The sequence below is a fragment of the Salvelinus alpinus genome, chromosome 3, assembly GCF_045679555.1.
Source record: "Salvelinus alpinus chromosome 3, SLU_Salpinus.1, whole genome shotgun sequence".
In the NCBI taxonomy this organism is placed as follows: Eukaryota; Metazoa; Chordata; class Actinopteri; order Salmoniformes; family Salmonidae; genus Salvelinus; species Salvelinus alpinus.
In genome coordinates, this window is record NC_092088.1 from 52,681,475 (window position 1) to 52,807,916 (window position 126,442).

Below are 126,442 nucleotides of genomic sequence, written 5' to 3' on the forward strand. Positions count from 1 at the left end.
AGGTTAGCAGGCAATATTAAACGAGGGAAATTGTGTCACTTCTCTTGCGTTCATTGCACGCAGAGTCAGGGTATATGCAACAGTTTGGGCCGCCTGGGTCGTTGCGAACTAATTTGCCAGAATTTTACATAATTATGACATAACATTGAAGGTTGTGCAATGTAACAGGAATATTTAGACTTATGGATGCCACCCGTTAGATAAAATACGGAACGGTTCCGTATTTCACTGAAAGAATAAACGTTTTGTTTTCGAAATGATAGTTTCCGGATTTGACCATATTAATGACCTAAGGCTCGTATTTCTGTGTGTTATTATGTTATAATTAAGTCTATGATTTGATAGAGCAGTCTGACTGAGCGGTGGTAGGCAGCAGCAGGCTCGTAAGCATTCATTCAAACAGCACTTTCCTGCGTTTGCCAGCAGCTCTTCGCTGTGCTTCAAGCATTGAGCTGTTTATGACTTCAAGCCTATCAACTCCCGAGATTAGGCTAGTGTAACCGATGTGAAATGGCTAGCTAGTTAGCGGGATGCGCGCTAATAGCGTTTCAATCGGTGACGTCACTCGCTCTGAGACCTTGAAGTAGTTGTTCCCCTTGCTCTGCAAGGGCTGCGGATTTTGTGGAGCGATGGGTAAAGATGCTTCGAGGGTGGCTGTTGTCGATGTGTTCCTGGTTCGAGCCCAGGTAGGGGCAAGGAGAGGGACGGAAGCTATACTGTTACACTGGCAATACTAAAGTGCCTATAAGAACATCCAATAGTCAAAGGTATATGAAATACAAATGGTATAGATAGTAGTCCTATAATTCCTAAATAACTACATCTAAAACTTCTTACCTGGGAAAATTGAAGACTCATGTTAAAAGGAACCACCAGCTTTCATATGTTCTCATGTTCTGAGGAAGGAACTTAAACGTTAGCTTTTTTACATGGCACATATTGCACTTTTACTTTCTTCTCCAACACTTTGTTGGATTGAACATGTTTCATTATTTATTTGAGGCTAAATTGATTTTATTGATGTATTATATTAAGTTAAAATAAAAGTGTTAATTCAGTATTGTTGTAAGTGTCATGATTACAAATAAAAAATTTAAAAAAATTAAAAGAAATTGGCCGATTAATCGGTATTGCCTTTTTTGGTCCTCCAATAATCGGTATTGGTATCGGCGTTGAAAAATCATAATCAGTCGACCTCTAGTAGGTACGAGGTAATTTAGGGAACTATGTACTGTACACATAGGTAGGGGTAACGTGACTAGGCAACAGGATATGTAGTGAGTGTGAGTGTGTGTGTGTTTGGCGTCAGTATGCCTGTGTGTGCATGTTATGTATGTGTGTGTGTGTGTGTGTGTGTGTGTGTGTGTGTGTGTGTGTGTGTGTGTGTGTGTGTGTGTGTGTGTGTGTGTGTGTGTGTGTGTGTGTGTGTGTGTGTGTGTGTGTGTGTGTGTGTGTGTGTGTGTGTGTGTGTGTGTGTGTGTGTGTGTGTTTTGGGTTGTCAGGGTAAGTATGTGTGAGTGACTGTGTAGAGTCCAGTGTGTGCACATAGAGTCAGTGCAAGAGAGTTATTGCAAGAAAAGTGTCAATGCAGGTAGTCCGGGTAGCCATTTGATTAGCTATTTAGCGGCCTTGTTTAGAAGTCTTATCGCTTGGGGGTAGAAGCTGTTCAGGGTTCTGCTGGTTTCAAACTTGGTGCATTGGTACCGCTTGCCGTACATTAGCAGAGAGAACAATCTATGGCTTGGGTGGCTAGAGTCTTTGACAAGTTTTTGGACCTTCCTCTGACACTACCTGGTATAGAGATCCATCACAAAGTGCTCAGGGCAGCGGGGGAAATTAACCATTTAATTGTTAGAAATAACTATTCTGTCTCAGAAGAACCATAAATCGACCAACCACACACACACACACACACCCACGCGCACACTAAGGACAATTGAACGTTGTAGGCCCCAGCGTAACTGTCCCTCCCTCTCTCAGTTCATTAATATAAAAAAAAAATATTTGCGAAAAGGCACTATAAAAACTGAATAACTTCATGAGAAGGAAAAAGATGCTGTCTGTTTTAGGCTCCAAGTAGTGTGGGGGCGAAAACCATACATCCTGGTGCTTGTCAATTTTCTGTTGTTTGTGTGCCTTTCACTTCCTCTCTCATTTATTTTCCCTTTCTTCTCTCTGAGTAGGTGTGCTATTATTGGCCTGTCTATTAACCAGTCAAAATGGAGCATTGATTATTTGTAAAAACACAAGTTCAAATAAGCATTGCACAAGAAGAACAGATGACACCCTGCCTCCCTGCACACACTTAGGAAAATGGGGGCAGTTATTGACCAATTGATTTTGTACGTCTTTCCCCCCTGGAAAGACCTTGACTGTAACGTTAACTTCTCTCTCCCTCCCACCACCATCACCATCACTAGCACCTAACTGTGTCCTCAATCTCCCCATGCCAGAGCGGAATCCATTCCCAGGCCCCAGAACGCAACTTTTCTGCCAGCAGTGTTATAAATTTGGCTTTCCATTTCACTTTAATAGCGAAAACATTTGTAACATTATTTTACAACCCCCGACACCATTAGAGAAGCCTGTTGTCATTTGGATTATTAATGAAAAACTATTTTGTGCTTACTTACATTTCCCGCTTATTTTCCCCCAGTGCGACCTGCAGCAGATTCGGTTGATTTCGAAAGCCTTAAAGCCATTTCTTTATGTCTATGGGTCACTCCTCTCGATTGAGTTGGCATTGAAATGCTGCTGTGGGGGGGGAGCTATGGAGAGGGAGACAGATAGATGGAGGTTGCAGTAGGAAGAAGGTAAGGGAGGGATGAAAAGGACACTTAAGACCATGGGAGCAGGACAGGAGCCACAGGATAGATAGAGTGAGAAAGTAGTGAGAGAGGGGGATGAAGGAAGGGTAGGATGAAGGCAATAAGAAAAATAAAGTAAAGAGGGGGTATTTTGAGAAGGCACAAAGAAGACAGGAGGATGGTCAATAGAGAGAGGTCAGAAAAGAGGGAAAGGTTATGAAGAAAAATAATGTGAAATGAAGAAACAACTGACTAGAAAAGGAAGAGAAACAGGAAAATGATACAGAGAAATACAGCTACTATAAAAAAAAAAATAAGAGTAGGACAACAGAGAGGGGTTTATACAATGGGGAACAGGAAATGATGGTGCACATTTAAGATACAAAGATTACATGCTTAGGAAACACTGGGATATATTTAAGATGACTTTCATATTCCAGTGACCAAAATGTTAAACTTGTCACTTTGACAGGATATTTGGTGTTTTATGAATGTATCATTGAAAAACTTTGTTGGGTTTCATTCGTGTCCATATGAGAAAAAAACTGACAGCACAAACATATAAAACATAAAGATCCTCAGTCATGGCTTGACGATAGGGCCAGACAAAGCAGTCTATACACTCCCCTATAGAGGATGCATCCATACTCACTATCCTATACGTGATGAATCTGAATGCGCCCCTCACACACACTTGCTCAGGGTTTGGTCTGTATTTCATGTGTTTATACAGTGACCATAATAAATTGTGGTGTGGAGTAGCAGGTTTGTCACTGTCACAGGTAAATTACGTAATTAATGAGTGCGTAGGGGAGCGGATAGGGGCAGGAGAGTTAGCTTTTAAACATCTCTCCAGCTCACTGGCTTTGGGGAGGCCCAGCTGGACATAGCCAGGGGATCGATCAGAGGTCAGGGGTCAGTCAAGCCTCCTATTAGGCCGGGCCGCTCCCATCATTGCCTGACTAACGATGCCTGCAGCAGTCTGGACTGGGGATGAGGCTGGTACTAGGGCTGTGGCTTGGACAGGGCTGAGTCTGGGACTAGGGCAGGGGCTTGGGCATAGTGTTAGAGCTAATTATTCCGGGTTACGTGGTGGGTATGTAAAAAACTGCAGGGCCTATATGAATGTTGATGGTTTTAATATGGAAAGGTTTGATGTTTCAAAAATCACAGCCTGACAGCGTGAGGCTCAAATAAAATTTGATTTGATTTGATACAGGATAAGGCCCTTGGGCAAACTTCATGAGTCATTGGATAGAATAGAACAGAAACCAGCAGGGGAGCATGGGAAATCGTTTCCAGTCAAGATTGGCTTGATCAATACACTCAAAGGGCAGAGCCCTCATTAATCTACAACTTCCCTCACATTAGGAACACTGTCTAATTCAGACTACTCTTTCTTTACCTAGCCTGACTCAATGACCACTCCACTCAAACCATTTAGTGTTCCCCACAAAACTGTTAATTTAAAGTGTAGTTATCTTCTACCAGGAAGGTAAGTGAATAGGACATACATTGCAGGCTATACTAACCATACCGGTAACCTGTTTCATGTCACTTCCAAATGGTTATTTCCCTGAAGTAACACAACAATATATCAAACTCTAAAAATCAAGGTACACCCATTTTTTTAATCTTAATTTATCAGTGAAACAGACTTTGCCCATTATATATGACCAAGAAACTAGGATTTGTGCGATGAATCCATTTAATCCAAAGGTAGAACATCAGCCTCCTTTTGTTTTGAGCAGTGTAGCCGACATGTTGCAAGCTGCTGCTTCACATGTGACCAGGAACCAGCAGAGCATTAAGGATGTGCCAGTGGATACACTTTATTATCCTCCTATGGACAGGCTAATCCGTTACAACCCTTCTTGCGGTGCGAGTGAAATGCTCGTATTAGGGCAACTGTGCATTCAGAGGCATCATTCAGGACAATGAGCTATAGCCACAGAGTGACAAGCTAGAAAAATGCCCCCACTTTTCAGGCTGTACAAATGACGTTTGGCCACGATAACTCACAACTGGACACTTCATTTAACGTCAGGAGCGAGCTGGCCAGTCAAAAGCTATTATACCATCTTCTTTATTTGTGGCCCGTGGCTTTGGTAGTCAGGCTCTCAAATAAATACTGCTAAAATGCCACTTCAGTCCAAAATATTGTCCAATTCTTTCTCTGACTTGTCTGGATCCGGATGGCAACCTGTTTCTGATGTTAGAAACCTTTTAAGAGTCATGTGGTCAGGCACCAGAACATCAGTCAGTCCCAAACAACATCACAAGTAATAGGATATCCAAAAGAATAGATGTGGCCAGTCGTGGTTCTCTGAGGCTCCGTCCTCACCAAAGCCCAATAGTCAAATGAATTGATTACGAACTTATCATTGAATAATCACCTGCCTATAAAGAAGAAATGGCTTTGAATATATTTAAAGAATGACAGTCTTCCAAGAGTAACTGTATAATTTGTCACTGGTGACCGTCTATTTGATTGTTTTCAATATTTCATATTTCAGTCCTGTGAAAAATCAGACAGAGCCGAACTGGGCTATCACGGGTGAAGTGTAGATTCTTCTAGTGGGGCCTTAAATGCGGTAATAAGGCAGTCACAGGAACATTCCGACTTCAGACTTAAGGTGACGGCGGCTTTATCGTGCGTCGCCTCATAAAGTCACATCAACGCTGTTCACCACTATTTTAAAATGTCTGTTTAACATGCGTCTGTGTCGCTGTGTCTGTGATGGGTGTTATAGGTTTAAAGTTGTTTCAACAATTCCTGTTGAAACACAAAAGGAGCAGAAATATGAAGTCTCAGGATTACATGATACATAATATTTTATAAAGGATAAATTGCTGTGTGTTTAGATGAGACAAAAATAAGCCATTTCACTGTCATAGAAGTGTCACATTTCTCTTTTTGCTCATTACCCCTCCCAAAGCCTTGGCAGCCTTGGTCAATACAATGTCTGTCTGTCCACTGAGTTGCTACATTTATTAGGAGATGAAAGTTTGTCTTTGGAGAAAAGACAATTTAGTAAGGACTGTGGTGAGAGAACTCTCTATAATCAAGGAAATTATTGAAGGAAATGGGGGTTTTGATGTGCTTATATTGAATCTAATCCTTCCTTTGTGCAGATATAGACTGCTCCAAACCTTACCAATCGGGGGCTTCACAGTAGCTTTGTGAAAGGCCACTTGTTTTGTTCCCTGTATAATTGGGGGATGTCTCATTGCTGCGTTAAAAAAAGAAGCGGGGTGGAGGGAGGGCCAGCCTTGTTTGCCAATGTAAAGTGTGATCCAGATAATAACATTCTCATTAAAGGCGGCAATTACATTAATTACAGTGGCGCGAGGCACGGCTGCAAGGAAATTAAGTGGTGAAGGAAAAGAAAAGCTTAATATATACCTCCTTTATCCTATTCCCCATCTCTTCAGCCTTTTTCAAATGTTCCACGCAGAGCGAGGGATCTCAAGAAAGGCATAGTCTCGCTACTAAAAGAATAAATCCCGTCAAAGTCCCCTTTCACCTTTCTGCCATAGTGACGGCTCTGGCTATCGTTACTATGGCTGCACTTGTCATGGATTAAAAAGCCTTTCTTTGAGGCTAATGTCCAATGCAGCTTTTACAAGAGCCCAACATATGACTGAAGTCTTAGAAAACTGCTTAGGGGCCTTCTCAAATTAAATCCCAATTTATTTCAGGAGGAGGGAATTACTTGTTTCATGTTCTATAAAACCACAAACAGAACATAAACCGGGCCGTTGTGAAGAGAAGGAAGTCTTTTCATCCAGCCCTTTTAAATGTGAATTAGGGCAAGTGGATAACTCTTCAACCTCCTCAAAGGCAGGTGTTGTCCCTAGGCCTGTTTCACCCTGCCTATATGTGACAGACAGTAGACAAATTCAAACACAGAAACACAATTTGACATAATTTGACAAAATTGACTGATTTTGAATATTTTTTTTTTGTTGCAAACTTCTATGACTATAGTGCTTTGTAAAACACTAAACTATGTCAATTAGCATGTTAAAACAAATCGTGTTGTTAAAGTTGCTCATTTACCTAATCAACTAATGAGTAGCAGTGGCCTGGCACACAATGCTATAAGCTACATTATCGGTTGTCGGCATACAGTTCATTCAATAAACTATAAGTGTTCCTGGAGCATATGAAGTTATTCCCATTTAGTTTTCCAATGTTACTTTTCCAAAGTGCCTGGCCTAAGTATTAATGGCTGTAAATGTCAACCTAGGCTTCAGTGTAGACCTGCTCTAAACCTCATTAATACACAATGACCTTTACTATACAGCCTACACTACATCATAGTGGGCATATCATTCATTTGAAATGAACATGAATTTGGCTAATCATTCTCACTGTGAATAACTTTAGTAGGCCATGTGCAGTGCTAGGCCTAGTGGGCCTCAGTATAGCCTGCCTACCAGTCCGCAAACTGGGCATGAAGGTGACCATTTCTGGAAACTAGTCCAGAATACACTTCTTATTTAAATTTTCAGGAATAGGTTTATGAAAGTGCGACAATACGGGCTTGCACTCATTGTAGAAATACTGCTATAACGCATTCCTTGTAGTTTATTGATTGTTATCTTGCCCTGTCACGTATAATTTAGGTTGCCTATTTATTCATGTTCAGATAAGAGCTTGCATTTGTAGCTTGTGTCAATGTGTCTAGTGCTTCTTTAAATTCATGCTTGGAACAAGTCATTAAATAGTTTATTTTGACAAAAAAAACACGGTTCAGTTTATAACATTTCCTCCTCAATTTACCAATTTTAGAGTCTGTGTGTTCGTCTCGAGAGCATGTGCCTGTCTCATGCACTACTTTACCTGTGTAATGCACTCACATTTTTTAGGTTAACATTTTTCAACTTCATATTCATAATCTCCAGCACCACTCCAACATCAACGTTCAGTATGTGAAAATGGCACATTTCTATGTTTTGTAGTAAAAAAAGATAGAGAAATATGCGTTTCCAATGATATTACCAACCAATTTAGTAGACAAATTGTAGGCAATTAGTAGGCAATGCCTACTCACAATTGGTCAAAATCCCACGATGCACATCGATGACGTCATTGGAAACACTTATCTTCCTCTATATTTTTATTGACGTTGGGGTTGTCAGGACCCGGTGCGAGAAACAGTCACTAATAATTGGCAGAACCCAGAAGATGAGGCAGACACAGCAGTACTAGAGATGGTGGTTTAATAAAAATAGATATCTTCCAAAATACAAAGAAAATCCACAAAGTGGTAAAAACAGCAAGGGAAAAAACAAACCTCAAAAGACTAATCCAAAAATACACGAGAACAAAACCAGAGAACCTCTGGAAAATCCAACAAGAGAAAATATAAGATCACAACAAGGCTTGGGCTGGGGCTGGGTGCTAACATACAAACACTGAGCAAGGAACTAAGGAACACACAGGGTTTAAATACTAACAAGGGAATGACTTACAGGTGCAAACAATAATTAGGGAAAGAAAAACAAAAGGTACAAAAAAGGTGCAAGGGGGACATCTAGTGAACAAAACCTGAACAGTCCTGGCCAAAACCTGACAGGGGTGGTGATGGAGATGATAAATATGAAGTTGAAAAATTGTGTCGTTTCCCTTCAATCCATTCTGAAATGTCAGTAACATAGTATTACGTTTAGTCTTTTGTACAAATTAAAATCCAATTACCATTATTTTTTTATTTAAAATAAATAGTTATTGTAGACCTATCTCATTCTGAGGTGTATTTTTGTTTCATGTGCGGATCCACCAAGTCATTGGTAGACTATATCCTATCGGACTACTGTTTCAGGCCATTTGCTCATGTTAGTCGAAAACGCTGCTTGTGTAGGCCTATAAAAAACATGCTGTTGATTTAGCTCTCAGGTATTAGTATATTAATACCTAGGCCTACCTAATAATAGTATGAGTATAGACTAAGTTGTCTGTTTTTTTTTGCAGTTTTTGCAGTGTTTAAGCATTTTGCCCTATCCATTAGGTTGCTACAGTAAGTAGCCTAGCAATAAACAAGTAAGCAAAATCCTACTACACCGGCTCTGACGCTCGTCGGATGTGGCAGGGCTTGCACCCAGCCTCGAGCTAAATGCCATCTATGCACGCTTCAAGGCAAGCAACACTGAACCGTGCATGAGAGCACCAGTTGTTCCGGATGACTGTGTGATCACGCTCTCCATAGCCGATGTGAGTAAGACCTTTAAACAGGTTAACATTCACAAGGCCGCAGGGACAGACACATTAGCAGTACGTGTACTCAGAGCATGCACAGATCAGCTGGCAAGTGTCTTCACTGATATTTCCAACATCTCCCTGACCCAGTCTCTACCTACATGTTTCAAGCACACCACCATAGTCCCTGTGTCCAAGAACACCAAGGTAACTTATCTAAATGACTATCATTCCGTATCACTCACATCTGTAGCCATGAAATGCTTTAAAAGGCTGGTCATGGCTCACATCAACACCATCATCCCAGACATCCTGGACCCACTCCAATTCGCATACCACCCCAACAGATCTGCAGTGATGCAATCTCTATTGCACTCCACACTGCCCTTTCCCACCTGGACAAAAGGAACACCTATGTGAGAATACTGTTCATTAACTACCGCTCAGCATTCAACACTATAGCACCCTCCAAACTCATCACTAAGCATCACTAAGGACTGAACACCTCCCTCTGCAACTGGATCCTGGAATTCCTGATGGGCTGCCTCCAGGTGGTGAGGGTATGCAACAACACATCAGCCACGCTGAGCCTCAACATGGGGGCCCCTCAGGGGTGCGTTCTTTGTCCCCTCCTGTACTCCCTGCTCACCCACGACTGTGTAGCCACGCATGACTCCAACACCATCATTAAGTTTGCAGACGACACGACAGTGGTAGCCTGATCACCGATGACGATGAAATGACAGTGTGGTGCCAGGAGAACAACCTCTCCATCAACATCAGCAAGGCAAAGGAGCTGGTCGTGGACTACAGGAAACGGAGGGCCGAGCATGCCCCCATTCACATCGACGGGGCTGTAGTGGAGCGGGTCGAGAGCTCAAAGTTCCTCAGTGTCCACATCACTAAGGACCAATCATGGTCCAAACACAACAACACAGTCGTGAAAAGGGCACGACAACGCCTCTTCCCCCTCAGGAGGCTGAAAGTATTTGGCATGGGCCCTCAAATCCTCGAAAAGTTATACAGCTGGACCATTGAGAGCATCTTGACTGGCTGCATCACCGGTTGGTATGGCAACTGCTTGGCATCCGACCGTAAGGCGTTAGAGGTGGTACTGTGTACGACCTAGTACATCACTGGGGCCGAGCTCCCTGCCATCCAGGACCTCTATACCAGGCGTTGTCAGAGGAAGGCTCTAAAAGTTGTCAAAGACTCCAGCCACCCAAGCCATAGACTGTTCTCTCTGCTACCGCACGGCAACCGGTACCAGAGTGCCAAATCTGGGAACTAAAAGGCTTCTGAACAGCTTCTACCACCAAGCCATGAGACTGCTGAACAGTTAATCAAATGGCTACCCTGACTATTTGCATTGACACCCTTCTTTTGCAATGACTCTCCTGCACTGGCTCTATGCACACTCACTAGACTCTACCCACACACTCACATACACACACATGCATATTGATGCCACACACATACTGTACACACACTCACACATATACAGTACACAATTTCATACTCTTCACATACACTACTGCTACTCTGTTTATTACCTATCCTGATTGTCTAGTCACTTTTACCCTTACCTACATACAGTTGAAGTCGGAAGTTTACATACACCTTAGCCAAATACATTTAAACTCAGTTTTTCACAATTCCTGACATTTAATCCTGGTAACAATTCCCTGTTTTAGGTCAGTTAGGATCACCACTTTATTTTAAGAATGTGAAATGTCAAAACAATAGTAGAGAGAATGAGAATTTCTTTCAGCTTTTATTTCTTTCATGGCATTCCCAGTGGGTCAGAAGTTTACATACACTCAATTAGTATTTGGTAGCATTGCCTTTAAATTGTTTAACTTGGGTCAAACGTTTCTTTTACAGTTCTGCCCACAAATTCTCTATAGGATTGAGGTCAGGGCTTTGTGATGGCCACTCCAATACCTTGACTTTGTTGTCCTTAAGCCATTTTGCCACAACTTTGGAAGTATGCTTGGGGTCATTGTTCATTTGGAAGACCCATTTGCGACCAAGCTTTAACTTCCTGATTGATGTCTTGTGATGTTGCTTCAATATATCCACATAATTTTCCTCCTTATGATGCCATCTATTTTGTGAAGTGCACCAGTCCCTCCTGGAGCAAAGTACCCCCACAACATGATGCTGCCACCCCCGTGCTTCACGGTTGGGATGGTGTTCTTCGGCTTACAAGCCTCCCCTTTTTCCTACAAACATACCGATGGTCATTATGGCCAAACAGTTCTATTTTTGTTTCATCAGACCAGAGGACAATTCTCCAAAAAGTACAATCTTTGTCCACATGTGCAGTTGCAAACCGTAGTCTGGCTTTTTTAATGGCGGTTTTGGAGCAGTGGCTTCTTCCTTGCTGAGCGCCCTTTCAGGTTATGTCGATATAGAACTTGTTTTAATGTGGATATAGATACTTTTGTACCTGTTTCCTCCAGCATCTTCACAAGGTCCTTTGCTGTTGTTCTGGGATTAATTTGCACTTTTCACACCAAAGTACGTTCATCTCTAGGAGACAGAACGCGTCTCCTTCCTTGCATACTATTGTTTGTACAGATGAACGTGGTACCTTCAGGCGTTTGTAAATTGCTCCCAAGGATGAACCAGACTTGTGGAGGTCTACAATTTTTTTCTGAGGTCTTGGATGATTTCTTTTGATTTCCCCATGATGTCAAGCAAACAGGCACTGAGTTTGAAGGTAGGCCTTGAAATACATCCACAGGTACACCTCCAATTGACTCAAATGATGTCAATTAGCCTATCAGAAGCTTCTAAAGCCATGACATCATTTTCTGGAATTTTCCAAGCTGTTTAAAGGCACAGTCAGCTTAGTGTATGTAAACTTCTGACCCACTGGAATTGCGATACAGTGAATTATAAGTGAAATAATCTGTCTGTACACAATCGTTGGAAAAATTACTTGTGTCATGCACAAAGTAGATGTCCTAACCGACTTGCCAAAACTATAGTTTGTTATCAAGAGATTTGTGGAGTGGCTGAAAAACAAGTTTTAATGACTCCAACCTAAGTGTATGTAAACTTCCAACTTCAACTGCATATTACCTCAACCCCTGCACATTGATTTGGTACTGGTACTCCTTGTATCTAGCTTCGTTATTGTTAGTTTTTGTGTTACTATTTCCTTGTTTCATTTGGTAAATCTTTCTTACTTTTTAACTGTGCATTGTTGGGAAAGGGCTCGTAAGTAAGCATTTCACAGTAAAGTCTACACCTGTTGTATTTGGCACGTGACAAATACAATTTTGGATCCTTTTTGTACTGTCTTCTTGTCAACTAGAAAACCTTTTTGAAATGACCATTTATTTTGACTTGAATTACTGGACTGTGTATTTATAAATATCTTCATCACTTTTGCACTGTGGGCCTACAACACTGACTGTAAAATAAAAAACATAATTTTTGATCACACTACTAAGTCTGTTGTCCAACTTAAGTGCTGCCAGCCAACTAACTATGCTGTCGAGTCTTCTTTCAATAAGGCCTATCTGCAAAAACAATCCATGTGGAAGGCTTACAAATGACAGTGCAAAAACAAAAATATTTAGGCCTGAACAAATGAAACCCCTTAAACACACAAAAATGTGCTTTATCTTTTCCAACTGACAAATTATTGTCAGTGTGTGTAAATGATTTAAAGGCATCTGCCCCCATTGGAAACCTGAGCATAATTAAATTGCAATAAAATAACATTAGTGTCGACAAGCTATTAGAAGGTGATGTTATTGACTGCTCTCTGGGCCGTAGTTTAATCCAGTGAGCTGGACTGTCATGTCTGCCTTAGGCCCCAGCCCCTAATCCCCTGGGACTGCTATTTTCAGCTGACATGGAGAAGCCTTGTTATCTTGGCAGTGAAACCCTGTGCAGGTCTATTAGCAGACCTATCATGTAGACATTTTGAATCTTAATATACCTGATATCAACAATTGCCTTCACCATTTTTTATAGTGGAAGTTTATTTCAAGTTATAACCTTGTGTTCATGTTTATGTAATGAGTGGATGGATGCATGCTGGACACTGCTCATTTATGGACAAAATACACCATCTAGTGTACAGAAACTGAACTGGAATAAAAACAATAATTGAACTGTGACTGGATGTTCTCACCCACTGTATTTCTAAATCTGCTAATGATAGTGCTGCTAGAGACAGACATCAGATTTCATTGTAAAGATTTTATTCTGTGGTCCTTGGTTCAACTTGAACAGTTCCTTGGTGGAGTGTGAGACAAAGTTGGTGGAGGACACACACACACCACACTACAGTGGTCATGTAGCTCTTGTTGCAATGTAGAGTTCATGCCACCATGCCTCGCTGTTAGACCGTGTACATGACTTGCTGTACTGCTCTTGTAACATCACAAGGCAATGTGGCATTGAAAAGGATACAATGGCCTCACTCAAACTGGTAGTTTATCACCCTCTTCTCAATGCTTCTCAATGATTTTCCTACAACTTGACACAAATGGGGAAATATGATCTTCTCCAAATGTCTTAACTGTTCAATTATTGATAGTGATGAAACATAAATGAGTCAATCTAGCTATTTAAAGTAATGTAATTGCTGTTGCTCAAATGTAGCGCCTTGTAATTAAAGGTCTATGTTTGGAAGTGTGAGCGGTTTAATCACCTAATGTTATGGGTACAAAATAGTCAACATTTTATATTTAGTGGACACTGACAAATTAAGGCAACAGTTTCCACAATTCAATTAAATACTAATGCAATGAATGCAGCAGAATGCAATGTTAAGCCTATCAAAATTGGGTTAATTACAGTTGACTATTATTTGGCACTGACAGCAAAACAAAGTTTGGAAAGATGTATGTACTATCTAGTTGATTAGTGCAGTCTGCTTGTATTTAATAAGATCTTGACAAATAATTAAACTCACCCTGCTGTACTACCACAGAGTTTTAAAACTCAGTCTCTTTGGTGGGCTACAACCACTGAGGTACACAGTATGTGAGCTACTACAGCAGTTAATTCCTAGGAACTGTTCTTCGCGCAATTATTGCACCTGAGGCGGGACGAATTTCGCGGGTGCACTGGGTGAACTCTCACCTCCACAAATTGCTTCATTGTTTTGATTCAGATAACGTCGCTAGCTAGCTAGCTCCATATTGCACATTTATGTGATTAGATACCAACCGACTGATTCTGTAGCACGCCTAGCTATTCGCCATAGGAACTCGATGCAGCTGTAGTTGAGTGATGCCTATGTAAACGGAACAGTTGTTTAGATCGAAAGACAGTAGCCAGCTGGCTAACCTGAAGTTAGCAGCAACAACATGAACGCTATTTCAACGGATCTGATCAGTCACTTGGACACTTGTCGTCACCGGTCAATTACTGAGTTTGCCACGAAAAATCGTCTGTCTTTCACTAGCTGGCTAGAGACATATTAATACTTGCTAACAATTTGTTGACATTTTGTAAAGGTAAGTTGATTCGCTAGCTAGTAAGCTAGCTCCTTGGTTACCTGGCCAGCTGAGTGTTCCAGCAATCAATGGTGGAATCGATGTTCTGTCGATGACATTGGCTAGCTAAAAGGAACTGCTAAAGTTTACATTTAGCAATTTTTTTTGTCATTTAGCAGACTTACTTACAGTTATTGCATTCATCTTAAGATACTTAGCTACTGGTAGGTGGGACAATCACAGGCATGGTAAGTACAGAGCAAGAAGGGAGGGGAAGTTAAGTGCAAGTGTTGGTTCAGGAAATGTTTTTTTGGACGGGAGTTTCGAAGTGAGGAGGTTGATTATTTAAAATACTCTTTGAAGAGGTTTTCTGGTGCTTTCGGTAAGATGGGCAGGGACACTGCTGTCCTAGTTTCAGGGTAGGGCTGGGCGATATGGCCTAAAAATCATATCTCGAATTATTAATTTTTTTACTTCACGATGTATATCTAGATTTTCATTTTTTTAAATTCTCAAAATTAGTATTGTACAATTAAAGGTCACATACTGCATTTCAAACAGTCAGCAATAATCTAATGAAATCAGGGCTTGTGAAGTTATACCCAGGCTAAATGTAATTCACAACCATAAAACCATTAATAATTAAATTTTTATCAAAATAGTTTAACCAGCTATTTTTTTGTTGCAATAATCACTGATCTGGCATTCAAGTCTGTCTATGAAAATGACATGTTTTGTTACAAATTCAACTATAACCATGCATAATGCACATTCAACTTCTTGTAGCAGGCATTAGGGGCGGCAGGTAGCCTAGTGGTTAGAGCAAATCACATTTTGTTTGTCACATGCGCCGAATACTACTTACAAGCCCTTAATCAACCATGCTTTAAGGGAAAAAAAAGTTAAATAAAGAATAGATAAGTAGAAAATATAAAAGTAACAAATAATTAAACAGCAGCAGTAAAATAACAAGCGAGGCTATATACACGGGGTACAGGTACAGGTTAGTTGAGGTAATATGTACAGTCATGGTCAAAAGTTTTGAGAATGACACAAATATTAAATTCCACAAAGTTTGCTACTTCAGCGTCTTTAGATATTTTTGTAAGATGTTACTATGCAATACTGAAGTATAATTAAAAGGATTTCGTACGTGTCAAAGGCTTTTATTGACAATTACATGAAGTTGATGCAAAGAGTCAATATTTGCAGTGTTGACCCTTCTTTTTCAAGACCTCTGCAATCTGCCCTGGCATGCTGTCAATTAGCTTCTGGCTCACATCCTGACTGATCTCAGCCCATTCTTGCATAATCAATGCTTGGAGTTTGTCAGAATTTGTGGGGTTTTGTTTGTCCACCCACCTCTTGAGGATTGACCACAAGTTCTCAATGGGATTAAGGTCTGGGGAGTTTCCTGGCCCTGGACCCAAAATATTTATGTTTTGTTCCTCGAGCCACTTAGTTATCACTTTTGCCTTATGGCAAGGTGCTCCATCATGCTGGAAAAGGCATTGTTCATCACCAAACTGTTCCTGGATGGTTGGGAGAAGTTGCTCTCGGAGGATTGTGTTGGTACCATTCTTTATTCATGGCTGTGTTCTTAGGCAAAATTGTGAGTGAGACACTCCCTTGGCTGAGAAGCAAACCCATACATGAATGGTCTCAGGATGCTTTACTGTTGGCATGACACAGGACTGAAGCTTTTTTCCAGATGCCCCAAACAATTGGAAAGGGGATTCAGAGAAAATGACTTTACCCCAGTCCTCAGCAGTCCAATCCCTGTACCTTTTGCAGAATATCCGTCTGTTCCTAATGTTTTTCCTGGAGAGAAGTGGCTTCTTTTCTGCCCTTCTTGACACCAGGCCATCCTCCAAAAGTCTTCGCCTCACTGTGCGTGCAGATGCACTCACACCTGCCTGCTGCCATTCCTGAGCAAGCTCTGTACTGGTGGTGCCCAGACGGTCCTGGCGCTTGCTGGACTTTCTTGGGCGCCCTGAAGCCTTCTTCACAACAATTGAACCGCTCTCCTTGAAGTTCTTGATGATCTGATAAATGGTTAATTTAGGTGCAGTCTTACTGGCAGCAATATCCTTTTTGTGCAAAGCAATGATGACGGCATGTGTTTCCTTGCAGGTAACCATGATTGACAGAGGAAGAACAATGATTCCAAGCACCACCCTCCTTTTGAAGCTTCCAGTCTGTTATTCGAACTCAATCAGCATGACAGAGTGATCTCCAGCCTTTGTCCTCATCAACACTCACACCTGTGTTAACGAGAGAATCACTGACATGATGTCAGCTGGTCCTTTTGTGACAGGGCTGAAATGCATTGGAAATGTTTTTCGGGGATTCAGTTCATTTCCATGTCAAAGAGGGACTTTGCAATTAATTGCAATTCATCTGATCACTCTTTATAACATTCTGGAGTATATGCAAATTGCCATCATACAAACTGAGGCAGCAGACTTTGAAAATGTATATTTGTCATTCTCAACTTTTGGCCATGACTGTACATGTAGGTAGAGTTAAGTGACTATGCATAGATTATAAACAGAGAGTAGCAGCAGTGTAAAAGAGGGCTCTGGGTAGCCCTTTGATTAGCTGTTCAGGAGTCTTCTGGCTTGGGGGTAGAAGATGTTAAGAAGCCTTTTGAACCTCGACTTGGAGTGTGGTAGCAGAGAAGTCTGACTAGGGTGGTCTCAAAGGTCTCACTAACAATCTGTCAAGCCAGGGCCTCCCGGGTGGCGCAGTGGTCTAGAGCACTGCATCGCAGTGCTATGCTGCGCCACCAGAGTCTGGGTTCGCGCCCAGGCTCTGTCGCAGCCGGCCGCGACCGGGAGGTCCGTGGGGCGACGCACAATTGGCTTAGCGTCGTCCGGGTTAGGGAGGGTTTGGCCGGTAGGGATATCCTTGTCTCATCGCGCTCCAGCGACTCCTGTGGCGGGCCGGGCGCAGTGCGCGCTAACCGAGGGGGCGGGTGCACGGTGTTTCCTCCGACACATTGGTGCGGCTGGCTTCCGGGTTGGAGGCGCGCTGTGTTAAGAAGCAGTGCGGCTAGGTTGGGTTGTGCTTCGGAGGACGCATGACTTTCGACCTTCGTCTCTCCCGAGCCCGTACGGGAGTTGTAGCGATGAGACAAGATAGTAATTACTAGCGATTGGATACCACAAAAAAATTGGGGAGAAAAGGGGATAAAATTAAAAAAAAAAAAAAAAAAACAATCTGTCAAGCCCACGTGCTATTGATTAGACAGCTAATCTTTATATTTCAAGTTTAGCCAATTTAGATCTATTTGCAGAGCTAACAAGGTTGAACAGTTGAATTGTTATGAACACACCCTTCTGTTTGAAAAGCATGTTAGCCTGGCCACTTTAAGATATTGAAAACCTTTTTTCTCAGAACTAGAACGTGTTGCCAATTCCTTATATAATTGTGTTTTATGTTTATTGCACATTTGATAAAATACAGACTAGACAGCTGCTATGCCCGATGGTGGCTACTATAACAGTCTGGCTAAAATGCTGCTAGCAGTACCACAATGGTGCACACGACAAACTGAGCGAATCAATGTTAATTAATACTCTTCTTTTAGTGGTGTATGCTCTGCGCACATATTTGAGTAGTTGAGACATTAAAGGGTATTGTTAGGAATGTAAACTTTTCCTCTATTCTAGTAAAATAATGTCTCAATGTGTTTTGGTGTCCATATGACCAACTCTTTTGAAACAAACTTCACAAACGCAAATACAATGTTGAAACCGCTCGTCAGAGAGAAAGATCTGATCTCTCAACTTTGTTGGTTTAAGAGGCAGGGGAGGGCTTGGTGCAAACCATAGAGAAAGAGGGGAAGCAAGAGGTTTCACTCTTGCTAAAATCTTTTTGCAAACAACTGCCGTTTTGACTGCTACCCCAAAACGTTAGAGCGTATGGAGTCTTCGTCTACTTCTCTACTATTCATATCTGTTTGCGGAACCAAAATATTCACTACGGAACTTACTGTACAGCTCCATTACCACATTTTCTTCCAACTTCCCCTAATTCTCTGCTTGTCAAATCCGAAAACGGATTAGGAATAGCATCTACCAATCTGTAAATAGAGCTGTTTTAGTAACCCATCAACTGCACTCTTTCTAGCTGCGGTAAATCTTGTCAGAAACTAGCAGATTAATTATTTACCAACAAGGGCTGGAAATTCCAATAAAACTACATCATGTTTTAAAGTTTACTTTCTTTGCTTTGTCTAATAACTCTATCAAGAATCTAGCAAAGCCATTTTGTGGGCCAGATTGCAGTATTTAGTTAATATTAAAGCACAAACTTACTGTACATTAGCATGTTTCTCACACTTTCTTTAGCCAAAAGGCAGCAGTGTTGCCATGCAATGCTAGTTTTCCTGTCTCTTAAAATAAGGTTGGGCTGTACCCCTCTGATTGGAATGAGCAGATTAGGAATAGTTTCTACCAATAGAAAGTTACCGCTGAGTTTTTAGAGTGACAAAAAGTGGCATGCTGACGTCATACTATGGAACGGCGTTTGGGTCGTTGAGTGTCAAAAAGGATACACATCAAATAAAACTATTTGACGTGTTTTAATAGGCTTGTTGTCCAATCAGGACCTGAATATGACTGCACGTCACAATAATTCAAATTTTGTATGTAGTTATTAAACATTGATTACACTCACTCGTATTTCATGTCACAACGGTTCATCGATACCTATGCTATGATGCTGGTAAAGTTGTCTCGCGTACCTACAGTGCTGGTCATAAAAAAAAGCTAGCTAGCTCATGGATGCAAACAACGTTCTTCCCTAAAAACATAGCAAAATGACATATGTTCTGACCACAACCACACAACTACTGACCACAACCAAACAACTACTGACCACAACCACACAACTTCTGACCACAATCACACAACTTTGACCACATGTAGTGACCACAATCACACAACTTTTTACCGCACCTACACTTCTGCTGACGACACCTAGTGATCACAGCCACACAACTTCTGACCACTCATCTAGTGACCACAACCACACAACTACTGATCACTCAACTGCTGACCACAACCACACAACTTCTGAGCATAACCACACAACTTCTGCGCACAACCACACAACTGCTGACCTCTCATCTACTGACCACAAACCACAAAACTGCTGACCACAAACCACACAACTGCTGACCACAACCACACAATGGCTTACCACATCTATTGACCACAACCACACAACTACTGACCACAACCACACAACTTCGGACAGCAACCATACAACTGCTGACCACATCTACTGACCACAACCTCTGACCACATGCAGTGACCACAACCACCCAACTTTTTACCGCAACCACACTACTGCTGATGACATCTAGTGACCACAGCCACACAACTTCTGACCACAGCCACACAACTACTAACCACTAATCTAGTGACCACAACTTACTGCAACCACACAACTGCTGACCACATCTAGTGACCACAACCACACACCTACTGATCACTCAACTGCTGACCACAACCACACAACTACTGACCACATCTAGTGCCCACAACCACACAGCTTCTGACCACAACCACACAGCTTCTGACCACAACTGCTGACACAACTGCTGACATCGACCACACAACTGCTGACATCGACCACACAACTGCTGACATCGACCACACAACTGCTGACATCGACCACACAACTGCTGACATCGACCACACAACTGCTGACCTCATCTACTGACACACAGAACCACACAGCTTCTGACCACAATCACAAAGCTGCTTACCACAACTACTGACAACAACCACACAACTACTGACCACAACAACTGACCACGACCACACAACTTCTGACCACATATAGTGAACACAACCACATAACTATGGATGACAACCACACAACTTCTGACCACAACCACACAACTCCTGACCACAACTACTGACCACTCATCTAGTGACCACAACCACACAACTGCTGACCACATCTAGTGACCACAACCACACAACTACTGACCACAACCACACAACTTCTGACCACATCTAGTGACCACAACCACACAACTACTGACCACAACCACACATCTTCTGACCACAACCACACAACTACTGACCACTCATCTAGTGACCACAACTTACCGCAACCACACAACTGCTGACCACATCTAGTGACCACAACCTCACACCTACTGATCACTCAACTGCTGACCACAACCACACAACTACTGACTACATCTAGTGCCCACAACCACACAGCTTCTGACCACAGCCACACATCTTCTGACCACAACCACACAACTACTGACCACTCATCTAGTGACCACAACCACACACCTACTGATCACTCAACTGCTGACCACAACTGCTGACCACATCTAGTGGCCACAACCTCACAGCTTCTGACCACAACCACACAGCTTCTGACCACAACCACACAGCTTCTGACCACAACCACACAGCTTCTGACCACAACTGCTGACACAACTGCTGACATCGACCACACAACTGCTGACATCGACCACACAACTGCTGACATCGACCACACAACTGCTGACATCAACCACACAACTACTGACCACATCTAGTGACCACAACCACACAACTTCTGACCACAATCACAAAGCTGCTTACCACAACTACTGACAACAACCACACAACTACTGACCACAACAACTGACCATGACCACACAACTGCTGACCACATCTAGTGACCACAACCACACACCTACTGATCACTCAACTGCTGACCACAACCACACAACTACTGACCACATCTAGTGCCCACAACCACACAGCTTCTGACCACAACCACACAGCTTCTGACCACAACCACACAGCTTCTGAGCACAACCACACAGCTTCTGACCACAACCACTGACAACAACCACACAACTACTGACCACAGCCACACAACTACTGACCACATGTAGTGACCACAACCACACAACTTTTTACCGCAACCACACTACTGCTGATGTCATCTAGTGATCACAACCACACACCTACTGATCACTCAACTGCTGACCACAACCACACAACTACTGACTACATCTAGTGCCCACAACCACACAGCTTCTGACCACAGCCACACATCTTCTGACCACAACCACACAACTACTGACCACATCTAGTGACCACAACCACACACCTACTGATCACTCAACTGCTGACCACAACTGCTGACCACATCTAGTGCCCACAACCACACATCTAGTGCCCACAACCACACAGCTTCTGACCACAACCACACAGCTTCTGACCACAACCACACAGCTTCTGACCACAACTGCTGACACAACTGCTGACATCGACCACACAACTGCTGACATCAACCACACAACTACTGACCTCATCTACTGACACACAGAACCACACAACTTCTGACCACATCTAGTGACCACAACCACACAACTTCTGACCACAATCACAAAGCTGCTTACCACAACTACTGACAACAACCACACAACTACTGACCACAACAACTGACCATGACCACACAACTGCTGACCACATCTAGTGACCACAACCACACACCTACTGATCACTCAACTGCTGACCACAACCACACAACTACTGACCACATCTAGTGCCCACAACCACACAGCTTCTGACCACAACCACACAGCTTCTGAGCACAACCACACAGCTTCTGAGCACAACCACACAGCTTCTGACCACAACCACACAACTACTGACCACAGCCACACAACCTCTGACCACATGTAGTGACCACAACCACACAACTTTTTACCGCAACCACACTACTGCTGATGTCATCTAGTGATCACAGCCACACAACTACTGATCACTCAACTGCTGACCACAACCACACAACTACTGACATCAACTTCTGAGCACAACCGCACAACTTCTGAGCACAACCACACAACTGCTGACCACAACCACACAACTTCTGACCACATCTAGTGACCACAACCACACACCTACTGATCACTCAACTGCTGACGACAACCACACAACCTCTGACCACATCTACTGACCACAACCACAGAGCTTCTGACCACAACCACAGAGCTTCTGACCACAACCACAGAGCTTCTGACCACATCTAGTGACCACAACCACACAACTACTGACCACAACCACACATATTCTGACCACAACCACACAACTACTGACCACTCATCTAGTGACCACAACTTACCGCAACCACACAACTGCTAACCACATCTAGTGACCACAACCACACACCTACTGATCACTCAACTGCTGACCACAACCAAACAACTACTGACTACATCTAGTGCCCACAACCACACATCTTCTGACCACAACCACACATCTTCTGACCACAACCACAGAGCTTCTGACCACAACCACAGAGCTTCTGACCACAACCACAGAGCTTCTGACCACAACCACAGAGCTTCTGACCACATCTAGTGACCACAACCACACAACTACTGACCACAACCACACAACTTCTGACCACATCTAGTGACCACAACCACCCAACTACTGACCACAACCACACAGCAACTGACCACAACCACACAGCAACTGACCACAACCACACAGCAACTGACCACAATCACAAAGCTGCTTACCACAGCTACTGACAACAACTACTGACCACAACCACACAACTTCTGACCACATCTAGTGACCACAACCACACAACTACTGACCATATCCACACAACTTTTGACCACAACTACTGACCACTACTACTGACTATCAATGGGAATTTAAAAGGATTTCACTATTAAAATAATATAATTGAAATTAAACTTTTTAAACTTATTTCACTACCACAAAAATACGAAAGAGCTTTAGCAAGCCCCACAACTTTTAAAGTTACAATCTAGTTGTATACAGATCTCTGGTGTAATGGGAAGGTTCACACAGCATAGAGGAGCAAAAGAGATGAGACCAATAATACAACATGAAAACAAGCAGACATAAATGCTCAAAACAACGAAAAATAACAAAATCTAAATTCTTGCGATTACAGACATTTGGAATATTGCGCAAAATCATACATTCTAATTCATTATATATCGCCCAACCATACTTCAGGGGGAAGCTGGTTCCACCATTGGGGAGCCAGGACAGAGAAGAGCTTGAACTGGGATGAGCGGGAGCTGCCCTCCAGGGAGGGCCAAGAGACTAGAAGTGGTAGAACGGAGTGCTCGGGTTGTGGTGTAGGGTTTGAGCATAGCCTGAAGGTAGGGAGGGGCAGTTCCTCTTGCTGCTCCTTAGGCAAGCACCATGGCCTTGTAGTGGATGCGAGCTTCGACTGGAAGCCAGTGGAGTGTGCGGAGGAGTGGGGTGACATGAGAGAACATGTGAAGCTTGAAAACCAGGCAAGCTGCAACATTCTGGAAAAGTTGCAGGGGTTTGATGGCATAAGCGGGGAGCCCAGCCAAACGCGAGTTGCAATAGTCCAGACGGGAGATGACAAGTGCTTGGATTAGGACCTGCACAGCTTCCTGTGTGAGGTAGGGCCGTACTCTACAGATGTTGTACAGCATGAACCTGCAGGAGCGAGTCACTAATTTGATTTGCAGAGAACGACACAGTGTTGTCCAGGGTCACGCCAAGGTTCTTTGCACTCTGGGAGGGCGGCACTGTGGAGTTGTCAAATGTGATGGAGAGGTCTTTGAGCAGGCATGCCTTCCCCGGAGGAAGAGCAACTCCATCTTGTTGAGCTTGAGGTGGTGGACCAAAGAGCCGTCGTCAGGAAATTAATTTATCAAGGTGTCAAGCTCTTTGAGGAACTCACCAAGGGCACCTGGTGGGCGATAGATGACAAGCTTGAGTGGACAAGTGACAGTAACCGCATTGAATTAAAATGAGGAAATGGACAGGTGAGGGAAAGGAGAGAGAATCTCCAGTTAGGAGAAATGAGTAGCCTTGTGCCACCACTCCAACGACCAGATGCTCTTGGACTATGAGAGAGAACTAGTCAGATGAAGAGAGAGCAACTGGAGTAACAGTGTTCTCTAAGGTGATCCATGTCTTGTCAAAAAGTTTAGGACCTGAAGGGCAGCATAGGCAGAAATTAACTCTGCGTTCCAAAATCACAAGTTATGTCAATGTGTTGTCATGTTGTTTTTCGCCTATCTGTCTGCCTATTGACACTGTCATCATCATGTGCTGTTATGGATACAGTTGATTTATTGCACCTGAAAGCGTCTCTACCTTCCAATGGGCGAGGAAAAGCCAGAGACGTTGGACTTTGTCAAAGACTTCCAAGAGTATCTCAGCCAGCAGACTCAACATGTGAACATGATCTCGGGCTCCGTCAGTGGAGTCAAAGAGATGGACGACTTACCAGCAGGTAAGCCTAGCCCAGTTTACACCTGAGGGAAACTCAGGTCTAGTTTTAACGTTTACCCACCTTGCAAGTTATTTGCCGACCGTTCCTGTTTGCTACACTTTTCCCACTTCCTAAACTATATCCGTAATTGGTAGACTGTTCTGATTAGGAGATCGTCGTTTGCATTGCAGAGCGGTGTCCAGGAAATAATTTAAATCCAATTGTTAGATGCTACTACCCCCTCCAAATCAAAACCAAACATGGATTCCATGTTGTGTTCTCACTTGTCTGTCTTTCACTCCTGTTTGTTTAGCTAATCCGCCTTGCAATATGGGCACAATGCTGCCCTAGACGTAGCTTGAAGACCCCATGTTGAATTGTACGTTGGGCAGAAATTTGCGTTTGCATCAGGAAAGTTTCCTTTCACGACCTCTACAAGCCAGAATGTTGAAATGAAATAATTTTTCAACTTACTTTACCAGTTGTCCATGTGGTTGGTCCTTTTTGCAGGTAGGAATGTGAGACAATATATCCACAGGAATGTATAATTGAACTATTCAAAGTGCTGGTAGTGCATTGAGATTTCTATCACCTGAAGCATGCGCGCAAGACAAAAATACATGTACGAGGTGCATGCCTACTTGGCGAGCTTGTGCGCGTGTTTACGTGGTTCTGCGTGTGCTTCAGGTGATGAAAATCTGAAAGAACTGCCAGCGCTTTGAAAAACGTATTTAATTATACTTTCCTGTTGATATATTGTCTCACATCCCTACCTGCAAAAGAACCAACTGCACAAACAACCGGTAAAGTAAGTTCAAATATACTTTTTTTTTACATTCTGGTTTGTAGAGCTTGTGAGAGGAAATGTATGGCGTTAATCTCAGACTGTGAACCAGAGGTATCACAGTCTGATTGTCTGGCAACCCCAGACCGGAAGCAGAGGAAATGTGTGTGCAAAGTGAGAACAAAATAACATTTCCATATTTAATAGTTTATTGTTCACTGCTTGGCGACGCAAATGGTGCACTCCAATCAGTAGCTTCGGATGCTGGACACATGCTGTTAAGCAGGTACAGCCATTTGACTATGAGTTCTCTCGAACGCAGTCGCTATGGAATGCCCTTAGACCTCATCTCAATTAAATAATGAATCAGAGGTCTAATATTGGGCTACAGGTAGGCCTTACTATGGCATCAACACAGACCACCATTTGACTGTCAACTGACTATTGCCCTTGTCCTCTGAGTAAACTATCTGATTCAAACAGTTTTATCCAGACTGTTTCATGCATGATTCTGTTATCATTCTAAAATCCATTAATGCGAGTGGAGTGTAATTATTTTTCTAATCTTCAATTTAAGCCTACTAGAAAGTGTGTGCCCTCAGGCCTGGAGGGAAGCAAAAGTTATTCCCCTACCTAAGAATAGTAAAGCCCCCTTTACTGGCTCAAATAGTCAACCAATCAGCCTGTTACCAAACCTTAGTAAACTTTTGGAAAAATGTGTGTTTTGACAAACAAATTGACAACAGATTTTCAGCACGCTTATAGGGAAGGACATTCAACATGCACAGCACTTACACAAATGACTGATTGGCTGAGAGAAATTGATGATAAAAAGATTGGGGGAGCTGTTTTGTTAGACTTCGATAATGTCAAAAGCCACATTGATCAAAGTCTGCTGCTGGCAAAACGTATGTGTTTTGGCTGCTATATTGTGGATAAAGAGTTACCTGTCTAACAGAACAAAGAGGGTGTTCTTTTAATGGAAGCCTCCAACAAAATCCAGGTAGAATCCGGAATTCCCCAGGGCAGCTGTCTAGGCCCCTTACTCTTTTCAATCTTTACTAACGACATGCTACTGGCTTTGAGTAAAGCCAGTGTGTCTATGTATAGTGTTGAGTCATCCGCATACATGTCAGCTACTACAGCGACTGAATGACTGCAACAGTTAACATATAGCTACAGTTAATTTCAGAATGGGTGGCAAGGAATAAGTTAGTCCTAAATAAAAGCATTGTATTTGGGACAAATCATTCACTAAACCCTAAACCTCAACTAAATCGTGTAATGAATAATGTGGAAATTGAGCAAGTTGAGGTGACTAAACTGCTTAGAGTAACCCTGGATTGTAAACTGTCATCAAAACGTATTGATACAACAATAGCTAGGATGGGGAGAAGTCTGTCCATAATAAAGTGCTGCTCTGCATTCTTAACAGCACTATCAACAAGGCAGGTCCTACAGCCCCTAGTTTTGTCGCACCTGGACTACTGTTCTGTCGTGTGGTCAGGTGCCACAAAGAGAGACTTAGGAAAATTGCAATTGTTTCAGAACAGGGCAGCACGGCTGGCCCTTGATGTATACAGAGAGGTAACATTAATAATATGCATGTCAATCTCTCCTGGCTAAAAGTGGAGGAGAGATTGACTTCGTCACTAATTATATTTGTGAGAGGTATTGACATGTTGAATGCACCGAGCTGTCTGTTTGAACTACTGGCACACAGCTCGGGCACCCATGCATACCCCACAAGACATGCCACCAGAGGTCTCTTCACAGTCCCCAAGTCCAGAACAGACTTTGGGAGGCGCAGAGTACTACATAGAGCCATGACTACATGGAACTCTATTCCACATCAAGTAACTCATGCAAGCAGTAAAATGTGATGTAAAAAACAGATAAAAATACACCTTCTGGAACAGCAAGGACTGTGAAGTAACACAAACATAGGCACAGACACATGCATACTAACACACAATAACATACGCACAATACACACACATACATATGGATTTTGTGTTGTAGAGTAGGGGCCTGAGGGCACACACTTAATATGTTGTGAATGTATTGTAACGTTTTAATAAATATATACCTGCCTTAATTTTGCTGGACCCAAGGAAGAGCTGCCTTGGCAGCAGCAAATGGGGATCCATAATAAATACAAATATAGATATTTCTCTTGAACCTGTGTTGTGATTATTCCTGTACCTGTGCAGACTGCAGTCAGAATGGATTAGACCACCCCTCAGCGGATATGTCCCTTGATGACGGCTCAGGGATGCTGGTGGATGGCTTCGAGAGAACATATGATGGCAAACTCAAGTGCCGTTACTGTAACTATGCTACCAGAGGCACAGCACGACTCATTGAACATATCCGCATTCACACAGGTGAGCTTGAATAGGACAGATAACACCATGCAGATGCTACCAGATGTAGGGCTAAATCACTCGCTGAGCATTTTCTCTTATACAAAGCTTTCACCCTTTTATTTTCATTAGGCCTAGTTAGTTATCAGACAAAAAGCAAAAAACATGACATTTAAAATGTCCTCCTAAGACTTTATTCTTCCTCTTTCCTCTGATCAAACAGGAGAGAAACCCCACAGATGCCACCTGTGTCCTTTTGCCTCTGCTTATGAGCGCCACCTAGAGGCCCACATGCGCTCCCACACAGGAGAAAAGCCTTACAAGTGTGAGCTGTGCTCCTTCCGCTGCAGCGACCGCAGCAACCTTTCACACCACCGCCGCCGCCGCCACAAGCTCTTACCCATGAAAGGTGCTCGCTCTTCTCTCTCCCACAAGAAGATGCTGAGCGTCCTGCAGAAGAAGAGCAGCCTGGGCTATGGTCGCCGGCTCCTCATCAACTTCAGCCCCCCCTCCATGGTGATGCACAAGGCTGAGCACCTGGACGACTACTCCCACGAACTGCCCCACCTGCGCCAGGAGACCTACGACGACCAGGGTGCTGGTGGAGATGGAAGCTCCAGGGACAATCACCACCATCATCACCACAACCTGGTCATGGAAAACCCCCTCAACCAGCTCTCCACCCTGGCCGGTCAACTGGCCAACCTGCCCTCTGAAGCTGAGGACCAGACCCAACAGCCTCCCGTATCTCCAGGTGCAGAGTCCTGTGTGGACGAGAAGCCCTTCGTCATCCAGCAGCCTCTCCCAGCCACCGCTTCTGCTGCTGTGTCAGCCAGTACTGCCCATGCTGCCTCCTCCTCCCCCATCACCCCAGAGCCCAGGCCCCCACCACACAGCAACTGCAGCCCCGGGGCAGGTCCCTGCAGCGAGCACAGCGGGCGCACCAGTACCCCCAGCATCACCAACAGCCAGCCCAGCACACCAGTCCCAGGCCTTCCCTCGCTGCATCAAGACCCCCAGATGCTGCACCACTGCCAGCACTGTGACATCTACTTCCCTGACAACATCCTGTACACCATCCACATGGGCTGCCACGGCTATGAGAACCCCTTCCAGTGCAACATCTGTGGCCACAAGTGCAGGAGCAAGTACGACTTTGCCTGTCATTTTGCCAGGGGGCAGCATAAGCAGTGACTTGTCGCCGGGTCAGTGACAAAGGACTGGAGATGATTGAAGGTGTTTTTATTTAATTCCATAATGGTGATTTTTATTTATTACTGTTGATCTTTCTGAAATTGGACATGATGTAGCCGTTGCAAATTCTGTATAGTGAATTTGATTTTACAGGAAAGAGAATAACATTTGACAGTGCCCATGTGTATGTAATGTTTAGGGATGGAGTGGTTTAGAGGTACAACTCACTTGACCGGTTTGATCGTTAAACATTCCTTATGTGGGTTTTTAACATGAACACTGTTTTCAGCCTTACAAACATACTGTAGTTCTAGATGCTAACATTTTATGAGTGCTCTTTTATTGGCTTTAACCGTAACCCACTAAATCATTTCAGAGTGCAAAGACGGCACCATCATGCCTCCAACAGTGCCTACCATATTCACAATCACTTAACCTGTACATTTGACGTCTTTCTTTTTTTCTGTTCGTTTTCTGTAGATGAGGGTGTTATGTTGTCGTTTGATGGATTTGTAAACAGTGCCCTTCCTTAACCATCAGCTATTGGGTGTTGTGGAAAATAAAGCAGAACCTTCTACATCATGTTATATTCTGACATTTAAATGGAATACTTCATTGTGAGATCCAATACCTCTACTGTCAAAGCATTATCACCATATCTTTTGTCAATCCTGTTCGGTCCAGAATTGCCAAGTAGCACCAGAGATGCCATGTTTTAGCATACATGCCATGCCTTTGGATTTCTTCTGTCCTTCTATAATCAAGGCATTGCATATTAGGGATCTGTGCTTTCTTAGATATTTATTGAGTATTGTAATCTACATTTCCCAGTCAGTTAGGTGTTGTCGATGAAGTTGAAATTATACTGAAGTGAAGATTACTGCCTTAGCAGGGTTGTTTTGTATTGGATACTGTTGTCTGTTGCATAGCAACATTTGTGGAGAACATAGTTACTGTTTCTAGGACTAATTGCATGTCACCATGCTTACAGGCGTCCAATGATTGAGGGGTAACGTAAAGGGGGGGGAAAAACTTGTAAGGGAGTTTGTTTAATGTGTTGTATCTTGATAGAGCAGGTGAATGTTGAAGCGTTTTGGCGATCATTATGTCACCTTGGATGACAAATTGTTTTATGTGAGAGTAATATTAACACATTTCTAAGTAAAGTGTTTTCTAACATATCTATTCTTTGTCTCAACTGTCCTTTTTCTTGGTATTTATGAATTGACATTCAGTCAGAATGCAAAAGTTCACACATTTGATCTATTTCAATGCTAGCACATGGAATAAGATGTTCAGACACCAATAATTGTCTGGTGAGAATGCTTTTAATCATTTAGCCAAAGTAGGAAAGAGATACAAGATTATAATGTACAGTAGCAGTGAATATTGGCTACTTCATTGCCTCAGGTGAAATGAATCAGAATTATAGTATTAATGATTAGAGTAGTTAGTTGAGGCTGGTCAGCTTAGTCTTAAGGTTCCACCTTAGCCTGGATCTCCTCCTTCTCAGCCACTTTCTCATCTGGCTTCTCCAGATCTGGGGAGGGGAAAGAAAGACCTGTTTATGCATACATTTGTGTCTGCGCAGTCTAAACCAGAGTGATAATATACACACCGGAACGTATTCAGAACAGTATATCAGAGTGCTCCACTGCTCCTAATTGTTTGTTTTCAACAGCCCAATGCAAACATTAGCAGCAAATTAGCCCATACAAATTTGTGAACAGGTTAGGGTGTCCCACATCTGTCTAGAGAAATCATAACATCATAGCCCTACTAAGAGTTGACCTTTGAGCTGGATGGGGCCCAGGATCAGGGTGTGGCTCTCCTGGGAGGATCCCAGGTCCCTGGCCTTGCGGGTGCGGCAGCCTCGGCGGCAGCGGGAGTTATAATCAGAAGTTTGGCAGATGGTGACTTTACACTGCAGGTACACTGACTCATGGGCTCGCAGGAACTTGAAAGCCTGGAAGGTGAAGCGGGCGTAGCTACTGGTACCAGAGGTGTAGGAGTAGTAGGTGGGGTCCCTCCTACATCTGTGGGTGCATCAGAAACAAATGTTGTTTTTTAAATCAAGAGCCTATGAGTGTCCTTGAAGAATAAGCACTCCTTAAAAAAGGTATAAACACAGATTTTCCTTCTCAGCAATATATCTTGGCCCTACAATCTCTGCAGGTCAGATCAGCAGTGCCTGTTTCTTACCCGTTGCGCACCAGGTCGTATGATCTAGTTTGGAAGTCATGAGGCGAGGGAGAGGCCACACAGGTGTCCAGGAACAGATGTAGACTGCTGTCTGACCTCCTCAGGCGGACTTGGACGTACATGTTCTGGTTGAGGGTAATCTTGTATGGAGTCTGGGTTATCTCACTGTAGAAGTTGCTGTTTGTAAAGAAGGCCATGGTGCTGTTGAATCTGCCTGTGCCTGTTATGGTACCGTTACCCTCATCTTTGGTCTCGTACATAACCTGGACCATGGTGTCCTGCTCCATGCGACACTCCACGTGCAGCAGAAAATGAGACTGCCGCGTAATCTCGCCTGAGTCGGTCCGGTAGGCACGGACGGCGTTGATGTACTCGACTCTCCCATTCTCAAACTGTTTAGAGCGTGAGATAAAAAGTTATTGGACAAGAAACTGAAAATTATTGGATAATGTGAATGATAGTTGATGTGACTATATCCAGTGTTTGCAGCACACTAGCTAGATCTCTATGTAGCTTTTTATATACCATTACGTAATCTGGTAATCACTTTGCGTTTGGTGAATTCATTTACCATTCGCTGGGTCCCACAGGTGTTGATTGGGAAGCTGAACACCACCTGGTAGCTGTTGACCTGAGGTCTACAATGCTGGTCGTTCAGGTACAGATTGTTACCATCGTAGCCCATTGAGATCAGGTAGGATCTCTGGATCACTATGTTCATGTTGTCTGAGGAGCAGTCCACTCGACCTGAAACACCACAACATAAATAAAACCAACCTGAGGCTCCTGAGCTATGATATCAATGTCAGAATACATAAATGTTTAGTGTTGATTAACTGCACCAGATTATCAAGCAGACTACCTTGGTTTGATGCGAGGGAGCTGCTGAACATGGCCCTGAAGCCCCTGCTGACCACTGATTGGTCAGAGCGGAAGAGAACTGTCATGTAGTTAGAGGTGGAGTGGTAGGCAGCCAAAGAGGTGCTGTTGTTGAAGTCACAGATTGTGCCTAGCATTTGAGAGTGCACAGACGATCCATCGTACACAGAGATGTAATCACAAGAGCAGCAGTTCTCCAACCTGAACCAACAAAGAGAACCAACACTGAACCAACACTTATAGAATATGTCTAAATGTGAAGTCATAGTCAATACGGACGGTCCATTTCAAGATCTGTCTTCATGCACATTCAGAATGATAGAAATCCATCAGATGGTTGTTCAAAGGGAAGTGTCAAGGTGAAGCATTTTAAAATCTTTTACATTAAGATGCAACAAACCAGGGTAATCAAGGGAACCGTTTCTGAAGAGGAATCTTAACTCACTCCAGGTCAGTAAATGACATAAAGATCCTTTGGCCAGAGGGGGCCGATAGATGCCAGACACAGTAGGCGTTGTCATGGTAATATTCTGGATAGTATGGACTGGAGATGGACCCAGAGCCATGCAGGTTTCCTCCACAGGTGGGGTGAGTCCCTGAGACTTGGGAAGAGAAATTAAACACAAAATCCATTTGGAATTCAAGAGTCAGACATCTTGTGACACCGAATGTGATTTCCTGTAGATAATCTACAGGAAATCACATTTGTCATCAAGAAAGGTTCAGTTAGTTACGTTTGTGCAACACATTGATGTCTACTTGTATTGGTCTGTCATTATACAGCTTATTAAATCAAATCCCTTTTTAAATGGATGATGTGGGAAATGTTAATACCTGTTGGTTCTGGTGGGGTGGTGGGGCAGTACGCTATGTGAAGGAAAAAATAAGAATTAACAATATCCAAACCAAACTGAGTAAATGCAACTGTGCTTAAAGCTCATACAGTCATTTAGGGAGTGTGACTGGTATTCATTGTTGAAGATTTTTTTTAAAGGTAAACTTCAACTGCATTTTAACTGAATGTATGACTCAATATTATTTTCAGATTAGCTGGGACATATTTTGCATAGGCCTACTTAGAGTGGAAGGGCAACCCAAGTCTTGGCAACAGGGATTTGTATTTTTATCCAGAATTTCTCCACATTTTTGCCATCTTTACAGTGTGCTCTTTCACGGATAATACCTGGACCCATCTGATCTACTGTATTGGACACGTACTGTTGTAGTCATAGCAACAGTTGCCATAGTATTGACAGGAGCTGGAGCAGGAACACGTTCCGAGATTGAAACCACAGTTGTACCTACAGGAAGCCTCTGCAGGACAAAAAGCAATTTCCTTGCTCAGTTATTTACAATAACACCACTTGTGTGACCAAATCTTTAGAACATAAACAGCACAAAATTTTCTACACAGGTCACCAAACTAGATGATGCCAAAGCTGAGGGTTTTAACATTTGGGTTTAAGTTTTGGGAGAGAAATACCTGAGGTTGTACCAGGTTCGTATGTTGTGCTCTGGCAATAATCTGTGAGAATGAAAGATAGGGATGGACATTAGCATAGACAATGTGAGCCTTCCCAAGTACTAACAATCACAAAAAGCTCTTTAACATCATACCATTGTAGTCATGACAGCAATTGCCATAGTATCGACAGGATGAGGTGCAGGAGCAACCACCGGCATAAGAACCACAGCTGTATCTACAGGAACCCCAATCTATTGTATAGGACAGACCTCATTTGTGACCAAAGTTCATGAACAGCATTTGATGATTGTTTTCTTATTATTAATGTTGTAAGATTTTTTTTTTTACACAGATCAGCCAAGTAGATGAAGATAAATACCTGTGGCTGTGGACATAGGCCCCCCAAAAAAATATTTGGCCAAAATATGTTAATTTTGTTGAACTACACTAGTTTTAAAGTAAAATTCTAACACAGCTGAAGAAATACCTCCGGTTGTTGCAGGATCTGGGGTGAAGGAGTCTGTGGTGAAGGAGTCTGTGGTGATGGAGTCTGTGGTGATGAAGTCTGGGGTGATGGAGTCTGTGGTTGTGTCATAGCAGATCTCTATACAAAGTAGATCAAATGGCACAGAAGGGAACATTTTAACACACACACTGTTACAATATAATTTTTGGATTCTTTTCTGATTACCTGAGACTTATTTTAGAATTGAAGAGCAACACAAGTCTTGGTGGTAGATATTTGTGTTCTTGTCTTGACTTCATCCACATTTTGTAGTGTGCTCTTTCACAGACAATACCTGAACCCATCTGATCTATCTGGTCCTGTATGTCTCAGTTGGTATAGCATGGTGCTTGCATTGCTAGGGTTGTGGGTTTGCTTCCCAGGACCACCCATAAGTAAAATGTATGGACGCATGACTAAGTTGCTTTGGATAAAAATGTTTGCTAAAGTGCATATATTATTTGATTTATTAGGATCCCCATTAGCCGACGCCAATTGCGACAGCTAGTCTTACTGGTGACCAAGACATTACAGAAAAAAGAGTACAATTTACATACATTTTTTTTTAAATGAACATGTAGTGTGTGTGTCTTTTTTGAAACCAGGTTTTCTGTTCACTTGCGCAATATAAGATGTAAAGGAGTTCCATGCACTCAATACAATATTATCTATTGTATTGGACACGTACCATTGTAGTCATGGCAACAGTTGCCATAGTATTGACAGGAGCTGGAGCAGGAACAGCTTCCAAGATTATAACCACAGTTGTACCTACAGGAAGGCTGAGCTGTAGGACAGAAAGCAATTTTCAAACGCACAGGAATAATAATCTGTTGTAATGAACAGACAGCACATTACTCAAAGTTACTGTAAATCCTGTTAACTTTTTATTTATACATGAACAGCAGATTTCATTATTCATGATTTCTTTGTTATCAATCAATCCAATTTATTTATAAAGCCCTTCTTACATCAGCTGATGTCACAAAGTGCTGTACAGAAAACCAGCCTAAAACCCCAAACAGCAAGCAATGCAGGTGTAGCAGCACGGTGGCTAGGAAAAACTCCCTAGAAAGGCCATAACCCAAGAAGAAACCTAGAGAGGAACCAGGCTATGACAGGTGGCCAGTCCTTTTCTGGCTATGCTGGGTGGAGATTATAACAGAACTTGGCCAAGATGTTCAAATGTTCATAGATGACCAGCAGGGTCAAATAATAATAGATGTTATGTTACTTTATGTTACATCTTCATACTCTCCAAAAAGCTTTGAAATTGTACAAATAATTTTTGTGAATTTTTTTGAGCTACACTAGCTGTAAAGTAAAATTCGAACACAGCTGAAGAAATACCTCTGGTTGTTAGTCCTGCATCTGTGGTGACAGGTTCTGTGGTTGTGTCATAGCAGATCTCTATACAAAGTAGATAAAATGGCACAGAAGGGAACATTTTAACGGGGGAGGAGCACACACTGTTACAATATTCTAAACTTGATCCTAACTCCCTGCTCTTACGTTGATAGTCCTGGCAACAGTTGCCCCTGTATTCACAGGAATATGAACAGGAGCAGTTGCCAACCTGATAGCCACAGTTGTGTCTACAAGAACCTCCATCTACAAGAAAAACAAACAGATGAATCATGGTTCACTGATCATAATTCAGCAATGATACCAAGCTAACAAGCTGCTAAAATGAACAGCACATTTGTATGCATGTATCATTATTCGTTTAGTTAATATGTTTCATAATGTTTGAGTACAGGGAGGAAAATAATACCTACAGTGCATTTGGAAAGTATTCAGACCCCTTAACCTTTTCCACATTTTGTTAAGTTACAGCCTTATTCTAAAATGTATTAAATTGTTAGTTTTTCCCTCATCAATCTACATACAAATACCCCATAATGACAAAGCAAAAACAGGTTTAGACATTTTTGCAAATGTATTAAAACTTAAACAGAAATTCCACATTTACCTAAGTGTTCAGACCCTTTACTTTGTTGAAGCACCATTGCCAGCGATTACAGCCTCGAGTCTTCTTGGGTATAACGCTTCAAGCTTGGCACACCTGTATTTGGGGAGTTTCTTCCATTCTTCTCTGCAGATCCTCTCTAGCTCTGTCAGGTTGGATGGGGAGTGTCAGTGCACAACTATTTTCAGGTCTCTCCAGAGATGTTCAGTCGGGTTCAAGTCCGGGCTCTGGCTGGACCACTCAAGGACATTCAGAGACTTGTCCCGATGCCACTCCTGAGTTGGCTTGGCTGTGTGCTTAGGATCGTTGTCCTGTTGGAAGGTGAACCTTCGCCCCAGTCTAAGGCCCTGAGCACTCTGGAGCAGGTTTTCATCAAGAATATCTCTGTACTTTTGTGCATTCATCTTTCCCTTGATCCTGACCAGCCTACTTGTCCCTGCCGCTGAAAAGCATCCAACAGCATGATGCTGCCACCACCATGCTATACCGTAGGGATGGTGCCAGGTTTCCTCCAGAAGTGATGCTTGGCATTAAGGCCAAAGAGTTCAATCTTGGTTTCATCAGACCAGAGAATCTTGTTTCCCATGGTCTGAGAGTCCTTTAGGTTCCTTTTGGAAAACTCCAAGCGGGCTGTCATATGCCTTTTACTGATGAGTGGCTTCCATTTGGCCACTCTACCATAAAGGCCTGATTGGTGGAGTGCTGCAGAGATGGTTGTCCTTCTGGAAGGTTCTCCCATCTCCACAGAGGAACTCTGGTGCTCTGTCAGAATGACCATCGGAGTTCTTGGTCACCTCCCTGACCAAGGCCCTTCTCCCCCGATTGCTCAGTTTGGCCGGGCGGCCAGCTCTAGGAAGTGTCTTGGTGGTTCCAAACTTCTTACATTTAAGAATGATGGAGGCCACTGTTTTCTTGGGGACCTTCTATGCTGCAGACATTTTTTGGTACCCTTCCCCAGATCTGTGCCTCGACACAATCCTGTCTCGGAGCACTATGGACAATTCCTTCGACCTCATGGCTTGGTTTTTGCTCTGAAATGCACTGTCAACTTTGGGACCTTATATAGTCAGGTGTGTGCCTTTCCAAATCATGTCCAATCAATTGAATTGACCACAAGTGGACTCCAATCAAGTTGTAGAAACATCACAAGGATGATCATTGGAAACATGATGCGCCTGAGCTCAATTTCGAGTCTCAAAGCAAAGAGTCTGAATACTTATGCACTTAATGTATTTCTGTTTTTTATTATTAATACATTTGCAAGAATTTCTAAAAAACAGTTTCACTTTGTCATTATGGGGTATTGAGTGTAGATTGATGAGGAAAAAAATTTTGTTAATCATTTTCAGAATAAGTCTGTAACGTAACAAAATGTGGAAAAAGGGAAGTGGTCTGAATGCTTTCAGAATGCACTGTATGCAGTTAATGTCTCTTTACATATATTTACTTTATCTCAATGCCTTACCTACGACACGATACTTTGCTTGAAACCCCTTGTACGTTGAGGAGCTGTCACTTGTGAATAGCACCGTTATTGAACTTCCGGTGGAGTAAAAGGTTGAGCTTTGTCCTCCACACAGCTTTCCCAGGAGTCGTTTGGAGGTGGAATAGCCATCGTACACGGAGATGGAATCATACCTACAGTTGAAGTCACCCTCAAGACTGTGGTCGAAGACAGGAAAGATGAATGAAGTACAATGACGGTGGCTGCCTAATATACGCTGGTAATGTAGCACTTATTACCTCTGGTGACTGATCTGACCTGAATAGTGTACTGGACTTGCTTTCACTTATTAAATCATTTTTAGATAGGTGATCATTTGAAAGACCAAATTACGGATTTTGAGGGTTTTCTAACATATCCAAGTTTAAGAATAAACATGAACCAAAACCTACTTACTTGACATAGGGGAATTCCAGCTGAACGATTTGGCTGCCCGGTGTGGTCTGAATGTTCCATGTACAGTAGGCATTGTTGGGGTAGTTGCTGGGGTAGTTTGGGCTGATGAATTGGCCCTTTGATGCAGTCAGGTAGCCACCACATGTGGCACTGGTGCCTGAACAAAACAACAAAAAAGTGACAACGTTAAGAATGAGAAGTAGAATAGAGACTGAGTGGCAGTGCTGACTGACACAATAAAAACAATGTTGATTCATTGGAACGTTGATACAGTGAAGTATTTTAACGGACAAGAGGAATAAACAAACATGGGTTGGTAAATCAAAATTGTTGATAAACAGAGCAACATAAACACAGCTCAGAAATACTAGCAACATTCAGAGTTTGGAATACCTGATGGGTCATCTGTTCCCCAGGGATCTGTAAACACAAATGTCATGAGGTTACATGTAGTAATACTGTTACTACTGCACTGCACACCTAACATACATGATAAGGTGCAGGAGGGTATCAGATTAGTGAAAATAATGAAACCTTTGCAAACTTATGATCGTTGCACAATACATCTGACATTTGTATTGACCCTGAAGAGTGCAGTCTTTCTTCTTCTCATTAAGTCATTTCTAGAAATTGGTACAAAACAAAAAGACAGGACTATATGTTATTTGGGGGAAGAAATCAGCTCATCAACAGAACTTACCTGCTGTGGTCCATGTGTACCACTGACCTGTAATGAGAAAGTAAGACTAATTGAATATGAACCTTTGCATAAGAGAGAAAGAGACATCAGAGGTGTTACGACAACCCTATAATCATACACAAATGGAAGCCATTGTTACGAACAAACAACACTTACAAAGAGAGATAGATACCAATAAAACATATATACAGTGCAGTATAAGTGAATACATTACCTTGAGCTCCATGTGAGACTATCACAGAGCAAAGAACAAGAAGAGTGGTAGCAATCTCCATGTTTCACCTTCCCCTTGACGATGACCCAGTCCCAAAACAGGACAGCTTATATACCTAAAGGCAGGCCTTTAAACGTCCTTATAGCGCCCATAAAATCCTGAATGCGAGAAATCACTTAATACTCAATGTGTGTGAGAAGTGACCCACCTGGGCTTGTGGTCATAAAGTAGCCAGTTCACATGGTGAACACATTACAATGACTGTCCACAAACACAGCGAGTGTTAATTTGTGCTACAGAGGGGGAGTGAATTGTTTTATGGGGTTTGTTTAAGATACTGTATATAGCACATATGAAATAATTCATTTTTATGATAAGGTGACGCACCATTACTTAGAACAGGCTGATAGAGTCAGGATCATTCCCATGGACAAGCAGATTCTTCCTCAGTGTTGGGTTGTTGGTCTGTTTCACTATTACCCTTCCACCTGTTTACTGAACTACTACAGGCACGCAGTCATGAGCAGCATAGTAGTCTGAAAGGTACAGTATAAGAAATGGTTCTAAACAAGACCTGAGCAAAGCAGGTAGTGATGATAAATGCTTTACTGCGTTTTCCTTAGTGGTGTGCAACTGTTAATATTAAAATACCAGATAAATAAGCATGCGTGATTTGGTAGGCTCATAACATTCAAGAACTATTGGTGAGGGTTTAGCTGGGTCCATACATTTGTCAGGGCTCCCTCACCTTGTGTGTGCATCGAGGGTCTCCAGTATGCTGGTTTTAATCCCTAATATGCTCAAATGTCAGAAGTAGAGCATCTCTTTATTGGGCAGACCTCTCCCCATATTTACAACCATTGAATCAATATGTTTGACCATGACAGTTTACATTCTAAGGTAATACCAAGTAATTTAGTCTCCTCAACTTGCTCAACAGTCGCGCCATTCATTACCAGATTCTAGAATGAGGGGAATGATTTGTACCAAATACAATGCTCTTACTTTTAGAGATGTTCAGAACCAGTTTATTACTGGCCATCCATTCTAAAACTGACACATATAGGGTTGATTCTTCAGCATATATACAGTGTAGACAGACAGGCCTTGTTAAATGCCAGTGGCAGGTCATTGGTAAAAATAGAAAAGAGTAGAGGGCTAAGAGAGCTTCCCTGCGTACCGTACAATCACACTTTACATGTTTAACATTAGAGAAGCTTCCAGTAAAGTAAACCCTCTGGGTTCTATTAGATAGATAGCTCTGAATCCATGATATGGCAGAGGTTGAAAAGCCATAACACACACGTTTTTTCAACAACAGGTTATGGTCAATAATATCAACGGCTGCACTCACAATCTTCTTATTATCAATTTCTTTCAATCAATCATCAGTCATTGTCACGCCCTGACCTTAGTTATCTATGTTTTTTTATTTTATTATTTTGGTTAGGTCAGGGTGTGACTAGGGTGGGTATGCTAGTTTTGTATTGTCTAGGGTTTTTGTATTGTCTAGGGGTTTTGTAGGTCTAGGTATATATATGTCTATGGTGGCCTGATTATGGTTCCCAATCAGAGGCAGCTGTTTATCGTTGTCTCTGATTGGGGACCATATTTAGGTAGACATTTCCCTTGGGTATTTGTGGGTTCTTGTCTATGTGTAGTTGCCTGTTCAGCACTCATTTGTATAGCTTCACGGTTCATTTTGTTAGTTTTGTTCAGGGTTCATTCTTATTAATAAAGAAGAATGTATGCCTACACGCTGCGCCTTGGTCTCCTCCTTTTGACGGCCGTGACAGTCATTTGTGTCAGTGCAGTATATGTTGAGAGCCCTTCTCTATAAGCATGCTGAAAATCTGTTGTTAATTTGTTTACAGAGAAATACCATTGTATCTGGTCAAACACCATTTTATCCCCTAAAGTTTGCTAAGAGTTGGGAGCAAGCTGATTGGTCAGCTGTTAGAACCAGTAAAGGGTACTTTACCATTCTTGGGTTGCGGAACAACTTTGGCTTCCCTCCAGGTCTGAGGACAAACAGATTAAAGATATGACAAATAGGAGTGGTAATATAGTCTGTTACCATCCTCAGTAGCTTTCCATCTACGTTGTCAATACCAGGTGGTTTCTCATTACTGAGGACAACAATAATTTCCCCACGTCACCCACACTAACTTCACAAAATTTCACAACTCTTAAGTACAAAACTCCAAACAGATCATCAAAAATACTTTTTTGTATTATTTGTATTTGTATTTTTTTTTACAATTGACTAAGTACAGCACACAATCACAGTAGCTTTTTCACCAAACATAATGAGTGTTTCATCGAGAAATACCTTTCAAATAAAGTAATAGCCTTTCACAATGCAACGCTCACAATACTTTTCATATGATTCACTCATTTGTTTAAAAATACATTTGACCATCACTTAATCCAAGCAAGGGCCCCATCAAAGAGGTAAAAGAGGTGGGCAAGGGCCCCATCAAAGAGGTCAAAAAGGTGGGCGTGGGCCCCCTCAAAGAGGTGGACATCGGAGAAAGGGAGGCAGACAGCAAGGAACTGTTGTCTCTCATGAAGTCCGGGCCATAATCTTGACAATGTGGTAAACAGAGGCCTTACCATTGCAGAGGCTGCCAGATTAGTTCAAATAATGACAATCTGAAAAGATTGTAGTGTCAATTCGATCATGAGAACATTTCGCCAAAAGAATGTTATGTATGGGGTAAGTCTGCAGGATGTGCACTATGCTTTACCATTACATTTACAGTAAATTACATATTGTAATGTATGTAAATTCACAAAACATGTTACAATATGACCGTTCAAGTGCCTGGACAACGTTGGGGAAACATCTCCATGTGCGCAGCTATCTCTGAAGATGGTGTGGTAGGACCTATACCATTACTTGGATCCTAAAACGCTGCACACATTGTGTTTCTCAATTAATTTGAGCAGGCCTGTCAAGGTGAAGGGGTCACCAATGTCATTGTGTGGGAAAATGTCAGGTTCCACCATGCAGAGGTGTGTCAGGCATGGTTTTGGGCCCATCCCTGATTTGTGACCATATACCTGCCCCCATAGTCTCCTTTCCTCAACCCTATTGAGTGTCACCCTCCTTCTGGCCATGGATGGGGCATGTGACGACATCAACGCAGACCAGTGTCAAGCTTGGATTCGCCATGCCAAATGGTATTTTCCGCGGTGCATGAACAATGAGGACATTCACTGTGATGTGAATGAGAATTTATGGCCAAATGCTCAAGACAGGCTTGATGATTCATTTATTATATTTGATTACAGACAGTGCACCTACGTTGCAATTATATCTGAAAAATACAGTTTTTATTTGTATGAATGATTGTAGATACAAATTGGATAGATATTATGGAAATTACAGATTTTCTGTCAATTTTGTTGGCTAATGTAAGTGTATTGCCTAATGTGAAAACTGTGTAATCAACAGTCATTTACAGTACTGTATCATATTGCTTCAGCACTTCTAAGGGCGATTTAAAACATGTATCTTGCATTGTTTGCTATTGGATTAACTGGTAGTTAAAACAACTAAATTTAAAAGATATCATTATGTTGTGTTTTGGTGATTAAACCAATGTTCTCATTATATTTCACAATAAACTTATTTTGAATCAATGGTTGTGTTGTGAGAGATGTTTACAATCCAAATTAATCCAAATTAATGAAAGACTGGGTGCGTTAAAAGCAGTGGTGGAAAAAGTACACAATTGTCATACTTGAGTAAAAGTAAAGATCCATTAAGAGAAAATGACTCAAGTAGAAGTGAGTCACCAAGAAAAATATTACTTGAGTAAAAGTCTAAAAGTATTTGATTTTAAACATACTTAAGTATCAAAAGTAAAAGTATCAATTTAAAATTGATAATAATAATAAGATCAGACGGCACAACGTTTTTAATAAAAAATGTAATTTACAGATAGCCAGGGGCACACTACAACACGCACATCATTTACAAACTAAGCATTTGTGTTTAGTGAGTCCTGCAGATCAGAGGCAGTAGGGGTGACCAGGGATGTTTTCTTGATAAGTGAGTAAATTGGACCACTTTTCTGTCCTCCTAAGCATTGAAAAGTACTTTTGGGTGTCAGGGAAAATGTATGTAAAGTGTACATTATTGTGTAAGAAGGTTATTTAGAAATGTAGTGAAGTAAAGTAGCCAAAAATATAAATAGTAAAGTGATGTACAAATACCTAAAAAAAAACTACTTAATTAAGTAGTACTTTAAAGTATTTTTTACTTTAGTACTTTACACCACTGGTTAAAAGTGTGACCAGTTTGGAGTTTTGTACTAAGAGTGATTGTAGTAGGTGCATGCTTATCAATAACTGGAAGAAACAATTTCATAAATGCATCAAGTGCAGCTTCTGGATGCTTCTCATTATACACATCAGACCAACAAGTATGATGTGTTGTTAGAATGAGGGGATTAGGAGTGTTGTGCAATGGCATTATGCTTTCTACAATTTACACTAAGAGCAGGAGGCCTATAGATATGTCTGGAAATCATCCTGCTACTGCAGCTGTACAATGTTTCCACTATAGATGAGAACATCTTGTTTGTGCAGCCGTGTTGACTCAGGTGTCTAAAAAGGATTAATGGCATCAACTGAAAATGGTTGTCTAGCAATGACCAACAACCAACTTGACAGAGCTTGAAGATTCTTGAAAAGAATAATGGATAAATGTTGCACAATCCAGGAGACTCACAGCAGTAATCACTGCCAAAGGTGATTCTAACATATATTGACTCTAATCAAGAAATGCAGGTGTTTTATGTTTCAATATTATTATTCTTTACAAATGTTAGAATTTTTCTTACACTTTGACATTACAGAGCATTTTCTGTAGATCATTGACAAATAATGACAATTACATCCATTTTAATCCCACTTTGTAACACAACAAAATGGGGGAAAAGTGGTTTGAATACTTTCTGAAGGCACTGTACAGTACATTGAGTCCGACTAAACTGCATTATCCTGGTAAATTGTAGTATTACCCTATGCATTGGCCTAGGGTCAACTGAAAAGCAAAGCAGTGGGATACATTTCTCCTTGTATTTTCTTACTGCTATTTAAATTAGATATGCCAATTAGATGAATTGTTGAAATAATATTTGTTAGATTGTTAAATTGTTGGAGGTATGTTTGATCATCAATTTGAGAATACTGGGCCTAGCTGCTGCATATGATAGGGCAATGTGTGCTATGCCTGTGTTGTATACGACATGATATGACAGTAGGCTACTAGTGTCTCTAGTTGATGTGATAGCAATAAGATCCGGCAAGTTTGTCAATGGAGCCATGAGTAATAGCGGGCAACGGTGCTGGAGCTTTCTTTGACCAAGCCTCTCCCGGGTGGCGCAGTGGTCTAGGGTAGCTGCGCCACCAGAGTCTCTGGGTTCGCGCCCAGGCTCTGTCGCAGCCGGCCGCAACCGGGAGGTCCGTGGGGCGACGCACAATTGGCATAGCGTCGTCCGGGTTAGGGAGGGTTTGGCCGGTAGGGATATCCTTGTCTCAGTATGTAAAAAAATGTAATAAAATGTATGCACTCTACTGTAAGTCGCTCTGGATAAGAGCGTCTGCTAAATGACTAAAATGTTAATGTAAATATATCAAGTCTCTGGCTTTGCATTAAAAAAAACGCAGTTCTTCTTTTGGACGCTAGATGGGGCATAAACGCATTATTTGACATAGTTAGCCTACGCTAACGGCAGTCTGTTTGCCCCAGCACAGGACGAGGGAATGGGCTAGGCTGAATCAAGCACTCCTGCGTGAAGACAACTTGTGTAAGTCGCAAGCCGCCAAATACCAATGTAGAGTTTATTTGAGATTGGCGTATTGGTAGCTAGCTAGTTACCAAGCTATAGTAAAAGCTTCGACGTGAACTGGCTAGCATTTGAAGTGCGTTTTGAACGTGCCATGCGTTGTTGGCTAATGTTATGCTTACCAGCTAACGTCATCTAGATGTCAGAGCTTATTCTGAGCCAGGTTAATAATAACAACTAACTACTGAGAAAAACGTCAATCCGCTGTATTATTTGCTTAAGAAGTTAACGTTAACTAGCTATATCCCGACTAACTTGGCTGGTTGTAGTTAACGCGTTCGCTAGCTAGAACTGATAGCTACTAACTACATGTCAAGTGTTTGTTTTTAGCTGTCAAGTTAGCGCTAGCCTTCTAACGTTAGCTATTTCATAACGTAATTAAAAGCCACAATCTGCAATTCGTTATAACTAACATTTGTTCAGCCAAATTAACGTTACTCCAGCCCCGTCATTTGTATTTAGTAAGTATGGGCCTCCTAGCTAACGTTAGCTAGTTACTTTACACAGTTGCTATATTTTAAGTTGTGATGGGGTTAATTAGCTATCTACCTAACTACCCAAGACGGTTGTACTAAATTTGCTCTCTTGATGCGTTTACACTTTTTATATATAAAAAACATTCATTCAAGTCATTCAGGTCCTGCACTCAGGTCCAAAGTTTGCCTCACGTGCTCGACCAGATTAATTCACTACTTTGCACTACTAGCCTATAGGGCATTGGGTGCCATTTGGGATGCACACTCCCTCTGTTCTACAGTCAGAAAAATACCTCGGTTACAAACATATTCCATAGGGTCTACTGCCAACTATGAAATGTGCTTCTTTACTCATCTGTTTGATCGCGCTACTCGACAGCTGCATCTCCAGTTCATGGTGAGCAGCGATTTGGTCAGGAAGTGTAGTAAACCATGGTCATAATACCAGGGTTAAAAATAGTGGTGAACGCTCAACCTGACATTGTGGTTTTGTGCAACCTCTTGAGGTTTTTCACAAGTTATGTCATTCATTCAGTATGCTTCTGGTTGCTGCTAGGTCAGACTATTATTGTGGTTAATCAGTGTTGAATAGACACTCTACGCCTGGTTTTATCTCAAGCTTTGCTAGGAGGGCTTTCAGATATCCTATTACACTTGTTTTGTTGCCTTGCGTGAAAGCAGAATTGTACAGAGAACTTTAGTTGTTTTCGCTATAAAACGACAAAGGCAATATTTTCGTTAACACTAGCCAACCTGTTAGGCATGTGATGTAACCTACTATTGCATCATACAGTATTTTCTTGCATCAAATACTGCCTATATGATGGACCACATCATCCAATTTACAGGACAATTTTTAGGACCAAGAGAGAAGGGGGTTCTGTGCCACTCTTGCCTCGAGTGTGTTTGAGTGCGTTTTTCAAGGCCAGGCCTTTTGTGAGACATTACAAGATCCCTCTCAAAAATGTAATATGGACAAAAGCTAGCCTGCAAACAGAATTGAATTGACCTGTAAATTTAATTAACACAGTGGAGTGAGCAAGCCACATATATTACAGATGCTAATTGCCAAAACACAACACATGCACCTCTGTCTTGTCACATTAGCGCTCAGCAATTCATTTTCATATGCGTTATCGCAGTGCATTGCTGTTGTAGTGTATTTTGAGACCATCCAGCTATAGTTTTAACAAAGTTTGGTGGGTGGACTGCAGCGATTGACTTGGTCGTGATGCCTCCCCCTTGGCATCCCTGTGACCTACCTTTTCTTCTGCTTCTGCCTCTGCATTGCTTGCTTTTTGGAATTTTAGGCTGGGTGTCTGTAAAGCACTTTGTGACAACTGCAAATGTTAAAAGGGCTTTATAAAATACATTTGATCTATATATTTTTTATAGTTTGGATATTACTCACAATGACACAGTAGGTAGCCATTGTTCCACAAGCCCTCCCCCAACCTCACTTTCTTACTGTTTCCATAATTCTCCTGTCTCTCACTTCCCCAATGATCTTTTTACTTTCTCCCTCCCTCCCTTCCTTCCCCTCTACTTTGGTGCTATTTTATTGCCCGACCACTTGGTTTCCAGTGGTGGACAAAGCGTTCTCTCACATACGAAGAATGAATGTGGACGCTGATGTTCGAGTTAGGACCAAGCACAGAGTCTATGGTTCGGTTCACTCCCCCCTCTGACCTTCTCTTGTTTGACCTTTCTAACGTGGTGGCTCTGCAGTCTATAGCTTGCCCTCTTTCGTCTCTGTTTTTGAGCGCTCTTTCCCTCACACATCGAAAACCCCAGTTTTTCTGCACAAAACAGAGGCTGTTGCTTGTCATTTTGTATTTATGGATCCACATTAGCTGCTGCCATGACAGCAGCTACTCTTTTTGGGGTCTGACAAAATTAAGGCAGTTATACAATTTTTAAACATTACAATACATTCATAACAGATTTCACAACACACTGTGTGTGCCCTCAGGCGCCTACTCTACTACCACATATCTACAATACAAAATCCATGTGTACGTGTGTGTATAGTGCGTATGTTATCATGTGTGTATGCATGTCTCTGTGCCTATGTTGGTGTTGCTTCACAGTGCCCGCTGTTCCATAAGGTGTCATAATAATCAATAATATTTCAACCGGACAAAAGCTTCGTCAATATAAAAGGAAAACAAGAAAGGCGCGCTCTTGGTCGTGCGCATGAAAAACCTCTGGGACACTGCAGTTTCCACTCATTCAGAGTGGTCTTACTCCCTCATTTTTCAGAATACAAGCCTGAAACAATTTCTAAAGACTGTTGACATTTAGTGGAAGCAATAGGAAGTGCAATTTGAGTCCTAAGTCATTTGAATCTGTATAGGCAGTTGATGGAAAACTACAAACAAAAATCCATCCAGGAAGTGGGATTTCTTTTCAGGTTTTTGCCTGTCATTTCAGTTCTGTTATACTCCCAGACCTTATTTTAACAGTTTTAGAAACTTTAGAGTGTTTTCTATCCAAATCTACCAATTATATGCATATCCTAGCTTCTGGGCCTGAGTAGCAGGCAGTTTACTTTGGGCAATCTTTTTATCCGGAGGTGAAAATAGTGCCCCCTACCCTAGTGAGGTTAACAAGTTAGAAATGATTTAAACACACTTTTCTGTAGGCTACTATTTACTAGTTAACAAAAAATCATGTCATATAAAATATATTTACCCCACCCAGTATTGTAATCAAAACTTACCAGAAAGCATGTAGTCCTTGGCTCAGACAGTGTAGTAGTGTGGGCTCAATAGCGTCTCATTAGTGTGCAAGATCTTGAGAATCAGCTGTACATGTGTTGGATGAGTGCACTGCACATGTGATTGAAGAATGCACTGTGCATGCAGAGTGTTAGTTTAACCAAAATATGACATAAGACTCTTTTGATGAATATAAGCAAAATTCCCTATATTCTCGCACTTAACTTCCCTGGAAATTTACCGGAAAGTTTCCAACCCTAGTTGTTTGTAACTACCCTGGTAGGTTGACTGAACCTGAACCAGGTTGCAGGCACTGGTTACAGTATGAAGTTTCCTTGAGTGGGCAGCTTGATGAAAGCAGCTTCCCACAAGAATGGGCATTAGGTGAGGCAGATGAACCTGTAGCCCTATTACTTCAACAGTATTACTTTAACATGAGATCCTCTCTAATCTTTACAGGCGTGTGCTTCTGAAAGCAACGCCACCACTGGCATTTGTATTTTCTGTAAATGTTATCACCTTGTGTTGCTTCCACTGTATCATCAAAGGTATTGTCTGAGTTTCAGAGATGGTCAGAATATGAATTGTATTTCCACCAACCCTCTATGATGCCTGACACAGTCAGTGTCAATTGGAGTTACAGGCATACATGTTGCAGCACTATTGAAATCTCCCCAAGAGGATATTACTGGAAGTGTGTGTGTGTGTGTGTGTGTGTGTGTGTGTCACTGTTGACCAAGAAACATCTCAGGCTAGTCTGAACCTCACCTTCATACACTCTTTAAAGCCAATGTTTAGGATCAGCCCTGACAGGGTGTTTGTCAAGTGTGTGTCTATGGAATGACTCCAGTGGATGCAGAGGCTAGCCCTGACGTCACCCCTTTACACAATGCACAACAAGCAGGCCTTTTGTCACCCTTATCCTCCCACATACTGCTCATAATGTCCCGGACTGTTTCTCTGAATCAGAGGGAGGGAGAGAAAGAGGGTCCTTTATCGTCGACACCAAAAGGTCTGTTTCATGCCAATTCCTTCAGTCAGAAATGATGACAGTAGGGGTGTTAATCGGTTAGCCAGCAGAAATACATTTGACCTGTCATGCATATCGGTCTGTAGGTTAATTTGCGCACCTCCCGTTCTTCATTCGGATGCATAGGCTATAGCCTGCCTACCTTTGATTATCAGCGCGCCTCCCACCACTTTGCAATGTGAGCTTGTGGCAGTATAATTGTTTGAAACTTGAACGTTTTACTTTACTTATAACGAGGTAAGTCTTACCTTGCTTCAAAGTAGCCTTGTGAAAATCCATCCATAGAAATGTAGAGGCAATTATTTTATAAAGAATTGCTCGTGCCGTTAACCAGCATTTTTGTCCTGTTTTATTGGTTTTCATATCAACTTTGTTTTGTTGTCCAGAAGCCAAAAGCACAATCCTAGTCATATTAGCAACCCATCATAGTAGTTGCTATTAGATTCCACATCTTTCTAAGTTTCTAATGGAAATGTTCATCTGTCACGTGGAACTACTCACATTAGGTGCGCAGTTTAGAACTGTGATTTCCGCAAATTGCTTTTGGGCAAGTGTTTGAAAATGTTTTATATTAGCTGCTTCATTACAGGAGTTCCATGTTCAATAATAGGCCTTTTCACTGTTTCCATTAAGCTCTTAATAAAAAATGTTCGGTCCTTGTATGCATGCATAGTTTCAGAGAGGAAGAGGCGAAGCGAGAGGTTTCACTTTCTGTCCAAAATAAGTCCAATGTATTTCTATGGCTTATTTTGGGCCTAAGCTTGTCACCTGCCTTCTCGTCTTGGTACGACTCCCTTTCGTTAGGGCGAAAACATAAGCATCTTGTCATTATATACCGATCTCTGATAGTATTTTCTGTTGGTCACTTCATTTTACTGTTTGGAAAAAATGTAACCGTTTTGTTGACCAGTTAATGAGGGTCAGTTAGTCAGCAGCAAAATTGACAAATGTGCATCCCTAGATGACAGTTAAACCATGCTACAGCAATGTGTGCAGTATTATATATAGTTTTACGTTTAACTACAAGTTGTAATCTTTCACTAGTCTTTTGAGTTGGAGAGTTGAAATCAATATTAGTAATTTGAACCACCAGGAGATGTCAGTCAGTTGGTTGGCTGGCTGCTCAGTCTTTGAGTTAATAAATATTGCTCACCCCAGCTCCTCAGAGTATCTGGTTGTTGAGATGTTGACTGAGCTCCAGGTCTGTACTGTAAATGAAACTGTTCTCAGTCAAGTTACCGTCTATGAAATAATTTCTCATCTAATTCTCAGCTTTGAGTTTGTAGAGGCGAAAGAAAGGCTTGGGTAGACGACAGAGGCTTACCAGATGTGAAGAAAAGAGAGAGAGGGGGATGGTAGAGTAGGTGACAGAGGGAAACTGATTACATGGAAAGGGATAAATGAGATGGAGTTGAAGTTTGTCACACGATCCTAGTACCAGGTGGCAGAGAGGCTGCCAAGGCTTGCCAGAGAACACTGGACTACAACTCTTCATTACACCTTATCCACTCACTTCCCTCTCTCCCCTCCCTCCAGGCTCTCCTCCATCTAACCCCTTCCCCTCCTCTCTCCCGGCCCCTGGGTCAGGGAATGTGCCAGCCCCGGAGATGCCTTACGTGGATCGGCAGAACCGGATCTGTGGCTTCCTGGACATCGAGGAAAACGAGAGCAGTGGGAAGTTCCTGCGCCGCTACTTCATCCTGGACACCCAGCCGGGCAGCCTAGTGTGGTACATGGATAACCCTCAGGTAACATACAGTAGGACAGCTGGCGAGCATTAGCTGTTAGCATTGTGGCTGTTACTGTTAGGGATGGGCATTTTGAAATATTATATATTACAGGTAACTGCCAAAATAATAGGGTGTTGGGCCACCACAAGCCGCCAGAACAGCTTCAATGCAATTTGGCATGGATTCTAAAAGTGTCTGGAACTCTATAGGAGGGATGCAACACTATTCTTCTACATGACATTCTATCATTTGGTGTTTTGTTGATGGTGGTGGAAAATGCTGTCTCAGGTGCTGCTGAAGAGTCTCACAAGTAGGGCCCTGTAAAAGTGTTCCTTTTTTTTAACTTCCTCAAAGTCCTTTTTATTTTTTCCAGGTGTCTGTTTACCCCCAGCTTTTTTCTTGCAAAATCACACTTTTTTTAATAGAACATCCAATTGAGTTGTTTTTCTATGTTGACTACAATTCTTAAACCACATCAGGAGACCATGTTTTAGGTTTTGGATTTTTGTTGTTGTAAATGTACTCATTAATTCCAATACGCACATAGCAAGAGGCTGTTGGTTAATGGTGTTTTTGTAGCGCACGTGATGGTAATCATGATATTATTCTGCCAGGTAAGCATAGGCTACTATGTAGTTAACATTGAACTGTTTTTGGGAAAGCCTTTCCATCCACCAGAAGATTTTTCATTAGCATCATCGCTAACGGCTACACAGTGGTAGCTGTGCACACCGTACATACACAGAGGGGGACTCTCGTTGCCTCTTCAAAGTCACTGATGCAAGTCACTGATGCATTCTGTTCATGTCTTATTACAAACTTTGTTTTTTTAATTTGTTAAGTTAAATAAATGTTTTAATATTGTTGAATTACGTTTTATTCTCTGGATTCCGTGATTCCGTCCGTGTTTTCCGTTTCGCAGATTTTATATGGCCCCACAAGTGTTCAATTGGGTTGAGATCTGGTGATTGACACACACCCTTTAACCCCCCCCCCCCCCCCTCCCCCCCATACTCCTTTTAAGAAGGAAGTGGTCCGATGAAGCAGATGCTAAGCTACAGGACTAGCACAGACTGGAATATGTTCCTCGATTCATCTGATAACATTGAGGAGTTTAACACATCACTCATCGGCTTCATTAAACCCCTAGAGCAGTGGTCACCAACCTTTTTTGAGTAAAGATCACTTTCACAGTCAAAAAGCATTTTTTTGCATTTACCAAATAAAAACAGTTCTGTAGGAATGTGGTTTTTGCAGTAGGCAGGCCTAATACATTATCACAGTATATTGGCTATATGCTCGCCTGCCAATATTGTTTTTCTCAGATTTCAAAACTATATTTCAAAACTAGAGCTTTGATAACAAAATAGATCACTTCAGGTCCTGAAACTAACTTTTTTGTTTAAAAATCTACCAGCCACTGAGATTTTTTACCAGCCAACACGTTTGTGCCATTATTACACCAAAAACAAAAAACGGATGAGCATGCTTTGTAATGTTTCAAAAACAAAGGTATTACTTGTAAGCAGTTGTGACCCTTCATTCAGGGCAGGGTGGGGCAGAGCCACCTGTTTTGAGCCCCACTTGTTTAGCTAAAACAAATATATTTTTTGTTTTCCTGTTTTTGCATGTTATTTTTGGCATTAATACATGTCACATATCAGTTTGCAAACAATGTAAAAGTTAATAAGGCCACACACAACTATGGTCTCTTATTTGCTTTCTTAAGGCGGCTCCAAAATGCAGGTGTTTCAGCCTCGCTCAGTGCTTTCTGTTGTGGTGGGGCAGTCAGCAGAAAATACACAGCGTAGGGGTTTTCTTATGTTCTCTAGTTGTGCCGGAATTGGCTCAGTGTTCTGTCACTCAGCGCAAAATCTACAGGGTGAGATAGAAAGTTCAAGCCCCTTGGGTGCTGCCATAGATTTATATTAGAAGTGCCCATCCAAGAAGGCTCAAGGTCATAAAATGACGTCAAATCACGTTATATCTACCGTAGCTTTGTTTGGACTGATCATGTCAACATCATACTTTCAAAAGCTTAGCTAGCAAGCTAGACAAGCAGTCATCATCATGAATCAAGTCGACAATTTACTGGCAAATCTTTTTCAATCTTTGTCATATGAAGAGAAATTGAAGATATAACCTATCGGTGCTCATCGGCCATTGGACATAAACATTAGACAACAAGTTGGAAATCTCAATTTCAAAAATGAGTGGTTTGGAAAGAATCAGTGGCTAACTGCAAATGTTGCAAAGCAATCACTAGCCTGCTATTCAGTGGAGAGGGTATGTGGTCCAAGTCTGGGTTTAAGGGTCTCTTTTCCAAGCTTTAACGGATAAACATGCAACACCATGGGCCAGAAAAGGTTGAATACATTGACAGTATGGCCAATCAAGCATGACTTCTGCCGCGCTCAAAACAAATGGAAACTTAGAACTGGGAAATCTCAGATTTCATTGAGTTCAAGACAACTGAGAACTCTGGAATAAAAACTAGCTCTGACTGGGGAACTTGGGCCTCTTTCTAGAGCTCCGACCTGAAGATCATTGACATCATGATTCGACCGTGTTTTTTTCTGAGTTCCCAGTTGTCTTGAAAGCACCATAAATCCAGAGAATGCCAGACTTTGATGACAAAGTTTGATGACAAAGTTTGACCACAAGAAGGACTGCTGCGCAATCTTGTTCAAGTGAGCACAGCACAACAAGGTGAGTCCAAAAATTTATTGTATGCTGCTGCATAAATTATGTAATATGCCAGGGAGATATTTATACTGTAGCAAAGACGGTAATACTAAGTGTATGCTGTGTATTAAGCTGTTAATAGCCCATGTGCCTCAACCCAATAATTTGTACCTTTCCCCTATAGGCACATGTAGCCTATAGCCTGTTTTAGAAAAACTTCATCATTGAATATTGTAAGAACTTCAATTGTCTGCTTATATGCCCCCTTTATTTATCCTATGGTACTGACTTTGTGTACAGGAGAATATTGTAAGAACGGCCCATGTTCTGAATTCTGATCAGCTATGTTTTTTTTAAAAAAGGCAGTAAATGAGGCTGAATGAACTGTTGCGCTGCCAGACAAGGTTCCACTGATAGCCAGGTGTAGCAGTGGTAAGGTTTCACGCCATGGTGCTGAAAAGAAAGCTCTGCTGTTGGGACAGCTTTATGTAGGTCATAACAGTTGTTGGGCACCGTTTGTCACCATTATAGTGCAATTATAATGTGTTATGGCTTTGCTGGCATTCAACAACAAATATTTTTGAGTTTGCCCCACCAAGATTTACATGCTAAAATCACCACTGCTAGTAAGAAGTGATGTCGTAAATTGCTAAATGTTATAACATTTTGTGACCCGTGTCTTTTAACCAAAATATCACAGATGAGACTAATGTTCAGCTGCTGAAGCGTACACTCCAAATATTGAAAAACAACCTAGCTTGTGAACAAAACAGTGTAAATAGCAAAGGCTCACTTTAGTAGACTTTTGAGTAAACTAGACCAACTTTTATGACTGTGCGCAGCACTTCAAAAAATGTATCTTCACTTCAACCACAGTTCGCACAGCTCCCCACCAGGCAGTCTTGATGCGCAGTGCGTGAGGTGGGATACATAGGATTCGTAGGTCTTGGTGTGATTAGCTACCAGCTATGAAACAAAAAGACATAAACACTTACAAAAAAGCTACTGCAGAATTGATTTATAAATGTGCTCATACTTGACCTATTTTATTCGCAAATACGAGTGAAATGCTTGCACTGTGGAACCCTGGCTAACCTCCAATGTGGCTGGAGAAAGACATTTTGCCTGCCAATTCCAAAATCTATCCTACATTTGCGGTGTGGCGGGTGTTCATTTTAGGTCCTGGATTAGTTGGTGTAGCACTCACGATCGACTGGTTGGTGACCACTGCCCTAGAGTCTTGACACACTGATGCTTCAATCTAAGTAACATACAAAAGAAATCCCCATCAAAATCCACCAGTTCCAGCTAGAGATATCTGTTACTTTGCATTGGCTGCGTTTTATTCCACTGCATCCGCCTATAGTCGCCATTCCCCATCTGCGGTGGTTTGTGGCATAGCTACAGCGCTGTTTGTTAGGTCAGGAGACATCCCGAAAATTGGTATTTTCACAAAAACGTCTGTATCATCAGAACAGTTTGACCACATATGACCATTCTATAGAAAGGGGAGACTCTCACAAACATGATGGTGTTTGCTTGAGGCAGACCTGTTACTTGAAACGCATTCCTTGTGACTACCTCATGAAGCTGGTTGAGAGAATGCCAGGAGTGTGCAAATGTGTCAAGGCAAAGGGGGATACTTTGAAGAATCTCAAATATAAAATATATGTTGCTTTGTTTAACAAATCCATATGTGTTATTTCATAATTTTGCGGTCTTCACTATTATTCTAAAACGTAGAAATTTTTTTAAAATAGAAAAATCTTGGAATGGAAACGTCCTCTCATTGTCAACTGCGTTTATTTTCAGCAAACTTATTAACATGTGTAAATATTTGTATGAACAAAAAGGGACGTTTCTTTTTTTTCCTGAGTTTATATAGAAACACATTGAATAAATCAATAAATCATAAGGTTTTGAAGTGTCTGTCATATATCAAGGCGATAAGCTCAGGATATATATAACTCAGCAAAAAAAGAAATGTCCCTTTTTCACGACCCTGTCTTTCAAAGACTGTTAGTAAAAATCCAAATGACTTCACAGATCTTCATTGTAAGGGTTTAAACACTGTTTCCCATGCTTGTTCAATGAACCATAAACAATTAATGAACATGCACCTGTGGAACAGTCGTTAAGAGATTAACAGCTTACAGACGGTAGGCAATTAAGGTCACAGTTATGAAAACTTAGGACACTAAAGAGGCCTTTCTACTGACTGAAGAACACCAAAAGAAAGATGCCCAGGGTCCCTGCTCATCTGCGTGAACTTGCCTTAGGCATGCTGCAAGGAGGCATGAGGACTGCAGACGTGGCCAGGGAAATAAATTGCAATGTCCGTACTGTGAGCGTACTAAGACAGCGCTACTGGGAGACAGGACGGACAGCTGATCGTTCTCACAGTGGCACACTACGTGTAACAACATCAGCACAGGATCGGTACATCCGAACATCACACCTGCGGGACAGGTACAGGATGGCATCAACAACTGCCCGACTTACACCAGGAACGCACAATCCCTCCATCAGTGCTCAGACTGTACGCAATGGGCTGAGAGAGGCTTGACTGAGGGCTTGTAGGCAACAAAGTTGCCTATGGGCACATACCCACCGTCGCTGGACCAGACAGGACTGGCAAAAAGTGCTCTTCACTGACGAGTCGAGGTTTTGTCTCACCAGGGGTGATGGTCGGATTCGCGTTTATCGCCGAAGGAATGAGCGTTACACAGAAGCCTGTACACTGGAGTGGGATTGATTTGGAGGTGGAGGGTCCGTCATGGTCTGTGGCGGTGTGTCACAGTATCATCGCACTGAGCTTGTTGTCATTGCAGGCAATCTCAACGCTGTGCGTTAGAGGGAAGACATCCTCCTCCCTCATGTGGTACCCTTCCTGCAGGCTCATCCTGACATGACCCTCCATCATGACAATGCCACCAGCCATACTGCTTGTTCTGGAGTGATTTCCTGCAAGACAGGAATGTCAGTGTTCTGCCATGGCCAGAGAAGAGCCCGGATCTCAATCCCATTGAGCACGTTTGGGACCTGTTGGATCGGAGGGTGAGGGCAAGGGCCATTCCCCCCAGAAATGTCCGGGAACTTGCAGGTGCCTTGGTGGAAGAGTGGGGTAACATCTCACAGCAAGAACTGGCAAATCTGGTGCAGTCCATGAGGAGGAGATTCACTGTAGTACTTAATGCAGCTGGTGTCCACACCAGATACTGACTGTTACTTTTGATTTTGACCCCCCCCCCCCCCCCCCCTTTGTTCAAGGACACACTATTCCATTTCTGTTAGTCACATGTCTGTGGAACCTGTTCAGTTTGTCTCAGTTATTGAATCTTGTTATGTTCATAGAAGTATTTACACATGTTAAGTTTGCTGAAAATAAATGCAGTTGACAGTGCGAGGACGTTACTTTTTTTACTGAGTTTATTAAAGTAGTAAAGGCCTAATTCAATATTTGATCAAATCATTTAAAAACTATTTTTTTATACTTAAATTGATCCTTAAATTCATAATCAAATATCCAAATTATCCATGGTATGACCTTAAAACAATTCCAAATGTCAGCTTAGACTTTTAAGAATTAATAAGTGCATCAACGACGTTTTCCCCACAGTGACAATACAATACGTACAGTGCCTTCAGAAAGCATTCACACCCCTTGCCTTTTCCACATTTTGTTGTGTTACAAAGTGGGATTGAAATGGATTTAATTGTTATTTTTTTGTCAATGATCTACACAAAATACTCTGTCAAAGAAGAACAATTCTAACATCTGCTGTTTCCTGAAGTCCACGATCATCTCCTTTGTTTTGTTGATGTTGAGTGAGAGGTTATTTTCCTGACACCATACCCCGAGAGCTCTCACCTCCTCCCTGTAGGCCGTCTCGTTGTTGTTGTTAATCAAGCCTACCACTGTAGTGTCTTCTGCAAACTTGATGATTGAGTTGGAGGCGTGCATGGCCACGCAGTCATGGGTGAACAGGGAGTACAGGAAGGGGCTAAGCACGCACCCTTGTGGGGCCCCAGTGTTGGGGATCAGCGGGGTGGAGATGTTGTTTCCTACCTTCACCACCTGGAGGTGGCCCGTCAGGAAGTCCATGACCCAATTGCACAGGGTGGGGTTGAGACCCAGGGCCTCAAGCTTAATGATGAGCTTGGAGGGTACCATGGTGTTGAATGCTGAGCTATAGTCAATGAACAGCGTTCTTACATAGGTATTTCTCTTGTCCAGATGGGATTGTGCAGTGTGATGGCGATTGCATCGTCTGTGGACCTATTGGGGCGGGAAGCAAATTGAAGAGGGTCTAGGGTGACAGGTAAGGTGGAGGTGATATGATCCTTGACTAGTCTCTCATAGCACTTCATGATGACAAGTGAGTGCTATGGGGCGATTAGTTCAGTTATCTTTGCATTCTTGGGTACAGGGACAATGGTGGCCGTCTTGAAGCATGTGGGGACAGCAGACTGGGATAGGGAGAGATTGAATATGTCCGTAAACACACTAGCCAGCTGGTCTGGGCATTCTCTGAGGACGCGGCAAGGGTTGCCGTCTAGGCTGGCAGCTTGTGAGGGTTTTACTCACGTCGGCCACGGAGAAGGAGAGCCCACAGTCCTTGGTAGCGGGCCGTGTCGGTGGCACTATATTATCCTCATAGCGGGCAAAAAAGGTGTTTAGTTTGTCTGGAAGCAAGGTCAGGGTTCTGTGCAGGCCAGTTCATCTCGACAAACCTTTTCTGTGTGGACCTCACGGGGCGTTGTAATGCTGAAACAGGAAAGGGCCTTCCCCAAACTGTTGCCACAATGTTGGAAGCATGGAGTCGTCTAGAATGTCATTTTATGCTGTAGCGTCAAGATTTCCCTTCACTGGAACTAAGGGGCCTAGCCCGAACCATGAAAAACAGCCCCAGACCATTATTCCTCCTCCACTAAACTTTACAGCTGGCACTATGAATTCGGGCAGGTAGCGGTCTCCTGGCATCCGCCAAACCCAGATACTTCAGATTGTGAAGCGTAATGCATCACTCCAGGGAATGCGTTTCCACTGCTCCAGAGTCCAATGGCGGCGAGCTTTACACCACTCCAGCCGACGCTTGGCATTGCACGTGGTGATGTTAGGCTTGTGTGAGGCTGCTCAGTCATGGAAATCCTTTTCATGAAGCACCCGACAAACAGTTATTGTGCTGACGTTGCTTCCAGAGGCAGTTTGGAACTCGTTAGTGAGTGTTGCATCCGAGGACATGAATTTTACGCTCTTCAGCACTTGGCGGTCCTGTTTTGAACTTGTGTGGCCTACCTCTTCGCGGCTGAGCCGTTGTTGCCCCTAGACTTTCCACTTCACAATAACAGCACTTACAGTTGACCGGTGCAGTTCTAGCAGGGCAGAAATTTGACAAAATGACTAGTTGGTGTAATCCTATGATGGTGCCGCGTTGAATGTCACTGAGCCCTTGTTTGTTGATGGGGTTTGAAAGGCTGTGTAGTCGATTTTTATACACAAATAGCCAAATCCACTAATTTGAAGGGGTGTCCACATACTTTTGTATATATTGTGTAGCTACCGCAATTACCTCATACCCCAGCACATTGACTCGGTACTGTTACTCCCTGTATATAGCCATGATATTTTTACGACTAATTGTTATGCGAACTTTTGGAAATGAAGCTTCTCCTCTCTGTGCCAGCCCTACAATCTTTACAGACTTAGCGAGTGTGCTAAAACCTAAGGTATTCATGCCTTTTGCGGAGAGTGAATAATTCCCCCATGTTCTTTTTATAGAGAGAAAATCTGTAAGTTCAATCAGAATCTTAATAGCCTAAATCCACTTTTGTTCTCATTTTTTGTTGAAGTTCCCCCGTAACCCGCTCTCTTCTTTAGAATACCCCAAATGCATAATATGAGAGCACCCCGCATATAAGGTCATGGTTTGCATCAGAGTTTATAACAATATGCAGTATTCAATGCTATATAATAGTTCCTCACCTAACTCTTTCCCATATAGAACCTGCCCATTGGTGCGGTCTGTGTTGGCTCACTCAAACTGACATACATCTCCAAGGTAAGAGATTTGCTAATGAATTTGCACATCATTGATTTTATACTTTCTCGATAGGTGCTTGTTGAAAAAAGGGATATTAATATACACTGAGTAAACCAAACATTAAGAACATCTTCCTAATATTGAGTTGCACCCCCCCCCAGACACAAACCAATGTGCCTGGCATCTGATATCTCTTTAACCTGGCTTCTTCCCTTCATCTACACTGATTTGAAGTGGATTTAACATCAGTAAGGGATCATAGTATTCACTTGGTCACTCTGTCATGGAAAGAGCAGGTGTTCTAAATGTTTTAAATACTCTGTGTACGTTCACTGTGAGCAATCGTTAATTGTGGTTTTTGTACTTCTCTTGCCTTGTAGGTCAGCGACGCCACTAAGCAAAGACCAAAGGCGGAGTTTTGCTTTGGTAAGATTGTTTTGAGAATAACTATTCTCTTTCCTCTGCTCAATTCATATGGAAATGTTTGCAACTTGGCTGGGCTTTTTATGACCTTTTCAGTATTTATAAACCATAGCCACAGATACTGTATACAGAGTTCTGTAAACTTAGTTCTAGATTTAGAAGGTTAGTGGACATCTAAACTGTAGTGGACATCCCCATACTGTATTTATTTATCTTGCTCCTTTGCACCCCAGTATCTCTACTTGCACATTCATCTTCTACACATCTACCATTCCAGTGTTTAATTGCTATATTGTAATTACTTCGCCACCATGGCCTATTTATTGCCTTACCTCCCTTATCCTACCTCATTTGCACACGCTGTATATAGACTTTTTCTACTGTATTATTGACTGTTTGTTTATTCCATGTGTAACTCTGTTTTGTTCTATGTGTCAAACTGCTTTGCTTTATCTTGACCAGGTCGCAGTTGCAAATGAGAACTTGTTCTCAACTAGCCTACCTGGTTAAATAAAGGTGAAATAAAAAAAGTTTAAATAAAGTTTATATGGCCATGGGCTCTTTTCCCCCAGTTGTGTGAGCTGAATTGGCCAAATGATGAAGTCATATGAGGGTAGCTGAGTCCATGTTTCTGTCCAGCAATACATTAATATCTTTTCAGGATTGACAATGACCATCTGTCTGCCCTGACAGATGCCACTATGTACACAAGGCTAGAGTGTTTAGATTAACTTGAACCTGAGGGAGGAATGCATACTTGCCCTTCTCTCACCTCTTTCACCTCTGCTTGCTTTCCCCTTGACATGCTAAGGACATCCCTGCAGAGGCATGCAGGGTAGCAGCTGACCAGGGTACTTACTGTATATGGTCCCTTCTTGCCCTCTTGGTTTATCTGGTTCAGAATTGTGTGTGTGTGTGTGTGTGTGAGCATTTAAAGCTGATTTTATGGTCATTCCGGCATCTGCATTGGCCGTACAGCATTTACTGCGATGCGGCCTCCGTAGAAGTCAGAGCATTCATACTACTTGTGCTTTGCGGTGCAGAGCTGTTGTCACGGATGTGATTTTGTGTTTATACAGGACGTACAGCCCCACCTACCGTCAACCAATCATGTCAGTGTGCAGCTATACAGAGCCCTCCGCATTGCTAAAACATTTGGGAGGCGCACAGCCATGCAGTACGGAGCTTGATTTGGCCTTCACAAGCCTCCGGACGTTCCGCGGTTGCGTCGCACCCTATGTACGGAGCCTCAGGACCGTATTGCCACATCAGGCATAAATTGGCTTTTAGGCTTGGGTGGTATACCTTATAGCGGCATATTTGGAAATAGCCACTATGTTTTATATATTTTTTCAATATTGTCAATACCGTTAACTATTTATTTGGAAGTTTTTTTAATACATTTGAATATTTGTAACTACTTTTTAACCTCTTAAATGTGAAGTCCCACGTTTGGGGGCCCTGCGTGGTTCTGGTACCGGTTCCGACCGACATCTTTGCTTATAAATTGATCTGTCGACACCATAGATCGAAATGAGCGATAGCCCTGGTTCCCAACGGACACAGTAGTGTAATTTCTTTTTTGCCCGTGTGACGTAAGATGTGAGATCTGAAACCACTTGTATCTGGGATGTCCCTCCTACCATTTACTTTGCTCTTCTGAATTTCCATCAACTCTTGGCTGAACTCACCACTGACAAAGCACATGCGTGCAATCCTTACATTGTAGTGCAGTAGGAGAGAGTGGTTTCATCACTGTAGCACATTCAGAGATTGATATATAGCCATTCATCTAAAATAATTCAGATTTTAAACCAAAAAAAATCACTTTTAGAAGGACAATATTAATGAGATGAAAGGCGAGTTCCTAGCAAGTTCAGGAAGACGGGGCAGACGTTTTGATCAAGAGAGAAAATATGCAATGTTTCTCTAACACTAAACATACAAATATGTATTTTACAGTTATAAGGAAGGTGAAATCTTAGTAATTTTATAATTTGATGACACTATATTTATAAAGCATACAAGTCCGTTCAAGCCTTGTTCGTACAGTTTTGTTGAATAGGATATGCATCATAAAATATTTCATATTATACTTGAACTTGTGTCCTGAAAAGTGACTACACCTCAGCAGTTTACTTTTTTTTTTTACCAGAAAGATGAGATTTTAACCTTTTTATTTGAGTATGCAGCATTACTAGTTATTGTTGTTTATGGCCATCTCATGTTAAACAATAACTGTTGGGGGGTTACGTAGATTTACATTTAACTGGTTTTATGTAAATAACTGCAGTCCTCTTGTGCAATACGTTAGGAGATACGTTTTTCAATTTGAAGCTTACCGGTTGTCCCCAGTTAGGTGATGTTTGTTAAAAAGCACACAACGACGAGAGCCTTGTGAGTCACTCACTGTTGTGCAGTACACGCCAGGTGATTTGGTTACAGTATGGAATTCACAACTAAATGTTTGCCGGCTAAATATTTTTTTACTATTAAGTTAAGTCTGAAATGTGCTAAATGCTTTGCAATAGGGCATTTGGTTTGATCATTTAGTAGCTAGTTGACTGTTTAGCGAAGGGGTTAGCTTCTTCCAAAATCAAGCTTCACTTGGTAACAGCAGAGAATCCCCTCCTGGATCATAATGTTTGTTTTGTGCATGCAACAAACTGTGAGTATAACAATTTGTTTTATTATTTGTATAGCTTTATAAGCTGGCAAATATGTCCTTAAAATAGGTCAGTGGATCAGTGGGGTTTGAAAATAGTGCACCTTGTGTTGAGTTCCGTTATTTCCGAATATCCTGAGGTGGCACAAGGTTGGTATGACAATCTGGAAGTCCCCCATCGTCCTCAATTGGAGGAAACACTACGTTTACTGTCCCTGTTTGGGTTTTGATAGGATGCTGGCATCCTAATCGAACCCATTCTAGATAGTCTGGGGCATTTTTAAAACCGCTGTTTGCGTGTATTGTTTTGTTGATTTCGACTATAATTACCACCGCGCCTCCCTACCGCACATGTGTTAATGGGTGTTTTCATTGAAATCTGTTTGAGAAACGCAGTCATACTTCCCAGATGGACTTACAATAAAATGAGAGTCAGAGTGGCAAGTTCATGTCTGTGTGTTTGTGGCTCTGATGCTGCTGTGTGACTCAACCACACATGTTTTGTGTGTATGATTGCAGCTGTGAGTCAGATCTTAGACGACCTCTCCCAGCTTGTTAGTCACTTCTATTGATAACCCCCACCACCTTTGGTACACACCTCTTCAGCCAGACTGTGTTGGTACAGCTTAGTGGGGTAAATTGTTTGTGGTAACATGGTATACACACCCCTGTCAGATGATACCATTTTAGTTTCATTTTAGCACATTTAGATGAATTGCCTGATCTTATTTTTTCCCATGGTCTACTTGTTTCAGTATGTTTAACAAAATGCCCATGCCATGTCTGCCTGTTACTGATTCTCTCCCACTCATTGAATCCACAGCATTAATGTTCAATCAATGGTGATGATCTCTCTGCTTTCACTTTCTATCACTGTGGGATTTGTATGGACATAACAAGTGGGGATGTGACTTGTGAGCAGGACTCTAAAGTGCAACCATTTTATTGTCAAATATTTTGCTGTGCCAGATAATTTTTGTAATGATTAGGCTTCGCTGTACTGCTGTTTCTGAGTGCCCTAGAGCACAGATTCGTGACCATGGTGGTTGCACCATTACTACAGAGAGCCACTTGTCTCAAAAGTTGTCACCCATATTACCGGCATAAAGTTTTTTTCCTTCTATTGCGCGTTGGCGCTGGTCTGGGTGCATCTCTGTTGGCATTTTACATTATTAAACTGTCGCAGGCTGCTCCAAAACCACTTGCGGGCCATTAACACCTTGTCAGTTATGTTATCTCTAGTCCAGCAGATGAAATAATTGTTCCATTTTATGATGCAAGTATCGAGCTTGGTACACTAATACAAGATACCTTAAGGAACATTTTTAAGATTGGAGGCAGTCTGGGAAGCCTGTCAGTCAACCGGATTTCCTGTTGGAAGAAAATAGGGTAAAACAGGGATAATAAGAGCCCAAAATCTGTCTTCTCCAGCAGGTGCCGTTTTTTCATATTTCTTTGCTCACCAAGCAAGGAGTTTTTGTATTGGCGGTCAATGAGTGTCGAATTTGGATAACACATTTTATGGCTTATTTGCTACGTGTGGCTTATTTGATCGAATAGAAGTTTTGTAATGCCTAGGTTGATATGAGTGTACTGATTTAACTTTGAGAAAAAACACTATCGGAATTGTGCCTTTTGTTCACACGCGTGTAGCCCTCTCATTGGCCCACCTGATCTTGCCTCCACCCGACTGTTTTCCATTTTTGAAGAAATGTATTTTCATTGTTAGAGCGGCCACTAGAGTATCTGGTCAATATAATGGGTAATCTGTGGGTTAAATCATTCCAAACAATATTGAAATTAATTGTATCTAGGCTTGTGCGGTATCCAGATTGTCATACACTACATATTCAAAAGTATGTGAACACCCCTTCAAATTAGTGGATTCGGCTATTTCAGCCACACCAGTTTCTGACGCGTAAAAAATTTAGCAACCAGCCATGCATTCTCCATAGACAAACATAAAATGGGTTTCTATGGCCAAGCAGCTGCACACAAGCCTAAAATCATCATGTGCAATTACAAGTGTCGGCTGGAGTGGCGTAAAGCTCTCTGCCATTGGACTCTGGTGCAGTAGAAATGTGTTCTCTGGAGTGATGAATCACGCTGAGAGAGTGAGAGAGACTTAATGATGATGGTGTTGGAGTTGTGCTTGGCCACGCAGTCATGGGTGCACATGGAGTACAGGAGGGGACTTAGCACGCACCCCTGAGGGGCCCCCGTGTTGATGATCAGCATGGCATAGATGTTGTTGCCTACCCTTACAAACTGGGGGTGGAGGGAGGTCTTTAGTACTGGGGTCCTTAGCTTAGTGATGCACTTTGTTGGCACTGATGTTGAACGCTGAGCTGTAGTCAATGAACAACATTCTCACATAGCTGTTCCTTTTGTCCAGGTGCGAAAGGGCAGTGTGGAGTGCGATTGAGATTGTGTCATCCGTGGATCTGTTGGGGCGGTATGCGAATTGGAGTGGGTCTAGGGTTTCTGGGATGATGGTGTTGATGACCAGCTTTTTAAAGCATTTCATGGCTACCGACATGAGTGCTACGGGCAGTAGTCATTTAGACAGGTTACCTTCGCTTTCTTGGGCACATGGACTATGGTGGTCTGCTTTAAACTTGTAGGTATTACAGACTCAGTCAGGGAGAGGTTGAAAATGTTGGTGAAGACTCTTGCCAGTTGGTCCGTGCATGCTCTGAGTACATGTCCTGGTAATCCGTCTGGCCCCGTGGCCTTGTGAATGTTGAACTGTTTAAAGGTCTTTCTCACATCGGCTACGGAGAGCGTGATCACAGAGTCATCCGGAAGAGCTGGTGCTCTAAAAGGTATTTAGCCCGTCTGGTAGGCTCGGCTATGATGTAATTTAACACATTGATCAGAAGGGGAGAAGGCGACGAGTAGAGGAAGTTAGGGATTAAATAATTACGAGAGAACGATGTATGGAGACAGGAGTGCTCTCTGTGCCAGAATCAGGAATTGACCTAAAACCCCTTTGTGATTGACAAGTGCGTGTGTGATTTGTGATGGCCTCGAGCCCTTTTTTGTTTATCTTGTTAAACAAACATTTTCATGTCAACTTTTGATTTGGGTCACTCACTATTGTCTTCCTTCTCTTTCTTGGCCTTTCCCTTCCTCTTTCTCAGTCATCAATGCTGGCATGAGGAAATTCTTCCTCCAGGCCAATGATCAGCAGGACCTGGTGGAATGGGTGAATGCTCTCAACAAGGCCACCAAAATCACTGTGAGTCTCACTCAATTCTGCACGGTCTTCTATTACTAAGGACCTGAAGACCCTGCCTAGTCCTCTTTAGAAAATGATGATTTCCTGTTCGTGGCTGAATATTTCCTTAAAGTGAGTAAAATCTCAAGATTTCACTTGTATGTGAGTCAGAGAGTGACTCAGGATGGTGTATTCTTGGTACCTTTCTGCCCTTGAGTTGGGGGAGCTGTGCAGTACTCCCACTCTACTCTTGGAATCCCTCCAACCTCAAAAAAGGGCTAGGAACAGGAGCGGATGTCTGCGGAAGTGATTAACCAACATACACAGAAATATGGTTGTCCTAAGGTGTTATCCCCCTGAAACAGTCACAGAATCGAGGTCTACTGTACATGTTATGAATGTTTGTCACACTGTTTTCTCTTGCAGGTGCCAAAGTCATGTAATGCCCAACAGAATGTGGAGAACCAGAAAGCTCTTCTGGACATCCTGGGACCCAAGAAGCAGGTCTCCTACAGGACTGACATCATTGGGGGAGTTCCCATCATCACCCAGACGCAGGTAGCCAAGGCTAGCCGCCCTACCTATCCCTAACCCTAGCTAGTTGCATGTCAATAGAGTTGCAGTTGATAGTTTGAGCATCTACAGTCTTTCTTTAGGGGACTATCCAAATAAAGTGGGACTGAATGTGCCATAATGACTTATGTCTACCCCCATAACTCGGCCTCACTAGATATAGCCTTTCCTAGTCAGCCTCTTATTTAGTTGTAAATTAACTGAGATGTTGTGGATGTAAATCACCTATGGTGTATTTCCCTCCAACAGCAGGAAGGGGGTGAGGGCCAGGAGGGTTCGGAGCGTGAGTTGCTGCGGAGGTCGTACAGCCAGCTGCCATACTTTCTGGGAAGGCCGACCCAGGACCGGGCGGTCATCAAGTCTGGCTACTGTGTGAAGCAGGGAGCTGTGGTGAGTGTAGTGGGGTACAGTGAGGGGCTCTGAGTTTGGGGTATTTTAGGTTAAAGTATGAGGCCATGAGTATGAGGAAGTAAATTGCTATTTTCTTTTCCCCAGATGAGAAATTGGAAAAGGAGATATTTCTTACTGGAGGATAACACCATGAGTTACTTCAAATCAGATCTGGTAAGCAGTTTTCATTAACGCTGGAAAGCATACCAGAATGACTTTTTACACACTCACACTGGGTTTGTCCGCTCCACCTCAAGTCCCTGGAATCTTATGCCATTTCTACACATGTCCTAGCATGCCACTGTCTCTGTGCCCTACCCCCCCCCCCCCCCCCCCCCCCCACACACACACACACACACACACACACACACCACAAAGCACTTCCATGCTTGCCCATATTTTGTACCAGCATGTGTCTATTTGGCATTAACAGTGGACAGTCTTTCTCCCTTGTCTTCCAAATATACTGTATCAATAAGGTCTTGAAAGTTGGTTTTACTCGACAAAGAGGATTCCCAAAGACTGTGGAGCAAGTGTCATAAGGATATAGCACACGTTATAGCACTATGTTATACATTTTGGGCTCTTAAAATGTTATTTTTCATTTTCTTGAACCGCTCCCCCTCTCTCTTCAGGAGAAGGAGCCTCTGAGAATGATTCCATTGAAAGAGGTCCACAAAGTTCAGGAGTGCAAACAGAGGTACTGCACAACTCAACATTGTCATGGTAAAACGTAGCCTCTACATCCACCTACATTTAGCATGTAGCCAACTTTGATTTTGATCACTGTTGGCTTTGTATTTCCAGTGACATCATGATGAGGGATAATCTCTTTGAGGTCGTCACCACTTCTAGGACTTTTTACATCCAGGTGAGAAGAGACCAAACATCTTTTTACCAACACACTATTACATAATGTCTAAATCAGGGATGGGCAACTTTGGTGGGGCTGGCGGCCACAAAAAATCTGAACTAATGATGAGGGGCTGGAGTGGCCGCTGGCGTACCATCCGGGGGGACCCACAGCCATACACTGGCTGAAATCAGTAGATGATAGGACATTGACAAGTTGTAAATACAACAACTACTGATATTTTATCATACAAAAATTGAGACATGTATGGTCTGTTTACATACATTTTAAAGGCTATTTATACAGAAAATGTGTATAAAACCCGTATAAACTGTATTTATGATTATATGACAATGTTTTAGGTTGACAATAATTATATTACGCAATTTCTGATATCTCCTGCATAAATAAAATCAGGATTATGCCTGTACAGCCATTCATTCCAATTAGACTGGTTTGATATTCTCCCTAACTAATATGTCTGCCATTTTCACCCCATTCTGGAACTTAGAGGGTTTATGACATAGCCCCTCTGGTAATTTAATAGAATCTCTATGGTCGCCCCCCTTTGGGCCAATTGAGATATCACGTGTGACCTAGTACATTTCTGTTAATCACGATAGCTCGTGCCTTGGGCCAATCAGTGTATTTTTGTAAATGCTGGCTCTATGGTAAGACGCATAATTTACCCAAGTTTCATCAGAATCGGTCCAGTGCTGTCTGAGATATCACGTACAGCAGCCGGTCCACAGTCCCCTCCCCGATTTCTCCTTGGGGGACAATTAGCAGTTTTATAGCTAATTTCCTGCAATTTTACATATTTTGACATGTTAATATAATATCTGAGTGAGAGTGACTTTTAAAATCATTGGGGCCCCACCGGTCAGTAATTCGACCATGATTACTACAAGTTTAGATAGCTAGCTAGACTAATTTACCAATCCTGCCCAAAAGATTTGCTGACATGGGCTAATTGAGTGATAATGAATCATGTTCTAAAAGCAGCTCTGCAGTGGTCACTAGCTGGCACAGCCACAAAGTCATACAATCTGATTTTAAACCTAACCTTAACCACACTGCTAACCCTAATGCTTAACTTTAAATTAAGACCAAAAAGCTCATTTTTGTTCATGAATTCTTACAATATAGGTCATTTTGATTTAGCAGAAGGCCTATCTAAGGGGATATCGCTCACTTCTGTCTCCAGGACAAGACTTGTAACAATAAATGTCAACCTGTGACTGACATAACAAACAAAAAACGCTGATGCACAACCACATTTCAAATTCGCACCTTGTGTATTCTACTATTGTAACTCAACCGTAAATTGAGAACCCCAAGAATGTTTTGAAATATATTTTTGGGAAATTGATCCACGGGCTGGCAGCCAGTTGCCAATCCCTGGTGTAGATTAATGTCAAGAATTTTACCCCTTCACTATATTTCTTTCCCTCACCCTTGACTTTCCCCACTTTACTATTTGCCCCTTATCCCCACTCCCTTCCTCCATCCCCCTGCCTCATTCTCCCGTCTCCTCTTTCTTTGCAGGCTGACAGTCCAGAGGAGATGCACAGCTGGATCAAGGCTGTCTCTGGTGCCATCGTAGCCCAGCGGGGACCTGGGAGATCTGCAGCCACAGTATGTAACCACCCAGCAGGCCACTGTGGTTATAGGGCTACTGCATGCGCTGTCACTTCTGGCCAGTCTCCTGTCTGTCTGGTCCTTAGTAGCAACACAAACTGATCTGATCTCCATTTGTTTCACGTGTTCATGGCAGCCCAAGCCAAGAGAGATGGCTCAGACACACACCACACACACACAAACAGTGAGGATGCAGGGAGGAGTGAAAAGTATGTCACATTCTGTACTGACTGCAGAGGGTAGAGGTTGGCATTCTCACCCAGGTCCCCCTCCTACTGTAGGTATTTGCCCTCTTTGTGACAGTGGCATTGCATAGGCAATCGCCACATCAGGGTTTCCGTTAGAAAAATGTGGCACCGGACATTTGACCGGCAGCAGTTTAATTTACTGGACATTTGAGAAATGTACCAGACCCATATCCATTGGGTGCGTAACCTGATAAGGGCGTCCACCCACTGTGCTCAAAATGACAGATCACATTTAGATTGTGGTAATTCTTCTTAACAGAACATGCAAGTCAAGGATGCAACGACAAATTCTGATGTGCGTTTGAAGATGTTAGCGTAACTGTCCACGTGTACTTTTCCTCAGCCAACAAGACGAGTAACGAACAGCAACATCACTAGTCTATGTCAATCTACTATCCCCCGTAGTAGAAAAGTGTACCTATTCTATTGTTCAGCTTGTCGTTGTTCTGTGCGAGGAAGAAATAGCGTATTCCAAAAAAACTCTGGGACAGTTGTGGGAGGATACATCACAAATTCATACAGCCAGTAGCCTAGACTACATCAAAAACATTTTAAAAAGCAATGAGGCTGATGCAACAGAGCAGAACGTTTAGCATAAAATGTTGATCAACTATTATTTGTTCACATTATAGGCGCAGCAATGTGCACAATGCGGTAGACTACTTGCTGATGTTCGTTGCATAATGCAGTTAGCAGTAAAACACTGTAGTCAAAAGTGCACTGCACATGCGAGCGATTTCATGAGACTGAGATGAAAATATCTGTCAGAAAAAGGGGAGGTCTGTTTTCAAATGATGGCGCAAAGAACATTAACAACTTCATAGTTAAGAACATGATAAAAATATGGAAGAAAATGTAACGGATTCTACAAGAATCAATATCACTCCCTAAAAACACACCCCTATGGAACAATCCTTGGATAGCTTTTCAGAATTCACAGATAACTTGTCCCGCATAGAAACTGTAAATTACTTGGTAATAGGAAATACAATTATTTCCATGACAGAATTAAAAAGCAATTTTGGTGCCACCAAAGTCTCTGGTTTCGCGCCCAGGCTCTGTCGCAGCCGGCCGCGACCGGGAGGTCCGTGGGGCGTCGCACAATTGGCATAGCGTCGTCCGGGTTAGGGAGGGTTTGGCCGGTAGGGATATCCTTGTCTCATCGCGCTCCAGCGACTCCTGTGGCGGGCCGGGGTGTTTCCTCCGACACATTGGTGCGGCTGGCTTCCGGGTTGGAGGCGCGCTGTGTTAAGAAGCAGTGCGGCTTGGTTGGGTTGTGCTTCAGAGGACGCATGGCTTTCGACCTTCGTCTCTCCCGAGCCCGTACGGGAGTTGTAGCGATGAGACAAGATAGTAATTACTAGCGATTGGATACCACGAAAATTGGGGAGAAAAGGGGATAAAAAAAATAATATTAAAAAATAAATTAAAAAAAGGAATTTTGGACTGACCAATGTAGATATTTTCAAATACATGCAACTTAAGTTTCATATCACTACATTTCGATCTAAAATCTTTCGGATATCAGAGCAATGTTGGGGGAATTCTATGTATATCTCCCGGGTGGCGCAGCGGTCTAGGGCACTGCATCGCAGTGCTAGCTGCGTCACCAGAGTCTCTGGGTTCGCGCCCAGGCTGGGCTGGGTTCGCGCCCAGGCTCTGTCGCAGCCGGCCGCAACCGGGAGATCCGTGGGGCGACGCACAATTGGCATAGCGTCGTCCGGGTTAGGGAGGGTTTGGCCGGTAGGGAGGGTTTGGCCGGTAGGGATATCCTTGTCTCAGTATGTAAAAAATGTAATAAAATGTATGCACTCTACTGTAAGTCGCTCTGGATAAGAGCGTCTGCTAAATGACTAAAATGTAAAATGATACTCGTATGATAGGTAAGATATATACTAAACCTTGCAAAGATCCTATCCAACTGACAATCGCTTAGAAAAAAATATGAACTACTTGTACCTAGACCTAAAAAAATCTGATATCGGCACAAGATGGAGTATTGGAACAAAACTAACACAATTATAGTTAATTAAAATGTATGCTTAATCCAATATTGACTAATGTACAGAATGTATTATACAAGAGACTAAATTCAGAAATTCTACAGCACAACGGTTGAGTCATGTCTTAAGCGTAAAACCAACACTGACTCGATGATTCATGCCTTCTGGGAATGCTATAAAGTCTGAACGTTATGGGTGGAGTTAGAAAGTTGGCTGTCAGAAGTTTTACAATATACAGTTACCTTAATTCTGTCTGTCTACATATTTCAAGACATGGCATATGAGGGTTGGGTGAGACCCAATGGGTTGTACTGTACTTTTCTCATCAATCATGTAGAAAACTTTTGCTTAACTGAAAATCCAAGTGATCCTGCATTGTTGGGATGGTGGAAGAATCAAATGCATTATTATTTGAATATTGAAAGGGTGTGGGCGACAAAGAAGGGCAGAGTGGAGCAGTTTGAGGTCATGTGGAAAAGAGTATTGCAGGTGCTGGAGATTGAGGTGGTGGAAACGTGAGTCTGGGCAGATGCGATGTCGAAGTTTGCATGCGTCTGTCTGTTGTCTTTTGTCTGTTTTAGGTTTATTGTTTGACAAAAAAAGAAAGAGGCGAGATCATTTAGCTGCTGGACAATGAAAGATAATTGATTTGAAAGCCAGTAGAACATGAGAGAAATAGGCTACTGGTTTCAATGGCATATGGAAGACTTTATAAAATATTTGCCTCCACGTTTGGTCATATTTTGGCTAGGCTACTTTGAAGCTAGGTAAACAAGCCTCATATATGTAGTACAGCATTCTGGTTTCAAACAATTAAGGATATGTTTAAAAAAAAAAATGCATACTGTTTCCAGATCATTGCATAGTGGTGTGTGACGCGCTGAAGCTTGCCTACCGTTATATGCACTTGAATGGTGAATGGGAAGTGAGCTTCAATTATCAGTTGAGAAATAAAAATATCAGCTCTTTTTAAATGGTGGCAATCAAAGCAGTTAACACACAATTTTATTAAGAATTGTTTCACAGTGATTAGGCTTATAAAAGCTCATTTCACTCCAGGAGTTGTAGCAGCAGCTCTCGCACTGTCTGAGAGATTTTTCACTTAAACTAGGCTCTGTATCTTTATGCTGTGCCAATTTAATTCCACAAAGTTATGCAAATGAACCCATCGACCGATAAGCATGACATCGACTGGTATTTCCATTAATGAATAGGCTAGAAAGCATTTTGCAATGGGATTTTTTTAATTCTCCCGGACAGTTGGCTGGCGCCAATTTTATTTATCAATAAAAATATCGGCCAAAAGCAGGCTATTACCGACTAACGGAAACCCTGCTCCACATGTATACTTCTCTTTCTACCACTCCCTCTCTTCCCCCTGTACTGTGGGCTAGGCTGGCCCTCCCCAGCCTGCTCTAATCCAGCTGTCCACTGTGTTGTTGCAGATGCGGCAGGCCAGACGGCTGTCAAACCCCTGTATACAGAGGTATACGGCCCGAATCGGGGAGTGCAGCACGTATGTCAGCTCCTGTACCCCAAAGTGCCTTCTATATACTGTTGGTTTTCACTCACTTTTTGTTTTTTTATGTCATGGTGTGGACTGGAGAGTCACCCATCTGCCTCCCTAAAAACCAAACTGTACATGTCCCTCCCTGTGCGGGCTTTAACCCCTCCACCCCGCTGCCCATTCCATAACTCCAACTCAAAGTCCTCCTCTCCTCTACCTCTGCTTTTTTGCTTTTCCTGTCTTCCTCTTCATGCTCTATCTCAGCCCTGGGGTTAGTCCCATAAACTCATTCCCTTGACTTACTGTAGCTTAACCTCCCTGGACCTCTGCAGCTAGTCACTACCTCCCATTCATTCCCACTTCCACACCCCACTCACTCCCACTTCTTGCAATTGATAGGCCCTGTTGTCACCATTGTTGAAGATGACAAAACTTTTTAAACATCCCTCTGTAACTTTGAAACCCTTACCACACACACACACACACACACACAACTAATGCCTCTCTGGTACAGTGATGAAAGCTGTTGCACAGACCTGTTTCCTGTCTCTGTCCTGTCATGTCACTTCATATGTCTCTGACTCTCCTTGTCTTTCTTTCTCTCTCTGCAGTCTCCTGCAGCTGTGTACCTGTCTTAGATGTCTCACATCCTGCCTGTCTCTAGTTCTACCTCCTGTCCGCTGCCTGTATGTGTGTTTACTCTCTCAAACTGTTGACTTGCATAACCCAGTTAACTTCTCATTTTCTAAGCCAAGACAACTTGAAGTCTGAATTAATGTTGTCTTTGGGAACTAAACCCTAGTCTTCTTAACATCAATAACAGTTTAGCTGTTGGTGTGTTTTGTGTTCTGCATGTTTGTATGATGACGACTTCTGTATAAGCACATGTACTCTGAAGCTCTTAAACTAACCGCCCTGGCATACTTGAAGAATCACTCAGCCCTTTGTTTACTCACACATAAGCAGTTGCGGTGTAGGTGTTTCCGTTGCATGGTCTGCTTCAAGTCATGCACATATGTTTTGGCAAATGTTCTGTGCCCGGCTGCATGTTTGAATGCATGATACAGAATTATGATGACTTTGGTGATGCTTTACACAACATAGATTTGGTAGAAAATATATTTTTGAATAGCCAGCAAAGGCAATCGGGAGTTATTTAAGTATCCGTCACTAACTCTTTTTGCTGGGTAAATGGATTGGGTAAGTAGGTGCTACTGCGTATGTTCCCTCCCAAAAAACAACACCAACTGGTCACTGACATGTTTTTCTTTTTTACTTACTTTATTCCCCACCCCCTCTTGTTTTGTTTTTTACAGAGATTGAAATCTGACAGTGAAATACTAACTTTAAAAAAATGAGCACTACCACTTCTTCTGCTTTTCACTACCACTGCACTCCTCCCTGTACCCGTCACTGCTCTGCTAGCACTTCTACGGTCTGCAACTGCGGCTACCACTACTTCTACTACTACCACTGCTGCTGCATCAGCCGCTACACCAAAAGTCTGGCACTGGCTCTATTCACAACTCACCATGTTTCCCATCTGACTGTGATTCTGTGGGACACACGCCTCCCTCCTCTCTCAGCAGGAGCACTGTGGCCGTTCCTCCCCTTCCACATTCTACCGCAGCCAACCGGGGCCCCCCGTCCCTTGCTCGCCCATATCTGCAGTGCCACCCTACCCAGGGTGCCCTTCTGTCGCGGGCGGTGCACGCTCGGAGCCTTGCGTGGGACAGCGAGCACTTCATGAGCCTCTTGCCGCGACCCAACCACGCCCGACTGTCCCTGCAGGAGACACGCCTGTCCAAGTGACCGCCGACACTCCCCTCGAGTCGCCATGGAGACGGCGCAGCAGCTTCGAGCCCTACCCACCTGAACCCCCCCTTGACCTGGACGCTGATGACCTGCCGGTCAGCGAAGTCTGACCCATGAACTACCCCCACACTACCCCGTAACCTGGCAGAGGGGGTGGGCTACAGAGGAGAGGCTGTATGACAACAGGGGAAATGGGGGGGAAATGAGAAGAATGCTTTTGAATATCCGAGAGCAGCTGAACAGTGGGCCGCTTGTCTCATCTCCACCAAACTGAACAGAAGTCATTTGGATGGAAATGACAGAAAGCAGGCACTGGATTCCAAGCCAAAGTTAGTCTGTATAATGTGTCTGACTTCCAACCATCTCAACCCCCTGTTTGTGAAGCTGTTAATCTTCCCCAGCTAGTCAACCCTAGTCACATTAGAGTTGGAGGTCACTCAGACAAAGAGACAGGGGGGTTACGTTCTCTCCTTGTTTTCATTGTTTGGCATCTACTCAGTGGTCAAGGCCTGTGGACATTCACATGAAGTCCTGGAATCAGCTGTCTCTGTGTGGGCTGGGAGGGTGAGATTCACACTGAACTCTACACCAAAGATTCTGCGCCATTTGCCATTGTCTCCCACCTGCTTGCTCTCTTCTTTTTTATTTAATAGGGTTAATTCAGTTTAGAAAACTTTTTTTAAATATATTTTTTTATGTTGATTTAAAATATACACACTGAGTGTACGAAACATGAGGAACACCTTCCTGATATTGAGTTTCATCCCCTTTTGCCCTCAAAACAGCCTCAATTTGTCAGTGCATGGTGTCGAAAGTGTTCCACGGGGATTCTAACCCATGTCGACTCCAATGCTTCCCACAGTTGTCCAGTTGGCTGGATGTCCTTTGGGTGATGGACCATTCTTGATACACACGGGAAACCCAACAGCGTTGTAGTTCTTCCACACTAAAACTGGTGCACCTGGCACCGACCATACTCCATTCAAAGGCACTTCAATCTTTTGTCTTGCCCATTCTCCCTCGGATTGTGTATGTGTGCCATTCAATGTCTCAATTGTCTCAAGGCTTAAACATCCATTCATCTACACTGACTGAAGTGGATTTAACATGTGACATCAATAAGGGATCATAGCTTTTACCTGGATTCACCTGGTCAGTCTGTCATGTAAAGAGCAGGTGTTCCTAATGTTTTGTACACTCAGTGTATACCTGCAGCTCATGACTATGTGGACTCACACAGATTAATTCAGCAATTTGTGAGGATAATATTTTATACCACTCTGTGCCAAGCAAGTAAGTGGATATTTTAAAGGTCCAATGCAACATTTATCTCAATATCAAATAATTTCTGGGTAACAATTAAGTACATTACTGTTAAAAAAAATACGAAAATAGCTTCTTAGCAAAGAGCAATTTCTCAATCAAGATTTTTGCTTGGTCTTTCTGGGAGTGGTCTGAGTGAGGGGCATAATTGGAAGACCCTAATGGGACCTGAAAACCATCTGTTCCTGGCAGAGGTTTGAAACTCCTTTTTGTTTGTGGTTTATTCATTTATACCATCACCAGGCAAGCCAAACTCATACACAAAACAGCTCTTACACAAAAATGGCATTATCTTAATCTTCACAATTTCAAAGTATTATTCCAACCTCATAGTGTGGAAATATATATAAAACACAGAAAAATCATGTTTTTGACTGCAATGCGCCAAGCTATATTCTCTAATGACTGAATAGTTGTCAAGTAACATAGAACTAATCATACCTGTTCATTTCATGCATGCACTGTTGTTTTTATTGAACTAATGTTGTCTTTAGTTATTTACTTTAATTTATAGTGTATGACCAAATTATTCTAACATAAAGAAAATGTATCTGACTTTAAAACCTACAACAATCCCACTCTACCCACACTATAGTACCACAGTTAGAAAGTTGTTGGTACACACTGTGGACTGGTACGAGAGGACTGTGCAGTTCTTAACCAAGCCATGTACATTTGCCTAATCCTAATCCTGCAGGGTATTGTAATGGGGTTTGGATTTGTACCAATAGGACTTCGGTGAGAGAGTGAGTTATGCGACAGAGCGAGGTGGCTTCATTAAGGGACCAAAGTGAAAAGCAGTTACTTCTAGGGTAGGGATGGTCATTGTCTTGCAAAGATGTTTAAATTAATACTCCTACTGGCCACCAACATGCTTTACCCCTGACCTCTTCATACCTGTATACTGTACAGTGGCTTTAACCATTTTTTTAGTGACTGGTACCTGATTTGTTAAGTTATGACAATTGACACTGACTGCTTTGTTCTGCGTGTGTGAAAACATGGTTTTCTTTGGTGACAGTTTGTTGGGATTGTTTTATTTTGTTATGTTGTAATATAATGTGTTTAGATGTATATTTCTGTTTGAACTTCCCTGTGCCTGTATTGCAAGGTAGTGAAGGTTAACCCAACCATGCTACTCAATTGTCTTTTTTCAATAGATCTCATTAGTGGTTCTGCAAAACCATACAGCTGCTCAAGTGCCTGCATAAATTCTATTAAAAAACAAAGCTTTTCTAATCCATTTTGTCTTGTGTACTAGATTTTAATTGTCGCTATTTATTACGGTGATGACTTGGAAGAAATAAACACTTAGAAAATGCTCGTGTTGATTTGAATTATTGCAATTCCGTTCAACCCAGATGAGCAGTGGCTCATGATCTGCTCATCCAACTTTCCCACTGGCCATTTACACATTTTGAAATAAAATCAAGGACTAAATCCAGATGACCCAGACAATTCTAAGAAATCATAAACCGTGAAATAAACTATGCTAAATACTAAGAAATGGTTCAACCTCTGTTACTCAGCCTAATAGTTAATTGTATGACTACTCTGCCCCCTGGTGGTGAAATGTTAACATTTTGCTTTCTTCCCAGAGTAGAAATGTCACACTACATTTGACTCACTCCTGTACAGACTGACCTTTTGTAATAGTCAGTTAGCAGTCAACAATGTTAGGGTGTTCTGTGTGAGCAGTGTGTGATATAAGTTGTGTGTGTGGTTGAATGGAGGCCCACGGTGACCAATGATGTCATACAGTTGCTTGTGGACAACAAAAACATCTGGATAGACTGTGGGCCAGTACGGCTCTCAGCGCCTGGGGTAGCCCAGTCTCTCTGCCTTTATTGGCCTACAACGGGCTTTTGTGGGGCTTCTGAGAGACAAATAGAGCTGCAGTTGGCCCTAAGAGACTTTTGCATGTACTCATGCAGAATGATACATATCACACCAACAATGTGTCCAAGTTGAGATTTGTCTTGCTTTATTTTCCTTATTAGGGTGTAACCTAAAGTCGTTTTCAATTGGGTTGATATTGTCCCTATAGGTTGCCATGTCATTTTTACAAAATACATTCAAATGGCAAGAGTGTTTACAACACCAAACGTCATGAACTCCAATGTCAGTTCACTCCCCTCTTAGCAAGGCAAGACAAAGTGAACCATTATGAAAACAGGACCCTCTCCATTGGGATGGAGGAGGATGTTAGACAAGCCCCATAGCCCCACAGGGGGCCCTAGGCAACCTCCATCCCAGTGCCTGGGCCATGAGTATTGGTCCAACCACCTCATTAAACCATAGTCATTAAAATATCCCTGGCCCATAACCAATCATAGTATGTGAGAGCGGTTTATGACCGTGATTCATTGGTCCATTGTTTGCTGGATCTTTTACAGCCCACCACAGGCATCTAATGTAACAGAGATGTGTTGTTCACTACACTATATAAGCCACTAGCTATAACATTGGAATTTCCGCTTCTCACACATGCAATTGGCCAATATTTTCTCCAATAACAACAATTTGTTTAATCTTCAATATGTGCAACTTCAGAAAACTGTTTGGATTTCTGTTAGAATACCACAAAGAGCAGTTAGCTAATTATCATAGGATCAATGTTTGTTGAAATAAAAACCTTTGAATGTTAGCTTTGCTTACAAAATTGATTATGATTCATCCCCACCCAAGTTCCCCTCATATTGGTTTCTGTTTTGTTTCATTCATTTCTGACCACACATATGGCATAATTCATGAATTAAGAAATTTTGTCTTTTTTTTATAAGATTGAGCAATAATTATTTTATAAATGGCTTATAACCCACAGCCACCATAAAACCCCTCACACCATCCCTCGCTGTTGTTTTTGTAGCCTAATTACATGAGTTGAGTAAGTTGCTAAAAGTGACTAGTTCGTATAGGGAACAGTAAAAAACTGGATTTTAGGAAAATCCATTATCTCCCTGGCAGAATTATACATGCTTCATGACCTGGGGTGTAAAGTACTTAAGTAGTACTTTAAAGTATTTTTACTTAAGTCGTTTCTTGGGTATCAGTACTTTACTATTTAGATTTTTTTATTACTTTTACTTCACTACATTCCTAAAGAAAATAATGTACTTTTTACTCCATACATTTTCCCTGAAACCCAAAAGTACTCATTACATTTTGAATGCTTAACAGGACAGGAAAATCATCCAATTCACACACTTATCCCTGGTCATCCCTACTGCCGCTGATCTGGTGGACTCACTAAACAAACATTCTTTGTTTATTAGTAATGTCTGAGTGTACCCCTGGCTATCCGTAAAAGGAAAAAAAGAAAAGAAAATGTTGCCGTCTGGTTTTTAAATAAGGAATTTGAAATGATTTATACTTTCACTTTTGATACTTAAGTATATTTGAGCAATTACATTTACTTTTGATACTTAAGTATATTTAAAACCAAATACATATAGACTTTTACTCGTAGTATTTTACTGGGTGACTTTCACTTTTACTTGAGTTATTTTACCCGGTCACAACTAATAGACTTGTTTACGTGCTGCTGTGCGGTTTGTTGCTAACGTTTCTTTGCTACCTGCCAACTACAGTTTTTACTTTTTCAATTACCGTTTTATATTGAACAGTTTTCCCTCGCTTGACTTTTCATTCAAGTTTTTCACCCTGTACGCTTTATCTGTACATGGTTCTACATGACCTCCACCAGCCGAAGTTAATTAGTAACATTAACATTATGCCTTCTAATTGCAGTCGCTGTACTCATCATACACAAGAGAACGGTCACCTTATGGCGAGGATAGCCGTGCTGCAAGCCCAGCTTCAGACGCTGAAACAGCGTCTGTGCCACCAATAAGTACAGATAGTAGTATAAATCCCCTCGCACAGTCACCGCAACCGTACAATTTTCTCATGGCTTCTGGAAGGAAATGGTGTAGGAATGCTCAACCGGTGTCGCTCATTCAGCCGACAGAAACTTTCAACCGGTTCGCCCCATTAAGCAACGAGTCCGAGTCGTCTCTAGTCTCTCCTCCACCCGTTACGGGGTCAGACGCCGAAGCGTCCCACCATTAGCTCTGACAAATTGAACACCCTAGTCATTGGCGACTCCATTACCCGTAGTATTAGACTTAAAAAGAATCATCCAGCGATCATACACTGTTTACCAGGGGGCAGGGCTACCGACGTTAAGGCTAATCTGAAGATGGTGCTGGCGAAGGCTAAAACTGGCGAGTGTAGAGAGTATAGGGATATTGTTATCCCGTCGGCACCAACGACGTTAGGATGAAACAGTCAGAGGTCACCAAGCACAACATAGCTTCAGTGTGTAAATCAGCTAGAAAGATGTCGGCATCGAGTAATTGTCTCTTTCCCCCTCCCAGTTAGGGGAGTGATGAGCTCTACAGCAGAGTCTCACAACTCAATCGCTGGTTGAAAACTGTTTTCTGCCCCTCTCAAAAGATTGAATTTGTAGATAATTTTCTGGGACTCACACACAAACAGGACCAAACCTGGCCTGCTGTGGAGTGACGGACTCCATCCTAGCTGGAGGGTTGCTCTCATCTTATCTATGAACATAGACAGGGCTCTACCTCCTCTAGCTCCACAATGAAATAGGGTGCAGGCCAGGCAGCAGGCTGTTAGCCACCCTGCCAGCTTAGTGGAGTCTGCCACTAGCGTAGTCAGCTCAGCTATCCCCCATTGAGACTGTCTGTGCCTCGATCTAGGTTGGGAAAAACTAAGCATGACGGTGTTTGCCTTAGCAATCTCACTGGAATAAAGACCTCCTCCATTCCTGTCATTATTGAAAGAGATTATATCTCACATCTCAAAATAGGGCTACTTAATGTTAGATCCCTCACTTCCAAGGCAGTTATAGTCAATTAACTAATCACTGATCATAATCTTGATGTGATTGGCCTGACTGAAACATGGCTTAAGCCTGATGAATTTACTGTGTTAAATGAGGCCTCTCCTCCTGGTTACACTAGTGACCATATTACCATAGTGACCACAGTTACCATAGTTACCATAGTGACCACAAAGGCAGAGGTGTTACTAACAATAGCAAATTTCAATTTACAAAAAAGAAAATGACTGAGTTTTTGTCTTTTGAGCTTCTAGTCATGAAATCTATGCAGCCTACTCAATCACTTTTTATAGCTACTGTTTATACGCCTCCTGGGCCGTATAAAGCATTCCTCACCGAGTTCCCTGAATTCCTATCGGACCTTGTAGTCATGGCAGATAATATTCAAATTTTTGGTGACTTTAATATTCACGTGGAAAGTCCACAATCGCACTTAAAAGGCTTTCGGAGCCATCATCGACTAAGTGGGTTTTGTCCAACATGTTCCCGGACCTACTCACTGCCACAGTCATCCTCTGGACCTAGTTTTGTCCCGTGGAATAAATAAGATCCACAATAATGTTTTTCCTCATAATCCTGGACTATCGGACCACCATTTTATTACGTTTGCAATCGCAACAAATAATCTGCTCAGACCCCAACCAAGGATCATCAAAAGCAGTGCAATAAATTCTCGGACAACCCAAAGATTCCTAGATGCCCTTCCAGACTCCCTCCACCTATCCAAGGATGTCAGAGTACAAAAATCAGTTAACCACCTAACTGAGAAACTACATTTAACCTTGCGTAATACCCTAGATGCAGTCGCACCCCTAAAAACAAAAAACATTTGTCATAAGAAACTAGCTCCCTGGTATACAGAAAATACCCAAGCCCTGAAGCAAGCTTCCAGAAAATTGGAACGGAAATGGCACTACACCAAACTGGAAGTCTTCCGACTAGCTTGGAAAGACAGTACCGTGCAGTATCGAAGAGCCCCCACTGCTGCTCAATCATCCTATTTTTCCAACTTAATTGAGGAGAATAAGTACAATCCAAAATGTATTTTTGATACTGTCGCAAAGTTAACTAAAAAGCAGCATTCCCCAAGAGAGGATGGCTTTCACTTCAGCAGTGATAAATTCATGAACAACTTTGACGAAAAGATCATAATCATTAGAAAGCAAATTACGGACTCCTCTTTAAATCTGCATATTTCTCCAAAGCTCAGTTGTCCCGAGTCTGCATAACACTGCCAGGACTTAGGATCAAGGGAGACACTCAGGTTTTTTCATACTATATCTCTTGACACATTGATGAAAGTAGTCTTGGCCTCTATACCTTCAAGCTGCACATGGAACCCTATTCCAACTAAACTACTGAAAGAGCTGCTTCCTGTGCTTGGCCCTCCTATGTTGAATATAATAAACTGCTCCCTATCCACCGGATGTGTACCAAACTCACTAAAAGTGGCAGTAATAAAGCCTCTCTTGAAAAAGCCAAACCTTGACCCAGAAAATATAAAAAACTATCGGCCTATATCGAATCTCCCATTCCTCTCAAAAAAGCTGTTGTGCAGCAACTCACTGCCTTCCTGAAGACAAACAATGTATACGAAACACTTCAGTCTGGTTTTAGACCCAATCATAGCCCTGAGACTGCACTCGTGAAGGTGGTAAATTACCTTTTAATGGCGTCAGACCAAGGCTCTGCATCTGTCCTCGTGCTCCTAGACCTTCAACCCAAATTGGTCTACACGGACAAATTCTGGCCTGGTTTAGATCTTATCTGTCGGAAAGATATCAGTTTGTCTGGGGATGGTTTGTCTTCTGAGAAATCAACTGTAAATGTTGGTGTTCCTCAAGGTTCTGTTTTAGGACCACTTGTTTTCACTATATATTTTACCGCTTGGTGATGTCATTCGGAAACATAATGTCAACTTTCACTGCTATGCGGACGATACACAGCTGTACATTTCGATGAAACATGGTGAAGCCCCAAAATTGCCCTCCCTGGAAGCCTGTGTTTCAGACATAAGGAAGTGGATGGCGGCAAATGTTTTACTTTTAAACTCGGACAAAACAGAGATGCTAGTTCTAGATCAAAAGAAACAAAGAGATCTTCTTGGATCAGAAAAAGTCCTCCATGGTTTTGTCACTTCTACATTAGACTACTGCAATGCTCTACTTTCCAGCAACCCGGATAAAGCACTAAATAAACTTCAGTTAGTGCTAAACACGGCTGCTAGAATCTTGACTAGAACCCAAAAATGTGATCATATTACTCCAGAGCTAGCCTCTTTACACTGGCTTCCTGTTAAGGCTAGTGCTGATATCAAGGTTTTACTGCTAACCTAACTGCTAACCATTACATGAGCTTGCTCCTACCTATCTTTCCGATTTGGTCCTGCCGTACATACTTACAAGTACGCTACGGTCACAAGACGCAGGCCTCCTTACTGTCCCTAGAATTTCTAAGCCATCAGCTGGAGGCAGGGCTTTCTCCTATAGAGCTCCATATTTATGCAATGGTCTGCCTATCCATCTGAGAGATGCAGACGCAGACTCGGTCTCGAACTTTAAGTCTTTATTGAAGACTCATCTCTTCAGTAGGTCCTATGATTGAGTGTAGTCTGCCCCAGGGGTGTGAGGGTGAATGGAAAGGCACTGGAGCGACGAACCGCCCTTGCTGTCTCCCGTGGGGGGAGGTCTTCGTGGGCTATACTCAGCCTTGTCTCAGGGTAGTAGGTTTGTGGTTGAAGATATCCCTCTAGTGGTGTGGGGGCTGTGCCTTGGCAAAGTGGGTGGGGTTATATCCTGCCTGTTTGGCCCTGTCTGGGGGTATCGTCGGACAGGGCCACAGTGTCTCCCGACCCCTCCTGTCTCAGCCTCCAGTATTTGTGCTGCAATAGTTTGTGTTGGGGGGCTAGGGTCAGTCTGCTATATCTGGAGTATTTCTCATGTCTTATCCGGTGTCCTGTGTGAATTTAAGTATGCTCCCTCTAATTCTCTTTTTCTCTCTTTCTCTCTCTCTCTTCTCTCGGAGGACCTGAGCCCAAGGACCATGCCTCAGACTACCTGGCCTGATGACTCCTTGCTCTCCCCAGTCCACCTGGTCATGCTGCTGCTCCAGTTTCAACTGTTCTGCCTGCGGCTATGGAACCCTGACCTATTCACTGGACGTGCTACCTTGTCCCGGACCTTCTGTTTTGGATTCTCTCTCTACCGCACTTGTTGTCTCTAACTCTGAACGATCGGCTATGAAAAGACAACTGACATTTACTCCCGAGGTTCTGACCTGTTGGACCCTCTACAACCACTGTGATTATTATTATCTGACCCTCCTGGTCATCAATGAACATTTGAACATCTTGGCCATGTTCTGTTATAATCTCCACCAGGCAAAGCCAGAAGAGGACTGGCCACCCCTCAGAGGCTGGTTCCTCTTTAGGTTTCTTCCTAGGTTCTGGCCTTTCTAGGGAGTTTTCCTAGCCACTGTGCTTCTACATCTGCTTTGCTTGCTGTTTAGGGTTTTAGGCTGGGTTTCTGTACAGCACTTTGTGACATTGGCTGATGTAAAAAGGAATCTTTACTTTTACTCAAGTCTTACAATTGAGTACTTTTTTCACCACTGTTTATGACATCTCATCTCTCCTGTTGTAAGGCAGTCTGTGTATAGCTTCCTATTGATTGCAGAATTATCATATCAAGTTAATCAATGTTATGATGGCCCACACACATGAATGGGAATATATTATTCACTATTTAATTTTCTAAACAGCTAAATTAAAATGTTTATCTAAAGGCACATAAGGAAAGTATTCAGACCCCTTCCCTTTTTCCACATTCTGTTACGTTACAGCCTTATTTTAAAATGGATTAAATAAAAAATGTACACACAATACCCCACAATGACAAAGCGAAAACAGGTTTTTTGATTTCTTTGCAAATGTATTCAAAATAAAAAAACATACCTTATTTACATAATACAGACCCTGCTATGAGACTCAAAATTGAGCTCAGGTGCATCCTGTTTCCATTGATCATCATTGAGACGTTTCTATAGCTTAATTGGTGTCCACCTGTAGTAAATTCAATTGATTGGACATGATTTGGAAAGGCACACACCTGTCTATAAGGTCACTCAGTTGACAGTGCATGTCAGAGCAAAAACCTAGTCATGACGTCAAAGGAATTGTTTGTAGAGCGCCAAGACAGGATTTTGTTGAGGCATAGATCTGGGGAAGAGTACCAAAACATTTCTGCAGCATTCAAGGTCCCCCAAAACACAGTGGCCTCCATCATTCTTAAATGGAAGAAGTTTGAAACCACAAAGACTCTTCCATTGAACTGGCATCCCGGCCAAACTGATCAATCAGGGGAGAAGGTACAGAGTTCCTCTATGGAGATGGGAGAACCTTCCAGAAGGACAACCTTCTCTGCAGTACTCCACCAATCAGACCTTTATGGTAGAGTGGCTAGACTGAAGCCATTCCTCAGTGAAAGGCACATGACAGTCCGCTTGGAGTTTGCCAAAAGGCACCTAAAGGATTCTCAGACCATGAGAAACAAGATTCTCTAGTCTGATGAAACGAAGATTTAACACTGTCCTAAATGCCAAGCGTCACGTCTGGAGGAAATCTGTCACCATCCCTACGGTGAAGCATGGTGGTGGCAGCATCATGCTGTGGAGCTGTTTTTTAGAGGCAGGGACTAGGACACTAGTCAGGATCGAGATGAACAGAGCAAAGTACAGAGAGATCCTTGATGAAAACCTGCTCCAGAGCGCTCAGGACCTCAGACTGGGGTGAAGATTCACTTTCCAACAGGACAACGACCCTAAGCACACAGCCAAGCCAATGCAGGAGTGGCTTCGGGACAAGTCTCTGAATGTCCTTGATTGGCCCAACCAGACCCCGGCCATGAACCCGATCGAACATCTCTGGAGAGACCTGAAAATAGCTGTGCAGTGACGCTCCCCATCCAACCTGACAGAGCTTGATAGGATCTGCATAGAAGAATGGGAGAAACCCCAAATACAGGTGTACCAAGCTTGTAGCATCATACCCAAGAAGACTCGAGGCTGTAATCACTGCCAAAGGTGCTTCAACAAAGTACTGAGAAATACTTATGTAAATGTGAGATGAGTTTTAAAAAATTATAGATTTGCCAAAATATCTAAACCGGTTTTTGCTTTGTCATTATGGAGTATCGTGTGTAGATTGATGAGGGGGGGGGACTATTTAATCCATTTTGAGTAAGGCTGTAGAGTAACAAAATGTGTTACAAGTCAAGGGGTTTGAATACTTTCCGAATGCACTGTATCTAACTACCATCGTGGGTTCGTCCAGCCTGTTCAAAGGGTCTAGTCATTCAGGCCAGTCCTGCACTTCGATCCACTGTATATTCGAAAGGTGTAGTATATACCAAGTTAAACCTATATTCCAAAATGGAATTAATTCAAATAGGCCTAAATGCTAAATAAATAAATATCGAAGCCTTAGGGCGTCATACTCATACACCAATTGCAATGCGTGTTATTGTCTGGAACGTGTGCCGGGTCATGTGGAATTGAATAGGCTTTTATAAATGCAGTGCCAGCAAAAAAACGTTAAATCGCCTATTGGTGCGCAGTGGAAGTGGAGCTTTTCCAAATCCCGCTGTACTACAGTGACTGTTCTGCTCTACACTTTTCAGTCAACATATTCAAACGTAATGCAAGTTTTAGAGTAGCCCGGACACTTTTTGTTTACTTCACAATTTTTGGCCAACAGTCCGTTTCACAGTAAACCACCATGTTTTGGTCACTATTGTGCGTAACCGTTTGCTTGGCATCCCTACCTGCCGAAGCACAGATCTCTAATAGGTACGTTATCGGATGTCCCAGTCGTTGTGACAAGGCGATGTGTCCACGTATGCCAGCTGAGTGCTTAGCAGGAAAAATCCTCGACCACTGCAACTGCTGCCCGGTGTGCGCCTCTGGAGAGGGCGAAGCGTGCGGCGGCAATGGGAAGCTTGGAGACCCGGTGTGTGCAGATGGTTTGGAGTGTTCGGTATCGGGCGGAGTGGGCTACTCTGCCACCGTCAGAAGAAGAGGGAAGAGCGGCGTTTGCGCCTGCAAAACTACCGACCCTGTATGTGGCAGCGACGGTGTATCCTATCGTAACATCTGCGAGCTCAAGAGAGTCAGCAACCGGGCGCTGAAACTTCAGCAGCCACCTGTTCTGTTCATTCAACGGGGAGCTTGTGGAAAAGGTAACTTATTTATTAGGCATATTCTTTCATTCCACCACTTGAATGTGCTAATTGTTTTATCATTCCTTCTGGTGGCTTCCTAAATCAGTGCTAGTGTTACTCAACTTTAGGCGCAAATACAATACCTTCAGAAAGTATTTATACCCCTTGACTTATTCCACATTTTGTTGTTACAGCCTGAATTGAAAATACATATTTTTTTTCATACATCTACACACAATACCCCACAATTACAAAGTGAAAACACGTTTTTAGAAATGTTTGCAAATGTATTGAAATACATAAATATCAAATTTACATTAGTATTCACACCCCTGAGTTAATACTTTGTAGAAGCACTTTTGGCGGTGAATACAGCTGTGAGTCTCTTTGGGTACGTTTCTAAGAGCTTTGCACACCAGGATAGTACAATATTTGCCCATTATTTTCTAAATTCTTTAAGCTCTGTCAAGTTGATCACAGCCACTTTCAAGTCTTGCCATATATTTTCAAGCCAATTTAAGTCAACTGTAACTCGGCCACTCAGGAACATTCAATGTCATCTTGGTAAGAAACTCCCGTAGATTTGGACTTGTGTTTTAGGTTATTGTCCTGCTGAAAAGTGAATTTGTCAACCCAGTGTCTGCTGGAAAGCAGATTGAATAAGGTTTTCCTCTAGGATTTTGTCTGTGCTTATAGCTGTATTTGGTTTATTTTTATCCTAAAGAAAACTCCCTACTCCTTGCAGATGACAATCATACCCATAACATGATGCAGCCACCACTATGCTTGAAAATATGAAGTCATACTCAGTGATGTGGTGGATTTGTCCCAAACATAACATTTTATATTCAGGACAAAAAGTGAATTTCTTTGCCAAAGTTTTTGCAGTATTACTTAAGTGCCTTGTTGCAAACAGGATGCATCTTTTGCAATATTTTATTCTATACAAGCTTCCTTATATTCACTCTGCCATTTAGGTTAGTGTTGTGGAGTAACGACGATGTTGTTGACCATCCTCTGTTTTCTTATATCACAACCATTGAACTCTGTAACTGTTTTAAAATCACAATTGTCCTTACGGTGAAATCCATGAGCAGTGTCCTTCCTCTCCGGCAACAGAGTTGGGAAGGACGCCTGTATCGTTGTAGTGACTGGGTGTATTGATACACCATCTAAAGCCTAATTAATAACTTCACCATGCTCAAAGGGATATTCAGCATCTGCTTTTTTTATTTTTACATACTGTATCTAGCATCCGGTGTCTCTTTGAGGCATTGAAAACCTCCCTGGTCTTTGGTGTAATCTGTGCTTGAAATTCACTACTCGATTGAAGGACCATACAGATAATTGTACTGTATGTGTGGGGTACAAAGATAGTGGTTAACATGATTTATTAATGACACCCTATTATTGAACACCAAATGAGTCCATGCAATTTGTTAAGCACATTTTTACTCCTGAACTTATTTAGGCTTGCCATAACAAAGGGGTTGAGTACTTACATTGAAAGTATATAGTGCAAGTGATCAATGCTGTTCAAGATTCTTCACAGATTATTAAAGCAATTGAGAAGATCTCCACGGACCTGCAACCTTTGCATGCAATATTGAACATGCACACTTTCTATTATTACATAAGAAAAAATGTACAGTTAGACTACAGTAGGCTAGCCTCAAAATGTGGCAATGGATGTTACTCATTTGAAGGTTGAATAATTACTGTTAGGCCTAGTTTGTAAGAGAGACTTAGCTTCAGGCTATTAACTGTATTACAAAGTAATATTGAATTGTTTGGTTGACAACACAAACATATCAACATTTAATGCTTGGATAGTTACATCTGAGCCACTGGCTTAATCTTATTTTTTTACTTTTATTTTTTATTTCGATGACGACATGAATCAAACATATAATTTGTTAACTTGTCGACAAGTTAATAGGCTATTTACTGTATTGCAAAAGTGATATTGAATTGTGTCTCAACGCAACCAAATATCAACATTTGAAGATGTATATTTTATGTCACTGACTTATTCTTGCTTTGATTCCAGTTTGTCTACAAATTAATGATTCATACTTACTGTATGTTGGATTTACGTCTCCATCTCAACCAAACATCTACAGTTGAAGTCGGAAGTTTACATACACTTAGGTTGGAGTCATTAAAACTCGTTTTTGTCAACTACTCCACAAGTTTCTTGTTAACAAACTATAGTTTTGGCAAGTCGGTTAGGACATCTACTTTGTGCATGACACAAGTAATTTTTCCAAAAATTGTTTACAGACAGATTATTTCACTTATTCACTGTATCACAATTCCAGTGGGTCAGAAGTTTACATATACGAAGTTGACTGTGCCTTTAAACAGCTTGGAAAATTCCATAAAATTATGTAATGGCTTTAGAAGCTTCTGATAGGCTAATTGACATCATTTGAGTCAATTGGAGGTGTACCTGTGGATGTATATCAAGGCCTACCTTCAAACTAAGTGCGTTTTTGCTTGACATCATGGGGAAATCAGCCAAGACCTCAGAAAAACAATTGTAGACCACAAGTCTGGTTCATCCCTGGGAGCAATTTCCAAATGCCTGAAGGTTACCACGTTCAATCTGTACAAACAATAGTACGCAAGTATAAACACCATGGGACCACGCAGCCATCATACCACTCAGGGAGAAGACGCGTTTTGTCTCCTAGAGATGAACGTACTTTGGTGCACTTCATAAAATAGATGGCATCATGAGGAAGGAAAATTATGTGGATATATTGAAGCAACATCTCAAGACATCAGTCAGGAAGGTAAAGCTTGGTTGCAAATGGGTCTTCCAAATGGACAATGACCCCAAGCATACTTCCAAAGTTGTGGCAAAATGGCTTAAGGACAACAAAGTCAAGGTATTGGATTGGCCATCACAAAGCCCTGACCTAAATCCTATAGAACATTTGTGGGCAGAACTGAAAAAGTGTGAGAGAGAGCAAGGCGGCCTACAAACCTGACTCAGTTACACCAGCTCTGTCAGGAGGAATGGGCCGAAATTCACCCAACTTATTGTGGGAAGCTTGTGGAAGGCTACCCAAAACGTTTGACCCAAGTTAAATAATTTAAAGGCAACGCTACCAAATACTAATTGAGTGTATGTAAACTTCTGACCCACCGGGAATGTGATGAAAGAAATAAAAGGTGAAATAAATCATTCTCTCCTATATTATTCTGACATTTCACATTCTTAAAATGAAGTGGTGATCCTAACTGTCCTTAAACAGGGAATGTTTACTGGGATTAAATGTCAGGAATTGTGAAAAACTGAGTTTTAAATGTATTTGGCTAAGGTGTATGTAAACTTCTGACTTCAACTGTGTGTTAAAGAATAGGACTAAATCTAATCAAACTTGAAATGCACTTTAAATAAAGTTTGATTTATTTATATTCTTTGACTTAGATTTTTGGTTGAGATGGAGACGTGAATACAACACAATGATTAAGTTGCAGATTACTTTTGAAATCAACCTCAGCTTGAAAATCTAGGCCGCCTATATGCATTGTCTATTTTAAGTTGAACCCTGGGTTGAATTGAAACACCAGCTGTTGATGACGTTACAAATGCTATATAGGCCTAAATAGTATCGTTGTTGTTATACTGTATGATTTATCAAGTATGGGTACACTTAATTTTCTCTGTTAAACCTACACTATGGAATGACTGATAGCTAAATATATTCACTAATGATATTAAAAGAACTGTCAATAATCGTTCTCATGATACGACATTGATTGTCGTATCATTACAAGGTTTGTCTGGGCATAAGCAACATTAGAATACACAAGGTGCAATTTCAAAATTTGGTTGTGCATCAGCAGTTTTTCTCTTGTAATGTCAATCACTGACAGTCACTCAATTAGCCATGTCAGCTAACAATTTTTAGCGATCTAAACTTGTAGTAATACAGGGGGCCCCCATTTGATTTTCAAATTGTATTTGTCATATACACATGTTTAGCAGTTATTGCGGGTGTAGCGAAATGCTTGTGTTCCTTTCTCCAACAGTGCAGTAAGTCACTCTCACTCAGATATCATTAAAGAGCAACAGCCCCTAAAAAGCAACTTCTCATTTTGAAAATGGTCTATGTGGCATCGATATGAGTCAGAATATTCTAGTGTCAAAATTGACTACTAAGTGTAAATAGGATAATTTTGGTCATAAAGTCAGCCTAGTCCAAAACCGAGATTTGCGAGTTGATAGGAAAAAATGATATGTCAAGGAATGAAGGTTACCATATCAGTTTTCTGTGGGTTGGGATTATTTTAATCCTGCCCACAGCTGGCAGCACCCAAGTAATCATCAATTCGGAGCACAGCTGCACGCGACCCAATCATAATGCATTGGTCAGTTTGTGTTGACATTCAACATCTCTATGGGGCTAGTTAGGTCCCATTTACATTACATAATGTAAATGGGACAATATTTTTAAATGTCAAAGGCACAAAATATTAATGACTTAACGTCATACCAACTATAAGTTGTAGAAATTCATATACAAATATTGGCACTGCATCTGTTCCTAACATTTTCAAAATGTGAATGACGCTGAGGAGGAGGATGCAGAGACGACCTTTACGCTCACACCATACTGTACAGTATGTGCATGACAGAAGGCTATCTGAAGCTTTTTGAAGGTCTCCATGTGTATACCTTTTCCAACATGAGGACACAAGGCAGGCCGAAGTGATGTCTGAGCAAACATTTGGGATGCAAATACTTGATCCAGCTCTTCTCCAGCTCCAGTCAGCCTAAGAAAGCAAAGTGCAGCTCTGTGCCAAGCTACATGAAGGCCCCTGGCCAAGTAAAGAGAGGCTCCAGACTACTGGCCTCACTTAAAGTAAACACATGAAATTACTCTTGGTACATGATGTCATTTTCATCTAGTTTCTGAAGTTGTCGATTATGCAAGTTGTTTGAAGTGGCACAGGATTTAGGTAAAATGTTGCTTTCCCATGGGCCCCTCTTGTGTTTTCTCAACTAATTTAGTCACAGAAGGGCATATATGACCTGCAAAAACTAGTTTTAGATTTATTGGTATTTTACAAAAGGTAAGATAATACAAATGTTGACTTTAGGATGTTGAGAACAACCTTTTCATTCATTTAAATTTACACCCAAAGGAAAGGCAACATTATGCATATCTCTGGTGATTGATTGGTGCTTGCTGCTTTTACAATGGCAAGCTGTGTTGATGTGCTTTCAAATCAAAGTTCATTGGTCGCGTACAATGGAGAATGTGAATTGTCTTTGATTATGCTTGGTGGCTCATGTACAGTATGCTGATTGTGCACATATTTCCTCCCAGCCTTCTGGTCTCTGCCTCCCTTTTGCCACTCTTCCTGTTTCTTTCTCTATAACCATGTTTCCATCCACAGTTTTTCAGCGAGTCAAGTCATATTGTATTAAAAAAAAAAAACATGACAGCTGTGATGGAAACAGGAGGTTTCGGTGTAATTTTATAAATGCCGACAGATAATGTGTTCGTCCTATATGGTGGGATCGTTTTGTGTTGGTAAAATTAATTATGTAGGAAATGGCATTGGAAACCCCTTTATGCGCAAATATTGATATAATAACTATCATATCGAAGTACATTTGGAGTCATGCGATGATATGGTGTTTGGTCCTCCCACTAAAATTTGGGAAACCATGCAGTTTTTAGGCTATAGATTAAATAAATGGTGATGAACTTCACAAGTTGGTGTATGAGTATGATGCTCCTTTCCAATAAATGTTGAAGGTCCTATTCTGGTGACAGGATGATCGATGCTTGACTGCCGTTTGACAAATACGAATATTCTTGCTGTTATCCATAATAGGCGAATCTGTGCAGGTAGACTAGCCAACCTGCACAGCCTACCCGTACTGTCTGCGAGCTGTTGGCTAGAGCGCAGGTACCAAGACCGAAGGAGGCCATTTGGTATTTAACGCAACAGTTTTTGTGACAAAACTATCGGTAGAGTTGAAAATGCTATGGAAACACATTGCACTTTAGATTTGTATTCGGTACATGAGAACTTAAGCGAAAACAGATATTTTGTGTTCACTACGTCATCACGCTGTGATTTTTATCTGCAACAAGTCCATTTGGTGGAAACATGCTGTACCACTGGTGGAAAAATGTGCATATTTTCTTTATGTGGAGTCTAGAATATTCTCATGAAAATATGTCGTCAATTTGAAGAGAACCTAGTTTACTCCTTCCTCTGCTTTATCATTCTCCATATTTCTTTCCCTATTCCTTTCCCAGTCTCTGATCCCAAATATAAGGCACATTCCTAGACCGTAGTTCACTACCCAGTCCTCTAGACTATACCCTTTCTAGCTTCGCACTTTCAGTTCATCAGCAAGGGTCTAGGCCCTAGGGACAGTGACCAGGGATTGAATTGGGATTGTGCTTTTCTGTGTATGTTCACAGAGTTCAGTGACTATGTTTCCTTTGACTTAGGGACTCTCTCAAAGGCTTAGTGAGTGTGTATTCAGTGCAGCCAATGCATTTGCTGCCTCACAGCCTCGCAGCAAGGGACGTGAATTACAGTAATACTGCAGAAGGTATGCAATCCCACTGACACTGCAACCCAATCCCTCTGCATGTAGGATGGGGATAAGGAAGAGCAGCTTCCTTAGGGAAAAACTCAAACTACTAACAGTGTGTACAGGCACGCAGACTGGTGTGTGTTGGGGAGTGCTTGATACAAGAATGAAGTTTGATTTCTTGGTGAGGTCAGTGAGTTGGAGTGTGTCTAATTAGAGGGAGAGATACATACCTGGGTGGAATGTCTCTTTGAGAGGAGGTTACTGTGCTGGCCCTTGGAGATCATGACTTTCTAAAGAAGCTCATTGTTTCATGAGCATTTGAGTGGTTTGTGTGTTGCTACATGTTGCATAGACATAACGAGACATGTAGAGAGAAAATGTGGCTCCATCCTCCTCTACTCTTTCCCCCAGTTCCCCCACTTCTGAGGAGGTAAAGTTGAGGGCACAAAGTTGAGGGCACGGCCACTCTGCCAGACAGCCAGGCCAGACGAAGGTAACTGATAAGACAACGTGGACTACCTTTCAGGGAGCCAGAATAGACACGACTACCATGTAGCCTGCAGGGTAGGAGTGTTTTGCCAGTAACCGAAAGGTAAAAATCTGTTGTTCTGTCCCCTGATTAAGACATCTCCCCACACCTCTGATTCAGAGGGGTTGGGTTCAATGCGGAAGACACATTTCAGTTGAATGCATTCAGTTGTACAACTGACTAGGTATCCCCCCTTTCACCCTTAGATGACGATAGGCTTTGCTTTGCTTCTGATGGTACCCCTCTCTCTTCCTCTGTCTCAGTCTGTAGTAAAGCATGCCTGCCTGGAGATTGAGCACTCAAATCAAAAAGCCATCTGTCTCAGTTTAACTGTTTGTTTGTAGGACCTTTTTAAGTATATTTTATTTGACACAATTTAACATTGAAAAAAATATTGCCAGTGAATGTGGGTCGACTAAACATATACAGTATATAATTCTGTAAGGAAGCTTATGCAGATGTCCTCTATTTCAGAACAGTAAAAACTGATAGTTAATAAAAACACTCATTTTTCAAAGGCATTCCAATGATATTCACGATTTTGGAGGGTGTTTAGTTTTTCTTTTTACCTTTATTTAACTATCCAAGTCAGTTAAGAACAAATTCTTATTTACAATGACAGCATAGGAACAGTGGGTTAACTGTCTTGTTCAGGGGCAGAATGACAGATTTTGACCCTGGTAGCTCGGGGATTCGATTCACCAACCTTTTGGTTACTGGCCCAATGCTCCAACCACTTGGCTACCTGCCGCCCAGGTTTTTTTTTTTTTTTTTTTTTTTCACCTTTATTTAACCAGGTAGGCTAGTTGAGAACAAGTTCTCATTTGCAACTGCGACCTGGCCAAGATAAAGCATAGCAGTGTGAACAGACAACACAGAGTTACACATGGAGTAAACAATAAACAAGTCAATAACATGGTAGAAAAAAAAGAGAATCTATATACAATGTGTGCAAAAGGCATGAGGTAGGCAATAAATCGAATAATTACAATTTAGCAGATTAACACTGGAGTGATTAATCATCAGATGATCATGTGCAAGAAGAGATACTGGTGTGCAAAAGAGCAGAAAAGTAAATAAATAAAAGCAGTATGGGGGGTGAGGTAGGTAAATTGGGTGGGTAGTTTACAGATGGACTATGTACAGCTGCAGCGATCGGTTAGCTGCTCGGATAGCAGATTTTTAAAGTTGTTGAGGGAGATAAAAGTCTCCAACTTCAGAGATTTTTGCAATTCGTTCCAGTCGCAGGCAGCAGAGAACTGGAAGGAAAGGCGTCCAAATGAGGTTTTGGCTTTAGGGATGATCAGTGAGATACACCTGCTGGAGCGCGTGTTGCGGGTGGGTGTAGCCATCGTGACCAGTGAACTGAGATAAGGCGGCACTTTACCTAGCATAGCCTTGTAGATGACCTGGAGCCAGTGGGTCTGACGACGAACATGTTGCGAGGGCCAGCCGACTAGGGCATACAGGTCGCAGTGGTGGGTCGTATAAGGTGCTTTAGTAACAAAACGAATGGCACTGTGATAAACTGCATCCAGTTTGCTGAGTAGAGTATTGGAAGCTATTTTGTAGATGACATCGCCGAAGTCGAGGATCGGTAGGATAGTCAGTTTTACTAGGGTAAGTTTGGCGGCGTGAGTGAAGGAGGCTTTGTTGCGGAATAGAAAGCCGATTCTTGCTTTGATTTTGGACTGGAGATGTTTGATATGAGTCTGGAAGGAGAGTTTGCAGTCTAGCCAGACACCTAGGTACTTATAGATGTCCACATATTCTAGGTCGGAACCGTCCAGGGTGGTGATGCTAGTCGGGCGTGCGGGTGCAGGCAGCGAACGGTTGAAAAGCATGCATTTGGTTTTACTAGCGTTTAAGAGCAGTTGGAGGCCACGGAAGGAGTGTTGTATGGCATTGAAGCTCGTTTGGAGGTTAGATAGCACAGTGTCCAAGGAAGGGCCGGAAGTATATAGAATGGTGTCGTCTGCGTAGAGGTGGATCAGGGAATCGCCCGCAGCAAGAGCAACATCATTGATGTATACAGAGAAAAGAGTCGGCCCGAGAATTGAACCCTGTGGTACCCCCATAGAGACTGCCAGAGGACCGGACAACATGCCCTCCGATTTGACACACTGAACTCTGTCTGCAAAGTAGTTGGTGAACCAGGCAAGGCAGTCATTAGAAAAACCGAGGCTACTGAGTCTGCCGATAAGAATATGGTGATTGACAGAGTCGAAAGCCTTGGCCAGGTCGATGAAGACGGCTGCACAGTAATGTATTTTATCGATGGCGGTTATGATATCGTTTAGTACCTTGAGCGTGGCTGAGGTGCACCCATGACCGGCTCGGAAACCGGATTGCACAGCGGAGAAGGTACGGTGGGATTCGAGATGGTCAGTGATCTGTTTGTTGACTTGGCTTTCGAAGACCTTAGATAGGCAGGGCAGGATGGATATAGGTCTGTAACAGTTTGGGTCCAGGGTGTCTCCCCCTTTGAAGAGGGGGATGACCGCGGCAGCTTTCCAATCCTTGGGGATCTCAGATGATACGAAGGAGAGGTTGAACAGGCTGGTGATAGGGGGTGCGACAATGGCGGCGGACAGTTTCAGAAATAGGGGGTCCAGATTGTCAAGCCCAGCTGATTTGTATGGGTCCAGGTTTTCCAGCTCTTTCAGAACATCTGCTATCTGGATTTGGGTAAAGGAGAAGCTGGGGAGGCTTGGGCGAGTAGCAGCGGAAGGGGCGGGGCTGTTGGCCAAGGTTGGAGTCGCCAGGAGGAAGGCATGGCCAGCCATTGAGAAATGCTTGTTGAAGTCTTCGATTATCACGGATTTATCGGTGGTGACCGTGTTACCTAGCCTCAGTGCAGTGGGCAGCTGGGAGGAGGTGCTCTTGTTCTCCATGGACTTTACAGTATCCCAGAACTTTTTGGAGTTAGAGCTACAGGATGCAAATTTCTGCTTGAAAAAGCTGGCCTTTGCTTTCCTGACTGACTGCGTGTATTGGTTCCTGACTTCCCTGAACAGTTGCATATCGCGGGGGCTCTTCGATGCTATTGCAGTTCGCCACAGGATGTTTTTGTGCTGGTCGAGGGCAGTCAGGTCTGGAGTGAACCAAGGGCTATATCTGTTCTTGGTTCTGCATTTTTTGAACGGAGCATGCTTGTCTAATATGGTGAGGAAGTAACATTTAAAGAATGACCAGGCATCCTCAACTGACGGGATGAGGTCAATATCCTTCCAGGGTACCCGGGCCAGGTCGATTAGAAAGGCCTGCTCGCAGAAGTGTTTTAGGGAGCGTTTGACAGTGATGAGGGGTGGTCGTTTGACCGCGGACCCGTGGCGGATACAGGCAATGAGGCAGTGATCGCTGAGATCTTGATTGAAGACAGCAGAGGTGTATTTGGAGGGCAGGTTGGTCAGGATAATGTCTATTAGGGTGCCCATGTTTACGGATTTAGGGTTGTACCTGGTGGGTTCCTTGATGATTTGTGTGAGATTGAGGGCATCAAGCTTGGATTGTAGGACTGCCGGGGTGTTAAGCATATCCCAGTTTAGGTCACCTAACAGAACAAACTCTGAAGCTAGATGGGGAGCGATCAATTCACAGATGGTGTCCAGGGCACAGCTGGGAGCTGAGGGGGGTCGGTAGCAGGCGGCAACAGTGAGAGACTTATTTCTGGAGAGATTAATTTTTAAAATTAGAAGTTCGAACTGTTTGGGCATAGACCTGGAAAGTATGACAGAACTTTGCAGGCTATCTCTGCAGTAGATTGCAACTCCTCCCCCTTTGGCAGTTCTATCTTGACGGAAAGTGTTATAGTTGGGTATGGAAATCTCAGAATTTTTGGTGGCCTTCCTAAGCCAGGATTCGGACACGGCAAGGACATCAGGGTTGGCAGAGTGTGCTAAAGCGGTGAGTAAGGCAAACTTAGGGAGGAGGCTTCTGATGTTGACATGCATGAGGCCAAGGCTTTTTCGATCACAGAAGTCAACAAATGAGGGTGACTGGGGACATGCAGGGCCTGGGTTTACCTCCACATCACCCGAGGAACAGAGGAGTAGTAGGATGAGGGTGCGGCTAAAGGCTATCAAAACTGGTCGCCTAGAGCGTTGGGGACAAAGAATAAAAGGAGCAGATTTATGGGCGTGGTAGAATAGATTCTGGGCATAATGTGCAGACAGGGGTATGGTGGGGCGTGGGTACAGCGGAGGCAAGCCCAGGCACTGGGTGATGATAAGAGAGGTTGTATCTCTGGACATGCTGGTCTCAATGGGTGAGGTCACCGCATGTGTGGGGGGTGGGACCAAGGAGGTATCAGAGGTACGGAGAGTGGAACTACAGGGTCCATTGCAAACCAAAACAATGATAATGATAACTAGCCTGAACAACAGTATGCAAGGCATATTGATATTTGAGAGAGACATACAATAAGGCATAAAGTGATTGCAGGTCTTGATTGGGAGAGCTAGCTAAAGCAACAGGTAAGATAACAGCAGCAATAACAGGGTGCTAGTCTAACACAGCAACAACAGGTAAAAATGGCGACGACTAGGCAGAGAGGGTCGGATTAACTACACACAGATCCTGAGTTAAAGCACAGAGCCGACAGATAAAACACAAATAAACAGAATGGAGTACCGTGAATTAATGGACAGTCAAGCATGCATCAGCTATGTAGCCAAGTGATCATAGTGTCCAGGGGGCAGCCGTAGATGGAGCAGGGAGGCCTCCACTAAGCTAGCACGCGGCGATTAAAGTTAGTAGCCCGGGGGGTGGTCTGCTCAGACGGAGGGGGTCTGCTCAGACGTGGTCGTGTCGACAGAGAATCCAAGCCAGATGGCGATGGCGAAAGAGAGGTTGTGAATTGTAGAATTGTGTTTGCTAACTGGTGCTAGCTTCGTGGCAGTGGCGCTAGCAGCGCTAGCTGCAAGCTAGCTGTGAGGATCAGAAGTAGTGGCTCAGGGATTACGGCAGGAATCCGGCGTTGTTGTCGAGAGACAGTCCGATGCTGGTAAATTGGTGAGTAATATCCAGGCTAATAACAGGGCTGGTGTCTGTGCAGAAGGTAAAAGCTACTAGCAGCGGCAAAAAAATGGCTAAATTAGCTTGTAGCTGGTATTGTAGCCCAAGAATTCGCTGGTAGACCTCTTCAGCTAGCCGGCAGATGGGCCTAGCTCGAGGCTAGCTCAAGGCTAACTGGTGCTTGCTTCGGGACAGAGGTGTCAGCCAGTAGTAGCCACTCAGTTGCAGCTAGCTAGCTGTGATGATACGGTGTAATTGTCCAGAGCTTGCGTCAGGAATCCGGTGATGTGGTAGAGAAAAAGCAGTCCTATATGCTCTGGGTTGATATCGCGCTTGCAGACTGGCAGGTATTGGCCCGGTATTGAAGCTGGCTGTGTCCGAGTTGAGGGTGAAGACCGCAGCAGTGGCTAACTGACTACTAGCTAGTAGCTAGTTATCTGGCTAGCTTCTGATTGGGGTTACGGTTCTAAAGTATAAAAAAATAGCAGGTCCGTACCACATTGGGTGAGGCGGAATGTAGGAATGTACAGTGGGGAGAACAAGTATTTGATACACTGCCGATTTTGCAGGTTTGCCTACTTACAAAGCATGTAGAGGTCTGTAATTTTTATCATAGGTACACTTCAACTGTGAGAGACGGAATCTAAAACAAAAATCCAGAAAAACACATTGTATGATTTTTAAGTAATTAATTTGCATTTTATTGCAAGACATAAGTATTTGATCACCTTCCAACCAGTAAGAATTCCGGCTCTCACAGACCTGTTAGTTTTTCTTTAAGAAGCCCTCCTGTTCTCCACTCATTACCTGTATTAACTGCACCTGTTTGAACTCGTTACCTGTATAAAAGACACCTGTCCACACACTCAATCAAACAGACTCCAACCTCTCCACAATGGCCAAGACCAGAGAGCTGTGTAAGGACATCAGGGATAAAATTGTAGACCTGCACAAGGCTGGGATGGGCTACAGGACAATAGGCAAGCAGCTTGGTGAGAAGGCAACAACTGTTGGCGCAATTATTAGAAAATGGAAGAAGTTCAAGATGACGGTCAATCATCCTCGGTCTGGGGCTCCATGCAAGATCTCACCTCGTGGGGCATCAATGATCATGAGGAAGGTGAGGGATCAGCCCAGAACTACACGGCAGGACCTGGTCAATGACCTGAAGAGAGCTGGGACCACAGTCTCAAAGAAAACCATTAGTAACACACTATGCCGTCATGGATTAAAATACTGCAGCGCACGCAAGGTCCCCCTGCTCAAGCCAGGGCATGTCCAGGCCCATCTGAAGTTTGCCAATGACCATCTGGATGATCCAGAGGAAGAATGGGAGAAGGTCATGTGGTCTGATGAGACAGATATTTAGCTTTTTGGTCTAAACTCCACTCGACGTGTTTGGAAGAAGGATGAGTACAACCCCAAGAACACCATCCCAACTGTGAAGCATGGAGGTGGAAACATCATTCTTTGGGGATGCTTTTCTGCAAAGGGGACAGGACGACTGCACCGTATTGAGGGGAGGATGGATGGGGCCATGTATCGCGAGATCTTGGCCAACAACCTCCTTCCCTCAGTAAGAGCATTGAAGATGGGTCGTGGCTGGGTCTTCCAGCATGACAACGACCCGAAACACACAGCCAGGGAAACTAAGGAGTGGCTCCGTAAGAAGCATCTCAAGGTCCTGGAGTGGCCTAGCCAGTCTCCAGACCTGAACCCAATAGAAAATCTTTGGAGGGCGCTGAAAGTCCGTATTGCCCAGCGACAGCCCCGAAACCTGAAGGATCTGGAGAAGGTCTGTATGGAGGAGTGGGACAAAATCCCTGCTGCAGTGTGTGCAAACCTGGTCAAGAACTCCAGGAAACGTATGATCTCTGTAATTGCAAACAAAGGTTTCTGTACCAAATATTAAGTTCTGCTTTTCTGATGTATCAAATACTTATGTCATGCAATAAAATGCAAATTAATTACTTAAAAATCATACAATGTGATTTTCTGGATTTTTGTTTTAGATTCCGTCTCTCACAGTTGAAGTGTACCTATGATAAATATTACAGACCTCTACATGCTTTGTAAGTAGGAAAACCTGCAAAATCGGCAGTGTATCAAATACTTGTTCTCCCCACTGTATATTCAGTTCCTAGATGGAAAGTGAAATTAAAATATATACGAAATGTACACGAAAAATACGAAGACTATTTACACGGGACAGGACATGACAAAGACACGTCCGACTGCTACGCCATCTTGGATTCGAAAGTAGAGGCTCTCCATCCTTGGTCCATATGCTTTTTGATTTGTCTCGTGGTCGACTTCATTCCATCCGGCGTTAACCTGATCTGAACCCCAGCTCCTCCGACAGTGTCTCATTAATAAATAACCTGTCACGGTCTATGTACAAGGCAATAGTACCTTACACTGTTATGGAAGGAGCGCACACTGACAACATCTGGTCGGTCATTTTCCCAAGTCCGCAAGAAAGGTTTCGTCATCAACTGGCACAAACCCACTCTCCTTCATTTCCACTGCAGTGATGTGTCTGTGGAAACAAATCAGGTATGTCTGTGTCAAGAGGGAGAGCCAGGTATCATCATAACGTTGAGAAGTGAAGAAGACAGGTTGTAAATTATGACCTCTCTAGAGTCTTCAGACTGATCATAGGTCTAGATGTGAGACTTATCCCTACTGTCCAATCCCATTGTGTTCGAGCTATGTTCTTTTCCATTCCGTGATTTTCTTGTCTTAAACTTTAAGAACAATACTTCAGACCCTGACCTTCATTGCAGATCTACTCGAATCGTACTACACCAGCTCTGACGCTCGTCGGATGTGGCAGGGCTTGCAAACCATTACAGACTACAAAGGGAAGCACAGCCGAGAGCTGCCCAGTGACACAAGCCTACCAGATGAGCTAAACTACTTCTATGCTCGCTTCGAGGCAAATAACACTGAAACATTCATGAGAGCACCAGCTGTTCCGGAAGACTGTGTGATCACGCTCTCCGCAGCCGATGTGAGTAAGACCTTTAAACAGGTCAACATTCACAAGGCCTCAGGGCCAGATGGATTACCAGAACGTGTACCGCAAGCATGCGTGGACCAACTGGCAAGTGTCTTCACTGACATTTTCAACCTCTCCCTGTCCGAGTCTGTAATACCAACATGTTTCAAGCAGACCACCATAGTGCCTGTGCCCAAGAACATTAAGGTAACCTGCCTAAATGACTACCGATCCGTAGCACTCACGTCTATAGCCATGAAGTGCTTTGAAAGGCTGGTAATGGCTCACATCAACACCATTATCCCAGAAACCCTATACCCACACCAATTTGTATGCCGCCCCAACAGATCCACAGATGATACAATCTCTATTGTACTCCACACTGCACTTTCCCACCTGGACAAAAGGAACACCTATGTGAGAATGCTATTCATTGACTACAGCTCAGCGTTCAACACCATAGTGCCCTCAAAGCTCATCAATGAGCTAAGGACCCTGGGACTAAACACCTCCCTCTGCAACTGGATCCTGGACTTCCTAATGGGCCGCCCCCAGATAGTAAGGGTAGGTAACAACACATCCGCCGTGCTGATCCTCAACACAGGCCCCTCAGGGGTGCGTGCTCAGTCTCCTCCTGTACTACCTGTTCTCTCATGACTGCATTGCCAGGCACGACTCCAACACCATCAATACATTTTCCGATGACACAACAGTGGTGGGCCTGATCACCGACAACGACGAGACAGCCTATAGGGAGGAGGTCAGAGACCTGGCCATGTAGTGCTAGGACAACAACCTCTCCCTCAACGCGATCAAGACAAAGGAGATGATTGTGGACTACAGGAAAAAGAGGACCAAGCAGCACGCCCCCATTCTCATCGACAGGGCTGCAGTGGAGCAGGTTGAGAGCTTCAAGTTCCTTGGTGTCCACATCACCAACAACTAACATGATCCAAGCACACCAAGACAGTCGTGAAGAGGGCACGACAAAACATATTCCCCCTCAGGAGACTGAAAAGATTTGGCATGGGTCCTCGGATCCTCAAAAGGTTCTACAGCTGCACCATCGATAGCATCCTGACTGGTTGCATCACTGCCTGGTATGGCAACTGCTCGGCCTCCGTCCGCAAGGCACTACAGAGGTACCGCACAGCAAGCGGTACCAGAGCGCCAAGTCTAGGTCCAAGAGGCTTCTAAACAGCTTCATGGTCACTTCAATAACTCTACCCACATGTACATACTACCTCAACTAACCGGTGCCCCCGCTCATTGACTCTGTACCGGTACCCCCCTGTATGTAGTCACGCTATTGTTTTACTGCTGCTCTTTAATTACTTGTTATTTTATCTCTTACTCTTGTATTTTCTTGTATTCTTTGAAACTGCATTGTTGGTTGGGGGCTCGTAAGTAAGCATTTCACTGTAAGGTCGACACCTGTATTTGGCGCATGTGGCTAATACAATTTGATTTGATTTGAGATGCGATTGGGTGTAACAAACCCAGTCATTCATGGATGAAGTTTTAACATTAGCTTTTGTTAGACTAAAATGAAACAAGTTGCCTAAAGCCATCATGCTATATGACCCCCTTATTTGGGGGGGAAATTACAGCTATGCTGACGATATGAAATATGAATTCCATTTAGGAATTTCCCCTCTTGAACAGGAAAGAAATGGGGTATTCTGAACGTATAATTAAGTGCAGTATGTCAGGCTAGTGCTCATTCTACACCTGTGTTGGGCCTCAAGCAGAACATTTTTTTATTCTTAACCCATCACAGTAATGTTAAAGTTAGACTAAAGAGATTTCGGAATAACTTCTAATCATTGGTAGATCTATTCTTCTAGGTTTATGGATGCCACTTTGCATTGGATGGCGCGTAATATAATTGAACTTAACAACCTTTATAAGTCCACTACAGCAAGGTGTAGAATTGTACGACAAAACATATTTTGTGCTCTCTTTCTATGTTTTTAACATGATAATTTGAGGAGGATGTGGAAAGATAAAACAGAGTTGTTAAAAGCATGATTGTTGTATTTACTTCAATGGGCAATCTGCAGTTCAAATAATAACAAAGCGGACACCCCACCTCGGTTTTGGTGAACAGCTCAGGAATTGGGTTGGAGAAATGTAATCACTCTCACATTCATAGACAGAGCTATGGATGCAAGGAATGAACGTCCCTGATATCAAAATTATAGTTTTTATTTTACCATGTTTTGAAGTTACATAGTCAATGTTTGTTTACAATTACATTGTTTACAAACTGTGGAGTAAAACAATCTTATATTTGAGGTTTCTGATCGGGTACAAAAGTTGAACTAAGCTCATGAGGCATTTAAGTGATATTCTTCAAGAATCAATTAATATATAAAATCAGTGACCACCCCATTCACGAAAAAGGTTTGCGTGGTCGTGGCTTTCTAGGTAAAGCAGGCAGACAGGCATTCAGTTACTGTTCGATTGAACGTTAGAATGGGAAAAACGAGTGACCTAAGCAGCTTTGAGCATGGTATGATCATTGGTGCCAGGCGCGCCGGTTCCAGTATCTCAGAAACGGCCGGCCTCCTGGGCTTTTCACACACAACAGTGTCTAGGATTTACAGAGAATGGTGCGACAAACAAAAACATCCAGTCAGCGGCAGTCCTGTGGGCGAAAACAGCTCATTAATGAGAGGTCGAAGCTGAATGGCAAGAATTGTGCAAGCTAAAAGGCGAACCACAAAGAAGCAAATAACGGCGCAGTACAGCAGTAATGTGCAGAGCGGCATCTCGGAACGCACAACTAGTCAGTCCTTGTCACGGATGGGCTATTGCAGTAGACGACCACACCGGGTTCCATTCCTATCAGCTAAAAACAAGAAGTGGCTCCAGTGGGCACACGATCACCAACACTGGACAATTGAGGAGTGAAAAAACATTGCCTGTTCCGATGAATCCCGCTTCCTGTTACGTCATGCTGATGGCAGAGTCAGGATTTGGCGTAAGCAGCATGAGTCCATGGCCCCATCCTGCTTGGTGTCAATGGTACAGGCTGGTGGTGTAAGGTTGTGAGAAATGTTTTCCTGGCACACCTTACATCTCTTGATACCCATTGAGCAATGTTTCAACGCCACGAAGAATTCTGGCTGTTCTGGAGGTAAAGGGGTGTCCAACCCGGTACTAGATGGGTTTACCTAATAAACTGGCCACAGAGTGTATATTAATTCAAAAGTAAAAAATAATGTATGTTACAATCACAGATTGCCGATTTTAAAAAGCAAATTGTCTATGATAATCTTCAGAAAAAGCTTAATTCACAACCTGGAAAAAGACAGCATGATATAATTACATGGTATATCATCAACATTTCCTGACTTGTCTTCTTACAGAAGACTTCAAAAGGCACTTACAGACACAAACACAGGATAGTGTCTATGCCACAAACTGTCATCGTTCCCTTTCTCTTCAGATAATTACCAGTTTCATATACTGGACTTATTCTTGCACTGCTGTTACATTTTGTCATTGTATTTGTGTTTCTGATGAGTAAATTCTTATTGCAACATCCTGTCTCTGTTGTATTTCTAGCCCAGGACAACCCTAACAGTCTAAGACACAAATACAACTTCATCGCTGACGTGGTGGAGAGGATCGCTCCGGCCGTGGTTCACATTGAACTCTACCGCAAGTAGGAGCTGTGTGTGTGTGTGTGTGTGTGTGTGTGTGTGTGTGTGTGTGTGTGTGTGTGTGTGTGTGTGTGTGTGTGTGTGTGTGTGTGTGTGTGTGTGTGTGTGTGTGTGTGTGTGTGTGTGTGTGTGTGTGTGTGTTGGTCCTTGAATATCTGTAGACAAATACCAGAGTTTTCTTTACGACCCACCTGGATGTAAGAATACACTAGTTGGGACAACACTTAAGTACTTATCCTTTTTCATTATCCCTGCCTCTCTTTCTCCATATCCCCTGTCTCTCCATCCCCCTTCTCGCTATTTCTATTCACCCCTCCCTTTCTCTATAAATGTATCTCTCTCTCTCCGCATCTCTCTTTCTTTCCCTTTCTACCTCTCTCTATCTTCCCCTCCCTCTCGCTCAGGATGGCATATTCTAAAAGGGAGGTGGCGGTGGCCAGTGGCTCAGGGTTCGTGGTGTCAGAGGATGGACAGATCGTGACCAACGCCCACGTTGTGGCCAATAAGCATAGAGTAAAGGTGGAGCTGAAGAGCGGCGCCACCTACGACGCCAAGATCAAAGACGTGGATGAGAAGTCCGACATCGCACTCCTCAAGATCGACTCACCAGTAAGACTCTAGGTCACTAGAGGTCACGGTCATAGTTCCAAATCAAATTGAAATAATTTTATTCAAACAACTTACCACATCAATAATTAACATAGGAGCCAAACAGAGGCATAAGGAACGGGTTTGCAGTTAGAAACATTTGCAACATCTTAGTTTACTTGTGTGTGCCACCCACTCCTTCACAAAGATTGTCACATTATTCCTTCAAATGGAAACTTTATGGAATATTATAAGTAGCATAAATAGTGGGTTTGAGGAGTGTGGCTTTACACAGTAGCTCCCACGCTTCAGTCCTTTTTAATTCCTGCCTATGAGAGTGTGTGGGAATGACATTGACAGTTTCAACACCCGGGAAGCAGATTGGATTTTAAGTACAGCCTTCCAGGCCAACAGCAGCCATCTTGGTGCAGTACTTTATTTTACAACTGCATATCTAGACACCATTGGCAAAGTGATCAACAATTGAACAACACCAATTACTGAATATTATTCCCTATAAAACAGCAGGGGAGTCGGAATTGCAAGATGTTATTGATAGAAAAGTGTTGTTCAGCTTGATAACATAGAGAGGTGATTGTTTGAGTGGTTCAACAAGTGCAAACAAATGGTCCTTGTAAATGCTGTTGGCAGTGGCATTCAGAAAAAAATACTTCATAAAACAACAGTCATTACGCAACGATTCTCAGGAATATACTTGGAAGATATTCTGCAAAGACTCATTAACAGCAGATGAAAACCCATGTTATGCTCCAATGAGAAAATAGTTTTGATTGCAAAAGTTTTGCTCATAAATGGCATGGAGGCAGGCCATGTAAGGTTTTTGCCACGGGAAAGTACAGTAACATTGAGAGGCTGTTGCTTTGTGGACCAGCGGGATACACATCCCACATGAATCATAGTCGACAACCATATGAAGGAATGCCTGGCACCTAGTCAAAGCCACGGGCTATGAGTAACTGCACAGCAGAATGCCTCACCGAGCTTTCCCTCAATGCACAGCTGAAAAGACACTCACGACAAGGACAGGGCTACACACTGCATCAGACCCAAAACGTCATGCCAAGCACAAGGTTGTTTTCTTTTATGCGGCCTACATTCGTTCCCCATACTGGCCCTGGAAGACCACTGTGCTATATTCTCTGGTCTACATTCAAGACCTATACTAGACAGTAAGGTGATATCAGACCCAAAGCAGTGATCCATCAATGTCTGAAGAAAAGATTATGGATGGAAATAGTTGTTGTAATGAAAACCAGCATAAATCTTATAGTTCTCAAAACAGGACCAGTTTCAAGACACTGAAAAGTAAAATGCTTTGTGCCATGGTGGTAAAGACTACCACCCAACTACTGGTGGACCATGACAGCCCAGCGCTGATTGTGGATTGACCATACACCCGGGGCCCCATTGTGGCTCCATAGCTAAGACTTCTTTATATTTAGTTTATTTGGATCCCCATTAGCTTTTGCATAAGTAGCAGCTACTCTTCCTGGGGTCCACAAAAAGTAACAAAACACTGATACACTGATAGTCAAGGACAGTCACACCATTGATATACAAACAATACAACAAAAAGAATACAAACAATACAAATATATATATATTTGTGTGTTAGTGTCTCTGTGTGTATTTGTTTGTGTCCCCTCACAGTCCCAGCTGTTCCATGAGTTATTATTTAATCCGTTTTTAAAGGTAATTTTGCTGTTTGCTTGAGTAATTGGAGGTGGAAGGGAGTTCCATGCGATGATAGCTCTGTATCATGCCATGAACTCGTTTTGAACATGGGGACTGTGAAGAGACCCCTGGTGGCATGTTTTGTGGGGTATGTACGGGTGTTTGAGCTGAATGTTGTTTGATTATGCAGACAATCTGGAATTTAAGTCACAGTAATATTTATCATAAAAACTAGAAGAGAAGCCGTTAATCTCTCGTCAACCCTCAACCAGGAAAGACTTGCATGCATGTTGTTGATGTTAGTTCTGTATGTGCAGTTAATGGAAAGGCCTGCTGCTCTGTTTTGAGCCAGCTGCAGCTTTGCAATGTCTTTCTTTGCTGCACTGGATCATATTACCAGCCAGTAATCAAGATGGTACCAGAGCCTTAATAACTAGTACAGTTGATTTGTGTCAAAAACACAGGACTTATTTTTATAACAGACATATCCCTCCCCTTCTTCAGATCAACTTTGTCAATATGACTTCAACATGATAATTTGGGCTCCCGAGTGGCGCAGCAGTCTAAGGCACTGTATCTCAGTGCTAGAGGCGTCACTACAGACACCCTGGTTTGAATCCAGGCTGTATCACAACCGGCCGTGATTGGGAGTCCCATAGGGCGGCGCACAATTGACTTCCCTACTTAAATAAAGGTTCAATTTTTAAAAATGTAACAATTGACAATCCAATGTTATACCTAGGAGTTTAGCTTCCTCAACTTGCTAAATGGTTACACCCTTTATGTACAACTCCAGTTGAGGTTTAGGTGTTAGAGAATGTTTTGAACCGAATACAATGCTTTTAGTTTTAGATGTATTTAAGACCAGTTTACCCATTCTGATACTGACTGTAACTCCTTATTAGAATCTCAGTGAGCTCACTGGCTTTGGCTACTGACATGTAGAGTGTGGAATCATCAGCATACATAGTCATTCTAGCTTCATGTAAGATCAGTCGCAAATCATTTGTAAAAATGATCGGATGTTAGAGAAGCTTCCGTTGAGGAACGCTCTGTGGGTTCTATTGAATAAATAACTCTCCAAACATGTGATGTGAAGCCATAGCAAGGGAGTTTTTTTCAATAACAATTTAGGATCAATAACATCAGAGGCTGCACCGAAATCTAACAATACAGCTCCAACTATCATCTTAATATCCATTTATTTTAACCAATCATCTGTCATCTGAGTCAGTGCAGTACAAGTTGAATACCCTTCTCTGTATGCATGCTGAAAGTCAGTAGTTAACTTGTTCTCTAAGAAATATAGTTCTATTTGGTCAAACAATCCTCTCCATCAGTTTACTAAGAACAGGCAGAAAACTGACTGGCCGGCTGTTAGAGCCAGCAAAGGGTGCTTTACTATTTTTAGGCAGTGAATTACTTTCGCTTCCTTCCATGCCTGTGGGCACCCACACTCCTTTAGGCTTTGGTTAAAGATTTAGCAAATAGGAATGGCACATACAGTCTGCTACCATTCTCAATAGTTCCCATACCTGGTGGCTTATCATTATTGATGGATAACAATAGTTTTTCCACCTCTCCCACACTAACTTGACCAAATTCAAAACAGCCATCCTTCTCTTTCATTATTAGATATTTTATACAAAAATATGATTTTTCACTGTTCAATGTTGTCATTTCACTTCTGAGTTTTTCCACTTTACTAGTGAAATAATCATTAAACTGATTGGCAATATCAAAAGGTTTGTTATCGATAACCCATTACCTTCAATGGAGATTAATTGGGTTTTCTGCCCATGACATCATTTAAGGTACTCCAAAGTATTTTTCCATTGTGTTGTATGCCATTTATCTTTGTTTGGGAATATAATTTCTTTTTTCTTTTTTTGTCACAAAATGACTCAATTTGTTGAGCCAGCTGTTGAAATCTTTGCCCCAGTTGTCCCTTCAATGTGAAACAGTGTCTACCCAGTTCCATGGGGGACAGCACATCCCAGCTAATGATACAGGGGGTAGGGGAGGGTGTTTGTGAGGGAAAGAGTCGAATAGTGATGGAGAGAGTCAGTGAAAGAGAAATTAGAGGATGAGAGAGGGAGAGAGATAATTAGATGGGAAAATAAAGGGAAAGTTGGAATTTCTTAATTTGAAATGTAAGGGAAAATAGTCAGTCGTCACAGTTTTGTCCTCGGTGCTTCAGGTCTGTACTCTTTTAAGTATTCATCTCTTTCCCTCTTTTCCTCACTCTCCCTCCTTCTCTGTATCTCTCTTGCTTCAAGTGGGAGTCATTATGAGTAGGGGTTACTATTGTCAAACTTTGTAGTGCATATAAGCCCACTGACAAAGAATCAATCACACATGTGAGCTTTGAAAATATACTTTTTGGATGTAGAATACCCTCTCTTCCCCCTCAGTGCTCCTTGAGAAACAGAGTTTATTGGTGGCTGGGTTGGTCCGTTCCTGGGTTGTGGTGTGGTGTACCCCCGTCTCTGGGGAAGACATTAGTCTGTCTGCAGCAGCTGGGACTTCAGAGGATGGGAAGGAGAAAGGGAAAAAGTGCTACACTCCTTTCTGACAGAAAGAGAGTGGGATAGAGAGAAAGGAAGAGAGGGAAACAGTTCCATATGTCTGGAAAGCTAAGTGTGCTAATAGGCTAATGAGTTCTCTGTGTGATATAGCGCTGGAACGATATTGAGAGAGGTCATCATGTAGGGGAAGGAGCAGCTTGTTAACCCTATCAACTCACTAACTTTAACTTGTCTCTCATACACAATAGTTCACTGACGATGTCCTCAATTTGGGCAGTGCCAATAAAAACGGAGGAATTCATGTCAACAGACTGATTGCGGTTAAACATACCTAGCCAAAAGAGGTCGCCACATCATCATCACTAAATGCATTGTTTCTCAGTCCCCTACCACAATGTTAGTCTGTAAGCTCGCCATGTAGTCCACCTCCCAGACGTCTGCTAAGATGACTGGCGCTGGCTAGACCAGGGCTCTTATTGGTTTAGGAGACATCCAGGACATGCTCTGCTCCTCATCTTGTGGAAAAAGTGGTGTTCTTCTGGAAAGAAGCAGAGGGTAAATGAATCACATCCTCGTCTCATCCTCCATTTCACTCGCTCTCCCACAATCGTTCTCATCCATTTGGATGCAGCGTGTGCGGACGAGGGCCAAGGAAAGCCGACTGGCCTTGCTCTTCTATTCCATGCTGCAGACTTGGCCTAGTTTGTAGGTGGTTGTTTTCCAAGCCAGCGATGCAGGGAAGAGAGACCCAAACATCCCAACCGCATCTCGTCAGGTCTGCATGGCCCAGAGATCAAAAGTGTGTGGCGTCTAGCTGCCCGTCAGGGAGTTGCCATCCAGTCATCCAGGGTGTCTGTAAACCAAGCTGAAGGAAACACAGAGGTAGCTTTTGGTCACGTGTTTGCTGTTATGTTGGCTGTGAAATTTACAACAATGTGCGCACCATATTGTTTTTCTGTCCGATATCAGTGAAGGTTAGGTTAGCCATCATGGTTGAAATGTGTTTATATTAACTAGCCTATGCTATTAAATATTGTTCAGATGGCTAGCAATCAATGAGGGAAGGGACATTTATTTTTCTTATGACATAGACTTTTCCCAGCTCCTGTGATATACTTGGGTGTGTGCGTAACTCTTTCCCTGAAACTAGCTGTAATGTTGAGCTCACACACATACGTTTCTGCCACCCGTCAGCCAATGCTGATCCCCAGAGCTGATGGTTCTACAGGTGTGAGCATGTCGTATCACGCTCCTCTTTATTCATTGTGGCACAACCCTTGGGCTAAAAGTTCATGTGTAGCCAAAGTACTGTACACCCACCAACAGTCACACCACTTGCTAGTCCTCCCCATGATATCTACAGTATGATCTCGGCATGGTAGCACAGTGCTACAAAGATAACATAATACCTACTGGCTTGAATTCCCCTTTAGGAAGAACCCAGTAGTGACCACAGTAAAGACCATAGAAGCTGTAATAGGTTTAATCACCAAACAAAGGGTGTGTGTATTTCACTGGCATGTCTCTTTGAACTAACGGGTGCCAACTGTGTTGGTGTCAGTTTACAGTTGTGAATTTGTTGGGTTAAGTCAAATTAACCCGTTTTCATATATTTACGTGCGCCTTTTAAACTATTAGCGACAGTCCATCACAGCATGAAGCTTGACAAAACAAGTTTGCACCTAGGCTCAAGTCATAAAATAGGAGTTAATGTAGTAGGTTTTAAAAGCGACTGCCAAAGCTGTAATATGAAACAAAGGCTTGTCTATGGCAACAAAGGAGACATTTTCCCTGTCGGTCCTTCCACCCCCTGCCATAGCAGACACTCTAGATGTACTGTACAATTTTCTACAGATGGTTGAGATGATGAATATATGAATATCTGGAATGATACCACCACTTCTAAGTGCCCCTGTCATGCAATAGTTTTTCTGGATGGCTACTAGTAAATACTGGCTTTTCTGTTGAAGTATACTGTCTCTGTCACTATCTCAGCCTCTATTCAAATCTGAAATTGTGCCATTCTCAGTTATGTATGAAGCAATCGAGAGCTTGGAAAACATTCATTTTTTAAGAATAGAGTGGTTGAAATTTCAATTAAAAGTTTTAACTTGAGATTGAGGACCAGGTATTAGTGCATTTAACTGAAAGCATCTCGCATGATGTTAGGGACGGCCAATGCAGGAGAGGGTTTCCTGCTCCTCGTCTTCTACCTTCAACCACCTCTTCTTAATGTGTAAAAACTGTTGGTAGATAAATCCGGCAAGAACTAGGACCATGAAAAAAAATGTCTGCGCAATTGGCTTCTGCGCCCTCACCCGCTAGTGACTGAATGCTGATATACTTGGTTCTGACTCACTACAGGCTGTCCGGCAAGAACAGTACGGAAGCTTCTCAGTCCAGGACTTTTATTATCTTCATCACCACACACTGTAGTGTTGTAAATGTTGGGGATGAGTGTTAAGGCATTAAGACCAGCCCATGGTTCAAAATAACCTGGTGAGTCACTTATGGTCAAGAGAAAGTCAGAACCACCAAAATGACATATACAGTATACGACACGGAATCCACAAGGACAAAAAGTAGCTGCAAGTGGTTAGTAGGTGATAGCTAGACTAACAGTCCTCACACATGAAGAGTCACTGCATTTAATGTTTCCTTTATGCCTATTCACACACAGACACTCCCACCCTCGAAGGGCTCATATCAGCTAGTCTAGGCATTCAGTTTATGAGTGAATGTGTGTAAGCATGACTGTACCGCCCTCAAGACAGTGGCAGCATTGTGCATAAGCAGATGGATATGTACAGGTGTGTGTCAAGATGTGTTTTCATCATTCACTGGGCTGAGACATTTCAATAAGCACCAGTCGATTGTATAACAATCACGCTGTTATTACCACTATCACCACAGCAAGCGGCTGGCGGACAACCAGTACTGACTGTCTCAGTGACTAAGACTCACGTGACTTCCTCTTGCCCCCGTGTGCCTTTTCTACCTCCATCTGGTTATCCCCTCATCCTGGTCAGGTCAGGGTAGGGGTGGTGTGTGTGTGTGTATTTCCTCACAAGGATAACAAAACAAGGAAAATTCAGACAAGTGGGGACATTTCGCCGGTTCCCACAAGGAAAAATGCTATTTTAGGCTTAGGGGTTAGGTTTAGGGTTACAATTAGGGTAAGAGTTCGAATTATGGTTCGGTTTAGGGTTTGAGGTTAAGCTTAGGGTTATGTTAAAGGTTAGGGTTAGGCTTAGGCAAAATAGGATTTTGAATGGGAATCAATTGTTTGGTCCCCACAAGGATATTAAAACAAACGTGTGTCTTTGCTCGTGTGTGTGTATGTGAGAGTGAGTGTGAGGGTGGGGAGTCACAGACTGAATAGCAGTTCAGACTGCTATTCCGGTGTCATGTCTGGATGAAGGGAATGACAGGGGGGAGGAAGAGAAGGTGGGATTGGGGGATGTAAAAAGTTCCCCTCAGTTACGCACTCTCATCTTCTCACTGTCATCTTCTATTAATACTTACGCTACAACTCAGGGGCCAAGTTCACATTGAGTTCCCGCAAGCTAAAATGGCGTCTTATAATTGACATTCCATTTTTATGGATTAATACTATTTGTAGACCTATTCAGCTATTGTAGGCAATGGTCAGCAGTAAAACGTGTCTCTAATGTTGTGTAGGGATGCCAATCAACATGTAATAACCTAGTGTATACACTATATTGGAAAGGGAAATGTAGTGTTATCATATTTCATGATGGCAATATGAATATGCCTGGGTAGTTGACTACAGGGCGTGTTTTGGTGTTTGCATACAGAGACTTTTGGCTGTGTAGATGTTTGGCTTGTTGGCCAGTCAGTCTCAGTTACCTTAGCTTCCCACACTGTGACTCTATTTATAACCCAGGGTAAACAAAATGGATACAGGGACCAAATGGGAAAGGTCTCAAGATGGTGCTGTTGTCAGGGAATTCATGGTGGGCACTATCGGCTCAACATGATGTAGTAACGCTTCGGCTAGGACCATACACTCATTGGCTATGACTGGACAGAATGGAAATTATTTCATGCAGAGAGAAACTGTGGCTGGATAAATATATCCTCTGTCTGTCTGTCTAGGCACTGTCTCTGGCTTGTCATGGTTGCCTAGCCATGGAGTCTGTGGTTCCTGAGTTTAACATAAATGGATTTGTACTGTTTCATGAGGTACTGGCCAGTGGTCACTTATAAAATAGATGCACTGTTGAGGGGGTGGATTGACCATACAGTGAGAAGAATTGGAAGGGTCTATGGAATTGTGCTTGAAGGACTTTAGCTTCACTGTAAATATTGATGCTGTAAATAAATACGCCCTCCCTAACTTGTCCCCCTACAGATCAAGCTTCCTGTGCTGATGTTGGGGCTTTCGTCAGACCTGAGGCCTGGGGAGTTTGTGGTGGCCATCGGAAGCCCCTTCTCACTCCAGAACACAGTTACCACAGGAATAGTCAGCACAACCCAACGAGGGGGCAAGGAGTTGGGCCTACGCAACTCTGAAATGGAATACATTCAGACAGACGCTATTATCAATGTGAGTCTGTGAACACATGCACACACATCCCAAAGGATTGTGAACTGAGAACTGAAGTGATGTCCTTTTTTTGTTGACAGTATGGTAATTCAGGAGGCCCTCTGGTGAATCTGGTGAGAATACTCTTTGTTTATTGACAGTTAAACAGTAGTTCTACATGTCTAATAGAAGGCAGACACTGTGTCTGCATGATGGCACATTGTAGTTTGAAACTGTATGCAAATGTGTGATTGTGTGAGTGTTATTAGTGTGTCACTATGTGTGGTTTTCAGACACTAAATTGACTATTGTATATTGTTGTTGGATGATTGTATTATTGACTTCATTATTGACGGTATTATTGTAGGATGGTGAGGTGATCGGGATCAACACTCTGAAAGTGACAGCTGGTATTTCTTTCGCCATTCCCTCCGATAAGATCAGAGAGTTCCTGACTGAATCCTACGTCAGACAGTTCCGAGGTAGGACGTTGTATCCCTATAATCATCCTGGGTGTAACATCTAAATATGTCCCCCTAGTGTATGGTCCTGTTTACACGGAACCTAAACTGGCTGTACGCATGCGCCATCGTGCATAAATGTATTTTGTCCCCCTACACCAAACGCGATCACGACACGCAGGTTAAAATATCAAAACAAACTCTGAACCAATGATATTAATTTGGGGACAGGTCGAAAAGCATTAAACATGTATGGCAATTTAGCTAGTTGCACTTGCAAGCTAATTTGTCCTATTTAGCTAGCTTGCTGTTGCTAGCTAATTTGTACTGGGATATAAACATTGAGTTGTTATTTTACCTGAAATGCACAAGGTCCTCTACTCCGACAATTAATCCACACATAAAAAGGCCAACCGAATCGTTTCTAGTCATCTCTCCTCCTTCCAAGCTTTTTCATCTTTGAATTTATATGGTGATTGGCATCTACACTTTCATAGTATTGCCACGACAACCGGCTTTGTCTTTCAATCACCCACGTGGGTATAACCAATGAGGATATGGCACGTGGGTACCTGCTTCTATAAACCAATGAGGAGATGGGAGAGGCAGGACTTGCAGCGCGATCTGCGTCAGAAATAGAAAGGAGCTCTATTTTAGCCCTTGGCATCGCAGACGCTCGTTGGCGCTTGCAAGCAATTATTGAATAACATGGATTTCTAAATTTATTTTGCGATGCTCGCGCACGCGACGTGTCCGGTCTGGTCAGCATGTTAGCCATGTTTTTAGGATAACCATAAACACTTACAGACATTTTGATTCAGACCCCATTATAACTAAGCATATCCCATGGCTCACATCAACACCATCATCCAGACACCCTGGACCCAATCCAATTTGTAAAAAAAGATCCACAGATCACCAATCTCTATTGCACTCTACACCAGGGGCATTTCTTGGATTTGAAGACATTCGGGGCTTAGCCCAAAGCCAGTAGGGGCGTCCAAGGGGCATTCTTCCCTGGCCCCCAAAGAAAGGAATTTCAACAGCTAAATGCATGAATTTGGCGCATTTTGACACGAACACTGAGAGATTAGAACATTGAGAGCTTAGGAAATGTTCAGGTAAATTGTACCTTCCTACCTGCCACAGCAGACACTGCATTCTAACACTGCTAATATTCTTGTTAGAAGGTTAATATAGTTCATACATTATTTGATGCCTTAATTTGTAGTGCAGGACAAATGTGTTAGAATGAACTGAAATTAACTGCGGCAGGTAGCCAAGCAGTTAAGAGCGTTTGGCCAGAATGACATCCAATAGCTTTAGGATGCTGAGCGCTAACGCTAGCTTATTAGCATTAGCCAGTCCTTACGCTAAAGGAGACTAGCTAGTTAGCTACCACCAACCCTGCACAAACATGTGGCTAAATCTGCTGCTGCTTAGCTGCAGTTTGACTGTCTGGCTGTTCTGTCCGCTCCACCTCATTCATTGCTGATTTCAACCGGCTCACTTTTTTTGCCTCTCTTTCGGGAAGAAGTTCAAAATATCCATATTCGTTCTGTGCTATGCTGAAAACTCTGTGTGACATGCATTTTGCTGAGTGATGACATTGACATCTAACCAGTGCTGTACAGGTGGGCAAGGGGTCAAGGGACATGAGCAGTCCACTGTGTTGTGAAATCTTGACCAATCACAGCAGGCACTGTGACACAAAAGGCTTATTGCAGTGCCTTCTATTGCCTAGTGCAGTATATTGTATCGTTTATTTTTGTCATAAAAAAATGCCAGTATACTGCATCTCACAAGTGATGTGTAGTTATAGAAACTCATATCAGACTGATAAAAAAAGAAATTGGTGGTTGGACCAAAAACATCTGGGGCTGAAGCCCCAGCAGTCCAGGCCTAATGACGACACTGCTCCACACATCCATTTCTCACTTGGACAAAAGGAACACCGATGTGAGAATGCTGTTCATTGATTACAGCTCTAGGTTTCAACATCATAGTGCCCTCCTAGCTCATCACTAAGGACCCTGGGACTGAACACCTCCCTCTGCAACTGGATCCTGGACTTCCTGACGGGACGCCACCAGGTGGTGAGGGTAGGCAGCAACACATCTGCCACGCTGACCCTCAACACGGGGGCCCCTCAGGGGTGCATGCATAGTCCCTCCTGTACTCCTTGTTCACCCACGACTGCGTGGCCACACACGCAGTCGTGGGTGGCCACGCCAACACCATCATTAAGTTTGCAGACGACACGACGGTGGTACAGTAGGCCTGATCACCGACAACGATGAGACAGCCTATAGGGAGGTATGGCAACTGCTTGTACATCACTGGGGTCGAGCTCCCTGCCATCCAGGACCTATATATACCAGACGGTGTCAGAGGAAGGCCCTAAAAATGTTCAGACTCCAGCCACCCAAGTCATAGACTGTTCTCTCTGCTACCCCACGGCAAGTGGTACTGATGCACTAAGTCTGGAACCAACAGGGCCTTGAACAGCTTCTACTCCCAAGTCATCAGACTGCTAAATAGTTAGTTAAGCAGTTTACCAAATAGCTACTACATCTGCATTGGCCCTTTTTGCACTAACGTTTTTGACTCATCACATACACTGCTGCTACTGTTTATTATCTGTCACTTTATTCCTAGTTATATGTACATATCTACCTCAATTACCTCGTACCCCTGCAAATCGACTCGGTACTGGTACCCCTTGTATATAGCCAAGTTATCATTACTGATTGTGTATCTATTGTTACTTTTAGTATGACGTGTTTTTCTTTTCTATTATTTCTCTATTTTCTTTCTCTCTGCATTGTTGGAAAGGGCCCAGAAGTAAACATTTCACTGTTAGTCCACACCTGTTGTTTACAAAGCATGTGACAAATAACATTTGATTTGACTCAGCCTCAGAATCACCCAGATATTCTTCAAGTCAAAAGCAAACCCCTTTTGCATACGATTAAAGAGCTGCCCTCTTCCTGATTTTTTTTCTTCTTAATGTGTTTCCTTAGGAAGAGCTGGGGCAAAGAAGAGATACATTGGCGTGAGGATGATGACACTCACTCCAGCGTAAGTAGATCCTCATTAACTGGTCATATTTGTAATGAAAAGGATGGGATGGGATGTTTTCTTTTGTCAACTCCTGATAAATACGATGAAAGACTTGAGACTGTGAAAGTGTGCACTAAACTGGAGCATGTAGTTATCCAAAGCTGTCAAAAATAACATATTTGAACTGGGCCTGGTGAACTGCATTTCAGTTGGATACAGACAACTAAGCACTTTTTCCTAATGGGTTACTTAATTTCTTCCCCTTCACTCTCTAGGTTGACCAAGGAGCTAAAGGTGCGACACAAAGACTTCCCTGATATCACCTCTGGAGCGTACGTCATGGAGGTAATCTCCAAAACACCAGCCGCAGCGTAAGTACAAACTAACAGGGAAAGAAAGTACAAACATACTCCATCTCACCAATAATGTGAGTTTCTTATGAGTGTGAGGACAAGTTGTCTGACTTTTTATGTGCTCAGGGGTATTGTCTTTGGCTCTTTACACTGTATGTACACGTTTCAAATGTATATAGACCATCAACGCCCAACTCTCCCCACAAAAACCCACTTACATTCACACACACTCTCTCTCTCCAGTTTTCACTTGCACACACAACCCCCCTTAGTAAAACATTGCTTGTTCACCCACTCAAAAATCCTCCCCTCCCACATCCTCAGCAGCACATTCAGTGTGATCAGCTCTGGTGACCACAGTTCTACCAGAGAAGGGTTGTGGTTGGAGAGACGCTGAGGTCAGCTATTCCATTCATCCCTCAAGTAGCAAGGGGTTTGCTGTGGTTTTCCTGATCCCTCTCACCCTGCCCTAGTTCTTATATTAGGCCTTCTGTGTCTCATTGGTGGTGTAAGTGTTAGTCTTGTTTGCCTGAGTACAATAAGGGGAATGTGGAAGTATTATCAGTGATGGTGGGAGAGTAGTTGTGTGAAAGTGGAGGCTTTGATATCACTTCTGGGAACCACTCCAGTCTTTGTGTAATTTAGTTTTACTAGATTTCTATTCTGGGTGTGTTTGGTCTGTGGGAGTGTTGCACAAAGCACTTTCCCCTGACTAATTATTGTGGTTCGGATGAAGGATACATATATGTTGTCATTTAGCAGAATCTTATCCAGAGCCACTTACAGGAACAATTAGGGTTAAGTGCCTTGCTCAAGGGCACATCGGCCAATTTTTTCCACCTAGTCGGCTCGGGGATTCGAACCAGCGACCTTTACGGTTACTGGCCAAACGCTCTTAACTGCTTGGCTACCTGCCGCAGTTAATTTCAGTTCATTCTAACACATTTGTCCTGCACTACAAATTAAGGCATCAAATAATGTATGAACTATATTAACCTTCTAACAAGAAATATAAAGGGAACCCGGCCAATGGAATCCATTCCTAGCTGAATGTAGATGCAATAAAGAGCAATCATGAAACTATACCTTGAAATAACAATCTTATTATTATAGCTAACCATTCTATCCAGCATGTTTGTTGCTGTAGTTCTCATTCTGTTGTGTTCCTCCTCTCTTAGTGGCGGTCTGAAGGAGCATGATGTCATCATCTCTATCAACGGCCAGCGGATTTCCTCTGCAACCGACGTCAGCGCCATCATCAAGAAGGACGCCACGCTGCAGGTGGTGGTGCGCCGTAGTAACGAGGACGTCATCATCACCATCGTTCCCATGGAGATCGACCCCTGACCCCCCAGCCCCACCGATGAGCTGATGCTCATTAGCATCACTAATGGACCTTATATGGACATGTGTGTTTAATCGCGCTCCATGGAGAATCTGTGGCCTTTAGGGCTTTGTGGCACCATGCACCTGATCAGGTTAAGACTTCGCCTTGAAAAGGAACGATTGTATAGAGCATCTCAGCAGAGTTGTACTTCCTCATCCATGTGTATTACACTTTTATTATTGTACGCTTCTACTACTGTCTACTGTTAAACACTAGCTAGTTGACCTGTTTTGAGTTGTTAATTCTGTGTTTTTTTTATACTGACTGATTGTTCAGATGGAGGCCCACCATGGCAATGTAAAACAATGTAGAGAGCAGCTCTGAGCGAGTTGTGCAATTATTTTTTTCTAAATTCCTATTCTAAGTACTGTAGTTTTATGGTGTATTTGTCAATGACATTTACAGAGAAGAGAATAAAGTCTTAAGTGTTTTATGATGGTAACTTTGATGTTTGATGTTGGACAATCTTTTTCAAGCTCTTTCTCTACCCACCTCTCTTTCTATATCGCTCTCTTTCTCTCTCTCACTCACTCACTCACTCACTCACACGCACACATACACACACACACACACCCACTCAAACATACAGACACACACACACACACACACTGTGATGGACTGCTCCCTGACTGAGATTAGATTTACAATATTTTCTTTGCATGTGTATGAGCTTAGCCATGACACACATACTCACACACACACACACTCACAAGGAGGACATAAAATTGATGTGGGGCTGTTTTTTATTTAGTTTTACTGCCTCCATAAGGGTTTGATACTGGCCTGCTGTGGCAGTTGGGCTAGGGGCTCTGTAGGCTGACCTCACAGAGAGGATAATGGTCCATACACGTGATCCAGACAAGGTCCTACAGATGATGAGACACTCACATGAACACACCGTAAATGATACAGACAACATCTTAGTGTCATTATACTCCTTATAGTGTGTTGTAACATATGGAGTATGTCTAGATTCTGAACTAAAACATTTCCCATTGATTTATTCAACATTAAAAATATTAATATCTCAAAAGTAGATTTAGATTTAGTTCATTTTAAGACTTACTGTTTGGAACAATATACTCTACAAGTACATCCAATTCACAGAGTGGGCTCTCTGCTAATTCTGAAGCTCTGATAAATTTTATGAGCACCAATAGAGTGAATGAATGGTGCTCATAAAATGGATTCAAAGAGAACTCCCTCTGCTGGTGATTTTCAGAATGTGCAATCCTAAAAGAGGACTGTGATTGGTTAATGACCTGTAATGTACATTCTATGTGTAAAATTTGTAATATTATTCAAAGTACCAGAGAGCCCACTCTGGAAATTTGATGTTTGAAGAGTATATTGTTCCAAACAATATGTCAAAAAATAATGAATATTCATATTTTTTTATGTTGAATAAATTAAGGTGAAAAAATTGCCCTATATTATCCCAAAAATGCTGGAGTTCAGTTGATGAATAATATGATCAAGACCACTTGATCAAACCTAGAGGAGACAGTGCAGAGGGTGAGGCTCAGGATTTTAATCTTCCCAATGCAGTATTCACATGCTACACATCAGAGTAACATGAAGAGGAGAGCTTATATAACATGATATATTAGATGTTGTAGTGCATTTTGAAGTACAGTAAAAAGGAAACATGTTAAGCAACTGCTGCCATCTCACGGTTCTATCAAACACTACATCCTGGTACACAGAATCAAAACACTTCACTTTTTCTGTCTCGGTCACACAGATGTTTCAAAGTGTTGCATTCATAGCCTTCACTCTGCAAGAGCATTGTTCCAGTGGGGTTGCTAACTGACCCAGAGACAGTGAAAACATCATGCATATGTGACTCCATGAGTGTAGTCGTGGATTCAGCTGTGAAGGGCAGGGTGTGCCTATGTATGAAGTCTACTTATGCTCTGCCAGAGTGCCAGGGTTTGTGCCCAAACCATCAGTCATAAGGGTCATGATTCATGACGGTGTTAACTAATTTCTCTACAATCCCGAACTTAAAAGGGTCCTTAGGCTGTCCCCATAGGAGGTGCCTTTGAATTACCCTATTTGGTTCCAGGTAGAACCCTTTTGGGTTCCATGCATAGCCCTTTCCACAGAGGGTTCGACATAGAACCCAAAAGTGTTTCACCTTGAACCAAAAAGGTTCTACCTGGAGCCAAAAAAGGGTTCTCCTATAGGGACAGAGGAAGAACCCTTTTGGAGCCCTTTTTTCTAAGAGTGTAAGCCATGTCTATTAGCCCTGAGGGGTATCCTATGAAGCAGAATTCAGGAGTTAGCGAGGTAACTTTGGTCAACTCTGAGTTCAACTCGGTATAACCGATCATACGAAAGTGGATCACCTTTTAGCCACGTCAATTTCTATGACAATGAATAAAATAACCTGCTTCAGAACTAACCTGCTCCGGGGCAGGCTAACTTTGGGCTAACTCCATTTATCCTGAATGAAGTGTCTGAGCCACGAGTTGAGTACCAATGAAATCAGAAAGGCTCCCTCTCGCAAAGATGGTGTCATCATCCCCTTCATTTGATGAAGACGACTGATTAAGTATTTTAGTAGGGAAAATAATCTTGAAAATAATCTTGGACGCAGTTTATGTTCAGTTTGAGAAGGAGAGCACGAAGATAACAACCAGAGGTCAACTTTGATAACGTGCTACGCCTGTATTGATTTTATTAAAAACAATATGTTTCTTGCCCATAATGTAGGCCTATTTATCAGAGTTATTGACCTGACAATAAGACAGATTCGAGCAGCAGACACGGCACAATCAATCAGAAATGGACAGCTCATGGCACTGAAAGTAGGCAAATTCAAGTAGTCATAATTCATTTAAACTGGCTTCATTTTAATTAGACTTTACTAACAACAAGAGGGATTTGTGTTGGAGCCTATTTCTTCCTATTTAAGAAATGAGAGATACTGTACATTTATTTACCTGTTTGACAGACGAAATTAGGTTATAGGCTGCTATATCCATAGATTTGTTGGTCAATTCCTCTACCCACCATGCACTCTTTAAATATTCTACCAAGACTCGAATTGAAGGGGTTCTTTTTATTAAAGAGCATTTCAAAAAGCACAGGCCTACCCCTTGTTAGCTTAAGATTTTAAATAAAATAAAACGGATATGATTATATAAAGTTGTCTAGCACAGCGCCTTGGTCCGCATATCTTTATGCTAGAAACAAGCAGTAAAATACCCTGGAAAGACGGGACTCCGATGCATATGGGGATATCATTATTTAATTTATTTGACATTGAGAGGCTGAGCTACAACCTTCTATAGCCGAGGAGACAAAAATGTACTTTGCTTGGGAAGTAAACTATTTCTGTCACTATCAATTGATTAAGCTGTTCACTTTCTGTACAATAACAGATGTTTAAACCCAGACAGCTTTTAGGGAAACACATGTGACCTTCTCTCATTGGGTTAAGCTAAGGAAGAAGAGTAGCCAGCAGTTAAAACTTAAATGTTTCTGCATCTGTAGGCATACCCTGTCATGGGTGCAAAGGTAGGCCTAACTTTGGAAAGTAGGATACCTAGTCAGTTGAACATCTGGATTGTGTCTTCCACATTTAACCCAACCCCTCTGAATCAAAGAGATGCAAGGGGCTACCTTAATCAACATCCACAGCACCCAGGGAAAAGTGAGTTAGCTCAAGGACAGAACAACAGATTTTTACCTTGTCAGCTCAGGGAATTGATCCAGCAACCTAGGCTACCTGACACCCATGCTCAGATTCCTAATGATGTTGTAGATTTAATTATTTGTTAACAGGGACAGTTTCATTACTAACAAGACATTTGGCATTGGCGAAATATGATAAGATGTACACATCTCTATCTCTCTATCCATTCTTAGCCTGTAATTTCAGTAACTTGTGTGGTATAATTTTTTCTTGCTACTATGTAAAATTACATAGAATTGCATGACATTTTTATAAAGTGCCATTTTTTCTCTGACCTGCAAATACCATGAGATATTCATGCAATGCTTTACTTTAAAGGAGATCTTTCCACGCCTACTCTTGTTCACGGTTGTCCCACAACCTTCTGGCCTGCAGCCCTGTACACTATCAAAATACCTGCCTTGCCATGTAATGCTTACAGGAAGAAAAACATTTCCTAAAACTGCCAGTAGCAGTGCGTGGGTAAAATCACTGGGGAAGCCAAGCCAGAAAAAAAGCCTTATTACAACCTAAACTCAGCAAAAAAAGAAACGTCCCTTCTTCAGGACCCTGTCTTTCAAAGATAATTCATAAAAACCCAATTAACTTCACATATCTTCATTGTAAAGGGTTTAAACACTGTTTCCCATGCTTGTTCAATGAACCATAAACAATCAAATCAAATTTTATTTGTCACATACACATGGTTAACAGATGTTAATGCGAGTGTAGCGAAATGCTTGTGCTTCTAGTTCCGACAATGCAGTAATAACCAACGAGTAATCTAACCTAACAATTCCACAACAAGTGTAAAGCGATAAAGAATATGTACATAAAGATATATGAATGAGTGATGGTACAGAACGGCATAGGCAAGATGCAGTAGATGGTATAGAGTACAGTATATACATATGATGTCACGTCCTGACCATAGTGCTTATGTGTTTTGCTTGTTTTAGTGTTGGTCAGGACGTGAGCTGGGTGGGCATTCTATGTTGTGTGTCTAGTTTGTCTGTTTCTGTGTTCAGCCTAATATGGTTCTCAATCAGAGGCAGCTGTCAATCGTTGTCCCTGATTGAGAATCATATATAGGTGGCTTGTTTTGTGTTGGGATTTTGTGGGTGGTTGTCTTCCGTGTCAGTGTATGTACCATACGGGACTGTTTCGTTTGTTTAGTCTGTTCCTGTTCGTGCGTTCTTCGTGTTTTGTAAGTTCTCATGTTCAGGTCGGTCTACGTCGTTTTGTTATTTTGTAATTTATCAAGTGTGCTTCGTGTTCGTCTTGTTTAAATAAATTCATCATGTATTCCACACAAGCTGCGTTTTGGTCCGATCCCTGCTCCTCCTCAGACGAGGAGGAGAACAATCATTACATATGAGATGAGTAATGTAGGGTATATAAACATAAAGTGGCATAGTTTAAAGTGGCTAGTGATACATGTATTACATAAAGATGGCAAGATGCAGTAGATGATATAGAGTACAGTATATACATAAACATATGAGATGAGTAATGTAGTGTATGTAAACATTATATTAAGTGGCATTGTTTAAAGTGGCTAGTGATACATTTTTACATACATTTCCATCAATTCCCATTATTAAAGTGGCTGGAGTTGAGTCAGTATGTTGGCAGCGGCCACTAAATGTTAGTGGTGGCTGTTTAACAGTCTGATGGCCTTGAGATAGAAGCTGTTTTTCATTCTCTCGGTCCCTGCTTTGATGCACCTTTGATGCACCTGTGATGCATCTGCTTTGATGCACCTATATTCAGTAGTTCCTCCCGACTGTATGTAATGAAACCTAAGATTACCTGGGGTACCAATGTAAGAAATAACACGTAAAAAAACAAAGTACTGCATAGTTTCCTAGGAACGCGAAGCGAGGCGGCCATCTCTGTCGGCGCCGGAAGTAGATCAATGAACATGCACCTGTGGAACGGTCGTTAATTAAGACAATAACAGCTTACAGACAGTAGGCAATTAAGGTCACAGTTATGAAAACTTAGAACACTAAAGAGGCCTTTCTACTGACTCTGCGTGAATGTGCCTTAGGCATGCTGCAAGGAGGCATGAGGACTGCAGATGTGGCCAGGGCAATAAATTGCAATGTCCTTACTGTGAGACG

The 126,442-nt window shown here is 42.5% G+C and overlaps 4 protein-coding genes and 1 long non-coding RNA gene across 20 annotated transcripts; 3 read left to right on the forward strand and 2 right to left on the reverse strand.

Moving 5' to 3' along the window:
- The first annotated feature begins 14,053 nt into the window (after positions 1-14,053).
- Positions 14,054-30,278, forward strand: LOC139570955 (zinc finger protein Pegasus-like). Of its 2 annotated transcripts, XM_071393314.1 has the most exons (5): positions 14,077-14,498; positions 16,611-24,437; positions 24,602-24,770; positions 27,747-27,920; positions 28,123-30,278. In XM_071393314.1, exons 3-5 carry the CDS (start codon positions 24,638-24,640, stop codon positions 29,091-29,093), a joined length of 1,278 nt encoding a protein of 425 aa, XP_071249415.1. In that variant the 5' UTR covers positions 14,077-14,498; positions 16,611-24,437; positions 24,602-24,637; the 3' UTR covers positions 29,094-30,278. The 2 variants fall into 2 exon arrangements, with proteins under 2 accessions (XP_071249414.1, XP_071249415.1); XM_071393313.1 differs by lacking the exon at positions 16,611-24,437 and having other exon boundaries at positions 14,054-14,498.
- A 138-nt stretch (positions 30,279-30,416) lies between these two features.
- On the reverse strand, positions 30,417-34,927 carry LOC139569742 (CUB and zona pellucida-like domain-containing protein 1). The gene is made up of 12 exons (XM_071391123.1): positions 34,833-34,927; positions 34,127-34,243; positions 33,792-33,890; positions 33,658-33,699; positions 33,393-33,488; positions 33,009-33,041; positions 32,620-32,776; positions 32,158-32,375; positions 31,867-32,042; positions 31,296-31,687; positions 30,885-31,129; positions 30,417-30,633 (listed from the first exon to the last, which is right to left on the reverse strand). The coding sequence occupies exons 7-12, from the start codon at positions 32,637-32,639 to the stop codon at positions 30,569-30,571; spliced, it is 1,116 nt and encodes a 371-aa protein (XP_071247224.1). The 5' UTR covers positions 32,640-32,776; positions 33,009-33,041; positions 33,393-33,488; positions 33,658-33,699; positions 33,792-33,890; positions 34,127-34,243; positions 34,833-34,927; the 3' UTR covers positions 30,417-30,568.
- Positions 34,928-35,494: 567 nt separating this feature from the next.
- On the reverse strand, positions 35,495-38,741 carry LOC139569743 (uncharacterized). The gene is made up of 6 exons (XR_011673951.1): positions 38,714-38,741; positions 38,407-38,433; positions 38,014-38,170; positions 37,579-37,775; positions 35,657-35,755; positions 35,495-35,554 (listed from the first exon to the last, which is right to left on the reverse strand). It is a non-coding gene; the product is annotated as an uncharacterized lncRNA (long non-coding RNA).
- Positions 38,742-44,533: 5,792 nt separating this feature from the next.
- LOC139570956 (pleckstrin homology domain-containing family A member 1-like) lies at positions 44,534-86,498 on the forward strand. 15 transcript variants are annotated; one of them, XM_071393323.1, is made up of 14 exons: positions 44,643-44,749; positions 50,551-50,762; positions 59,435-59,491; positions 59,854-59,899; positions 65,705-65,802; positions 66,208-66,339; positions 66,604-66,744; positions 66,850-66,918; positions 67,380-67,444; positions 67,552-67,615; positions 69,146-69,235; positions 72,935-73,005; positions 73,608-73,682; positions 74,583-77,455. In XM_071393323.1, exons 2-14 carry the CDS (start codon positions 50,622-50,624, stop codon positions 74,806-74,808), a joined length of 1,275 nt encoding a protein of 424 aa, XP_071249424.1. In that variant the 5' UTR covers positions 44,643-44,749; positions 50,551-50,621; the 3' UTR covers positions 74,809-77,455. The 15 variants fall into 15 exon arrangements, 14 of the variants coding, with proteins under 14 accessions (XP_071249425.1, XP_071249424.1, XP_071249427.1 ...); XM_071393315.1 differs by lacking the exon at positions 44,643-44,749 and adding an exon at positions 48,929-48,996; XM_071393322.1 differs by lacking the exon at positions 44,643-44,749 and adding an exon at positions 48,929-48,996 and having other exon boundaries at positions 74,313-74,724.
- An 83-nt stretch (positions 86,499-86,581) lies between these two features.
- Positions 86,582-121,076, forward strand: LOC139570957 (serine protease HTRA1A-like). The gene is made up of 9 exons (XM_071393331.1): positions 86,582-87,234; positions 105,913-106,012; positions 106,415-106,619; positions 115,197-115,391; positions 115,472-115,504; positions 115,738-115,852; positions 118,855-118,912; positions 119,170-119,265; positions 120,426-121,076. Exons 1-9 carry the CDS (start codon positions 86,775-86,777, stop codon positions 120,592-120,594), a joined length of 1,431 nt encoding a protein of 476 aa, XP_071249432.1. The 5' UTR covers positions 86,582-86,774; the 3' UTR covers positions 120,595-121,076.
- Positions 121,077-126,442: the final 5,366 nt, after the last annotated feature.

Excerpts from the sequence above, each read along its gene's own strand:
- LOC139570955 (XM_071393313.1), top strand. The coding sequence starts at position 24,638 with ATGGGCGAGGAAAAGCCAGAGACGTTGGACTTTGTCAAAGACTTCCAA. Across the intron at positions 24,771-27,746 it reads GATGGACGACTTACCAGCAG|ACTGCAGTCAGAATGGATTA; the intron begins GTAAGCCTAGCC and ends GTACCTGTGCAG. Across the intron at positions 27,921-28,122 it reads ACATATCCGCATTCACACAG|GAGAGAAACCCCACAGATGC; the intron begins GTGAGCTTGAAT and ends CTGATCAAACAG.
- LOC139569742 (XM_071391123.1), bottom strand. The coding sequence starts at position 32,639 with ATGTCATTTACTGACCTGGA. Across the intron at positions 31,130-31,295 it reads TACGACCTGGTGCGCAACGG|ATGTAGGAGGGACCCCACCT; the intron begins GTAAGAAACAGG and ends ATGCACCCACAG. Across the intron at positions 30,634-30,884 it reads GGGCCCCATCCAGCTCAAAG|ATCTGGAGAAGCCAGATGAG; the intron begins GTCAACTCTTAG and ends TCCCCTCCCCAG.
- LOC139570956 (XM_071393323.1), top strand. The coding sequence starts at position 50,622 with ATGCCTTACGTGGATCGGCAGAACCGGATCTGTGGCTTCCTGGACATC. Across the intron at positions 59,492-59,853 it reads AACTGACATACATCTCCAAG|GTCAGCGACGCCACTAAGCA; the intron begins GTAAGAGATTTG and ends CTTGCCTTGTAG. Across the intron at positions 67,616-69,145 it reads CTAGGACTTTTTACATCCAG|GCTGACAGTCCAGAGGAGAT; the intron begins GTGAGAAGAGAC and ends CTTTCTTTGCAG.
- LOC139570957 (XM_071393331.1), top strand. The coding sequence starts at position 86,775 with ATGTTTTGGTCACTATTGTGCGTAACCGTTTGCTTGGCATCCCTACCT. Across the intron at positions 87,235-105,912 it reads ACGGGGAGCTTGTGGAAAAG|CCCAGGACAACCCTAACAGT; the intron begins GTAACTTATTTA and ends TTGTATTTCTAG. Across the intron at positions 115,392-115,471 it reads AGACAGACGCTATTATCAAT|TATGGTAATTCAGGAGGCCC; the intron begins GTGAGTCTGTGA and ends TTTTGTTGACAG.